The sequence below is a fragment of the Scomber scombrus genome, chromosome 16 (genome assembly GCF_963691925.1).
Source record: "Scomber scombrus chromosome 16, fScoSco1.1, whole genome shotgun sequence".
Classification (NCBI taxonomy): Eukaryota; Metazoa; Chordata; class Actinopteri; order Scombriformes; family Scombridae; genus Scomber; species Scomber scombrus.
In genome coordinates, this window is record NC_084985.1 from 21,614,447 (window position 1) to 21,736,375 (window position 121,929).

The 121,929-nt window shown below is 40.4% G+C and overlaps 5 protein-coding genes across 5 annotated transcripts; 2 read left to right on the forward strand and 3 right to left on the reverse strand.

Annotated features, from left to right (window-relative positions):
• The first annotated feature begins 776 nt into the window (after nt 1-776).
• Nucleotides 777-6,428, forward strand: cfap90 (cilia and flagella associated protein 90). Its single transcript, XM_062435861.1, has 3 exons — nt 777-893; nt 3,185-3,301; nt 6,249-6,428. The coding sequence occupies exons 1-3, from the start codon at nt 777-779 to the stop codon at nt 6,426-6,428; spliced, it is 414 nt and encodes a 137-aa protein (XP_062291845.1).
• A 1,858-nt stretch (nt 6,429-8,286) lies between these two features.
• adcy2b (adenylate cyclase 2b (brain)) lies at nt 8,287-53,441 on the reverse strand. The gene is made up of 25 exons (XM_062435860.1): nt 52,597-53,441; nt 45,300-45,490; nt 40,910-41,071; nt 39,782-39,931; nt 35,006-35,154; nt 33,564-33,675; nt 32,870-32,997; nt 31,805-31,963; nt 29,731-29,863; nt 25,544-25,720; nt 25,423-25,463; nt 25,231-25,311; nt 23,487-23,556; nt 23,095-23,192; nt 22,249-22,333; nt 19,730-19,870; nt 18,574-18,681; nt 17,558-17,742; nt 15,823-15,907; nt 12,750-12,908; nt 11,551-11,697; nt 11,262-11,369; nt 9,561-9,675; nt 9,273-9,397; nt 8,287-9,187 (listed from the first exon to the last, which is right to left on the reverse strand). The coding sequence occupies exons 1-25, from the start codon at nt 52,862-52,864 to the stop codon at nt 9,035-9,037; spliced, it is 3,330 nt and encodes a 1,109-aa protein (XP_062291844.1). The 5' UTR covers nt 52,865-53,441; the 3' UTR covers nt 8,287-9,034.
• A 10,592-nt stretch (nt 53,442-64,033) lies between these two features.
• tent4a (terminal nucleotidyltransferase 4A) lies at nt 64,034-81,126 on the reverse strand. The gene is made up of 13 exons (XM_062436051.1): nt 80,137-81,126; nt 76,385-76,508; nt 75,017-75,063; nt 74,772-74,892; nt 73,757-73,864; nt 71,739-71,867; nt 71,315-71,528; nt 70,183-70,309; nt 69,992-70,095; nt 69,479-69,663; nt 68,900-69,058; nt 68,253-68,426; nt 64,034-67,589 (listed from the first exon to the last, which is right to left on the reverse strand). Exons 1-13 carry the CDS (start codon nt 80,913-80,915, stop codon nt 67,425-67,427), a joined length of 2,436 nt encoding a protein of 811 aa, XP_062292035.1. The 5' UTR covers nt 80,916-81,126; the 3' UTR covers nt 64,034-67,424.
• A 3,274-nt stretch (nt 81,127-84,400) lies between these two features.
• On the reverse strand, nt 84,401-92,382 carry srd5a1 (steroid-5-alpha-reductase, alpha polypeptide 1 (3-oxo-5 alpha-steroid delta 4-dehydrogenase alpha 1)). The gene is made up of 6 exons (XM_062436041.1): nt 91,410-92,382; nt 90,937-91,103; nt 89,158-89,259; nt 85,989-86,139; nt 85,757-85,858; nt 84,401-85,636 (listed from the first exon to the last, which is right to left on the reverse strand). Exons 1-5 carry the CDS (start codon nt 91,718-91,720, stop codon nt 85,792-85,794), a joined length of 798 nt encoding a protein of 265 aa, XP_062292025.1. The 5' UTR covers nt 91,721-92,382; the 3' UTR covers nt 84,401-85,636; nt 85,757-85,791.
• Nucleotides 92,383-92,757: 375 nt separating this feature from the next.
• Nucleotides 92,758-103,597, forward strand: nsun2 (NOP2/Sun RNA methyltransferase 2). The gene is made up of 19 exons (XM_062436043.1): nt 92,758-92,944; nt 93,667-93,824; nt 94,232-94,336; nt 94,447-94,552; nt 94,640-94,711; nt 94,876-94,960; nt 95,086-95,278; nt 95,752-95,826; nt 96,022-96,152; nt 97,100-97,173; nt 97,349-97,479; nt 98,151-98,247; nt 98,521-98,750; nt 99,129-99,221; nt 99,324-99,459; nt 100,802-100,882; nt 101,940-102,078; nt 102,478-102,517; nt 102,648-103,597. The coding sequence occupies exons 1-19, from the start codon at nt 92,879-92,881 to the stop codon at nt 102,940-102,942; spliced, it is 2,307 nt and encodes a 768-aa protein (XP_062292027.1). The 5' UTR covers nt 92,758-92,878; the 3' UTR covers nt 102,943-103,597.
• Nucleotides 103,598-121,929: the final 18,332 nt, after the last annotated feature.

The following is a 121,929-nucleotide window of genomic DNA, read 5'->3' on the forward strand; positions in this document are numbered from 1 at the left end:
AAAATGTTCCCTTCAAGCTCTGTAGTTTGGTAACAGCTACACTCACCATTATATTTCCTAAAGTGAGTGAATGTGTCTAAAGGATAAACACTGATATTATTTGCCTGCACTTGAATGTATTTGAGGTAGTACTCTGAAGCTCAGAAGTACAGGCTAACAAAGAGCAAATTCAAATAAGCTTTACTGGCATGACAGCTCAGAAACTTACATTGCCAAAGCAGAACAGAAAGACCGATGATTAGCAATAAATATACAATAATATGAAAATATCAACAAGATTGAGTGTGATATCATAAAATGTATTAAATAATGATTACATTCAATTCAATATATGGAAGGAATGAGTCCAGGTGGAATTACATGGACAGCTGTAATACTTTCACAGATGTTGCCACTCAAAAACATTTACTACAGAGCTTTTTGCTCTTATGGCAGCAGTCTACATATTCTACAGCTAATACTGCAAACTGATTTTCCCCTCCACAGAGATAGGTCAGTTTCTGAGGATCATGGACATGGATAAATACAGGATACGTGTATTTGTCATGGAAGTAAACCACAAATGCTCATTTTTCTCACAGTACAGCAGCAAGTGAGATTTTCTTTTATGACAGAGAGCACCTGAAGGCAGCACGTCAAACGTAAGTTGGAGTGGTATCCTAGCAACCGCAAACTCCGAGCTCGAGTTTCGCGTTTGTGATTTTTTTTATTTGTTTAATGTTTTAATGATTGTTTGTTTATTTGTTTGTTTGACTGGGTAATTTCTAGCCAAGGAGATGGATGTGACACTCGAGGCAAAAACTCAACCGCTGGCCAACCTGTCTCCGTTTAGTTACATTCCACCACGACGGAAAGACCCAAAGGAAATGTCCTTCTTTAACAAAGACTCCACGGTAACGATACAGTGTTGCAACTGGTACTTATCGATAGTTAAAGTTAGATATATGCTCACTTTTGCCAATTTGAACCAGCTGGAAAACTATGTGTGTGTGTGTTTGTGTGTGTGTGTGTGTGTGTGTGTGTGTGTGTGTGTGTGTGTGTGTGTGTGTGTGTGTGTGTGTGTGTGTGTGTGTAATGTATATTTGATCCTTTTTCTTAATTCAAGCTTAAGCATGTTTTTTTTTGTTCTCTATGTTTTTTTGTTTTCTATGTTTAATTATAGCTCATTATAATGATTGAATTCCCAGCTGTGTTTACAGTCATTGTTTATTGTTAAACTGTAATATATGAATATCAATTACATATCTTTGTCACAATTGTTTGGTAACTGCATTTGAGGGATCATTGAAAAAAAATACATATAACATTATCGACCAATACTGTATATCGATATCTGAATCTTTTTGCTCCTTAATATCAGCATCAGCCCCTAAAATCCAGTATCGGTCATGCCCTAATTGTATCTGGCTAACATTACGACCTTTTCATTTTATTGGATGGTTTGGACCAAATCATCACAGTTTATATTTACTGATGTGTGGATGGTGTGACAGTGTCCCATCAACAAGTCCGACATTACTAATGACATCAAGGATTGTTTCAAACATAAGAGTCTTGATTTCAGGAATGAGGACCAGCTAAGATCAGCAACCGATCCAGAGACTGAACAAAGATAAAAGACAATACAGGGAATCCACTGAAAAGGACTTATATACATGTGCCAATGATACAAAGAAACTGTGGGAGACTTTGAAATCTAATCCAAATAGACTCCCACTAGGAAATCACTGTGAACAACAGATGTTAATACTGTGGCAAATGATTTGAACAACTCATTAAGTTTGATTCACAGGCTCTCTTTTCAGGACATGCCAGTGTCATTAACACCATAAGGATGGACGGCTGTGTTCCCAGGAGAGACACCAGTCCCAGAGAAGTCACGAAACAACAAACACCAATAAGGCAACAGATGGAGCCTCAGCTTTCCTTTTGAAGACATGTGCAGAGGAACTTGCATCAGCCTGGGTCTCTGTCTTTCAAAGGCGTCGATTCACATATACTTCCATCTCTCTGGAAAATCGCAGTCATTATTCCTCTTCCAAAAAGCGTTTTTTTCCCCCAGGATAATAATGAGTGTAGACCAGCAGCCCTGACCTCTATTGCAACGAAGTGCATGAAAAAGATGAAGGTGTGAAAGGTGAAGTCAAACATAAATGGACATCCAGATTCTTCTAAGTTTGCCTGTAAAGACAGTCGTGCACTGATGCTCCCCTGAACACAGCACACTTTATTTTGCAACACTTTGAAAACCACAAGACCCGCGCCATTCCCAACTACTGCGTCCATAACACTTGTATTATCCACGTTTATTCTAACAAAAACTTGTGTACATGACTGTAATCTGTCTTGGAAAGTCCATGTGAATTCTGTCCATGTGGGGTCCAACAGCGACTCTACTTTTTGTGCAGACTCAGGTTGTTTGGGGTCGGACAGAGGAGAGTAATAATGTTATTTTATCATGCAGTGATAAAGAGTGTACTACGTTACAGAATACTCAGCTTGGTAACATATCAGTCAAGTTAAAATCACAAATAAGCAGCAATGAGAGCAATCAGGTGAAGGAGCATCCCCTCCTCCTAACGTTTGAGAAGACTTTAGTTAAACAGGTGAGGTAAATTACTGCTGACTCTTACCTTGTTATGTGTTCAGAATACAAACTGCGCCCATCAGGTAGACGCTACAGGGGCTCCAATTAAATACAGGAAAGTATGATCCCTCTATCAGTGAATCTACTAAACACAGGACATAATGAGCGTGTGAAATGAGGAGCTGTGTTTGAATACACTTTATACACAGTTACTGCTCAATTATTATACGTTTTATGTCTAAGATGAATTTCTTTAGGGACAAACAGATTCATCTTAAGTCTTGATCTTGAATTAACCTTGAAGAGCCTCTCTGAGCTGAAAAATATGAACATAACTCTTCTAAATCATAAATGACCACATTTAATTAGTTAGAGAAAACCATTAAAATGTGGATTGCTATGTCCAACAAGGATTTCACAGAAACATTTCTAGAGCCCCTACGGACCAACTCAGGCTCTCTGAGCCACTTTTGAGAATAAACATTCTTGCTTCTTGATTTTTGCTTTCATTTGCTCAAAGTGCCAGAAGATGACCCCTCTCAGAAGGAGGGCATGCTCCGTATGGTAAACAACTGATGTGAGTGTCTTCACTAACAGGCCCCGGAGGTCTCTGTGTACGACCAAGTCTTCCACCAGGCTGAGGGTTACGACATGAGAGTGCACCGGGACGACAGGAGACACTGTAAAGGAACAGGACTAGAAATATATGAGGAGGTGAGGGCCACACTTACACATATTAGTGATCATTTCTGTTCTTCATCATCAAATTAATACATTTTTTAACATGCTGATGAGATAAATTTAAAGTTAAATGAATCTAGAGCAACAATAATTAGTTGATTGATTGACAGAAAATCAATTGCCACCTATTTTGATAATCGATCAATCGTTTGGGGTCATACATGTCATAAATACAAAAATGATCTAATTTCTTGTTTCTGTAGTCTTCTTGGTAGTAAACTGATGATCTTTGGGGTTGTGGACTGTTGATCGGGATAAAATAAGACCTCTGAGGTGGTGCCTTGGGTTTTGGAAACCGTGATCAACATTTTTCACCATCTTCTGACATTTTATAGACCAAACTCAGCTTTATATATACAGTTCATGTTGCAACACATCAGGAACTGTGCTCAATTTTCACTGATCTGCTTTTTTTTTGTATGTGAAGTAACCACGAATGATTTATTTGATGCTCTGTTGATTGCACCGTATCTTCTGAAACACAAAATCAGGAGTCCATCATGGATCTTGTGTGACTTTACTGTCATATTTTGATTTGATTTGATGGATTTCACATCCACTCAACCTGTTCTCCCAACCTGGAATTCCTATAAATGCAGTTATTCAGTGAAATGAACGAGCCATCTGTCACCTCCTCCTTTGTGTGACAGTTGTACTGACAGCTAAAGCATTAGATCAGAGTGCACGGCGTACAGAACTGCAGACAGAGACGAAATGAGCTGATCCTCCTGTCACACACACACACACACACACACGGGCTCATAATATTCACCATTATCTCTTTGAAATGTGATCTATTGAAATTCATGGAAACACACACACGCTGTACTTTTGATTAAAATCGCTCCTTCCTTTCAAGACGAGCTGCTATTGAATCAATGCTGTCAGGGATGTCTTTCATATTATGTTCCTCCACCAGCGTTAACATGTGGAAAATATCTGCATTACTGTAATACAGTCAGGAGTAGAGCTCCAATAGACATATATACACACACACATATATATATATATATATGTAAGAAACTAGGTTACACTCCAGTCATCCATCTTACATTCTTTCCACTTCTCAAAATGTTGCTTTAACTGAGTAGAAACCACATGAACTTTGAGCCTGAATGATGCACAGCTGTTTGACAGTAAGCCCTAATGCAAAACTAATGTAATGAGTAGTTTAACCAATGCTTTCTACTTCATTACTATTTCCAGTAATGACGTCAGTGAAGGTTGCCTTATGACACCGACCGCCCACACACACACCAATACATGATTAGATTTACCTCTCTACTCTACTAATAATCCACCATATTATTCCTATTGAAGTCTTTATTCTTGCAAATGTAGGACTTTTAAAGCTGTGGATGATATTACAGCTTCTGGAGTTTTTCATAGAAAGAAATCATGAAAATAAATAAAGAGCATACATTTAAAGATGTTCCATATTTAAAGGTCTGTTAATGTTTTTCTACGCGCGGTGCCCAAAATAGATCGCAAAGTTTTATAACATTTGTGTTTATGGCTGCTTTTGAAGGCATTTCATCTCCGTGGAGTAATTATTCATGTCAAGAAAACTAGCTCACAGCGAGTTTCTGGGTCACTGAAAGCAGAGAGGGTGTTGAACAGAGCCGACACACACACACACACACACACACACACACACACACACACACACACACACACACACACACGCTGCTGAGCGTGTAATTACAGTAAGTTGAGTGGTTGCCTGTCAGCGTTGGTGACAGTTCATGCTAATTTAGGACGTTTTTGTTTCATACTTCACATTCGAGTGTGGATTCAAAACAATTTCTTGTATAAACTGTTTAGACGATAATGGCAACATGTTTTTTTTCTCTCTTCCTGTTTCCACTGACGCTTATGAAAATATAAACCCACAGGTGACTCTGCACCGCCAGGAGCAGGCACTCTCTGTTCCGCAGACAGTTAGGCCGACCTGCCTGAAGTCAGAAGCTCACAGTGTTTCCAAAAAATCTGTTTAAAAAGCTCGCTGCCGCTCTGGTAATATTTAATAACACATGTACTTCAGGTTTTCCAATTTCAGCTTCATGATGAAGCTAATAGCTTCATCTGCCGGGACTTTTTTCTTTCACTTCTGCCAATATTGCACACTGTTACACTTAATGGCAAAGAAGTAACTAAGTGAAACTTGAGGCAGAGAGGGAGAGGAACAATCATCTTTTCATCTCAGCTCTGGCAGAGAGAGAGAACTTTTACTTTAACTTAAATGATTTTGGTGATACATCAGCGATGTGTTAGATTAGTAGCAGGTTCAGTGCAGTTGCTGAGTATAGCACCTGAAGCTGTAAACCGTCAGTACCTCTCAAATCTAAAACTCTCCATGGGGCAAATTCTGGGCCCCAAAATGGTTTCACGAATCAGTGCAGTAGCACCTATAAACAGCTGTACTGAGTTCATTCTGTGCTGTTATAGCCACTAAATGTGAACTAAATTAAAACTGGGTCTATCCCTCTTTTGATCCATAAGAACACCACTTTGGTCCAGACTCAACAGCTACAGGATGGATTACCATCAAATCTTGTGCACATTCATGTTCTCCTCGGGATGAATTGTAATAACTTTGTTGACCCCCAGATATATGGCTGAGACTAACAATTAGTGCAAGAAAAGCACAGGTGGAATTAAATCTGTTATCGATGGCTGTGTTTCCTTTATGTGTCCCAGCGAGTGATAATGAACAATACCTGAACCCTGGAGTAGACACATCTGACTGGAATCCAGCAATCATCAGTGCTGTTAATTACACCTGAGCTTTTCCTGCTTCGGCATGCCAAAATATCTGCTGTCAAAAAAGCAAATGTGATATTTTTCTCACTCGTCGTTGTTACAGCACAAGCAAAAAAAAAACAACTTAACTTTGGCTTGTTGTCCTGACCGACCACAGGAGAAGTCCCGAGTTGTGCCGGTGAGATCCTCTTCAGAATACGGCCGCCGTCCTGCTCCTGCCCTCTACCAAACCGGCCGGCAGTATTCACGTGTGGCTTGCATAAAAGCTGAATTTTTCATGAAGAACGGGATCATCTGGAATGTGGCTGAAGGATATGGATCAGTGGCCCCAATTTGATATAGCACAGCATGAGATGAAAGTGTTTGTGCTCACCTTGAAAGCATTGAATAATAAACCAGTGTTGCAGTGCGTTGGTTTCAGTTCTGTTAAGTTTTTTTTTCCAGACCATGTGTGCAAAATGAAAAAAATCTAACATTGTATCAGATGACATTTAAACATATTACTGTATTATGTACAGGTCGTTAGTAAGACAAACAGGTTTTTGTGAAATAGAGTCTGTCAAAAAAGCTTGAAGACTAAATCTGAAAATATGGAGACTTTGACATTTTCCAGGAGGTTCAAGTTTAATCCATCATTATGATGGAACCATGTAAAGATTCAGGTGCTACTGACAGTCTATAAATCCCAAAGATGTCTTCAAGCTATTGCAGCTCAGTAGTACACATATCAAAGCTCAGAATCTTGCTTCTATGATTTCTGCCTTCAGTATCATACTTTTTATGAAGAAACCACTCTTTTTGTTTGAAACACTGCACTTTCTGACTCTACTAGCTGTGTTTCTGATAAAAAAAAACTAGCTCACTAAAGACCTAAAAAGGTAAGAGATTAAAGAGATTAATTGCATCTTTACAAACTCACAATCTTGAGCAGATTCAAATCTGCCGTTACACATTACCTGTATTTAATCTCCTTTTGTTTTCTCCCCTGCACTGTGATTTTATGTCACTCTTGCCTTTTGCATGACTAACCTCTTTGATTTGTAAGTTCTTGGATCCCTTTTGTGTATACATTTTGAGCCCACGCAAGTGAGACCAGCCTCCTACATAATAGGATTGTTTTAGAGGACAGACATCTCTCATTTGCTCAGCTTTTGTAAAGTGGTAGAAAGAGAGCCTTTATTCTTAGAGAGCGCGCAGCGTTTCGAACTGTTCGGTGCTGTGTGTTTAAGAGGATTAGGAGATAATACAAAGGGCAGTGGTTCAAAACTAGAGGGATAAAATTGCATAGTAAAATGAGCATTTTGTCTATCTGCTAACAAAAGCCACTATAAAACAGTTGTTTCACATCTTAAATATGAGACATCCTTACATTTCTGATGCGTGAGTGGAGCTCATTGCATCTTGGTGTATTTCAGCTGTAGGCTACAGCCTTCATTTATTACTGTCTATGTATTTACTGTGTGGGTTTTTTTTTACAAGACAAATTATACACATTCTACTGTTGTCCCATAAACAAAAAAAAAGTACTAACGGTAACAATTGTATTTCTAAACTAGGTTTGACAGTATGACAGACACCAATTATAATGCCTTACTGTGTCATATTTAAAGGAATACATTAGCCACTTAGCTTAGCTTAACATAAAGACTGTAAACAGCTAGCAGGGCTCAGCGCAAAGGTCAGCGCTCACTAATTAACACCAAAGCACTCACTAATTAACATCTCGTTTGTTTAATCCACACAAAAACTAACGTGTAAAAACAACACCCAGTTTCTAGTCTTTGTGCTCAGCTAAGCTAAGCTAAATGGCTGCTGCCTTATCTTCAATGCACACAGATATTAAAGTGGTATCAGTCCCTCTTATGTAAACCCCAGACAAAAAGTGGACTAATGTTTACCAAAATGTGGACCTATTCCATTTAAGAAAACGGTACCATACATTTAAGAAATCTACTATATAATAATACTGACAACAATGCTAATTTAATAATGCATTCTGGCCTTTGAGGGTTTTGTTTGGTGACTGCAGTACTAAATGAGAACCTGTATCATCTCTAATCATGACTTAACACACTTTTGACTCTATTGTAAATGAATCCTGTGTTCATGAGATCATGTTCAAACTGTGATAAGAGGACCAAAATAAAGACACACCGACAGAGGATCTCAATTTATATACAAATGTTTAATGAATAACAAAAGGATGGCAGTGAACATTTACACACATTGCTGTTGGTTTGGCTCCAGATGGATCGTAATTTTAAAAAAAAGAAAAAAAGAAACCTCTACTTTCCTCTTGACTCCTGTGCCTGAGTCCACCTTCTCTTCAGTGGGACACAAACGCAGCTCTAAAGCTATAAATACAATTCACAGGTTTTGGCAAACTACCCATCACGCTGGCAATTTGTTGGCATCAACTGCTTTATATGACAATAAACTATTGCAACATCCATTTGGAATAAAATGGAACAAACCGACTCACAGTGCCAACCAGGCAGATAGAAAAAAAGAAAAAGAAAACATACACACAGCTCGGCAGGCAGCTCAGATTAGCTCCACACCACTACAATTGTACAGATGGGTGACTGCGGTCCTTGAGAGCTGCACTAATTTAGCAAACCTCTCTTTAGTCAGGCACTCCTTTAGACGGTGAAGAGACTCCTCGGAGCGACGTCTTTGTCACACTTGAGATGTGAAAAACCATCCAAAGTGCAGCGTTGAAGGACAGTGGCGGTGCACCTCGGCCCTGCTCTACATTATGTTGCTAAGGACAAAAGTGGTTCTCGACTACTGTCTATCCATCGTACTGCTGGCTTCTGGTAATGAGCTTTAGTTACGGAGCATGACAAATCACCTTTATGGCCACTTTGTGTGTGTATGTTTGTGTGTGCGCGTGTATGACTGGTGGTGTCAAGTCTGTTTGGTGGGTTAAGTGTGTAACAATCAAGGCATCACAGTCCCTTGTGACAGAGATCGGGTCATCTCTGTGTGAACAAAGTAGGTCTTCAGCTCTCCTTTGCCCTTCACGTTGATGATGCCGCGACATGAACACATGTACCCTAGTGTGGATAAGATGCCACTCGTCTCCTCTGTCACCTGCGTGGAGAGAAAGAGACGTGATTAGAATAATACGACAAGTGCACTGCAAAGACAAACACCTGTATTTCCTCAGACATCCCACCTGTATTTTACCCAGTACCCCAGTGGTCTCCATCCTACTAGCCACATTCACACTGTTTCCCCAGATGTCATACTGAGGTTTTTGCGCCCCAATAACGCCTGCAATCACCGGCCCGTGATTTATGCCTAGCCAAAAGAACACAACATCACAAATCATACGGCTGACTTTTCACAATGAGAGACCATCTACTTTAAAATTGACTTATTATAAAAGGGGGATTGGGGGGGGGTGGGGGGGGGGGTGGAACGACTCTGTGCACATGTGATTTATGATTTATGCTGTTCTCACCAATTCTGAGTCTGAAGTCGTTGAAGGAGTGTTTGTTGATGACGTCTAGCTTCCCAACCAGAGCAAAGGCAAACTCCACCATGGTGCCGATGTGCATGTACTGTCTGTCATGTTCCTGAAGGAAATGCAGAGGAAATAAATTCAATTAGGGAGAAAAATTAATTCAATAGAGAAAATTAAATCAAAGGTGCTATCTGAACAATGTTTAGACATCAATATGCCATATTCAAATGAACAGTATTGACTTATAATACATAAAGACCATGATAAACATGATTGATAACTTCTGTTTCATACCAGTGGGGATTGTTATTAATGCCTATTACATTAGTTTCCTGTTGCTTCTTCAGTCACAAGCTTTCTCTTTGGGCTCTACACTTTAAAATCTGATATTTGTAGCTCTGCATGAGTGCATCATGCATCATCATGCATCACTTTCTTCCTTTTTGTGCTGTAAATCAATATGATTTTCTTCTGTACAGCAACTAACTGTTTGCTTAACTCCTCCCTCAAACAGCGACCATCCAATCGTAGCTTAGCAACTGTCATGAGGCACAAGAGCAAAATTTGTCAGGGATGGATTATAAAGTGTGTTCATCTACTTACAGATCATTTCTGGCTGACTCACTTACTATTTATAGTAATAACCAAGACCAAGGAGCACATCATTAGCTAATTAGATTGTTTGTGGGGTTACAGGTCATGTTAGAAAAATCCCCAGTCAGGAAAGAATTCTGCTTGCCAAAATGTTCAATGAGAAATGAGCAGCATGCTTTTGTTTACTTCTGTGTGATGTCAAAGACCCTTTGTTTCAAAAATTACAAAGAAATTGGAGTACAGATAAGATAAGTTAAGATAAAATAGGTTAATTGAAGTTAGTTAAGATAAGACAAGATAAGATATGATAAGATACGATATGATGTGATACAATAAGATAAGATATATTTAGTTAAATTAAGATGAGACAAGACAAGTTAAGTTAGGATAAATGAAGTTAAGATGTACTTTATTGTCCACTTTGGTCAATTTCTCCTGGACTCAGTGTTACTGCATCACAAAACTCCCAAACATCCTAACATACACACACTGGTAATCACTATAAACTGCATGACATGTCACACTGAGACAGACAGTTGTGACAACAGTAAATAAGGCGCTTAGTGAGCGCTCAATTAAGCAGATTTCCTACCAATGAGGGAGATTTCTATTACAAAGCAATGTTCAGCTACATTTCTGAGTAATGATCTCATTTGCTTCCACTGACTGCACTGATGTATTCAAATGAGTGTAGTAATGAATCACTGACGCTTATATGTGGCACATTTAAGGAGCAACCCACACGACGCTCGGATTGCAGTAAATACTTTGATGCTTAAGCTCGATCCCATTTTGTGATCATGAGTGAAAAATGACAAGTTTATTGAATATGAGCTTAGTCTGCCAAAACAGTTCTGGTCCTGTGAAATGTGGTAAGCATGTACAAAAAGGCTCCAGTTCTTTGCCTGCTCCTCTATTATCAAACGTGAGCTCATATTAAAGCTGGCAGTAGAAGCTTTAACCCCATAGCCAGATGTGTCACTTTGTATCTGATGTGGAGGAAGCATTAAACACAGTGCGTCCACTCACTGTATAACATGACAAGGTCACAGAATGTGTGTGTGTGTGTGTGTGCATGTGTACTGATAATGAGTAAAAGCATGCCTGTGCGCACTCTGGGCCCGGGGTCACATTGAGTCCAGTTGCAGCCATGTATGTGCTACCGATGGTCTTTATCTTCTCCACTCCGCTGAACTTAGGTTTGGACAGCAGCTGAGGACACATGAAAGAGTCAGCCGATCACGTAACACGAACCGACACAGGAAATAACACCAGCTATCAGACAAAATACTAACACTTTTACATGCAACCACCCGGCGTGTTTCCATCTCAAACAAGAAGCGGGATTTTTTTTTTTCAGACAGCCAGAAGTATCAATATGAGAGGGGTTTACCTCATCAAAGTCTGCTATGATCTCGTTGAGAAGACGGAGGCACTCCAGTCCTTCCTTATTGACATCAGACTCGGTGTAAAACTCTTTGAAGTCTGGGATGGAGGCGAACATCACACACACCGACTCGTACGACTGATGATAAAGGTCCTGATAACGAGCAAGCAGACGAAAACAGCTGGATGCGTCGTACCGATCGAGCGCTGATGAGGGAAAGTTTGCATGGTCTGCGGTTTCAGTTGAGTCTCAACCACAGCTGACACTGACTCTTTAGAATAAGTATAATGAAACTTTCATCATCTATGTGGGGGACTGAGTCAATGCAGCTGCACAATAGCATGCGTCACAAGAAAGTCAGACGTAAGCAAAACAAACCATTTTTCTGAGCTGTCATGAACTAAGGAGAAACAAAGTATGCTATAAATAATTACAGCCAGTGTTGAGGAGTAAGTAGTAACGGCGTTACGTAAAAACTAAATAAATGTAACTGTAATCCGTTAGTTATGAAAATGTTGATGATTACAAAGGGGGCTACATCTGAAGTCTGACCTTTAAGATTTTACTCAGGAGGGTTTCTGCCTCATTCTTTAATATTTAACATGTTACTGAATACATATATTGCTGTTTTTTATTATTTTTATATTTTGTAAATAAATCATGAAGTGGGCTTATTTGGAGCACACATGGGCTTAAATGGTGTCACAGTACCAATGAAGCTCATCATCAAATATCTTTATATTCCAAAATCTACATGAACTAATGAATACATTTTCAAATGAGAGATAAATCTTTCCTTATAAGAAATGATTTCACTAATAAATCATGTCAGTGTCCATGAAAAACACCTCAACTTAGATTTTGGTGCTTAATGGATACACTTACCCTAACAGCTGAAAACTTTAATGAAGCTGAAAAATTAGAAAAGCTATCAAAAAGTAATCAATGTAATAAGTTACATTACTTTGATTATGTATGTGAAACAGTAACATTACTTATTACATTTTAAATAGGGTAACCAGTAATCTGTAACCTATTACATTTCCAAAGTAACCTTCCCAACCCTGATTACAGCTTGTATACAGGTGTAAGATATGCTGAGAAAAGGTATATATCAACAGCACATATAGAGTATTTAGATTGAATCATTTATTTTCTTTTTCTAGACATAAATCATGATAATTAAGAACCACAAACTAAAGTACCTCATTCTTCCAGTTGCGTCCCAGGAAGTGTTCGGCGACGTGGGCGGGTAAGACGTTCTCCAGCAGAACCCGGTTGAGGTTCTCCATGGTTTCGATCTCCTCGCACTCCCTCTTGAACTTGTCCCTCCACAGGAAGTCCAACCTACAGTAATATTCATTCTGTTACAGGAGGACACAGAGTAAAGAGACACCTGCGTCATTCACACCCAGCACTCTGCTCCAGGGCTTACAGGCCCTGCAAGCGGAAACCTACACTAACAGCAGGAAAACAAACAAAAAACTGAGAGGTTGTCAGTTTTAATCTACAGGTTATAAAGGTTTATCGTTCAACTTTGCTGGAGGTCAATCTGAAAAGCTGTAAAAGAGTCTGAATTGATCTCCTTGAAGCCGCTGTAGTTGGTATTCGTCTGTGATGTGTGTGCATTTCTTAGAGGTGGACTTTGCCAACAAATTTGAAGGATTTCTGGGAAAACCTACCCAACTGAAACTAAAGGCGTGCTTGGTATTCATGGAAAACTAATGTCCCAATAAGACGGCAATGAAACAGTGCGAGAAGCTCCGCTCTCATCGCTCAAGGAAACAGTAAGCAGACCGGCCTGTTTTGCATAAAAGATAGCCACAGATAGCCCCCCCCCCCCCACTTGGTTATTCATGCTTGAGGGAGTTCTGAACACATCTAGATATGTCAGCAAGACTCATCTATCGGGGTCAAAACATCCCAAGAGTGTGTGTTTCTGCATCCGGCCGGGGTCCCCCATCATGACGCTCGCGTATATCTGAGAGCTGCGGGCTACCTGTGGGTCGGCCCCTGCGGTGTGTGTATGAATGTGCGTGGGTGTGTATCCGCTCTCCAGTGAGAAATATTTCATGTGTGTGGTTAGCAGTCTGGATGATGTATGTGCGCGCTGAATGTCTTTCCCTTGAGATTAAAGCATGGTGCCAATTTACCCAACTCCTACAGTGTAGGCTTACATACACTTTGAGATGTGCTATAGTGTTGATAGCTTGAGGCCAAAATAGAAATGAAGGATCGCTTTCCAGCCTCTTAGGGTGGTTAGTGTTTTCACACATTATGTTCATGAACATCATAAGGTTTTATTTTGCTTCTTGTCTTGTGGAAACTGGAGCTTCTAGTAACTCCAGGAGTCCAGAAAGTAGGCCAGGAGAGAAGAAGCTCGTTCCAGCTGCTGTTCACAAACCGGCTAACGAGACTATAAATGAGCTTTGCTCCGTCGCGCATCTGTTCTTGAGAGATGAATTACAGATGCCTTCGTTCTCTTAACCTGCTTTCTCCTCCCTCTGACTAAATGGCTGGGAATTAGCTCATTAGTGCTGACAATGGAATTTTACAAGGCAAAATATTTTAATAGCAAAAAAGAAAAAAATAAGTAATCTTCAACCTTCTGCCACATTTATGCACTTCTGCGTCAAGGGCCACGGGTGACACCACTTTGAACACTTTGACCTGTTTCCAGAATTATTTTGATGATAATGAAGTCAGGAGCTCAGGCAAAACTCAGACTTTTAAATCCCAATAAAGAGGGTGACCGAAGCAATTTTCCTTCATTTAAGAAACTTTGCAAAGGTTCCTATCCCAGGAAGACGTGTTAATGCAGTCATTACTAGTAGATTAGACTATTTTAATTCTCTTTCTACTTGTCTTCCAAAAGAATCCACTAATAAACTATAATGAATTCAGAATCTGCTGCCAGATTTTTAACTAGAACAAGACAGAGAGAGTATATCATCCCAGTTTCAGCTAACCTGCGCTGACTCCCAGTGTGTTTTAGGATTGATTTTAAAGATCTTTTACCTATTTACAAGGCTCTTAATGGTTTGGGACCGGCGGCCTACATTACTCATTCTTTGTCGTTTTATAATCCTTCACAACCTCTTAGATCCCCTGCTGCTGTTTTTTAAAATGTTATTTTAAATATAGAAGTAAGAATATCGGCAGCTCAGCTCTTTTTTAACTTTGCACCGAAACTGTGGAATTCCCCGCCTGAAGATATAAGAGATGGAAGCTCTGTGAACATTTTTAAATGACAGTTGAAAACTAATTTATTCAACATTGCTTTTAACTGTCACTCTTACTTTTTTTGTTCTTAGTTTTTAAAATATATGTTATTGTTCTTATGCCTTCCTTTGTTTTATTTCTATCTTTCACATGTTCTGATGTTCTTAGCATAGCTGTTCTTGCTGTTTGCTGCTTCTTTTCTTTGTTATTTATTTGATTGCTTGGTTTTATCACCCAGTTTTTGCACTTGTTATAATTAGCCTATTTTTGTGTATGCTCTTGTTTGTTTACTTTATTGTAAAGCACTTGAAGCTACATCTCCTGTATGTATGGTGCTGATTACATTAAAGTTTTATTTATTTATGATTATTATAACACATTTTATTATAGTAACACATTTTACTGTGCTGATTAACACCTAAAACAGCATTCGGAAACCAATTACCCTCCAAAGACTTTTGATAAGAGCGCAGCGCTGAATGAGATGTGACAGCAACAAAAAAATGTACACAGCAAAGTTGTGTTTCCAAAATAAAACGCTCCCCTCCCATCTGGTTTCTGTGACCAAAAATGAGAACAACACAATGTGCTGTTTGGTCCCACTGTAGCTCTCTAGGGTGCCCCAGTTTTGGGTACAGAGGCTCTGGAGGGACTCCTCCCGTTCAGAACATCTGTTTTAGGGTCAGAGCAGATGGCTGGTACTACACATGAAATCTGTGTCAGCTGAGTTTAACGCTTATATGAACTGAAGGTGTTAGACACAGAGGAGATGGAGGCAACGTAACAATAACGCAGTGTAATTTGCTTCTAAAATTCACAGTGGAAATGATTCCAAATCCACTGGTATAATGTCTGGAAAATATCTCCTTCACTGTTAAAGATGTATAGCAAAAAAAAAGCCATTGTGTAACAGCGCTGAATGACCTAATAAGTTATATCTGTAGTGAATGACCCAGGTAAAGTTCTAGTTTATACTGTAAATATGTTTACTACTACACTGTGATAATAGTACTATTATGTCAAGTTATGTTATTATGGTTTAATAAAACTACTGACCTGCCTGGCTAATACCAGCAGGGTGATGAAGAAGATGAAGAGAGACACAGAGCCCATTGTCTTCAGATCCTTCAGGACTCCTGGTCTGTAGAAAGAGATAAAGAGAGAGAGAATACTATTATCATGATGTTGATTGCCCAGTATTGATTTTTCTTACTATCAACAAATCTTATTAAAAGACAAATCCATGAATTAATTGATCCTACTGTCTATTCTATTCATCTGTGTCCAAGAAACACATCAATGAGCCACATTGTTGCCCTGGGTACTCATTCATTAGGATGAACATAGACACTGGTTTATTTTGAGTCAGTCTCCAATATTGTACACCTCCCACTACTGTAAATACTCATCACAGCACCAACTGTGCGGTGAATGTAAAAATCCCCTATTTACTTAAAAAACTGAAAAAGTGCCCAGCTGTTTCAGGGAATGATTCAGCCTTTTGAATACTCTAACTACAAACGTGTGACCCACTTTTAAAGATGTTTATCTTCCATAGGAAACAGCTGGTTTAGGGCTGAGTGTCACAGACAGGATATTCAGACAGGCTAAACTAAACTAAACAAAATGCATTGTTAGTTTTGGTCTTTTCATGAATTTTGCTTAAAGTAGGAAAAATAACACCAAGCTCATTCTTTAAAGGAACATACTGTTATTTACATGTATTTACTGGTATATATAGCCATTACTTTACTGTGCAGTAATTTGTGGTGGAGTGCAGACTGCATTTGAAAAGTGCATGCATCATTATGTTGCAATATTAATGTAAATTCTGTAATACTGAATCAAAGACAACAAGAGTCAAGTGTGATGGATAACCAGACTCCACATGTTGAATTTCATACTATTACTGTTACTTTTGTGTTTAAATGAATAGAATTAAATGAACACTAATGTATCAAAGACTGATAGTTAATAGGCATAAATAATTTATAAACAAATACTGATATGATCTTTTAAAATCCAGTCTAATTAGTCCCTTTAATAATTGATCCATCAAGGCAATCAGTAATAGATGTAAATGGAGCAATAAACCAAAATAAAAAGGTAATACTAAAAAAAAAGTGTATGTATAAGATGAATTTTGTTCTGCTGCACCTTACAGTGTAGACATGCAACTTTATTCCATGAATTCATATCAGCCAGAACTGTCAAAAATATCCTTTTGAAGGAACTGGAGTGTTAATGAGTGTTTGTCAAGAAACAATACAGGTTTATTTGACAGTCCTTGTCTCTCCTCTTTTTATTTTCCTCTGCGTCACCGCTTGTATTTATTTTGTGCTCTGGCAACAGCGATGTATACTCTTCATGGGAATAAAAACCAAGGTGAGACAGTGAGACAAATAAGAGTCAGTGGCCCTAAAACTTTTTGCATAATGGGATTTTTTCACAGCAGTGAGACTCAAGCTGTCAGTCATATGTGAAAAATGTATTCAGCTCCATCAACATACACTGCTGTATCTCATTCTGCCACTCATCCTCCTCCTCCTCCTCTCTGCACGTTACTCCTGATTGAGGAGTTGGATGGTATATTGCCACCTCAGCAATACTCCTCCCCTGAATACCAGGGTCTGGCCTCATTAGTCCTTTTAATGGGCTGTGCTCGACTCATGTGAGCAGGCTGCAGGGTCAGAGGGGGAGGCGTTTACCTCAAGTAGGCATAATAATTGTTCTATTATTGCCTTGATAAGAAAGCAGAGAGAGAGAGTGTGTGTGCACAGTTTCCAGGTACCTGTCCGGTGTCTCGGTCAGGTACAACGCTTTGCTAAATTCATCCAGCAGGGAGGCGTGCGTCTGGAGGATGATGATGTTGTAGATCACCACGGCAACAAGCATCACCACCATCTTCAGCTCGTAGTTGATCCTCAGGAACACCGAGCACGACACCAGACCCAGTATACAGCAGTAGATAAAGTACTGATGACAGAAAGAGAGGTTACATAATCCAACTGTGAATTCATTGAACCAACATACAGTACCAGCTCTTCATAAATGTTCTGTCGTATGTACTGAACTGAGGAAAAAGATGGAAATCTGGTTTTATTTGTTCAGTGTTAAAACAAGTGTGTGCTGCTGGTGAGTAAGCCAGCACACAGATAAGGAGCAAGAGCAGAACTACAGTTTGCATACTGACAGCAAGAAATGTCAATATTCTTACATAACAATTATATATTCTTTACATAATAACTGAGAATGAAACAAATAGCAGTCCTGTCAGTCTATAGTGTTTGAGAAGGCTTCTACCATGTTTATCAAGAAGTAACCAGACAGTGAATAAACACTTTGAGCTTTAAAAATTCCCTTATCTGTCGGACAAGCTGGCGCCACTGATGCCCAATATAAATACGTGTTGGTTTTGTCTGCTTCTCTTCTTCCTGCTTGTTGAGAAACGTAACCAATCCACTTAACAGATTTGAAATGGCTATGCAAGAGTTTCCATGTGAAACTGGGATATATTGACATGGCTGTTTCTTTAAATCATTTTCTTTGATGGTAAAGAGACAGCACTGTGCTTCAGCAAATGCCTAGCAGCACTTTTACTCCCGTCAACATGTGAGAAAACTATGTCCAAATAGTTAAACAAGAACATTTCCCCATATGTCACATGTGTAATTCTGAACTGAAAATTGTGCTGTTTTAGATACAGCTCATTTAAGCTGTTTTTGGGATACTGGTGGTAAGTAGTTTGACTTATATCTAAAACAGTTAATATTTTAAGACTCTTACAACGTCTCATTTTGTACTTACTGGCAGGTAAAACATCTTTTTTACTGTTTCATCCTGATAGGTTAGATTCACAGGTGGAGTAGCTGTAGGGACCTCTTCCATGGATCCTCCAGGATCCTCCACAAAGAACTAGTAAACAAGAAAATGAGAAAATGGGATAAGGGGGACACATTTTGACCCTTTGCTTAAATGGCAGAGCAAAATGTTTGTGGTATAAAGCTTTGACAGTTACTACCCCCAGTTATTAGTCTTTTACTAAACTATATGATATTTTGATGATGTGGAGAGATGAGCAGAATTGGAGGTATCTGAAGGTGGTAACATTTTCAATTAAAATTTCACAATTTCACATAATTTACAGTATATCGATATATACTGATGGCCTTAACATTATGTACTTTGGCATCCTTCACAGATTGAACTAATAACAGACTACACATATTAAGAATACAGGAATTAAATATTTGTATTGAGTGCAGTTTGAAACCAGAGGACAGCAGCAGACTGATTAATGAAAGGACAGTTGTCATACTCTGCAGTTATACTTCACGTCTCAGGAATATCAATAAAACTACTCAATATGAATACAAAAATGTGAAATGAATTTGCTGGTGGTTTGTATATTCAGCCTGTGTACATCAGTGAGCCGTTTGTTTTCTTGTTAACATTAGTATGTACACAGTTGTTTGGTTTTGCTGTGACTAAAATGACATGATTAAGACTACACCATGTGAGCTGAGATTTAGGATACTATTAATCCTTTTTTCCCTCTATTCCATCTGATTAAGAAACAGAATAATTATTTTTTTTCTGTGGTCTGGTTGCATAATGATGGAAACAGGAAGCACCATTAAAGTTATAAGGCTTTATAATGTTTCATGCTAACGTGATTCAGTATCTACAGGCACATTTTATACTCAACCTTGTAAATCATGATGATCATACTTTCAATGCTTTGTTAACAATGTGATACATGATGGGGGCTTACAGCAGCTTTTATAAGGGATTATATGCCTGGACTTCACAATAGTAATGCTTTAAATTTGAACAAATATTACCCCATTTACAGTGATGTGGATCAAATCAATAATCAAATGTCCACTGTACTAATGCAGCTGCCACCATGAGGGACAACATCTTTACTTATAACTTCTCATAGCTTCTTGTAGTTTCTCACCATATTAAAGATGGCCATCACCAATATGAGAGCAGTGGTTGTCATGGTGAGGACCAATCGTAGCCAGGGATTATTGGTGACAATGATGTGGGAGGAAGTGGGGAACCAGGAAAGAGAGCAGAGGGATCCCTTCCTTCCCTGCTGGAGATGCAAAGAAACCAGAGGGAATGATTAAAGGAGGAAGAAAGGAATAACAAAAGTACCTTTCAGTGAAATCTCTTCTATCTAAATTGCTGTCGTCTGGAGGGTTTTGAAGTATGTTTTATGACTCAGATTAATACCAAGGTATTGGTGAAGTGGAAATTAGGCAATATAAAAAATTACATAAGTTATTTTTATGGCTCAGGACAATTCAGGATCATCTGTCACATATGTACATGCCAAATGTTGGAAATGCTTCAATAACATAACTTATATTCATACATAAGAGTTCTAACTGAAAACTTTTTTTTATTAGGGTGATTTCTTGGCTATTGCGTCTTTTCCATTAACTGCACAAAAGATGGACATCACGACAGCTCCCCAAAAGTGAAGCCAAAATATCTCAATAGCCCCCTAGTGGTTGGCTGCAGTACGGGTCATACAAAACTCTGGCTCCAAATGACATCACACAAGCAACATGGCAACTCCCGGAAAGGAGATATTTTGGCTTCACTTTTGCTTAGCGGTTGGAAGTGATGATGTGTCGTCCATATTTAAATACAGTCAATGGTCACTTCCTGTCCTTATATAAAAAATATTTTCAAGTGCATATTAGCGCGACAGTTTTTCTCTGGTTTCTCACCTTTCAGGACAGGGTGTTTGTACATTCTTGATACACATAAATTAACATATAACACTTGTTTAGCCCACGGAGCATTGATGCTTTTAACATCTTCCTTGAGGTCTGGAAGGCTCATTTGACTTTAAAAGACATTTTCCAAGAAATGCATTTGATTACAATAACCATGTAATGAACTCTTTCACAGCTGAGCAGATGTATTTCAACTATGATATGCTCCATTAATAATAACTTACATACTCAACCAGGCACATGGAGCTAAAGCACACATACATACGCATAAAATATGATATACAGGGCCTCTCATTAGCTGATTGTGTGCACTTTCACCAGTAGACACAAAGGCTTTATTGAGAACATGTTCAGCATTAAATTGGTGGTTAGTGCAAATCCATATACATGATCTGTTTCTTCTCTCCATTTTCGTTTAAAGCGGATATATATAAAGCTGATATCTGGGTCAGGACAGACCCAACATTATTGATAACCCCCCACTAATTAGAAGTGACCCGTTTACTGGGGGATGATACTCTCTTGACAAGGAAAAATGAGAGAGATGGGCTCTTAAGGGGGGGGGGGGGGGGGGGGGGGGGGGGATATCACTTACTGATTGTCCATAAAACACTTGTGACAGGTAGCTGTAGCTGTGTGGAAAAAACACCCACTTGTGCTGGATAACAAACAATAGCAGTGAGTGGATGGATGAACTGTTGAAGGCTTTAAAAAGGAGAATAAAAGTTAGATAATCTTATATAACCCTGATATATAATGATTGTAGTTTATACCCAACAGATGCAACAGAAATCTGTTGGAAACATCCGCTCTGCTCATTCTCTTTCTTTCTCAAATATAGAACATTTAATTTAATTGTTATTTATAAAAAGGTAAATGAGTTACTATAGTAACTATAAATTAGTTAATTAGATGTTTATACTCAATGTGGACTATAAATGATGTGCTTGTGTGTGTGCACATTTTCAGTTTTCAGGGTTGTATCTGGATAGTCGACCATTTCAATAATTCATAAAAGTGCCCTTAGAATGAGATAATACAGGTAAAAATCTGCAGAGTAAAAATGAAATAATAAATAAAAAAAGATTTTGAATGTAAATGATAGTGTGGACAATTCTTTTTTCAAGCTTAAAGTTTATAAAAATGTCAAGGTTTCATCTTGTGACAGTGTAACACTATGACGTGTCCAGTGGGGAAGTTTGACATGAATCTTGTGAGCTGCTTACTATCAATGATTTCCACAGTTGTTAGAGACCAAAGTTGGAGATTTGTAGAGAATGCATAAAGTCATGCCCTGAAACAATGTGAGTAAGACACTGCTTAATGCTGTTAATATAGAGTATTTAATGACTTTTGCAAGTTTTGGTGGTGGATTAAGAATATTACAGCTTATAGTTCCTATAGTATCTATGTAAAGATATATAACTACATTTCAGGGAAAGAGATCGTTGAGTTTCTGACATGGAAAATGAATGTGTCATCTGCATATACAGTACAAGTGAAATATTCACACATAGAATTTGAGGACAAAAGAAGAAAAAGTATTACAGTATTACACTGGCCGATGTGGAATGAATGACACCATGGCCTTAGATGTACTAGACACTTTTAATGACCTGATTGGCAAATATCTGCAGTGTCTGTATACGCTTTACATATGCAGATTTGATGAGGGTGTGTGTATGCAATTGAGTGTGTGTATGTGTGTATTCACTGTCAAACCCACCAGAATGTGACCAGCGAAGCAGAGGAGCAGGATCAAAGCCAACAGCAGGAATGCCAGGCCAAAGGATATCCCCAGCACAGCAGTTCTGTAACACACACACACACACACACACACACACACACACACACACACACACACACACACACACACACACACACACACACACACACACACACACACACACACACACACACGCACACATTACTCTAACCTTCTTGGCACTTCTCAGCCCTCTGCAGTTCCATTCAGGGCAATAAATGTAATGAAGGTCCTAATGTATTCTGCCTCAGAGCTAGAATCCATTTACATTAAGAAAGCATTTATCTGACAGTACATCAGTATCTAGGCTTTGTCATGAAGTTGTGTTCATGATCACTTTTTTCTAAAGAGGAACACAGTACAGGTTATTTAAGGACCCCTGCCATAAAACAGATGATGTCACGTCTAAATGTGTGGAGCGATGCTGCGAAAAACAGAGCAAAGATAAAGAGAGTGAGAGAGAGACGTGAATTAGAAAATCAATGGCCTCTCAGATACTAAATTACACCTTTGGCTCCCAGAAGCAGTAAATTAGCATGACCGCGAATTTCTCCCCTCGCCATTAAAGAGACGCCACACTTTGATTCACCTGATCTATAATCACTACCAGACATGGTGCCCTTTCATCTCCATCTGCTTTTTAGCATTCTGCCTCTTGCTCCCCTGCCTCTTTCATTTCAGCGTAGGCCTGTTGATGAGACAGCTGGCGTCAAATGGCTTTTTCACATCAACCTGCTGCCACAGCTGGAGTTTGCTGATGGTATGGGGACCATGCAGGGTAAATCCTGAGATAAGGCGCAGACTTACCTAGGCAAGACAAGGACTTGCACTATGAATATACAGCAGAATATGAGGCAGGCGCAGGTGATATAGTACTTGAAGGCAGGTAATGTTGTGGATCTGTACTGTTAAGAGAAGATAAGGCAAAAATCAGAAAACTGTGAATGGCATTGTGTGTGTGTGTGTGTGTGTGTGTGTGTGTGTCATGTAGCAGCAGGAGAACATCTTAATGCAACGTCGAAATTAAGGCTGAACATGCACAATAAATAAACAAAAAATAAAGTTGTGGTATTAATTATATAGCAGACAGTTTGTTTCAGCCTCCCAAATGACTTCAAGTTCACTGGTACCTATACAACTCTATTGATTTATTTCACCAGTGAACAATGCTGGCTGGTGCTTTGTATGCATTCGCCTACCTCTTTCTCCAGAGCTTTGTTGTGAAAGAACAATGAGATCCTCTGAATGTCCTCAGACTTCAGCCACTGTCTGGAGACACAAGTAAAACAGACTCATTGAGATGCGGTAAAGAACTAAGTTCTGGGTTGTGTTATGTAGGATCTGAAAACTCTTTTATAATTCTTCACGGTGCAGAAAATAACCAAATATGAATGTATGAATTGCTCAAAATCTGACTGCAAGTTTTGAATATTACCGTCGTTTTTTTGTTTTCTGTTTTTAATACTTATATGTTTATGAAATGTGCAAATACAGCACCTTTTTTCCCAGAAGATAATGCCAAAGAGCACTTTCTTGTTTAATGAACAACAAAACTGATGATAATATGCTCATTCTTAGTTTTGGGGTAGATTACACTGAAAATACTGTACACTTGGAGAAGTTCTCAGAATTTTTGTTACTTCTTCTTCTTCTTAAATGTAAATGCACTAAAAAATCCAACAAGACAGGAAATATCAGAGGTATTATTTTACCACTGCACTGGCACACCTACAGTCATGGCCAAAAACATTGGCACACCTTCACTTCTGTCAGATAATACACCACGTCTCCCAGAAAATTATTGCAATTACAAATGTTTTGGTATTTACATGTGTATTCCTTTTGTTTGCATTGGAACAACACAAAAAACTGATAAAAAAAGTCAAACCTGAAAAAAATGGACTAGACAAAAATGATTGGCACCCTCAGGTTTTTATCTGGTAGCATACCCTGTGGAATAAATAATTGAAATCAATCGTTTCCTGTAACCATGAACAAGTTTCTTACACCTCTCTACTGGAATTCTGGACCACTCTTCTTTTACAAATTGCTCCAGGTCTTTCAGATTTGAAGGAAGTCTTCTACCAGCTGCTGTTCTGAGATATCAGCACAGATGTTCTCTGAGATTCAGATCTGGACTCAGAACTCTCCAGCGCTTTGTCTTCAACCATTTCTGAATGTTTTTTGCCGTATGTTTTGGGTTAGGGTTAGGTATTGCCCTGCTGGAAGACCCATAACCTCTGACCTCTGGTAGAGACGCTCCTTTCTGACACTGGGCACTACATTGCGCCCCAAAACTCTTTAGTAGTCCTCAGATTTCATGATGCTATTCACACAGTCAAGGAATCCAGTGCCAGAAGCAGCAAAGTAACCCCAAAACATCTGTGAATCTTCACCATGTTTGACTGAAGGGACCGTGTTCTTTTCTTTGAAGGCCTCATTTCATTTTCTGTAAACAGTACCATGATGTACCAAAAAGCTCTATTTTGGTTTCATCTGTCCACAGTACGTTCTCCCAGAAGGATTTTGGCTTCGTCACGTAAGTTTTGGCAAACTCCTGTCTGGCTTTTTTATGCATTTGTGTCAGCAGTGGTCTCCTACCATAGTGTCAAGTGCAGGGGTGCCAATATTTTTGGCCATGACTGTATAAAACAAGATAAAAGAAATAGGTTTTGAGCTACATGCATCTGTGGCATTTCTGCACTAAGACTCACTAAGAATTACAGTATCTTCTTTAGCTAACTCACATTTTTAGTTTGAGTAACTGAGAGGTTTCTGTAGGTCATAAGAGAATATATCTATATAGAAAAACTGCCAAATAACTTGGTGTTTCTACTGCTGAGTGTCAGGAGGAAATTTAACTGACTGAACTGGCTGTGCATGACCCTGTCAATGTGAAGAATGAGTGATGCGGAAATAGGATGCAGCAGATATGATGCTTACTTTTGCGAGTTGATGCCGTCGATGGTGCGAATCATCCGCTCGTTGAGTTCCTCCTCAAACCTCCTCCTCTGTGACTTGGACCTGCAGTTTAATGAAATAAGGGAGCAAATATAAATATGAACACAGACTGAAAAATGTTCTCTTATGAAACCTTGCAAAGACAGAGCAATCACATTTGTTGTGACAGCTTACCTTTCTCTTCGCTGGAAGTGGTACTGCCCCATTGGAACATCCTGAAACAGTAATCACACCAATAATCTATAAATAATGAACACCTACTTTTGAGAGAGGTGGCACAGTGCTTTGTACTCACAGTGGTGTTGATCTTGCCGTTGTCCGTGCTCATGCTGTCTCGATGGTGAAGGTTAGCAAAGGGTTTGGCGGCGCCCCAGGACTCCAGGTAGCGGGTCATCCTGACAGACGCCCTCATCTTACCGCCGTCCATCGAGGGACGAGAGCGCACACCCAGCAGAGGGCTGTGCCTCTCAGTCTGACAAAACAGGGACAGAAAGAGAAAGGGGTGATTTTAAACATTATGAGCTGATTTTGTTGTCAGTTACTGTGAAACTTCTTAACCTTTACGTATTGTCAAAGCATTTTTAAGTTTATTAGATAAAAATGTTTTAATGCAAATGATGGCCACAGAGATTCATTGTGGTATTAGTAGAATTTGAGCAAGTACTATCTCCTGCAAAACACATTTTTACAAAAGGTCACAACAACTAAAAAGTTGGGTACATTTTTTATGCATTACAAAATCTCCAAAATGTAGAAAGGATCACATATTTCAGCAGTAGTGCCCATTGTGATCCATCAACTGCTCCTGTGTAAGCCAGTAAAAAGGACAGTAAAAAGGACTGGGCACTGTGGAGACACTGGTCAATTGACAGCTCTCGACAGTTTTGACATGATTTCCCGGCTATTTGAGCTACTTGAAAAACTTTTAGTCAAAAAGGACGTGGCTCTCCTTTTATTTTGGCATGTATGCTGTGCACTTGTCTCTGACAAACAGAGCACCACTTTACTCCTGACTGAAACATTGCCCTGCATAAAGTCATACAGAAATGAGAATAAGTGCCAAAATAGAGTTTGGAGGACTTTTATGGGGAGCATCCGGGACGATTTGCTGGATTCTTCAAGTTCTTTTTAAGTGCTGATGAATTCAGGTATTGTGACTGAAAAAAAGTGGCACAAATGCCTAGAAGAACTGAAACAGACACGTCCATAATGGCTGCGTTCATTTCCCGTGGGTGCACTGAACTGCTCTGACAGTGACAGTCAATGACCATGACAGTGAGGATGACACCTCCTGTAATCCATGCTCCATATTTGGCCTTGATCCATTCAGGGCCTCTTGAAAATGTCACTGAGCACCCACAGCCTTTTTCTAATATCTGATAGGATATTTAAAAACGGTCTTCATTAAAGTAAATAAAGGATACAGAATAGCATCTTTGTCATATTAATATCAGCTGCAGGTAGAAGAGTAAGCACAGTTGAAATACCTCAAGGTTCATGTTCAGGCTTTAAACTACTGGCTTAGTTAGTTACTGTGGTGATAAGAAAGTGATATAATGAAATGCACTTATACTACAGAGAGCTATCCAAAAGGCTGTATGATTTGCCAAAATAACCTCTCATCCACAACTGAGCACAGCTGGCAGAGTTAACAATGACTCAGCAGAGTAGTTCTTGGAAACATGTTGCTTGCTCTGATAAAATGTGTTGAAATATGTTTGTGTTCTTTAGGCAGCGCAGATAGCCGACTTCTTCTTTTTCTTTATCTTTTAATAGATGACAATCACAACATTATCAAGCAAAACATGCTTCATCATCATCAACAACGCCTATGGATTTTAAGGTTTGAAATGAACGTATTGACATGAACATCGTGCACTTGAGGTTATTTCTGATACTCTGTGAACTGGAATATGCTTCTAATAAAATGGGAATCTTACGGATTTAAAATGAGGAGATGGCTATATGAGAAAGCTAGCAGTCCTTGGTCAAGCTCTTTGGAGAAGCAAGGAAAAATGCAAAAGGAAAAGAGTGGATTTAGAGGAATCAATGCCTGAAAGACACTGTGGCTTTTTACAAGAGACGCAACGGAAACCTTCAAGGCGTTGTTACTGTAGAAAAGACATGTCACTGTTGCACCAAGAGCCCTGAGGTCTATGAAGCAAGCAGATAGTGAGCACCGGATGCCTGGAAGAGGAAAGAGGAAGGTCTTACTGCAGTTATTTAAGGGGGTGGGAGTATCGTAGCCAAGTTATGGAGGGATTAGGAAGGCAGAGAACTGTTAAGCACGCTTTTTCATGCCAAGCCAAAAAAACTGAGCGCAGACTGGAAGCCAACAACATATTCTGTATAGAGATTTTCATTCCAGAAAGTTCTCAACTGAGAACTTAATGTCCTGGTTTGACAGGAGGAGCGGCACAATGTCTCAATTCATTCTCAGTATCAGTTTCTCAAGCTAAGCAGTGAAAGGAACACTTGACATGATTTTCATTGAGTAGAGTGATAAACTGAAATTGTCCATTTGACAACAAACTATACTGTCATTGGTACTCCACACATTAATATCAATTTCCTATACTTGACAACATTGTGGACTGTTTTGTATGAACCTGACCAGCTCATCAAGATGTTAATAAAGCAGCTGGTGTTGTCCATGGTGCTGAAAGTAGACCCTCATTACATCCACTGTGAATTATAAGAATAATAGGCAAAGCAAGGCAAGTTTATTTGTATACCACATTTTACACACAAGAATGATACAAAGTGCTTTATATAATATAAAGTGATATTATTGTGTTGTGTGATTTGACCTAGATTGAGGCATATACAGGTTGTATAATAGGGGGCCCAGAATTGAACCCTGGGGAACTCCACATGTCATAGTAATCCCTGTTAATAATGGCAACAATGTAGACCCTTTTGAGATATGATCTGAATCAAGTGAGAACTATATCAGATAATTCCACCCACTTTTGTTTTACCTGAATCAGTGTTCAGATGAATGTCATTTAGCACCTTAATCAGTGCAGTCTCCATGCTGTGGTGAGGTCTGAAGCCAGACTGAAATCTGTCCAAAAGGCCATTTTAAATTAAAAACTTGAGTTGAATCAAAACAGCTTTCTCAATATTTTTCCAATAACTCAAATAATCCAAAACACACATAAGAAGTTTTTGCTGTTGCTGGCTTCCTACTATGTGACTATTTAAAAAACACACAAGATAATGTCCAGTGAATATAATATAATTTGTAGTATGTAGTCTGCACAGTGATGACACTGTGAGCAGAGGTTGGACAAAAAAGAACACCTCATCACCTTATCCGTTGAATAAACAGCTGTGAAAAACTGAAGGTTATGAGTTTCACTTAGCCCTGGTTTTTTTGTGTGTGAAATCCTTCATTTCAGTCCAATGTTGTTTGCTTGTGTTTGAGTAAAGCGTGTGTCCTGTGCTTTTGTCGTTGTATGCTTGTATTCATGCACTTCATGAAGCACTTTGAAACCCTGGTTTTGAGTGCTATATAAATAAAGAGTCTTCTTTTTACACACGTAACAAAATGCAAGATTCAATTGAGTACTTTGTGTCTCACAGTGTTATGCATTGTTGAAGTCCAAGGTCTTGCTGTGATAATGCATATTAATGCATGTATTGTAGTGTGTCTTGTGGGATGTTATGGAAGAGCATGTGCATAACCAGTGATAGTGAAAACAGGTGTGCATCATTAGGTGCTCTAAGCAGTGCGTGACCAATCGCTGTCAAGTTAAGGGAGAAGCTGTAAATCAGTTCTGTAGTAAATGACATTTAGTGCACTCATGGCTCAGTGTGTGTGCCCACAGAATATTGTGATTGTCGGTAATATCCCTGAATTTAAATGTTAATGTTTGTTTGTTGTTCTGCATACTTTGAAAGGTTTATTTGGGTCCAGCTCACCCTGTGGTAACCTGAGCAGATGGTAGGTTCCAGTGAGGAGAGACTGTGAGGTTAAGAGACCAGTCACTGATCTTTAGTCATGGGAGAGTGAGTGGGTGGAAGCTTGCTGTGAGGCTGCAGGTATTAGCTGTTGATTTGTTCTTTTTTTCCTTCAATTTAAAGTTATTTTTGTGGCATTTCTTGAGGTGTATTTTTGTTAATAAATACCACCTTTTTTCATCTACCGCCTTCCACCAACCTGCCTCTTGAACACCCCTTTAAAGTTTTCCTGTGCTGGAACGCCTGAATGCATTTCAATGTCAGATGCTCCAATTATTTTGTTTATCTTATGTCTGAAATTTTGCTTTTAGTGTGTACCACTATGTATTTTCCTGGACCCATTTCACATGTGCACAACTGCATATAAGGGCACTTGAAATGGATTTTAAAAAAACAACAGGAAGAAATATTGACAGTCAGCCAACTCGAATGCCATTTCTAGTGTTACTGTAATCTGTCCAATAGTGTTTTTTGAATGTGTGTTTAACTGTATAAAACAATGTGAAGATATCTGACCTTAGGGTTAATGACGACGTAAGTGACCACTCCATGTTCTTTCAGATAAGAGTCTCGACACTGTCCGTCTCCAGGCTCAACCTTATATGAACCCTTCAAATGCTCCAGCGTCACTGAAGAGATGTGGACCCTCCTGGAGAGAGACAGGAAGGCAAAGATGTTGAGATGATGAGAGTTTTAAAGTTTTTGTCATCCTGTCATTACAAGCTCTGCCAAAAACATAATTTACTTTCCAGCTACACTAACCTGCAATTCCCCCTTTTTGCTTTGTTTGTTACCGTTGCAAACAGAGATGGATGGAGATGGGGAACATGGTTTTTTTTCAGCAGGCATATTTTTTAGATACCTTTGAGCAGGCATGAGAGTAGACAAACCATTAGCAGCCTGATGAGACAACACATTGGCTCTGGAGAGCTTATTTTCAGTGTAGTATACACATAACCACCAGCCGATTTTCCTGTGCTACGTAGGTATGGAGGCAGACCTAATGGCTACATAAGAAATGTAGAGCTGATTGGTCAAATGAGGAGGCTATAATTGACTAAATGCTTGAAACAGGGTTGAATTAAAACCGACATATCCCATGTTCCACCTCAATCTTTAAATGTGTGCATTTTACAGCTGACTCTTGATTGTACGTGTTGTTGCTGCTGCAACACATCAATATGTTGTTACCTCAGGTGTGTTTTCATGTTTGGATTTAAGGGGGTGGTTTACTGTGATCCAGCCAACATTGATTTTAGAAGAGTAATGCTGATATAAATATTTCTTTAGCAAAATGTTTAATATTTGATGTTGATATTTGATAAATGTCCAAAAATTTGCATGGATTCAGTGTTATTCTTTTAAGAGTGAAAAAGCATCAGAAACCGCTCACTCGCTCACGACTACAGTACGTGTTAGGCTATGTGGAACTGCAGTGGAGCAGATGGGAATTCACTGAGTTGCTTGTGTGCAACTTAACATAAATCACTGAGAGCAGAGAGCGTTAGTTGTTTCTCAAAGCATAGATTCCCATATGGTTTATAAAAGTCAGCCTTGCAGGTCTAATCTTCCAGCTACACAATAAACAAAAACTTGCAAGCTGCACTCAGCACTGCAACAGCAGTAAGATCAAGATGAGTTGTAGCTCATAAAACATCTAACTATATCATCTAATCTAATCTCTACAAAAGGAAGTGTTTCTCTGTATGTATGTGTGTGTATGCATGTATATATGTATGTGTGTGTGTTCTTCACATAACTCGACAACTGTTCATCTGATAGACTTGGCAGGTATATTGCTGAGGACCCGAGGAAGTGCAGTGTCGAATGATGAGTGGCTCTTGAGAAATATATAAAAATACCACATAAACAGCATTGATTTGTTTCTATTTCTGCCCATGGAGTCAATGTACGGAAATATGGAGAATGCCACTGCCATTGCAACCCACATTGTGGTCAGAGGTGGTATTATATACATAAGGATAATGATAAAAAGTTTAAGAAACTTAAACTCTACTGTTGAACTGTGTACTGCGAACGAAAAGTTGCATGTACATTCAAGACTGTAGGATGTTTCAGACACGTTTCGTAAGGGTTAAAACTAAAAATCAAAGGAATCTGTCTGTATGTGTGTCCTTCATATGTCTCTTGAACTATTGATCTGATTTACTTCACACTTGGTGGGTGTGTTGCTGGGTACCTAAGGATGAGCACTGTCAAATGTGGTGCAATTTGGACATGCGACACACTTAATATTAATAAACTTTAAATAAACAAGTGAACAACAAACTGTTCATCTCCTTGTCTGAGTGAAGCAGAGGCTGTTTGATATAAATTTAAACTGCCTAGAAAAGAGGAGTGCACACAGGAGAAAAAAAGATGGAGGTAGAGGCAGTAAAACTAGCCAATAAGAGCACAGACACCTTTGTTCAGTCTCAATGGTGAAGCTTCTGTCTGGATTAAAAACATCTAGTTTGTTTATTCTTTGTATTAATTGATATGCTTGTCAATTTATACATGTGGTTCAGCCTGTTCCAAACAGGCACGTTTTAAATGGACACTGCACTTGTTTCAACTGGCGATTTCTTACCCTGGCACCCCTCCTGCCTCCATGTGATTGGCTAGCGTTACATCATGTGACCACACATCATACTGCCATTTCCGGAGGCCGATCACACCACACAGGACATTCCCAGAATGAACGCCAACACGCATATTGATTTCAACTCCAGTGGCATCTCGGACCTTCCTGTGGAGAGTACAGAAGAAGGAATCTTTAACGGAACAGTTCAGTATTTTTGGGAACTATGCTTATTTGCTTTCTTTCTAAGAGAGTAAGATGAGAGGATCAATATTAATCACGTCTGTGTGAGTATGGAGCTGGAGTCCGGATGTGGTTAGCCTAGCTTAGCATAATGACTGAAAGCAGGGGGGGGAAAAGATAGCCGCACTCTGCTAAAAGTTGATAATATCTGTGTACTAATACCACTAAAGCTCACATGCTGTATCTGGTTTGTTTAACCCATAAATACACAGAAAGGAAAAAATGATTGTGCTTTTTTAATGAGATTTTTTTTTTAACTAATATGGATTTATATTTTTTTAGACTTTTGAATGCCATTGCCAATGCTGCCAGTAAAAGCTATTTTGTGACATATGTCAACATGATTTTGTGTTTCCGCCAGAATTTGATTTTAGTCAGGGCGGAAAATCCTCTGCACAGACTCCGCTCCATTGTGTCACAGGTGGACGACAACGAATGGCATTTTAAATCTGATTGTGATTAAAGGTCAGTGTTGGCACGCTAACATATTGCTCTGTAAAACTAATGTGCGCGATGAGTGAAAGACACAGAGACAGAGAGCAGAAAGGGGGAGGGTGGGGAGAGGGGCATGGGTGGGGGAATATATTTTTTCATTTGTTCAGTCGAGAGGCTTATCATATTGCATTCACATTGTGTTTACTCTGGAGTTCAAACAGAGCTGAAACCAAGCCTGGCATTCCTTCTGCTCAATCTGTTTGACAGGCGTGTTTGTTTGTGTTTGTGTTTCCGTTTCTGTGTGTGCATGCGTGTGTGTGAGAGAGAGAGGGAGAGAGGGAAAGATGGAGAGAGAGAGAGAGACAGAGAGGAAGAGAGGGAGATCTGGTATTTTACTTGATGGCCTCACACATATCCAAGCCCATCTTCACGCAGTTCCTGGCGTGGTGAGGCAGCGATTCAGGCAGACCAGACACACAGTAGTAACAATCTCCCAAGATCTTGATTCTCATGCACTCGTTTTCCTTTAAAAAAGAGAGAGAGGAAGAGGGATAAAGAGGGAACAAATGATCAAACTCTCTGGACCAAAAGTATGCCAATGACTATTAACAGCTTTAGTAATGGTTAACAATTTTATTTAAAGTTTTTGACTCTTTTTCACCTCTACACAAACCTTACACACACACACACAAGCGCGCACACACACAACAATCCATATCCATCAAGCCCAAATTCATACACCCACGCACATAACACATTATCTCTAGTTTCACATGTGGGATGTGTAGCAGCTCATGGTTGGACTGAGTTTATATAATGGCAGCCTCATCAGCGGGAGGACAGAGCTGCTGGACACAAAGCTGAGAGAGCCTGACTCAACTGTTTAGACCCGAATAGCGGAGTACCCACGAGACCACCAGATAAACTCCGACCAGCCTACACTGCCACAGCCTGCAGCTGTGGACACAAACACACACACACTACTGAGGCCGAGAGTGGCCACAGGGCAGAGAAAGGATTCACTTCAAGGCTGTGCTTCATCTGATGGACAGCACAAGACAGAAGCGTACTTTGCAATATATATAGTTACCTTTGCAATCTGGTCAAACTTGCCAAAGAGTTCATTCAGCATATGCACAAGTTCACCCGGAGAGCAGTCACTGGCCAGTCTGGTGAAGCCCACAATGTCAGCATACAGAATGCTGCAGGTACACAAGAAAAAAGAGGAGGAAATGAGCATATGGTTTTGCAGGAAATGAGCATACGGTTTTTCATCTTTAACGGTCATTCTACTAGTAAAGAGACATGGATCTAGGGCACATTGGTTACTGTTTATTTGTCTTTTAATTAACTTGCATTCAATGTGTAACTGCACAAACCCACTGAGTTCTTGGTAAGTACTTACAAACAAATCAATGGAGGTGACCACAAGGAAACACATTGATTTCTGCCCTGGTTCCCCATGCATAGAACACAATAATGCACATAATATACATGATTGTACTGCTTTCTATTTTGTACCTGGACCATGCATCTAATCTGTGCCGCTTTAGTCTTGTGCACATTTTAAATGTTATTGCTAAATTTGGAGGAAGCTAAATTTGAAATAAACTTCTACAAACAGCATTCTAGTCTCCTCAGAAACATGACCAAATGTGGGCAAGGCCTCTGCAAGTATACGACTATTATAGAAGAATGATATGTCAATGGGTGTAAAAACACACAATTTATTCTGCTCCTCAACACCAGCCACCAATTATTGCATCTGAAGACACGATAGTGAAGGCAGCAGCTGGTGTTTAGCTCTTCAAGATCTGTCTAGCGCAGGAGGAACCACATTGCCACCTGTCCTTCGGTGTCAGCTCCTTGTTTTGGTGAGATTGCCTTCTTCACTGTGAGCTGGACCATGTGAGTGTTTCTTATTATTGGAAGGATAATAGGCAGATCGAAATGAGAACACACATGCACGCACTCGCCCACAGACACACAGTCCCGAAGCACACTTAAAAGGGACACTGCGATGTTGTTTCTGCTGTTTCGGAAAGCAGGTTTTTAGAGGGCAGTCCTTGGAGAGACTCTCGTGGTAAGCCTGGATTTGTGTGCTCTGCTCTGTTTCGACGAACCCTCTTCCTGCCACACAGTAGAGGAGGATGTGATTGAGAAGAGAGCGCATACGCTCCTCTTCATTTGGCAAAGTGACCTCAGAGTACAATGGAAGAGGATTAACTCTGAACTGAATTTGGCCATAAAAAAAGAAGCAAGAAGACAGGATGTAGAGAAGATAGCAGAAAAGGAAAAGAGAGGAGAAGAGGAAAGTCAATGTGAGGAAATGACAGAAGATGAGAGGAGCGCATGAGGAGAGGAACAATCTACATGTTAGAGGAGGTAGAGAGGGGAGGACAAAAGAAGACGAGGGATGAGCAGCGATGAGGGGGAGGGCGGGAGTGTATAAGAGCAATCAAGCGCTGAGATGAGAGCAGAAAATAATAAGCTTTATAATGTGGGGGCACAGACAAAAGGAAGAAAACTCACCTGACATTGGTGTGCCGCTGCACGTAGAGGTTGTGGAAGTTGTTGGTGCTCTCAGTTCGGCCAAAGTTCGGTCCCTGGAGCCTCTGGATGATCTCGGCTTTCATCACCATGGCTATATGAGACGGCAGCAAGGATAGGAGTAAACGCTCCTAGAGGTCAGAGATCAAAGACAGGCAAAGCAGAGTCAAGCAACTGGGATGCAATAAGAAAATAAGAAAAAAAGTCTCCTACAAACTATCTTAACACTACTAATTTGTATGCTAACATCAACATGTTCAGTTTTTCAAGTATTTAGTCATAAATCAAAATGTTGATCTACATGAAAAGTTAATATGCTCCATGTTCTGGGGACCATGAAATCCATAAAATAGTTATTAAGATATTTGAGTCAAAAAATAGTAGACAGAGCGAGCAACTGACTAATTGATAATAAAAGAGAGTTTGGTTTTAATTTGGTGCACCATATGAAGCACTTTGTTGCGTGAGTGTCGAACAACTGCTCTATAAATTAAGATTAGTATTATTATTATTATAACACTCTAAATCTGCAGGATGCTTTCTCAGTTACAGTAATTGGCAGATGTCTAACTCACACAACATTTTGAGACAGAATGAAACATAGCGGCAAATTCTACATCAATATAGAGGTACTGATCCGATATTCAGTTTTTATAAGTCCCACGTGTAAAATATGCATTGTGTAAGTTATATTTGTATTATATGCTACTCCCAATAACAACAACAGCATGTTCTATTCTATTCTGTTCTATTGAGTTTTGTTTTGTTCTATTATATTCTGTTCTGTTGATTTCCGTTGTGTTGTTCTACTCTATTGTGTTATATTGTGTTGTCTAGTTCTGTTCCATTGTATTGTGTTCTATTCTGTTTTGTTATATTGTGTTGTGTTGATCTGTTCTATTCTATCCTATAATTCTCTGTATAAATATAGCCATAGTCATCCACAGCTGATAATTAATCTCCTAAATAGACCATTATAACGCCTTAATGATGGTTCAACCCGAAGAGCAACTGAAGCAGATAAAATGACCTCACATGTGAAATATGTACTGTAACATGGCAGCTCTGTAAATGTGTGGCTCTACAATCCTACACTTGGGATTTATATGATCATGGGGAAGTTGAGGGGAAAATTAAAGAAAAATCCGACTGATAGACTTACGAATTAACAATTATGAAGTTGACCCTTCTATATTAAAGGGTTGTTTTTTATTTTACTGTTTTTTTAATTTACTGTCCTTAACTTGACTCTCAGATTTCTGTTTCAGTTTTCAGTTTCCTACGTTCCTCAGAAAGCCTTTCAAACACCAACAGAGTCAAACTACTTTGAGTGTAAGGTGACAAATGGACATATTAATACAGCCGTGAACACTGCGGCAACTCTACATTTATGGAAAACTTTGCACCCAGAAGTTACATTTCTTGTGGCAGGATTACCCCGAGGCTACGGTCGGCAGTGAACCTCATCTCTTTACCTCCTCCATAATAGATTTTTGTCTGTATAATTGTAGAAAAATGGTGACAGTACAAAGAATGCCTCTGAGACGCTGACGCCAGAGTTTGATGGTTGCTGTTAATGTTTTAGAAAGTTGACATTTTTTCCACTTTAAAGTTCCACCATAGCTGCGCTGAAAATATCAACAAGACATGTCATTGTGTAGTGCGGTCAGTTTTCTGGGGGAATAAGAAAAATGGAGAGCCAGAGATGCAAGATCTATTGCCCATGGCTGTTGTGTAACCATGTAAGTTGTGGGTTTTTTGCTTAGTACCATACACATTTGGATGGAGAGTTGTTTGAGGGTGATTTGGCATGCGTGTGCATGTGGGGGCGCGTGTGTGTGGGTGTGTGTGCATGTTAGAGAGAGTGAGTAGCTGCCTGAGGGGGTGTGACTCATAAATGCGGCTCACAGCAGAGAGGGTCATTACATTTGTTCACACACCACGGGCTCATTTCCTAAAACACAGAAGCAAATTAAGTAGAGAGAGGGGCTCGGGAAAGGGGGGGTGGGGAGGGGTATGTCGCTAAAAATAGAAACCTTCACCACCCGCACTTATTTACTAATTCAGCAGTGAACCAGTATGAACACTCCACTGCGGGCATGCAGAGAGGGTATAATAGCCTGAAGAGGTGAGGCTTTATAAGTCACACATTTGATTAATGAACAGAAGTGATCTGTGTTTCGGCTTTTGAATGAGATGCATTGTTTTTTAGTTATGCTTTGGCATTTGTGCTAATTTTCACACACTCAACACACACACACACACACACACACACACACACACACACACACACACACACTATTGCAGAAAGTTTATAACTGACCTGTGGTAATACATTTTTTACCACTGATTACACAGTAAAAAGGAAAAATGATTCACAGATAGAATTTTCACATTTGCCCACCTGAAGCATTAATAAAACATGTAACGTCATAAATAATTTTCTATCTTCAAGTAAACTGATAATATATCTATACAAGACATTTGTCTTATAGGCTTATAGTCATAGTCATGCCTTTAAAAATGATGTATTGATGATAATTGATAGGGGAAATAATACAATTTTAGAATTCCAGAAAATAGTCGTAGCTAATCCCTACTGAGTGGATTATAAATGTGAAAAATTATGTGCCATTTCCCTGATGGAGAGAATGGCGAATGTCAGGGCAAAGACACTAATGTCAAGCAAATGTCACGCATAATGCCTCTTTAGACATGACCAACTTAACATCTCCTCATCCCTGACAAAGCTGATGAGTGAAATATTTTGGCAACAGAAAGAATAGGTCTAAATTTAATGTGGGCCCTCATCAATATGTGTAGCTCTGACAGAAAACAATGAATTAGTTGTACTCAAACACCCATGAGTTAAAGTCTGGTCTTGCAGCAATAAATGTTTTAGATAGATAAACATTTATTACATTTTTGATTGTAGTCTTGTATTGAAAGATTTCATTCTACAATAAATACTCAGAGTTAGATGACAAGATTCAGGAGACAAGACTTCCATACCTGTCTGTTAATTATGAAGATACAAACAAGACAGGGTTAGCTTAGCTTAGCACGAGGACTGGAAGCAAGGGAAACAGCTAATTAGCTTGGCTCTGTGCAAAGCTGTGGTTTTACAGTAGTTATGTGCAGTACTTTTTCTCTAGCCAAATTACCATGTTATATCTCACTTTCCTATTTTGTACAAAAACTGGAGTGTAAAAACAAGTTGCGGTTTTACAGGGGGGTTATCTGCAGTACCATTTCTTGGCCGGGGGCAGTGACTTACTCCAGCCATGTCAGGAAATAGTCAAGCACATGACTTCCCATAAAACCACAACTTGTTTTTACACTTCCATTTTTGAATTGAATAGATAAACGATAGAAAAAAAATAGTTTACTTAGTCTTCTTAAAAGGGGCAGATTAAAATAAATAAATAAATAAAAATTAGGCAGACCCATGCTTGCCATGCTTTCTCCCCATATTTCCGGTCTTTGTGCTAAACTAAGCTAATATAACCCAGTAGAAAACTCTGTACGATTGTTTCCAGGATTATTTTCTGTTCGCTCAAACAATGTGTAAGTCACAGCTATCTTTCTCAGACTTGGTTCTGATTGGATGGGGGAAATATTTGGGTAGTTGGGAAGTTCGACAGTACAAAGTAAAGGAAATAACATGAGCAAATGTAATGCTAATGGAGTTAGAAACTAGTTCTACTAAAACAAGTGGTGGCGGATAACTTTGTTATAAAACGCTAAGCATACAACACTTACATGAAGTGAAGGAGGAGAGCCAAGGATGTGTGTGCCAGGAGTTATTCATTTTTGACATTGTCTTGTTCAGTTTAGCGTAGTTGGGCTAGTGCGGCTAACTATAATAGCCCCGGTGTTGTCCGTTGACTTGAGGCGCTGCAAAAATAATGTTTTCCTTGTTGATATGTGAACTTAACATTATGCTTGCTCTGGTTACTGCCATGGTTAAAAAGCTAGAAAAAGAAATCATGATTTTTCTTAAAAGGGATAATTGTGTTACACTAGTATTTTGAAAATACTGATAATTATTCATTATGGCCAAGAGAAAAGGGATTTCACAGCTCAATATAGTAATAGAATTGTTTTTACACAGGCGGGGTTTTGAGACTCTCTGGAAATACCCTTAGGGTTTGGATTTTGCATTCTCCTTGACGAAGTAGATGGCCAACCATCATTGAACCCCGTCACCTCCTTACCCCAAGGAGTTGGACCGAGATAACCTTTTGAACCAATAAGGAGACCACCCCTTCTATGAACACCAGTGTGGTAAAATTGTTAAAGCCCCAATTCTTCTTATTTCATTTTTTGAGAGACGTAAAAGCACTTTGGAAATTAATCTGACTTGACACTACCCTATCTGACTGAAGCTTGTTGAACCGACCACAACGGGAACAGAACTGAACTTAAATGAACGGACTAAAGGAATCGTGAACTCTGTTACACCTCAGAGACATTTTTTTGCATTACAAATGAAATGTGTTAAGTAACCAGTTTCTTGTATCTCATTCTCTCTTTCAACCCCTCCTACACACTTAGATACTGCTACCAAATATATTTGAGCACTCTGTGAACCCTAGGTGGGTTACATTAACTCCAAGGCTTCCGCTTCATAATGTTCAAAAAAATATATCAATCTTCTTATCTAACGCTTGGAAAGAAAGTAAATATCCTACTTCTTAAAATGAGTGTGTGTGTGTGTGTGTGTGTGTCTGTGTGTGTGTTCGTGTGTGTGTGTACCTGTTGGTGCTTCTCAAACTCTAGTTTGATGGGGGACTTGATGCAGTTGCAGGTGTCTTGGTAGGTCTGTTTGAGCGCCAGGTCCATGAGATGTTTGTGGTACGCCCCGGCCAGGTTACCACAAGTAAAGATGATCACGTTGGCTAAGATCTGCCACATATACCACATGCACACATATACACAAAGAGATATATGGCATTAAAATAATGCTAGATTAGTGAGACATATTACAGATATGCCTGTATGTGTAATTTTCCCACTATCTACTGCCTACCACTTAAACCTACATTATTATCTTGTAAAACCGTGTAGAGCACACACTTCCTCAGTGCTTTTCCACCACTATGTCAACCTCAAGCTCTTTAAATGTGGTTGTGCATATCAATAGGTTGTCCTTGGTGCTGTATCCAAGGGCAATGAGCATGTTTTATTGTTAGTGCGGTGTTCCACTGTGTATGTGCGAGAGAGAGAGAGAACAGCTACAGTGATTAGAATGTTATCAGCCTGTCTACTTTGATTACTGACTAAAGAGCATCACTCTGTGTGTGTGTGTGTGTGTGTGTGTGTGTGTGTGTGTGTGTGTGTGTGTGTGTGTGTGTGTGTGTGTGGTGTGTATTCATGTTCCATTCATGTCCATGTATAGGTTGTATAAGGGATGTATTGATATAGAAAATGACAGATTTTTTTTCTCTTTTACAGCGAGACTCTCTTGGTGTGCATGATGCTACTGTGTCAAGAGACCGTTCAGATGGAGCCAACGTTTTAAGAGCTGTTTCCAGAGTACATTAAAGGGCAGTTCATTTGACTCCAGAGGCTTTGCTGAATGTGCTGTGTCACAATGATACAGGATAGGTTCACTGTTTTACAACACAGACCTTATTAAAATGTTGTATCTCATCAATTTTAATCGTGCATGGAACAACCTGAGTAATTTCATATTGAGAGACCGGTAAGGTTGCTGCAGATAACAGCTCGGCGAAGCAATCATTTAGGCCCTCAGAAACCAAAATAGGAAGGTCACAGCAGAGTCATCTCAGCTAAATCTGCGCCAAGAGCAGGAAGTTGTGTAAAAAGGAGATTACAACAGGTTCTAGTTGATTCTGGTTCAACATTATGAATCCGTCTTACCTGCCAGACTAAAGTCTCCAGCTCTCTGACGGTGGAGGCCAGACAGACGCTGAGGGTGATGGTGTGTGAGAAGCAGGTGATGGCACTGGCGATAATGGCCCCTCTCATGGAGAAGGGCAGCATGGTGTACACAACAAACACGATGAACAGGAAGAAGGACACCTGGAAAGAGGCCACATCTGTCACAAAAATCTCCTGTGATCTTATTTCATAATATTTCAATATAACCATACATGAACTGCAGTAATGTTACCACAGCAGCACCCCAAACACAGATCACAAAAATGCCTGCGATTGCATCCCAGCAGTGTTTTATGTTCTTCCCCTTTTGTCTGCATTTTGTCTAAATACAGTACAGAACACAGTTATGCGAGTTGGGTGGGCTGCCCACTTTGGCTCACAAAAAGATCCAACGATAAACTGCTGATCCTGTGATAAATCATTAGAGATGAGTGGGCTGCCCAAAAAATCCTGCCTAGAAAACAAAGTACAACACCTCAGAACGCCACAAAAAGACTGAAGAATAATACAGTGGCTGCTCAAATATTTACACACACATGGGAATAAGAGCACGACTTTGTAGTGTTTTGCTAACTGAATTATTTATAGGAAGTTTCCGTTTTCGTGACCGTGGTCAGCCCTCTCTTTCAAAGCCTCTCGCTGTGACCTCACATCTAGAGGTGCGTGTGTACATGTCCATGTTTAATGTGGATAGATGCTCGTTTCCTACTGTGCTGTTCATTGATACCTTGTGCACTGACCTACCGTTTCGTCCCTGTCCACTTCCCCTCTGCTGTCAGCGCACCCCTTCCTGTTGTGGTGGCTGCAGCGGTGACCGGTCGCACTTTCAACTGCGACACCAGATGAACTCTGACCTTCCTGCCTCTATGTTTATTTCCTGTGTCTTTCAGGTTCACAGAGTCGGTCTGCAAACAGGAATCGGCTGAGAATGACAGCTTGGAGATCTCGCTGTGACTCCTGTGCGTATAGTCTGAATAATATGTAGGCTAACAATACTTTTGTCTTTGAGCGAGCTGTAGCCTGTAGTCACTGCAAACATTATTTGCAGTGACAGGGCACTTGGTGATGCGTTACAAAGATATTATTACTTCTACCTCTAGTGCATGGTGTTTTATCAGGCAAAAAGATGACTGGAACATTGGATATAAGTGATTGTTTGTTTGGTTGACCGAGTTCCTTCTAAAAGAGGACCTGAACAGAGAGAACAGAGAGAGAGAGGGAGAGAGAGAGAGGTGTTTTGTGTAGGCTCAGACTTTAGTTTTCTGTTGCTAAGGAAACAACATAGGAAAGGATGCTGACGTCGGAGCAGATGTGGAGTTTTGAAGGTTCCGCATAATTAGCCCTAACTTTCAACTCCCGACCCTGAACTCCCACCTCAGGAAAAACAGAGGGCGCTCGGAGCATGTGACGTCCAGTCAGTTTGAGCTGAAATTGAGAATGGCAGTCCAATTTCAGACCTGTGTCAGCCACGCAGGCAGCCGGACACACTCCACACACTCCACATCATTCCAACCTGAATCCTAATACACCCTCAAACACCTTGAGATGGAAGCTGCGGCAGCCATCATCTCACTCCAGCTTCTTTGATTACTTTTTTTTTTCTTCCTCCTCCTCCTCTCTCTCTGCTCTTGTTCCCTATTTCAGTGTTTCAGACGAAAGCAGCACACGCTCACTTACCTCTGCAGCCGAACACAAACACAAACACACAGATTTGCAGTGCTTAGATACGCACATCAAAAATGTTTTGCTCTCCTCTGCTCACTTTAGCATTTATGAGCGTAAGCAGCACGGAAGCGTTTTTGGATGCAAGCGCCCTCGTCGATTTAAGCCAAGATAGCATGTGCTAATACACACACACGCACACACACACAGGTCTCAATCCCAGACTACCAGGTGTGGAAGCCATGTTCAATCTACCTTCTGGAAAAAGTCGTGGCCTTCAGGGAAATCGAATAAAGCTCAGACTAACAGGGTAAAGCAGCTAGATGGTGGTGGGCACGGCTTGTACTGTATGAGGACATGTGGACAATCAGTGTGTGTGTATATGTGTGTGTGTGTGTGTGCAGAGGGAGGGTGAGTAAGCCAACATGTTTGGGATGGGGTGAAGGGATTAAAAGTGAATGACCAAGCAGAGTGCCAGCTACGCTCTCTCTCTCTCTCTCTCTCTCTCTCTCTCGCCTTCTGTCTTTGTTTCTCTGTTGCTCCATCACCCCCACCCCTCTTCTCTCTGTCTTTCAGGCCTTCACTGTTATTAGCGCTGTGCACCATATCAGACATTCTGTATTCTCAGTAATCACATACAATCCAACCCACTGAATGCGAGCTGCAACCCCAACTGTTCTCTTTTCATTGGATTTCTGCTCTTCTCCAAATTCTTTCTTCCTTTTTGTCATAGATAGATAGATAGACCGATAGATAGATAGATAGATAGATAGATAGATAGATAGATAGATAGATAGATAGATAGATAGATAGATAGACAGATAGATAAGATAGATAGATAGATAGATAGATAGATATATAGATAGATAGATAGATAGATAGATAGATAGATAGATAGATAGATAGATAGATAGATAGATAGATAGATAGATAGATAGATAGATAGATAAGGGAGTATAAGTGGGAGAGTCATGGGAGAGGAATAGAGTGATTAATAATGCAGAATGATTATGCTCTCACAGGTGGCTGATGATAAAAATATCTCCACCACAGAGGAGGGAGGGAAGGAGTGAAAGCAGGGAGGTGGAGGGGGAAAGAGGAGAGGAGGAGGCAGGTGGAGAAAAATGGGATTTGATGAATAGGGGGAGACAGGGCGTTCGCATGAGAAAATAGGATTCCTGAGACAGACAGAGACAGAGAGAGAGAGAGAGAGAGAGAGAGAACGAGAACGAGAGAGAGAACGAGAACGAGAGATAGAGAGAGAGTCTGGCACTGAAAACTAATGTGTCTGTCTGCTGATCTACTCACCTCCAGCTCTCATCAGACCTCATTAACACTTGTCACACGTGGTATTAATTCTGCACGCACACGCACACACACACACACACCACACACACACACAGGATCACAATGCAGGCACACACTAAAGCACACCTCAAGTGATGGACAAATGTGTAAAAAAAACAACCTTTGTCACATTCATCTCCTAACATGCACACGTCCAATACCGGACATTAACTTATGTTTTGATCATTCAAAAGTGTCAGATGAAAGCAAGCTGTCGGATACATTATGGAAATCGAGCTTGATCCACTTTGGGGGATAAAATCAGGAAAACTCAGCCTCTGCAGTTTTTGACTATTCTTGTCTCGTCTCCTCCTTTATTGAAGCCCATAATAAATAGCTGGAATATCACTTTAAATTACAGTGGCTGTGATTTTTTTTCTCCCTTTATTATGTATTTGTTTTGCAGGTCTTTTGGTTGGTGCATTGTTATGCACTGGGTGGCATAAATTATTACAAACACAGCCTCTGAAGCTTATTTTGAGCTGATCCCACTCACACTATAAATACCCACTAACCAAATATGGAGATAGTCCCAAAATGCAGTTTACTCTTCTTTAATAATGTTTACTAAAAGCCACAAGGAAAATAGCTACTTAAGGAAGTTATTAAAGTCCATGTAAAGGAAACACATATGTTATTAATAAAATATTTGCTTAAAACATGTGAAAAGACTGTGAACTATGTAGTGCTGAATTGGGGTGTTAGAGCAATAAACTGGGCCTAAAACAGCCACACCTTGATGTAGAGGGGTGACTAGCATGACCCCACCCCCACCCCTACACCTTTACTAAAAGAAGTCCACATTTACCTACAATGTAAATTAGACTGGCTTCTAGTGTGACTTTATTTTTGAGCCTATTTTAAATTGTGTTAGGGAGGGAGCTCAGTAGGAGTGTTGTTGCATTCAGGGGCTCAAACTGTTCATTTGGGTGTGCCTTCAGTGTTTCAGAACTCAGAGAAATGCTTGTTTTTCCATGAGTTTGAGACCTAATTTTATCTACTTGGCAATTTTTCTAATCAGTCAAGTTTGGCTAGGCAGTTAATGACACATTTTTATGTGTAATGAAAAACTAACACAGTAAAGTTAAAGAAATTTAAGTATAAACATATATTTACATCTTCGCTAAGAATAAATGGGCTTGTGGCTGAGGTTCAGGATAGAGCTGCATCATAACTTGTTGTTGGCAGTCAAAGCATTTAGTGTATGTTGTGAACTTTTAGTATCTGCTGCTGCTTGGTGGTTATTAAATCCCCTAGACCAGACAATAAATCATCTAATCAACACCACCTATGCCGCAGCAGCATGCATCTATATAAACGGACCCACTGATGCACTTGCATATTCTTTTAGACACATTACCTGGTCCCAGGGGCTGAGTATCCCTCCTGAGAACATGAACACGTAACCCATGGTGACCAGGCAGGCCCATATAAGAAGAGAGAAGAGGCGGAGCATCCGCTTGAAGACGGACTCGATGCAGACCAGGATGAAACAAAGAGAGATTTTTAACATCTTAGCAATGCGGTCAATTAACTGCAAACCTAATAAGTCTGACATATAAAATGGACACAATTTATGAAATTGCCTCATGAACTTCTCACACACACACACACACACACACACACACACACACACACACACACACACACACACACACACACACACACACACACACACACACACACACACACTCACACGTACAGTATGTATTAATATAATAGCAAGGATTTTCCACTCATTATATTTGCAACCATAACCAATACATACTGTGGGAACTCTAGAGATTAAGTCATTTATTTAGCACAATGCATGCTAAATTAAAGCAATGGATGATTAAACACTATTAATCCTTAAAAGATCAGTTTAACCCACAACTTGTAACTGTCCTTTAACCTTAAACCCAACAACAGATGTCACAATAACAAAAAAGGGCTTTAAGGAGAATGCCCCCCCTCCATCTTTGTATCCTAATGAAGACATCCAGTCTTCAAAAAGAGGTACATGACATGCACACAAACAGATGAACAGATCGGCAGACAGACAGTCTGAGCCCAGAGAATGTGCTACAGCATCACTTCTGCGCTCACACTGTCAAAGTCAGCATTTAGAAGCTGTCAACAGGCACGCACGCACACACACACACACACACACACACACACACACACACACACACACACACACACACACACACACTCATAATCTATCTCTCTCTCTCTCTGTGCCTCTGACAATACCTCCCTTACCCACCTCATCCTATTCCTCACTCTCGCTTACAGTTGGAGGATGAGCACAACAAAAAAACTGCCCATGTTTTGTCATCCCTGATTACAGAGAAGCTTTTTTTTCCCAAAGGATGTTCTTGTATCTTGATGCCATAATCTGCTTTACTTTGCCTTGTGAATATATAGATTTTTTTGTCTTTTCAAAGTTTCAAAACCAAATGCGAATGATGTCACTGAACTGCTTTCATTTGTTTCCTGAAAAAAACAACAAACACTTCATATCAGAGAAAATGAGTTCTGGAAATAGACATTTTATGAGTTTACTCTGTATTTCAATCATTCTCGCGGTTATTGCCACACTATTATTGTCACTTAGGGTTCATGAAAGAATGGATGGCTCTTGAGTCAAGGTATATGGAGAATTTACAGAGTTATGAACCAAAGTTTGTGCAGTTAGACCCATCTGTATCTTTGTAATGGATTATTAGTGCTAACAGGAGGTGACTGCTGCGCCTGTCAGTTTCCCCATAGTGCTTTCATCACTTTGACCTGTCCATAACCTCTGCATGTGCATGTGTTTGTGTGTGTGTGTGTGTGTGTGTGTGTGTTTGTGTGTGTGTGTGTGTGTGTGTGTGTGTGTGTGTGTGTGTGTGTGTGTGTGTGTGTGTGTGTGTGTGTGTGTCCTAAACATTTCCTGATTCTGATTTTAGATTATGTGGTGGAAGTAACTCCTATTCACTGGAAAATATTAAGTTAAGTATGCAAAAATCTGATCTCACACACTCAAAAATGCACACACACACACACACACACACACACACAGTCAGGGTGGAAACAAAATACTCTCAAATGCCCTTTCGCCCTCTTCACAGTGTGTAAATTATAGAACAGGAGTAAAATCACCGTCATTTGCTTAAAAAAGAGGGCTATGAGCACACAGCTTCAGAAATGAGCCCACTTTTCACAGATGTGATGTTATCCAACACCCACGTGAAGTTATTCCAAAGTCGTGATCGTGCAGACGGATCCAGCAGCCGTAAAATGTTGAATTAGTGAGCCTTTTTGCCTCTCTGTTAGATCTCACCCATTTTACAGTAAAAAGAACATCAGTTTAGGCGTAGAAATATGTGTGATACTCTTCACGTGGGTTTGACCTGAGCGGCAGAAAAAGATGTCACCGGTGTCACCTCGTATTCGTGGTTTGATTTGACAGTTTACTGACTCGGCGGCTTGCGGAGAATAGGAGAAGCTGTTTGGCAAATGCAGGGACAGAGCTGATTTTTTTTTTTTACTGTGTATTAGTGTAGAAGTGCAATGTAGCAGAGGTAGCATGAGTCAGGGTCTGGCGATGGGATCCCACGGGAGCTGGCTGCTGACGCCACGCCAGCTATACAGTCGGCTCGGAACGCGGGCTGAATCCCAATGAGGATGTAAGAGAGACTGCGAACTCTCACAAACACCAGCAGGGGAGATACCTGTGTGGATATCAGTGACAGAGACTTCTAAACACATTTTTGCACAACCTCTATGCACACGTAGGTTAGTGAGGAAGGGAACAACTCTCACCAGTTGAGAGGTGCACTTAGTTTTGTTTAAAAAAAAGAAAATCTGCACTTTGCACATTTCTGATTGTAAGCCATTTAAGCCTGTTAAAACCCATTTGAAGCCATTTAAAGCCATTTCCCTCAACGTGGCACAGAGGGAGGGAGTAGTGCCAGCCTGCCATAATATACTGCATTGTCATCCAGAACAATTATTTCCTTTTTTAACCCAGTCTGGCTTATCCAGCTATTATACTGTGAGGAAAAAGGGGGGGAGCAGGGAGACATGGCAGCAGCAGCAGCAGCAGCAGCAGCAGCAGCAGCAGAATATTCAGCAGCAAAACGACACAGCCGCACCAAATATATTAAGTCAGAAAAGTGAGGTGGCACAGGAGAACACTTATCATGACACGGTGTACGCGCTTTCCAATGTTTTTGGGTGCTGTTGAATATTTATCTTGGCTGGTGAAGCGGCACTCGTGGCATATTTCCTCAATATGCTCTCGGCCCCCGGTCATGAAAATCATCAATAATCAACAAACCTTTTCCTCGAGCGCTCCATTTGCAGCGCAGAGGAACGTCAACACGCTCTGCTAAAAGAGGTGAAAGGTTGCAACATTTAACCCAAAAGATTATGAAATCAGTTATTCAAATGGTACCAGTTTGAAGCATAATAGTTTATCTTAATCATTTTTACAGATGATCTGTTAGGTGGCTAAACTGCCTTCTATCTTTACCCTCCAACACATATATCACTACATTTAAGAATACAACACTTGCTTCATACTATATTCTACTTATTTCAGGATTTCCAATGTGTGACCATTCATCACAGCATAACAGGGGAGGATTTCATCAAAGCAGGGTGAAGAAATCTTCATTTCACAATCAGGCAAAAAAAAAAAAAAAAAAAGATGCCAGAGGGCACAGCAGTGGGACGGTGCCGCTAAGTGGATCGAACCAGTTTGAAACGCATTCAAACATGCAAACATTCCCACCAGCCAAATAACGATAAAAACAAACATGCATGTGAATATGCTGCATGGGAAAATAGGAATATGTTAACTGAAGAAATGGATGTTAAAGAAGTAGTAAAAAAAATTGAAGGAAAGCTGGTTTTCTGCCATTTTAAAGGGTTAATCAGCACCAAATCAGACACAGCAAAGTAAACTACTCCTGTACTGGAAATTACAGTCATGTGGGATTTTAAAATGATCATCAACCTGCTCTGGCGGAGCTTTCTAAGAAAATAACCCCTGATGAGGTCATCAAAAAATATTAACAGAAAGCCTACATTAAAAACTGGGAGGAGGGTGGGGGCAGAGACTTAACATAAAGAGTTTCATTATGGGAAGTGTAGTATCCAAACTTTTACATTCTATATTAGTTTTTTATTTTGTAGTTTATTTATTGAAAAAGGGACAGTGTACATTCATGAACATTTCAAATTGAAATGTAAATGCACCGGAATTAGCTAGAATAGCTAGTTTTCATCCATTGTCCCTTGGCAGGTCAGGACAGAAAGAAAAATAAGATATAAATAAAAATAGAAATCAAGAAAAACGATCAACAGAGTGACAAATCAGCAAAATTAGAACAACAAGTTGTTTAAAACAGACAGACATACAAGGCGTTAGACATACAGAGAAATTACAGTGCAGGTTATGGACCAAGATTATGGACCAAAAGTCAGGATATCAACCTCTGATGCTTTGATTTTGACCATTATAGGGAAATGCAATAAAAGTCACATAGTACTTGTTGAATGTGATGTGTTTGTTGTTGAAATGGCTCACTGGCATAGGAGGCAAGGTATCATTCAAAAGTGTAAACCACTTGAATATCACTCTGTTTGCTGGTAAGAGAAGCAGTTATTATAGAATAGCTGTATTGGCCTTGGTTTGCATTGATTAACTTAACAAAGACGCTGTGGTCCACAAAGCAAAAATATAAGGGTTAGGGTTAAGGTTATTTAATTAAAAATGTAATTGTTCATGCAATTGGAATCGTAGAAAATCCCATATAACAAAGAAGTCCGACATTTCTACTCGTCAACTGATTATTTTCATATGAAGTGTAGCGGCACAACATCAGGGCTTTATGGTGTTGCAGCTCCGACCACACCTAAGGCAGTGATGTCACAGCATCATTTACTTCACCGCAGTCATTTGCCTCGCTGCCCTAAATGAACAGATTGGTGATCCATCATCACAAAAAAACCCCGTTGTCAACAACGTGGAGCAAAAAACTCAGTGTCTAACAGAAGCTCTGAAACAAGATCAACAAAATCTAGAAATGCAGCGAGGAAAATGAACTGCAGTCGATCGCAAACGAGAAACATGAACTGAATTGACTACTGCGGTCGATTAAATACAATACTGATGTAATCAATGTTGTAAATCATGAAAATAAGGAAAGATGTATTTTGGTCCATTTTATAGATTTCTATTACAAGTTAGAATATGGATCTGCTTTTTAACCGAAGTCAATTGGCAAATGGTGTTTTAAAAGTCATTAGTTTAACATGCTGCCATACTCACACAGGTCTGGGCATGCAAATACACACACACACACACACACACACACACACACACACACACACACACATGCAGACACAGGCAGACACAGGTAGACACAGGCATAACTACACATATACCAAGAAAATACAGCTTCAAGGCGACAGGAGAGAACAAGAAGAATTAGTTTCACTAAAAGCTACAGATAAGGCTATGAAGGAAATGAGGGACTTCCTACTTCCTTAGACAAACACACCCAAACAACACACATGCACACACACACACACACATACACACACACACACACACACACACACACACACACACACACACACACACACACACACACACAGTAGCCTACAGTACGGGCGGAGGAGTCTACATCTTTCTTTTTTTTTTAAACCCTCCACATTCACTCACTCCAGCCCAGATTTGTGGAGAAAGATAAAAGTGTGCAGTCATTTTGCGAGCATTAGTGCTGCTCACTGATAAAGCCAGAACACTTACAACAACATCCTCCCCTCCCTCTGCCGCCCAGCTCCCAACCCCAAACTACCCCTTTATTTATTCCTGCCATTCTTCTTTGTCCAGCACTAATAAACACACACGCTTCGCTGAACAACCACTACCACCGACTACACACGGGGCCCTGTCCGTCATCTAATAGGAACATATTGGAAAAGAAATGAGTGATTTCGATTGACACGGTGAATGATGGGAAGTTATTGAGGGAGATTGTAATTTAACCCGCGAACGCACAGGTTTACAGAAACAGGAAAAAGAACAGAGGGGAATTAAATCTCCTGGCTGGGCAATGAAATCTATTGATTCGTCTTAAATAGAAGTAAAGGGATTGATGGTGGAGGATCTACTGGGAGCGACCCCGTTATGGAGTTCAATTGAATGTAACGTGACTTCAGTGACAGCCTGCAGGCAATACTTTGAGAGAGATGACGCAGAGAGAGAGAGGGAGGGAGAGAGAGAGAGAGAGAGAGAGAGAGAGAGTGAGAGAGAGAGAGAGAAGAGAGAGAGAGAGAGAGAGAGAGAGAGAGAGAGAGAGAGAGAGAAAGCATAAGTCTACAGATAATTCTGAACAAATATAGGAGCAAAACAATCAGTTTGAAACACTGCGATGAGTGGTCCTGCCTTTGTGCGCGATACTTTTCATAAAAAACACAAAAGCGCCACTTGAGAAACAATAGCTCATGTTTGCAGTTGAGTGTTTGTGGCCAAAACAACACTTTTCACTTGACAAAAGCACCAACACCCACACAGCTGGGAACTCGACTGTCATCCCCACTCTTGATCCACTCTGCAAGCCCAGCCGTCGCAATTTAAATTGCTGCTTCAACATCCCCTCATGTTGCTATCACACATAATCATAACTCACTAGCACGTCAGCCTCCCCGTCTCATTCAGTCGGACTCATGCTTAAAAAAAAAAAAAAAACACACACACACACACAAACTTCTTCTGTGATAGTAACACTCTCTATCAGAGCTCCAATCCCAGCAAATTAAAAAAAAGAAAAAGGGGCTTCAATCTGATTCTCCAGCAGAGCACAATCTTTTTATGGTGCTGTGATGAAATGTGCTGCATTCCAGAGCATTACTAAAAAAAACACAGTGTTGCCTTATTCTCAAGTGTTTCAAATTGCATTTTAGCAAATCAGAAGGGGGAGGTTTTTTTTTTGGTCCGTATGGTTCATTATAGAAATTCATCTCTGATCTCACTCCAAGACTGTACCAGAGAGAGGCATTAGAGGAATGAAGGATGGACAGATGTTTGATGTTGTGTTTTGAAGTAATATTCTAGAAAATCTTAAGGTAACATGTATATTTAGTTCCTGTGGAGGTTTTTGTAGTATTTCCCAGATACTGTGTGTCTGCAGTCACGCGTGCCTTGTTTGAATTTATTTTCAGTTATTGGAGCTCATTCTAGAAACTTCTTTTTTCTATTTCTTTTATTTTGCTATTTTTATGTCTTTAATACCAAAGTCAAAGTAGAGATATAACAGTAAATTAGTGGAGAGAGAGATAGGGAACAACATGGGACAAAGAGTCCCAATCAGACTCAAACCAAGTTGCATTTCATAGTCCTCTCTATCAAAGTCTATTTATTCCAAATCAGTTGTCATGACTGATTAAACAATTTAAAATGTGACAAAATGTGGAAAAATTGCAGGTTTGGTACCATTACTTGAAATTAAAACCACGTTGATGTGTTTATTACTGCTGTGAAAGCAACATTTCCTGTTTATTAGCACTAATGTGCAACATTCATAAACCTGCTATCACTTCTTCCTTCCCTGTAAATAAAACTTACACACACCTCTCAAAAACCCTGTTAAAACACTTACTTCTGCACACGCATACACTCACCAGTTCTGAAGCGAAGAACACCACCAGCAGTGCTAGACAGGTTCCCATGACGATCAGCAGCAGGAACACGATCAGCGGATGCTGCTGGCTCATTCTGTAGTAGGACTCATACAGCCAGTCCTGTGGCTTCTCGTCCTCCACGCACACTTCGCTCTGGAACCCCGGGCAGCCGTCCCCCAGCCCCTCGGGCCCCTCGCCACCCTCGCCGCCATCGCTCTTCTCCAGCAGGTAGCGTCCGCGGGTCCACAGAGCCTCCTGCCACATGGGTAGCTGCCTCTGGATGGATGCTCCTGCTCTTTGCTGACCAAAAAAAAACAACTAAGTGCACAGAGAAGTGATTTGGGGTGAGGGATGCTTTGTCTCCTGCTCCTCTTCCTCCACCTCCCCCCTAAAAAGTCCTCCTCGTCCTCCTGTTCTTCTTCTTTTAAAAAAGTTTGCTAAAGCTGTAACGGGTGGATGGACAGCTGAGTGAAAGAGGGCCAACTTGCCGGCGCTTGCATCCTCTGCTGCTCCTCCTGCCCGAGGTGACAAACTGAGCCAGGACAGCGTGAATGCTGATCTTCCTCCTTCTCTTCCACTTGCTCCTCTCCTTCCTCCTCTTCCTCCTCCTCGTCCTCTCAGAGAAGGTGGTCAGGCAATGAAGTGAGGAGACTACACTTCCCTTCGTCTTGTTCCTGCTTCTTGTTTGCTCTTTATGTTTGGTCAGTGAGATAGAAAGCAGCCAGACTCTGCTCACCGCTCAGCGTCGTGGCTGCGACGAGGCAACATGTTACTCTGCTGAGGTGCAGATGAGGACTGAGAGAGAGAGAGAGATAGAGAGAGGGGGGCTGAGGGAGAGAGAGAATGTGTATAACTGGGAGGGAGGAAAAGAGAGCAAGAGGAGAGAGGGTGTGTACCAATGTGGTGGGGAGACTTAGTGGGTAAAAGTGTGTGTATCAACTAGAGAGACTGTGAGAGATTAGCCAATTTAAAGAGAAGTGATATATGACTCAAGACTTTGTGTGTGTGTGTGTGTGTGTGTGTGTGTGTGTGTGTGTGTGTGTGTGTGTGTGTGTGTATGTGTGTGTGTGTGTGTGTGTGCAAGGAACCAAAAAAAGGAAGAGAAGACGATGTGAAGTTGGCAGAAAAGGAGAGAGCAAAAGAATACTGTTGTTGTGTTCATCAACATGACAGTGTGTGTGTTTGTGTGTGTGTGTGTGTGTGTGTGTGTGTGTGTGTGTATGTGTGTGTGTGTGTGTGAGAGAGAAAGAGAGGGAGAGAGAGAGAGGAGCAGAGTTAAAGTGAGTGAGTGAGTGAGTGAGTGAGTGAGTGAGTGAGTGAGTGAGTGAGTGAGTGAGTGAGTGAGTGAGTGAGTGAGTGGGGAGGGTTGTAACAGCTGTGCTAAACCAAGAGAAGATGCTGAGTGAGGAGAGAAACGGAATAAAATGCCATCCAGCAGCCGGTGACGAGATAAAAAGACTGGCAAGAAAAACACACACAGAGGAGGAAGGACGGGGAGGAAGAGGAAGCAGTAACAAAGTCAGGAAAGAAAAAAAAAAACCTCAGGAGACAGAGAGAGTGTGGGTGGAAGACAGATCGCTGCTTCAAACATGGGGGAAGAAGAGGGAAGAGAGCTGGTAATGAGTGAAAGTTTGAGCGTGACAGTGTGTGTGTGTGTGTGTGTGTGTGTGTGTGTGTGTGTGTGTGTGTGTGTGTGTGTGTGTGTGTGTGTGTGTGTGTGTGACAACGGTGGGTGTAAAATAAGATCTGATGAGCCAAAATCCCAGTATTCCTCTCCTCCTCCTCCTCCTCCTCCTCCCAGCGTTCGTATCTCTCATTTTCATTTAAACTCTTCAGCTGCCACGCTGGGCTCCCTCTCTCCTCTCCTCGCTCCACTTCATGTGATGCTGTGAAGTGTGAAAATGGCCATGCCACTTCAATGTGTCAAATCCACATAGTTTCCTTTTAGCACGCTAAACAGAGAGAGTGAGAGAGAGAGAGAGGGAAGAAAAAGAGTCTGTACGCTAAGGTCATGCATGGCTTATCTGATCATGATAAATACTGTACATTGTGTTGTAAGTCATTTTTAGAAACTATATGTATTTCAGTTCAAAGGTGAGTGTTACCAGAGCACACTTCTGTCCCAGAGCGCCACAAATTACAAGGAAGGACACAACATGTCATCCCCAGTGAATGATTCAGTCACCTAGTGTGCAAACTAGTAACATCTTAAATTGAACAGAGTTTCATAGCCATGCAAGCATCCCTGTGAGGTTGTACTCATGTCAGCAAGCAATAAACAACAAATACAGCTGAGACAGATGGGAAAGTCTTAAAGTCTGCAGCTGTGTGGTTATAAATTAAAGTATTGGAGACATTTAATATCTGAGTTGAGGATGCCACTACAGGAATTTGTCAAATTGTGTGTCAATCCATCTTGGCATATGTCAAGATACTTCTAACTTTGACCTGCCGGTGGCAGTAGATAAAAAAGGTCAGGCATTAGAATTCAACCTATGGGTAGCATGGACGTCTGTGCCACATTTCATGGACGTCCATCCAATAGTTGTTGAGATGTCTCAACCTGCTGGAAGTGCAAGAAGAAAACTCAGGAGGCCACTTAAGTCTTTACGAATCATCATATGGAGACCAAGAAAAAGTCTGTAGAAAGATTAACGGCACTCCATCCACCCCAACATTTGTAGCGACCGTTCACACAATCAACAGACTGACGTACATTCTCATCCCTTGAGCCCCACACAAATGCATTTTGGCAATGTATTTACTGTGTTTGTTCTGCCCTGTTTTGATTGATTGCACACATAATGTTATGAGGACAAAAAGGAAAAGATGCAATGATGGTCCCGAGGGCAAATTATTACAACACCTGGGTTCACTGTATTTCATCTTATTCCGACTGTCAGTTCCACTCCCCTCCGACACTCAGTCTAGTTTTGAAAATCCTGGAATGCGACGGTAAGATGTGTCGTATAAATCAAATGAACAATATGTGTGGAGTCCAATGTGAGGGATGGACAGACAAATATATAAATGTACTCACTTGGGATTCACAGCTCTTTGCTCATAAGCTGAGTTCTTGGATGACCAATAATACAAACACCCATAAATCCATAAGCACAGAGGACAGATAAGTTGCAGCCTGTCGATGTTCCTGTGATTAGAGAAGAAAGAAAGTCCAAAAAGAGATATTTTTATAGCAATTTTCAGACAGAGTGTTGAGCAGGGGAATCAATCTCTGTCGACAAAGTGACATGGTGAGAGATTCATAGAGAATCATCATCCAGTCGGCTAACATAATGACGATAATGACAGAGATAATGATAATGATACCCACATTATTCACATGCACCCTCCAGTAACCAACATTTTTATGTAGAGGCAGAGCTCTAAAAATGTATTTTGTCATCAAAAGTAGTAAAAAGGCAACCAATACTAAATACTATGTGGTGTATATTCTATTATCACTATGCCTTATTAAAAATATGTATTTACATTTTTTGTCACATGTAGAATACAAAGAAAAACTCTTCAAAGGTCAGTAATGAATGCATGATTAACTTGATGAAAATGATGTAATTACTGTGTAGTTTTTTCTGACAAGTTTTTAAAAAGGCATTAATTCAACAGCTGTGTTTAAAAACAACATACATCTAACTAATTAAGTAATTAGTAATTACACAAAGCCATATTGTTTGTCCCACTTCAAAACTGATTCCATATGGGTTGCAGTAATGTACTATCTTTAATTACATTTATTTAGCTGATGCTTTTGTCCAAAGTGACTTAATATATTTGCATTCAAACTCTACAGGAACACGCGCTACATGTCATCACTTGTATAACATACCCTCCACACTAAAACACTAAGAGTGTGAATGTAACGTGTTCACGCAGGGGAAGTGACAGTATGAATCATACTCAAATATTTTGTGCTGTTGATGGATGGTGGATGGCTTGTAGAAGTTTTTCGAGGCATTCTGACACATAAACATAACAGATAAAAGCAAGAAAAGCACAGGTGGATCCAATAACATTATTAATAGCCACATTTTATTTAGATGTGCCTGTCCCCGGGCTCTGGTGTTTACAGCACATATTTTGTCTTTCAAAGCAAGAAAAGCACAGGTGTAAATGCTAACATTAATGAAGGCTCCATTCCATTAATAGTCCCAGTAAGCAAGTGCATTACCAGATTGCTGGAACTGGCTCACCTAAATGGAATAGAGCCATCTTTAAAGCTGCTATACTAATATTTGGCCACCTGTCAAATTCACACCAGCTGGTGGCAGTGTATCACCAAAAAGTTGGGGTGTCCATTATGCTACTCTACGTTAGCAGAATCAATAGTGTACTATCAGCACTCTCTTAGCTGGCTTATGTTGAGGTAGGCTAAAGTTTGCCTGTATGAATCTAACCGAGAAGAAGAATGAGTAGACAGTGCTACTGTTGGACTGAGGGTAGACTGGAGGATACAGTGACTAACAATCGCCTCATGAGGTATAAAGTGGTATTAATAGACAGGACGAGCTGGGGCTAGCTGGTTAGCACGCTAACTTCAGTTCATATCCCTACAACATAGACATAATGTTAAAGATTTTATTTCTTCACATTCTGTTGTTAATTGTAGTCATTTTTTGAATGCTTTAAGATTCTTACATATAGTTCCTTTAATGTCATCAACTCCACTTGTACTTTTCCTGCTTTGACAAGTCAAAATGTCTACTTTGAAAATGATATAGGCCCTTTTGTGCCCCCAAAAAATACAAAATGTGAGTAGCTACTCACACATGGAAAAAATGAAGGCAAATTGTCAACGGTGATAAAGAAGCAAACCAAACATTTATACAGTTTCTAAATTTTAGAGGTTGCAAATGAAGGCCACTTGATTAGATTAACAACCCTTGGTGCAGGTTTTCCATTATCAGCACAGTCTTTAGTGTTAAAAATGTATACTACGAAGATTTATATAGTGTATACTTTATAGTACTAACTTAGTTATGTATGCATGTATTTGAGCCACAGCTACTGTAACTTATACTATCAGCGTCTTAACTTAGCTAACGTGTTAGCACACACTTGCCTGCTTTGTTACATAACCAGCTAACACACATTAACATTAGCAGTCATTTAGGTGTGTTTCTGACTAGCTGTTAAATGTAATGGTCATTGCTTACGTTTGTTTTGGTCTCTACCATGTCTTCAGAGAAAATATCTGTAGCTTTGCTTGCTGGGTGTTTAGCTTTCTTCAGCAGCTAGTCATTTACTTCGCCTCCGCGTGGTTCAGTGCTTGGTGAGTAACGTTAGCATACAATAAGCTTGTGTGAACTTGGGCTACAAAATAAAATAAAGAAAATAAAATAGTAATAAATATAACAGTAATAAATAGTATATAATAGTTATGAAATAAATAAAATAAAATAGTGAGCTAAATGCTAAAACTAAATGTGGCTCCACAACTGTTACACAACTCAGTACAATAACAGAAGGTGTATTCTTAAACTATGCATGAATGGGCAACCTAAATGTTACACCTCTAAAATAATGATAAAAGTTTTGCCAGTGAAATAAGATAATGACATACAAATTTCCAGTGACTATACAAGTGTGCAATTACTCTAACTGTGTGAAACACAAGGCATATCATTCACTAAAACGTATGGCTATAGCTGCTCCAGTGCTTCATCAGCAGAAAAGGATCAAGCTCTCAGTGTCAGTAACCTCCTGCATGTAAAGCAGGACTCTGCTGTAAAAGATCAGGCCTTCTGGAACAGCAGAAGCCCAAATATTTATTTTAGTAACAGGAAAGACAGCAGCCAGATAGAAGAAATGACTGATGCTGGGAGTCACGCATCATAATAACCCAGATTCCCTTTGACAAGCTGATAGCTGTATGACATGATGTGTGATGTATTCACAGCAATTCAGTGTTGCTCATTCTGCCTCTTGTGACTGTGAGTCTGCGCCGCCCCGACGGCTTTTTGACCCCTGGAGAAATTGGTGTGAATCAGTGTTTCATTGTCACATCAAATCTCCCTTCTGTTGGTAACAGAAGCATTTGACAGATTCGTGATGAGTTCTTAATCTGCAGTGTTTGGTGTCTATGCCTCTTTTAACCTTTCGTTTGTGTGTCTGTGTGTGTTTGCATGTGCTGTACCATATTGTAACATATCATATGCTTCCTGCTCGGTTGCCTTGAATAAGCGTGTGTAATGTAATCTAATTAGGTCTGCTGTGACACAACAAAGACAAGATTAATGAACTGAGCTCCTCACACACACACATACATACACAACCCCCATGACACTTTAAGATTGCATGTGTGTGTGTTTGCAAGTGTGCTAGTGAGAGACAGATTGAACTGTGAGCTGTTTTCTGTTATTCAACTTGTTCTTCGTTCAGTGTGATAAATGTTGTTGTTCATGAGCCCTTCAGCAATGTTACTCAGATTAGGGGAATCCCATTCTTTACCACGATAACAGACACACACAAATATAAACAGGCTCTTGCGCACACACACACACACACTGACAGAGCAATGGCTATGAGCTATGACAGCCACAAACAATATACTATGATGACAGTTTTTACCATGTTGTCAAACCGAATTCCATGTTGTGCTATAAATGGGCTATTCTATATAAGCTCATATACTCCATCACATTAACAACAGGTGTGGATGTGCTGACCACCTGCTACCTCCTCAGCACGCACACATACACACACACACACACACACACAAATATACCCAGAGATACAGAGAGATACACACACACACACAGGCACACATGCACAGCTTAAAGGCAGTGACAGAATGAGAGCACATTGAGGAAGAGTGGCCTTAACACCCTAATTCTGCATCAACACCCTCCCACATACAGACAGAGGCACAGTGTCAGGATAGAAGACGAGGCGGCACAAGCAGATGGAGAGGACGACCGAGCCATGCTGCCTTCATGTGCTGCTGGAAATATTATCAGTATGAGCTGAGCATGCATGAATGACCCAATATAAAGTGGCAAATGCTAATGTGAAGGTTAAGGCTGATATCTGCTACTAGAAGTGGAGGTGGTACCATCTTGGGTCTTTTGGTGCCTCTTAATAATCTAAATGCTGTTTCTTACCTTGACAAGAAAATGTTTTGGGGAAACATAAAAGCTGCATTGCTTCTTTTTTTGGTCACTAGGGGGCAACGGCACAAGCTGAAAACAACAACAAAAACACTGTAAATGTAGAATTGGGACAAATAGAGAATAGACAATTAAAACAAACATTCAACTTTATTGCTTGAGTTTCAACATTTTAACTATGGTAAAGAAATCAACGAAATGAATGTTAGCATTGCGAAATTGCAGTTTGATTAAAGTCATTTGATGCATGTTTTGTATCATTTTAAGAATAAAATGCATATTTCATGTATTTTAGCTGCCAACAGTACTATGGACAGATGTGTGTATTTTACAGTATTAAGTGCAGATTTGGGCCACATATATATTATTAGCTTAAGGACTTAGCTAACAAATGCCTGTTTACATATTCAGGATGAACAGAGCAACATTCATTTGAAGAATGTGCATAATATCCACTTTCATTTTAATTATGTTTCAACTCCTTTAGCTTCTAAACGCTCCACTATGTTCACCAGCTAGTTAATAACTGGTGTTGGACAGATAGTACGTTAGTGTGTCAAAAACACCTGCTTGGACAGAACTGCACAACCTAAAGGAAAGGCTAAAAGAAGCTAAACAAGCTCTTTGCAGCTGAGATTCTGTTCATTTGTGACTAAAACAAGACTTTTTAAACAGTCATTTGATCAGTTGTTCATTTTAAGAAATGCTGATTGAAGGATATAATTATATGAAGTTTGGCAGTTCCAGTGTAAATAAAGAAGTAATCAACCTATTAATGACACATCTGATGTGTGTTATGTCCTTTATAAATCTACTGCTACATCAACAAGTGTGTCTCTGACTTGACCACTAAATCAAAACAACCAATAAAAGATGAAGAATGAATGTCATGGGATCAATGTTTGTTTTTATGCTTTATCAGTTGTGAACTAGTCCTGATCTAAAACGCTTGTTTGCAGTGACAAGCTGTGTTTGCAAACAGGAAGGAAAACATTATAGCATAAGGTGCAAAGAGAAAGCAACATCTGATCCATAGAAAATGCTTTGCAGTATAGAAAAAGGGCCTGTGTGTGTTCGTTGTGTTGTCTTTGTATTGTGGAGTTTTAATACATGGCTCCAAGGCATTTCTTCTGTGTTTAAGAATTCTTTTTATTTGGGGGAAGTCAAATGAATAATTAGGATGCAAAGTAGTAGCAGGCCTGCTGAGAGAAATCTGCAGCTTGTCACTTTTTTTAAACAGAGAACAGCATGAGATGAGGAACACCAAGAATTACAATTGTATTCCAGCACGGTTCCCTCTGTGTGTTGCCAGTGATAGCGAACACACGCTCACACACCCACCAGCAGGATAGTCAGAAATCGGTGTAAAGACATTCCCTCCTCACTCAGATGGGAAATCAACAGTGATGGAAATCTTATGGATTTGCTGCAGCACACAAAGGTCAAACCCGAATTTGGTCTTTTATTTCCTATAAAGTATTTGAAAAAGTTGAGGGCCAAAAATGATTTAGGCTAAAAAGCAGCATGAGAATATTCAATTATTGATCAAATTGGACATGAACCCCATTGCAGCTGAGCATGAACAATGATAATTACAGTTTGAATGACGATGTGCTAGAAATACAGCAGATTTCCCACCTTGATGACAGGAAAGGGGGCTTTATCACCTAACTTGGTCTCGCTCAACCCAACAGTGATTAAAACCTGGCAATCAAATATACACAAGATTCCTGAATGGAATCAAAATATAATTCCCTTTCACTAGGTTCCTAGGGTTCAGGAAGACCCCTCCCCATCCCTCCTTCTCCTTTGTCCAGGACGACAAAGGAGAAAGAAAAAACCTTATCGCTGAGCATCGTAGTGTTGGTCTGCACTGAACAATGATAATTACAGTTTGAATGACGATGTGCTAGAAATACAGCAGATTTCCCACCTTGATGACAGGAAAGGGGGCTTTATCACCTAACTGGGTCTCGCTCAACCCAACAGTGATTAAAACACACGGAGATGACCTAGATAAGTGGCAATCAAGGTGGGAAAGTGGGAAAGAGAGAGAGAGAGAAAGAGAGATACCACCCACACTCAAAACCCTTGATTCATCATTAAGACCAACACTGAGGGACTCATTAAGTACAACACACAATGTTTTTCTCAATCAAACATAGTGATTCAAACCATGTACACTCAGCCTGTTTTGCATTTGATCCCTGGACAAAATTGTCTTATTTGAGGCGATTTGCAAAGTATCTAGGAATTGACAAAATGCTAGACTAATCAGGCTTTTAATTGCCTTTGATTGCTGTTGTTCGGGGGATTCTTAACAAGGCTTGTTAAAATGCTGTTTGGCTCTGTTTCCTGCAGCAGAATATGTTTAGAAGTGGATGATCAAAATGTTGTAAGACTCTCTGGATAAATAGCGGAGGTGTTGATTGCTGTGGACTGAAACTGTAAACACAGACTTCAAATCCATAGTCTATAATCTATGGCCTCTTGTTTATGAGGCGTGACAACTACCAGAAAGCAAAAAAACACCAATACTGGAAAAATCTGATGTCAAACAGTAGTTTGATATTCTTGCCAAATTTCAGTACAAATATTGTCCTTTTCATGACCAGAAAGTTTCATTTCGAGTTCTTAGTGCACTTCAAGATTTATGTATTCTGATGAGAGTAGAAGTCTCATCTGTCCCTACTCTCCCAACTCTATTTTCTGCAGTATATAAGAATCAAACCGACTGTGTATGCAGCTGATCACTGACTTGAAAGACTTGCCCATTCAGCCATGCATGAGGCTTTTCCACTCAAAGCCATTTAATTCAGAGCTGGCCGCAGAGAGACTGCTGGGCTGGGTCATCAGGCTGTATGTCTGGCACCACTCAGACACACCAAAGCCAGCAATCTGTTTGGTGGACAGAATCCTCTCCAGCTCAGGGACATTTTTTCTGTTGATGTTTGCTGTGAAATTCAACACTCATCAAGCTGATGAAAGCGGTTCAATATGTTAAAGATGAGCTGTGTACTTGTCTCTGTTTTTGACTTTCTTGTTGGAATTCGTCACCTTGTGAGCACTCTGCCTCCTCTGAGAAACCTTTGATTCCAACCTCTTCATCTTCTTTCCTATGCTGTTCACTTTCTCACTTTGGCTTTGAACACTAATCCAGACGTGGAAACTATGAACAGGTAGCTGCTTTACAGTTCAAATTCCCCTGCTTTTTGGACCCTTTCACCTACTTCAACCAAAGTCTAATCTTTTCAAGCCTCTTGAGTAATTCAGGTCCATTCCTATTCAGAGGTCACTACAGTTGGTTGGATTGATTCTTATCTATAATGAGAAGCACCACTGTCAGAACAGACAGGCAAGTTCAGAACACTTAATCCTTAACCAGACTCTTCACACCTGACATCCACTGAGGTCAGGCAAGTCCCCTGAAGGCCTGGTGTGACTGAGTGGGAAGCTTGTGGACAAAGTCTGGCATCGTGGAGTTAATGCCACTATATTTGGTTTGGGGGTTTAAGCCTATTGAGGAGACCAGCCACTGTGACAGTGTAGAGCAGATTTATGTCTGAGTGGGTCTCTTAATTCAGCACCAATAAACAGTCGATGCCCACCACCTAGTGTTGTTTAGAAGAATCGCACATTAACTGAAAGATATATCAAATCCACATAGGCATTATTTGAACTACAAACGCCATGAATTTAGAACAGTCAGAAACAAACAGGTGTACTTTCAAGGAAATATGACAAATTAAAAGCTAAACCAATCTATATTTTTATATCAGTGATAGGTTAAATTACTATGTGAGAAGGGTCAGTGACAAACCCACAGAGAAATATCACAATTCTGCAGTACTTATCAGCTTTAAGGAGCATTTTAGCATCTTTTAGTTAATTAGAGTGTCATTGCACTCATTAGCCTTGTTTCCAGATGCAGTTAGCAGCTGTTTTCAGGGCTAAAGCTCTGGTAAGTCCAGATCAGCTACCTGCTCAGCACCAAACAAGAGAAAGTCAGCACCTTGCAAGTTGAGCATTTAGCAGCTAAATCTGTAAAATATAGCTACAAAGAGTTACCAGAATTACTTATATATGACATCAGGTGGTCAGAAACTTGACTTTAAATTAATGCTAACGTTGCTGTGTCTGAATAATGAGCAAAAAGGGCAACTACTGACTAACACCTTATGAGTTTATATGGTTGTTTGCAGGTTGTTACACTGCCCCCAAGTGGCCAAAAAAATTATATTTCAAGTAGATGTAAGTCCTGTATTATCACTAAAACAAAACACACACGCACACATTGACTGGCAGTTTTAAAATGTTTATTAAAAAATAAAATAGAAAAAAATATATTTACATAAAAATGTCAAAAAAATAAACCCCAAAAAAACAAAAGCTGGGCAGTGGTTTCCTCTGGCCACCGGTTGCATGACGACCATTTTGAGGGCCACTGCTCACATGAATCAGCCAGGACATAGAGGGGCTGCTACCTTACTTCAAAACAGCAGCCGCCAGTTTAAAATCCCTCATTGTATTGCAATGGGGGGTAGTTACATTGCACCTACATGTGTACACCAAAATCTTAGCCATCCCAGCTGCTCTCCGTTGCTTCCTTTTCCCCCTCACTTTGAACACCAATCTGAAAAAGTGAAGGCAATGTGGTAGAGCATGACCGAGACCTTTTGTTTAACCGTTTCCATCAGTGAAAGCTGAAAATGATGAGGAGTGTAGGGTGGAAGTGAAACGGAGAGTGAGCTAAACTGGACGACTGAGATGCACAGAGATTTTAATCCATACAGACTTCCTAGGATAATGCATGTCAGTCTTTGCTGTGAAGATGCAGGCAACTCTAACCCAGTCAACCACCCCGCCAACACCAGTTTAATTTATCGCCTCTCATCAATGCTGGTTCTGATCTTTAAAAGCAGACACGACTGTCAGGGATGCAGTTTGGAAGGGTTACACAGGCTACATCCACCTTTTTGTCCATCTTCAATGGGCAAGGTTTGCATGTAACGGAGCATTTTATGCGCCATCGTGATCACCTCCCCAAGGAAAGAATTATTTGGAAAATAATTATCCATAAAAAAAATGTAAAAAAGGTGAAAGCATCTGGTAGTATGTCTGGGCATGACTCTGAAAAAAACACATCCCCTTTCTGGCAGTCTGTGGCATCCGAGTTTATTTTTTTGTCAAATCATTATATGTAAAAGGAATTTCTCTAGCTGGAGGTGATGATTAGCTCATAATCAGATCTGCATGTGAGCTATCAGCCAAAACAGAAGCCCTTCATCAGAGATCAAACTCATGCCAGGTGCAGTTCTGACTGACAGATCAGAGTTGCCATAGTTTTCTTAAAAGAAAAAAAAAAGAGAAATGTAGTGTAACCGTACTTAATAGAATCTCAGGTAAAAGGTAAAGAATTGTTGGTGGACAGGTTGGCCCTGTAGTAGAAGTGCACCTGTAGAGTGCAAGTCGCTCTCTGGGTGCACTTGCTCATGAACCATCGGGCGTCTGATTAAAAAAACCTGTGATGGCGAGTCATGAGTCTCGATACGTTCTCACACACCACACGTTTAACTATGTCACACGCTACACAGACTCAGACCCAACCATTGACATTAACATCCCCCATTCCTTACATTTGACTGATAGATGTAAAAAACTAGACTTTTGAAACATATCAGGACCTTCATACAAATACAATTGGTGGGGGGGTGGGGATTGAGGGGGATGGGGTTGCAGTTCACGTGAGCTGGCTTGCGAGTCTGACCGTCAGTAACATTTACTCCAGTCCAACAAGCAGCATTCATCACATGAGAAGTAACCCCCCGAACGGAAAAGACAAAGAGTTTGACACGATAATTAGAATAATCCACTTGCATAGTAATAACACCAGCGTGTGTAGTGTTCTGGGGCGAGTCACAGCCTTCGACAGTCCTGTCTGTGAGTGTGTGTGTGTATTAGTGTGACACGGTGTGCTCGCTGAAAAACAATCTACACACACTCCGAGTAAACACAATGAAAGGCATTGCAAACAATTAGCGGAAGTACCTGGCAATCAAATATACACAAGATTCCTGAATGGAATCAAAATATAATTCCCTTTCACTAGGTTCCTAGGGTTCAGGAAGACCCCTCCCCATCCCTCCTTCTCCTTTGTCCAGGACGACAAAGGAGAAAGAAAAAACCTTATCGCTGAGCATCGTAGTGTTGGTCTGCACTGATTTACAGCTGCGGGCAAAAGTTGAGCTCCGCTCTGGGGTCAGATTTCCACAACCGCGTCCCTCGAGTAGAGAGAGCGAAAAACTGAGGAGTTCACTGACCTGGAATCAGTGGCTTTCTGCCCTCTTATCTTAATCTTTTCTTCAAATTCAAGTCATTTAAACTGTTGCCTTCTATGGCCCCAACCCTCATACAACATGTAATAAAAAGGGACAAGCACAAAAATGAAAACACATAAGCATATATGTTTAACAGAACAGGCTCTCTCGGGCCACAATCCTGCACTGTCTGGAAGCTTTAGCTTAAAAAAAAAAAAACCTCCAGTGGAGAGAAAGACGAGCAGGCCACTGCCAACTTTCCCCCAACTGACGAAATATGGCAACAGCACAGTCCCACGAGGGACACACATACAGAACATACATACAGAGGTACACAATCTTGAGGTGGCAATGCCCAGGAGCTACCTCTTTTAGGCCAAAAACAGAATTACATCCTCTCCCCTCATTTCTCAGGATATCGCAGGGTGCAGTTTTCATCCCTCCACTTCCCTTCAGGATGCCTTGGACTAACTAGTCCGAGGAACAAAACTTCCACAGGGAACTTTATGTTAACCTCGCCTATTTTCACAAGTCAGATGAAGGAAAATGAAAGGGATAGCGAGATAAGAGCTCCTTATCCCTTTCGGTTCCTGGTTCTCTTTATCACACTGAACAACACGAGGAAAAGGGGGGAGAAAGGAAGAGGAGGGGCCTTTGACCTGGTGTCCATCTCAGTCTGATAACAGAAAGGTGCACACACACACCCACAGACAAAAATATCAACGAATGAACACACACACGCATGCGCGCACACACACACACTCCAGAGATGTTGCCTGGGGAAAGGTTTCGTAAACAAAATTAAAAACTCTACAAAAATAAAATAATTGTATAAAAAATGCTTTTACATATACACACACAAAATTAAATAAGCATTTACTTTAGTTTTAAAAAAAAAAAAACATTATTGCACAAAAAATGAAAAACCGGTTGTTCTTAAGTGTATAAACTGTGAAAAAATAGTAACACTGAACCTCAGGCAGCTTGGCTGCGAGGGTCAAGACGAGGTCAAGTCAACTTGGCAATGGCTTCACCCCCAAGTCCAACGAATTATAAACCAAAAAGTAACGGAAATAGACCTGAAACAAGATGAGGAAAACAAAATACTGACAGTAACATAATACTGGAAAAACTACAAAAGTGTGAACAAAAGTCATGCAGAAATGGAAAGGTTTAGATAGTAGGAGGAAGATGCAGAGCTGAGGGCTGTTGTTCCATGTCGTGGCAGCCCCAGAATGAAAACTGCTGGTCTCTGGTCCTCTGTCTGCCTGTCCATCCTCCTTCGAGACGAATGAAGAGCCAGGGTTTGCAGCCAGAGAGGAGAGGGAGGAAAAAGTGAGGGCTGAAGGGTGTGGGGGGGGGGGTTGGGGGGAGTGGTTTCTATCTGCTGAGGCTAACCGGTAGGCTGTCCCTCTTTCTGCGCCGCCAAGTGTTGCGGGTATACTGTGTGTGCGAGTGAGCGTGTGTGTGTCCGCGGTTAGTCAGAACAGCGTTGTTGACCAGAGGCGGGTTGTGGAAGCCCTTCACGTTGAACTTGACTTGGTTCTGAGGAGGCAGAGAGAAGAAGAGGAGCACATAGAAAAAATGATGATGAGCTCAAAAGGAAACCATCTTTGCTCATTTATTTCGTTTGATAATGGAATTAAACATTGGTTCTAGTTATGTATACTGACTAATCCCCCCCCCCCCCCATGTCCATATTCAAATGGGATGGGCAAACAAACAAACACAATACGTTAACCAGTTATCATAGGTATAACACTGTAATGTGACAAAATAAGCCCTTATGGACATTTTTAATTTTAATTTAATTTTATATCACATTTAATCAGCTCTTTATTTGCTAGTAAGAACGCCCTCTTTGGCAGTTTAGTTTGTTTCCCATGGCAACAAGGACCAAGCAGATGTCGCAACATCAGGCCTCAGAGCTGCAGCATTATTATTTACTATCAGTTATGGATTACAGATGGCAATTGCAATTTTAATGTAACGTACCACACAACTAGTCTCAAGAGAGTGAGGAGAGAGATAAATAAGTGTGAAAAGAGAGAAAAAAAACAACAACTCTTGACAGAGAACTGCTGAAGGGAGACAAGAGAATGAGATGGAAAGACGTGTGTGTGTGTGTGTGTGTGTGTGTGTGTGTGTGACACAAGGTTTGTCTTGACAGTGCATTTGAGTGTGTTTTTTGTGGCATCCGGCTCCTACCTTGTGTGTGTGGCTGGAGTGGGGGCTGGGCTGAGGCTGGGGGCTGGAAGGGGCGGGGGCATGAGCATGGGCTTGGGGGTGCATGTGGAAGAAGGGAGGGAGCCCGGTGTCTATACACACCTGTCTGCCAGGTATGGAGTGCATGGTTAGACCACCGGGCAGTGAGACGCGAGCCTGGAGGATGAGAGGAGTAATAATTAGTGACAGGTAAGAGAAAAACTATATATACTGTTCCTAACTTGCATCTGTGGTCTTATTAAAATTAGTCTATAGTACACCTGAGATAAGGCTTATCTCTTGATTTGTTATTACACAATACTTGGGTGTTGATTGGATTTAGAATAGATTCTTGATTGCTAACGTTAAGTCTATGAGCGATGGCGTAGAAAGGTTACAATATACTTCACGTTCATCTCACAAAAAATTAAATTACATTTTTTTTAAATGCTTGCAACTGCTGCCTTTCTTGAAGATGAACTTAAAAGATAACACTAGCATGAGCAAGCTAAAGACCGTCCGGGTGCTGCACCGTTCTCGCAGTTGACTTTTGCATCTTTCGTTATTTTTCAATCTTAATTCTTATGTGAAACCGTTCTTTCTCGCCCGCCCCTGATCTACAGTGTCTGTCTCCTTTGCTGTGTGCCCACCTGTGAGCCTGGAGGCATGAGCAGATGGTGTCCTCCCATGCCGGGCTTGCCCGTGCCCATGCTGAGGCCTGGCGGTAGAGCCAGGCCCAGGGGCGTGAAAGACGCGTATGGAGGCAGGGCGTGATGAGGGATTGGGCACGGCAACGTAGAATCAGAGTCCTGCCAAACGCACAAAAGAGGCAGAGATGAGGAGAGGGGCTGACAAAGAGTAAGTCACTTTGAGCTTCTGTGTGTTTTCATCTAAATAATAAAATAAAATAAGATGCAAATTGAATGTGCTTCCATTAGCCGGGCAGAAGACAATAAAATAGGCAATAGAGCATGTTTTTATGTGAAGTGGGTGACAGTATTACATCGTTATGTTGGAAATAAGTCAGTCAAATTTACCAGTTTGTCATATGTGTGTCATACCAGCTAGTGCTGGTGCATTTCATGCTGTCAGGAGACTGAATTATGCATACATACAGGAGTTCAACATGGTAGCTGTTATGTCAATGTCAGAATTTATTTGAGCAACACTGCATGCTTCCATCTGCCATTAAGAATACACATAGCAGATGTGTATGTGTGTGTCCTTACGTTGTCTGATCCAGAGAGCGAGGAGACGGAGGAGGCTGATGAGTGCTGCTGGGGGCTGGAGATGGACATGGGGGAGTCTGCGCTGTGAGGCGAAACCGAGTCCCTCTGCTGCTCCTCTGAGCTGACACTGCCACCGTGCACGCAGCCGGGCTCCTGCTCCGAAACCGGCTCCTTGGGAAGGGAAACTAGAAAAGAAAAAGAAGAGCTCAGGATGGATGGGACCCAAAAAACCGAACACAAAAAAAAATCCTCATTTTACTTTGTGGATTTTATCATTTATAGATTGTCACAGTTTCATATTTTCTATTGCTATCATAGACTATTAAACATCCTTGACTCTGGTTTGTGATTTAATGAAGAAGTTCTGTTTTAACTGATGAAAATTATCTGCTTAATGAAGTCGGCATCAGAATAATCATTTATCCAGAATCTCCTCTCAGGACATTATCGCTGACAGCACAGGCAGCTTTTTCCTCATTACAGGATTGTATACTGCAGTCTGCGGAATTGTACCTCTGTTATCCGTCCGTGCCAGATCCCTGCCCCCCCACTTATTAATGATCCAGTCCCTGTAGTCGATCACTTCCTGGGTCAACCTGATTATCCTGCCCAAGGTGCTGCGGGGAGAAGAGGGGAGAGTTTAGCAAAGTGCCACTTTTATCTACGGTACCTTCAGCGCTGTTAAAAGCGGACTGGATTCTAACCTTTCACAGTCTTTGTTGGGATACGACCGTGCAAGCGGTGACACAGCATGACTCAGGACAGTGTAGGCATAGTCAAACACCTGCTTGACGTGCATGGCACCGTAGGAACCCCTGCCAACGTCATTACCTATATGAAGGCAAGACAAACACAATGCAATCGTAAACAGTAAGGTAAAGACTAAAGTAACCTCTATGGGTAGGTCTGAGTAATATTCAACCTTTCTATAAACATTCATTCAGTTTGATATTTAATATTACACCGTATGGCCAAAAAGTGTTCTGTGGTCAATCATTACGATACTTTAATGTGTCAAACAGTATGAAATTCAGATATTAAAGACAACAGGTGTACAATTTGTAAGTGATTATTGCATATATCCACTTATTCTAATGGAATAACCTGTGTTTGTAGAAAAAATAGAACAATGCAGGTAAGAACGGGTGCAGTCTATACGTGGCATCTGACCCATTTATTCTGTGTCCTGTAGCTGTTTGCTACAGTGTAATTCTTAAAAACTACCACCGGATGGCACTAAAATAAGGAATTGTCAAATCCTTTTGAGACAACACAATTAATTATAATGGATTATCATTTTAACTTTTTAAAATGTTATATATTTTCTTAAACCAGAAACTATAAGCCTCTATGACACAAAAGTCAAATATTTCGCATAATGTATTCATAACCTAAAATGGTATTACCACTGGTGCAACTACAGGTCATTAAATTATCTGGTTGAAGCTTTTGAATCTAAGAAGATTGGTACAAAGAAAATGTGTGCAAATACATTAAATCTTTATCTGTGTAAGGTTCACTTTTTCATCATGACTTTTCTTTCTATCAAAGAAAACTGGTTTGTTGACTCATTGATCATGGTCTATCTTTCATTGCCAACGTTGTAATACAATTTCCTGCCTTTAGAAATGTTTCTGTCTCAATGATGCTTGTAAGTGTTAAAAGAAAAGTGGTTTGAAACTGTCTATTACATTGAATCTCTTACAGTCTTACCCTGACTCACTTCTAGTCTCTGTGATGATGTACTTCTGCTGAAAACTGCAGTTTGCAGAGCTATTTGTTCTTACAGACAGCTATCTACTGTATGTTATTTGACTGTAATCATTGTATACACACCTGGAAGCAGCGGGTCCTCTATGCAGAGCATAGATGGCCTGTATCCGTTTGTCATGGACTTCATTATCTCCTCTTTGGCTATGTACGCGCCACCATTTTTGATGCGAATCCCTGTTTTCAAGTAGTTGAAATGGCGGCCGTACAACTCAAAGAACTCTATCAGCAAGACGCCCAGGTTCTCCTTGGGGTTCCTGGCATCGATACGAGGATGGAGCTGGAGAGCAAGGACGTGGAGACATGATTATTATGCATTAATACACCAAAACTATGCAAATATATTTCAATAGCACTGCAGCTATTGTACTGTCACGTGTGCTGTATCATCAAAAACATCAAAAACACTACAACTCCAAACTGCACTAATGCTGATTCCTCATCCTACATGTTTTCCCCTTTAGAGGTGTGTATCTGTGTGTTACTGCACCTGTAGGAAGCTGATGACCATGAGGATGAGGCTATAAGAGCTGATTCCCCCGGTGAAGACTTCATTTAGATCTCTCTGCAGCAGGAATTGCTTCAGTACAAAGATCAAGTAAGGCAGCACTGGATACTTCTGAAAGTGGAAGAAGAGACAGGCGTCAAACTGTGGACTAGAGCAGAGAGAAAAGAGTGAAGGAATACATTTTAAGAAAAAGGTAGATTAAAAACTGGAGTCTGGTTCTGGTTGAATGACACACTGAGGAGAAGTGATGCTTTCAGATTAAGTATATAGGATTCAGAGGTAATTCAAATGGGAGAGCAAATTATCCAAATGATTATAAGGATGTAATGTTGTCCTTCAGGGGTATGAATCTTTAGCTAAATTGCTATTTAATTTGGTGATTCCATTCAATTAAATTATTATTTTATTCCCTATTTAAGTCTATTTAATTTTTGCAAAACATGATTTAATTCAGTAGCTTTTGGGCATTAAAATGTAAATCTATGCAAACTACATCTCACAAACTCCCTGCTGAAGCCTTGACTATTGAGAAAAATCACAGATTCAATCCAATTTCTCTTTAATAAGTAGATGCAGTTGAATTGTTGTCATTTAAATTCAGTGCAAATATGTATCTAGCTTCCAACTGGGCCACATTTTCTAAAAAAGGTATTCAATGAAGCTTCCCAGGGCCTGTGACTTGATAATGTGCTGAAAACCCCCAGAGGAGCTGGGAATAGGAATTACAAAACTGTTCATTTTCCAATAGAAAAGGCAGAATAACCTCCTGGCAGTTTGTGTCTGTGAGATCTGTGCCAGTGGAGCAGCAGCAGGGGCTTGGTTGACTTCTAAAATATGCTTTTAAGAAGTGCGAAAGAGACTTGGAGGCACGCTGATCCAACTGGCATGATGACCTCTCAATGAGACAAGACTGGACTGGAGTGTGTCTCGCCTGCACATTAACCAAATCAGCTATCGCTGGATTAATGCTGAGTGCGGTTGTCAACAGCAGGCTTTCAAGCTGTGACATGTATTCCCAGAGAAATGTAATACAAATATGCAACAGCAACAAAAGGACAAAAGCCAAAACCTGACAGCTGGCTGGAACATTAGCACCTGGAATTCCTCTACTGCATTAGCTACTAAAAGCGTAACTGAAGCAGGCAGAAATCCACCTCCAGCAACAATTCTGTCAGTGCCACGGGCTGAGATTCACCTTTGCTGCGTAGATTTTGGCAGCTTCTCATCTACACACAGACTCAGTTTGACTTAAGTGGAGATTATAGCCAGCGCTGTTGCTGTTGCCTGTTCCAGCTTCACTCTGGAAATGATATGAGCCAATACGAGATTGGAGTGAAGTAAAGTGTAACGCTTTGAACTGCATCGTTGCCTCATTCACAGAGGGAATTTCCAACGTTCTGTATATAGACCCCACTGTAAAATGGCAATTATGTGACTCCTCTGGTGGGTTTTTTTTTTTTTTTTTAAATTTAAATATATCCATGTGACCTTTTGCTGCTCTCTTCCTCCATTTCTATGTATTGCTTTAATAACATGTTTAGCTTGATTTCATTTACAGGCACAGGACAAAAAAGCAGGAAAATGACAGTGCAGAACACGGTGCATGTATACGTTCCTCACTGTGTATGTTATTAACTTACCTAACCGTATAAGTAATTTATTAAGTGTTTATTGATGGATTAAGACCCCCATATTTGAAAATTTGCTGCTTTTCTGTTGTGTTAATTCATCATAAATGATACATTCTGGGATTTCTGTCTCAGACTTAACAAGCAGGTTGAAAAAGTCACCGTACACAGTTTTCTGACATTTAACAGACCAAATGATAAATTGTCAGATTAATCAATGATGATAATCTTTTGTCACAACTCTAATCAGATTACTTGATGTTTTAGAGGTTTAAACTCATGTCAGTGGCTGTAATTCACACAGGGACCTCAAACTGCATGAGAAAACTGGACTTTTATCACTGTAACCTGTGGATTCTGACAGTGACGCACCTTAACGTAGTCTTTAATGAAGCTCGCCGCCTTGACTCCGGTCTCCACATTGAAACTGATGTCCACCTTCACCTCGGTCTCCTGGTCTGTCAGCTTTATGATTGGCACCTGAGAGAAGAAGAAGTGACGCGTGTTAACAAACATTATGCTCAAGCCATCACCTGAGGAGATTAAAGAAAGAAAAAAAAACCAACATGAGCGTGTGCGCTTACTGGCAAGTCTTTTAGATCACATTTTCTAAAGAAACCAGCTCATACAAAATGATAATCCAACCGTAAAGTAATTATCGTTTCTGTCAAAACAACATTGAAGTTGGCAGCGGTTTTCCTGGTCGTGTGCACACCCCACAGGATGATTGTGCGTGCTACCCGAGTTACTATTCTCAAAACGACTACTCTACGACTGCTGCTATAAACACTAGCTGACTTCACCGCAGCGGAGGCCCACATGACCCGCATTGAGGCTTTTTATGCATTTTTCTGGATCTGTGGAATAATAGCCTGACCATTCACTGGTGTTTTCATTTTATAGACGGCAGAAAACAGAAACCAGTATATTCTGTTAAACAGGAAGACGACCATTAAGTCCACCACAGCTGGCAGAATACGCCACCTATCATGCAAACAGATGGAAGACACTAATTGTGTCACGCAGGTTAGTGCACCTCTTTTAGCTGCAGATAAAAAGAGCGAATGTGCCAAAGCTTTACACTCCTCACTGACCATTTAAAGTCTGACAGAACTTTTCTAAGAGTGCTGCCAAATTTTGATTTGGCTGTTCCAATTCCCTGCTTGGTTTCCCCTTAACTGAAGCTGATATATTATCACAAAATCTAAGAATAAAAACATTTAATAAGATTGAAATGAAAGCAAATATTTCAAATGAGCCGTAAAACAATTCTATGACACAAGTCTGTTTGGTATTGTGGCGTCGAAGCTCGTTTTGATAAAAAAAAAAATCGCTCCTGTGTCTGATGGACGTGTGTTGCTACGAACCAGCATGGCAGATTACTCACTGTGGCCTTGTCCAGCACTTTAATGGAGAACGGTTCTGCAACGTTATGCTTGCGAAGAGCTTGTTCCAGCTCTTGCAGCGGGGGGCGCCCCCATTTCCCAAACACCACGAGGTCGATGTCACTGAGGGGGGAGAAAAAAAAAAGAAAAAACGAACAGTCACAATTAAAATACTTAACAACCGAAACGTGCCAAATATAGAATGCTCATTAGCAGTTTTCTTTCATTATAAATAATAAGGTCTTGCCTGGTTGGGAGGTACAGCCCTGTGCTGAAGCTGCCAAATATTTGGACCTGCAGAAACACAATGAAGTGTTAAAATATGAACATGGGGAGCAAATATCAACGACAAGCCATGAGGATACTATAGAGGAAATGTGGGACTCCGAGAGAATCAAACACCTGTTTCTCGTGGTCTCTCACATTGTAGCGCAGTCTAACCATGAAGAGCTTTTGTCAGTAGAGATCCTGTATCGCACAACAGCTTGTTTTGTGGTGACGATGTATATAAGCGGCTGAAATGTTTGCAAACTAGCAGGAACAAGGTATTTCCGGCCTCCACTTCAGAGACGATACACGTTGCCAAGTTGACATCGCTGCCAAATTAAGTATACAATGACCAACTGGAAGGGGGGGGGGGGGGGGGGGCAGTGGTGATGGTACGCTCTGTTTAGGGTCTGCGGGTGAAAGCACTCCAAAAAGGAAGCCGATTGGAGTTCTTTCCCCCCCCCGTCTGGGAAATACGACAGGGCAATAGCACAAAGACAGGCCGGGATTAATAGGTTGAAATGAAAAGCGAGCTGGTACAAATCAGAGGCCTGATCCATTTACCTGACAATCTGGCTCACACTGGAAGTGGGGGGCAGAGAGAGAGAGAGACTGGCAGACAACAAATCACCGCCGCGTGTGTTTTACATGATTAAGTAATGAGAAGAGGCATTACATCAACCCTCACCTTGCTGAACAGCACTACCCAACCTGCTGCGAGATACTCTACTTATTCTACTTCTATAAAGAGCAAGGGCCTCCAAATATAAATCAGTGCGCTTTTAAAGTTAATGCTGCACGAGGAAATAGAAATACACTAAAAATATGATTACAAAAAGTCTGTTTGTAGAACTTGCAGCAAAGGTGTTACAACTTATACTATCTTTACTTAATAAGTGTCTTCACAGTCACAGTCTCTTAAAAAATCCTGTACATTTTAGCATGTTTCACAGTCTTCTAAGCAGGCAGACCACTCAAAACGATCTGACCTAACTAACCAATAAGATAACGACAAATAAAAGTTCTGCAAATTCTGACTCACCTACATAAACTCCTGTAAAAGTATATGAAACAAAAAAAAACCCAGTATAAATATACAATATGTTGGTATTGTCTTGTACAAACACTGTCTGACCTAAAATAAACCGATGTAAAAAAAAAACAGCATCTCAACAGTGATTTATGAGCAACTGAGATCAACGTTTGTCAGCGTGCCAATAACCCCCACCCCCTTCCAAGAATGCCCTGTATGATTTAAAAGATCACCCTCTAAAGTATAAAGATCCCGACTGAGGTGGAGAATTGATCCAAATAAACAGAGGTGTATATATAAATGTGTGTATCTTACATCTGCAGTGGGCCACAGCTCCTTGATGATCATCTCTATCCGGTTCACCACCTCCTTCCTCATAGCTGCCTCCTCTGGTCGTGGAGACATGAAGTTATAGAAGTCCATCACCTCCTCGTGGAGTCTTGGTATTAAAAAACAGAGACAAACAAGGGTTATTCTCACCTCATTAACACTTACACTACATGCAGTGCCACCGTTATGACACCTGGACCGAGAAACCAGACTGTACATGATATGAAACATATCTCCCGTTTTGGAGTGTTTTGTATTTTTTTTTATTGCAAACTTGTACAGAACTAACAATCAGATGAGGAAATCTTCTAAAAAAAATCAAGTTAAACACAGATATGAGATTTGGCATGCTATTAGGAAAAAAGGAAGAAAAAAAAAACCCCTCTCCAGATGGCCCAAGATATGCTTCCTTGTTATCACTGTTCTGGTGAGCTGGGAAAGCAGAGTAACAGTATAATACATCCTACTGGAAATACTCTATTGTGTAGTCGATGTTTCTACTTTACTTTAAACCCTGTCAGATTAGCAGAAGAACAGGATGTACAGCAATACACTGGATTAATATTGGCACTGATGTTGAAATTGGCTGAGTATAAACTAGACTCGACTGATTTGGACATGTCTGAAGCTTGGGTGCAAGGTGCAGTGTGTTGAATTTAGCGGGATCTAGTGGAGCCGACCTGTCAGAAATGGAGCACAACATTTATTAGTACGTTTTAATTAGTGTGTAATCACCTGAAATTAACAATTGTTGTGTTTTTGTTACCTAAGAATGGACCCTTTATGTCTACATAGAGGGCTTTTCCTCTTACATGGAGCCTGACATGTTGCACCACCATGTTTCTACAGAACAGACAAACCAAACACCGCCTCTAGAGAGGACTTAAACAGTGTTTTTTTGTCTTGTTTTGTGTGCTTTGTGGCCACTGTATAGTCTATAGTCTACATGCTTGGAAGGGTGAGGGGAAGGGCGTATTCAGTTGGTTGCAATCTGCAACCTCGCCACTAGATGCCACTAAATCATACACACTGGTCCTTTAATTTATAGCTGTTTGAAGATATTTTCCCCCTTTTTTTAATTAACACTATTTTAGAGTCATAAATATGTGAAACCAGAATCAAAAATCACATATTTTTTTAAGGATCAATTGTCATTTGAGTCAAAGCTTGTTTCCTAACCTAACCTGCCTAAAGCAAGTCCTATGCATTAACAACTGTAACCCTAACCCTCCACCAAACCACTTACCCAGAAATAAGCAAGTACTACAGGGGGTCATAGTAAGGACGGATGGTGACTTTGGAGAATTCTTATCTTAACATCACTGAGGACGTTTGGTCCTCACAAACAATGATTTTTGATTGTGCACCAAGGTTTTGAGAGGGATGTGAAAAAGAGCTTAGTGAACCGCTGTGGGACATATTACTCACAGTTACACAGTCTTATTGTTATTGCAGATATGGTTTTTTGTGTTTGGCAGCAGAGGGGCACATAAAATGTAAAGGTTTCGGACCAGTCAAATGCCTCAGAACAGTGGATCTCTGTTCAACCCCGTGGCCATTCATTTTTCTAGGAATGCATGCCATGATGTCAGTGTGAAATACAGAACAGGGAGACTGTCACAATCAATTACCAGAGCCCTGGAGGAAATGCAGTCAGCCCATGTGCCCAATCCTTAGTGAAAACTCTCTGCCAGCAAGCCAGTTAGGCCAGGGCCCATACATGCCACTGACTGAGGGCAAAGGTATTGTTGGGCCCCCCATAGTCAAAATAAGTGTTACTACAGCCGTCCTTGACACAGGTTTAGAGTCAAACGTCATTATTTTATAACTTCAGGACACTATACGTAAGTGATCAACAGGGTTCACTGTTGCAGTCTATGACCACACTATCACTACAGCCCTGTATCTATCTTAGAGTAGATGTGTTTAACAGATAGTTTTCTATTAATCAAATCCAAATCCCCAGAATTTCAATCCCGCAAGAGTGAAGCAACCATTGTATTTTCAATTTGGGACGCAAAATCCCTCTTTGTAGGGACTTCAAAGGACATCCCTGAAGGCAAACCACTGCAAGAGCTGCTAGTGCACAAGCCAAAACTTGCATTAGAAAAGTTGTAGAACAACGAATTACCACAGCAAATGAAAGATGTTGCTCTTTTACGATTTGCGGATCAAATTATCAACGAAAATCATAAAAATTTCCGTCGACAAAAAGGTCAGCGCAGCTGGGCAACTTGGCGTCGAGCGAGTGGAGCTGCTTTCATGACGAACACCGATTCCTTGTACAGAAAATTCCCAGATGGGTGCAACCGGCCATTACAAATATCACAAGTTCCTGTAACACATTTGGAAATTCCTTGGTCATTTGCCTTGTGAGGGGGGCTTCTGTCAGAGCAAAATAACCATAATTATAACACTAAAAATATATACTCTAATATGTACATGCTCAGTTACACAGCTCTTACTATGTCAACAAGTTTGGCCATGTGCATTTACACAACACCCGCAACTCCTTTAAAATTAGGAGGTTGTTATAAAAACTGAGAGGCAACTAAAAACTAGTAAAGCTGTACTCAGACTGTCTTCACAAACATTAATATTGTTGCAGCAGTCTCTTTTAATCAATAGCAATATGTACATAAGTGCATAGATAATTATGTACAAGTCCCACCCCTGTCTGTCATGTCACACTGATGGACAGCTCCAATAAAGAATGAACTGGAAAAAAAGAGAAGAATGTGACTGCTACCAAAATAACTCTTAGGGAAAAAAAGCCAATTATTCATAATTGACTACAACAGAGTAAAGAACATGAGCATCATTTAACTTACTGACAACTACGAAGTTTTGCTTCGTTACATCACAATCACTCTGTAATAAAACGTAGTTTAAAGTAGTAAAACATTGAAAATAAAGATTGCTCCTTTAATATAAAACTTTCAGCATGCCCTACATGTGCAGAGAGGGACTGCTTTATGATGAGGTGATCATCAGGAATAGCTCAGGCACACTGGAGAGAGTTACTGAACAGAAGTTACTCCACCAGCATTACACAAGTTACAGCGTTATTCAACCCCGTTAGCTAAAACCTGAGCAGGGTCTTCTATCATTATTTTCATAAGCCATTTTAGCGTTTCAACTCTGCTTTCTAATTGATCAGAAATGTTTTGGCTTCACGAGAAAAAGTGGTTTAAATGTCGTGTTTAAATATCTGGTTTTCTAACTTTGAGTGTGTTGCTGAAAAGGGGGAGAACCGTTAACGTCAGTTAGCTGAGTTAGCTTAGTCAAGTTCACAAACGGGAAACAGTTCAAAGCAACACATCCGGTTAAAGCCGTTTAAAAATACATACATTTAAAATTAGCACCACTCGATACACGGGTGATTTCAATAAGATGTGTCTCCTAACTATTAGTCTTAACAATTTGATACAAATTATTGGGTTTTTTTTGGGAGCTCCTAATTCAAACTTCAGCACAATGTCACATAGCTTCCGGTGTCTGCCGGTGTCTTTACCCAACTAACGGCAGCTTTTTTTTTTTTTTTTTTTTGCTATCCAGCTAAAACAGCCTTACTCCAGTGTAATGGATGCTCTGTCGTATTAAACACTGCGTTGGGAAACGAACGTATAACGCGGTGTGTAACGTGATATTTAATACACATAGTTGCACGAGAACCAACAACGTATTTCATCCATTAAAGCTGCGAGCAAGACATTATGAGGCGTTCAGCCACTCACCCGAGGACTCCGGGGTTGTACTTCCTCGTCTTCCAGGGCGTCCAAGTGCTCGCATAATTACCATTAGTGCAGTTAGAAAGCAGGTAATTCATCCCATAAGTGCTCGCCTTGTTGTCACTTTTCCTCCGGCCTGGATGGTGACCGTGTGTGTGATTTACAGGTGCGGATGGGTGAACCTGGTGACGCTTTACGCCATTCTGCTGTACATTGAGAGCCGATTGCTGCTCCTGTAGGTGACGGTGGTGATGATGGTGGTGGTGGTGATGGTGGTTGTTGAGGTGATGGTAAAGGTTGACATTATTGTCTATGCTGTCGCTCAAGTTAAAGAGCAGATTGGCACCCCCGACGTTTTTATTAACATTTCCACCCATAGTCCTCTCTACTGAGCAGCTGTCCGTCCCTGAATCCAGCGAGGAGGAGGACGACGACGGAGAGGCAGCTCCCGTCTTCTGGGGCAAGGTTTTCCCCTCACCTGGTTGAGAAGTGTTAGCCGCGGTGAAAGAGTTGTTCCCGTTGGACATCGCAGTGCCGTTCATCATCATGATGCTGCTGCTGCTGCTGTGATGGCTGCTGCTGCCGTTGATCTTGCTCGATGCCACATTTTTTAAAACAGTCAGCGCAGCGATATTCACGCACTGGTTGTGGTTTTGATTGTGGAGCTGCTGCTGCTGCTGAGCGGAGAGTGTCCGTACTCCCTGAGAGGTCTCCCAGACGTGCATCCATAAGGCGTTCGCAGGTCCTTTCTGTTCGGGCTGAATCCAAGCTACCCTCGGATCCATTCAACTTCTCTCTCTGGTTAAAAAACCCCCTCCCCGACAAGTATCTAACTCACACTGGCGAGCCCGTCGTGATTCTGCGCCTTCTCCTGGACCTTTCAAAATGTAGCTATGCTGTCCGGGGAATACGAAAAGAGACGTTTTTAAACATTAAAACCGAATAAGGACCATTGATAAAGTGGCCCCTATAACCGCTAGCAGGGGGAAAAAACGCTAGTCGATTCCTACGGGAATTCAATATGGCGTATTCTCTTCAAATCCATGCGCATGCGCTTTACGAGGGGTTTCTTTAAACCATGACTGCGCCCCCCCCATCCGCCCACTCCTTCATCACTCCTCAACCGGCGGAGTGATGAATTGCACAGAATAAATATATGAATTTTGATTTTGATAAATATTTAATTGAAGAACAAATGAAGTACATACTAAAAACGTAAATAATGAATAAGGGGCCCCTGGAGAAGGGCCTGGGGGATCCAGGGGTCCTTGTACACTGCCCCCACCCCCTTCACCAATGGGTGGGTGGGTTCAAAGGGGATCCCCCTCATCAATATGAGGCTGGCTAAATCTCACAGGAATGACAGTTTGTTAAAAATATAAACACAAATAGATATCCTAGGGTAGTGGCACATATTTGAACTGAAATTAGAAAGGTGTTACAAATTTATATGTAAGGGTACCTCTATTAAGGAGGGATCTGCCAAAAAATAAAAAGCCCACTGTAAAAAAAAAAAAAAAAAATGTTTTGGGGAAAAAAGAAAAAGCAACATGAGTGTTCAACAAAAATATAATTCACATAAACAGTAGAGAGGGAGACCACATTGTGTTGTCAGCTGGCATCTGAAATACTGCTGGGGGGCATAATCACAACCTCTGGCCTTGAAATGCTGCTCATACACACACATACATACCAACGGGAGAAACCCACATTGCATTCCACATGCTAACACACCGAGCCTTTTCACTGTGTCTAAGTGTAAATGGAGCTGCTTCCTTTTTCTGTTTATTATTTCAGATGTACGCTGCCGCCCCTGGATCCAAATGCTCATTTTCAAGGGGCAATACACAGCAGGTGGTGTTGATCACTCCAGAGTGTGTATGCAGCCCCAGCCCCAGTAACACCCCATCTCCCAGCCCATTAAGCTCTATGATGGAGTGGAGGCAGGCTGGATAAGGCATAACCGGCACCTTCTGGGATGCATGAAAAAAAAGAAAGAAAGAGAGAGTGAGGGAGAAAGCTTCTTGCATAATCCCCGCCCCTGCTACTCACGTGCAGCATGTGACAGACTCAAGGAAAACCCCCCCAGAGCAAACTATGTGTCAGCTAGGATATGTAGCTCTCTCTGTAACACACTCAGGCATTCGCACAGCTGCACACTCCCACTGTAAGCCTGTAGAAATCTACTATCTTCTTTCTATTGCCTCTGTATCATACACTGTGAGATACGCAGGCATTTGAGTGACACACCAGATTGAATAGGTTATTCCTCTCATCCTTCATGTCACAGTCTCGGCTCAAGCCAAACGCTGCGGCTATGTGCCAGTGTGCGTGTGTGTGTGATTTCAAGGCTGGTTTGCCTCATTGTCAGCTTTTATGGGATTACCACATTGGTGACGAGTGGACCATAGTTGACAGATGCCTAACACACACACACACACGATCACACACACACACACACACACACATATATATATATATCTATAAATATATATATAAATATATATATATATATATATATATATATATATATAAACAAAGAAAGGGCTGTAGGAGTCAACAGTATGCTTACAGGCATAATAGTACAGCAGATAATATTAAGGAACCAGGCAGTTGTCTGAGGCTGCATGCGGCTTGAATGGTAATGAGGCCGCAGCATGTTCTAGATATTTAACCCACATTAGCGGAAAGCTGCATTTACACTGTTATATCAACGGTTATTTCACATGTCTGCACATTAGCATATTGCCTGTAGTTTTTCAGCCCGACTGTGGGGCCATACAGTATAACGAGGACAGTGCCATTGATGCAAAGACATGGCAGACATCTTGACTTGACATAGCAGGAAAAGTACATGTGTAGATGACTAATTACATTAACAATGGCTCTGTTCCATTTAGGTGATCCGGTTAGTTAGCAATCATTCACAAAACAAATGCAAACATAAGTAGAATTCGGTGTTGCTGAAGCTTTTGGGCACTGTAAAATAAATGTTATTGTCTTGTGTACATTTCAGTTGTTACTCTTGCATAATTCATACATAATTACAGAAATGTGCAACAGCAAATGAAAAAGCGCTGCCTACAATCTTTGTCTGCCAAAGGGTGTTCTTTTCTGTATGTCTGACTTTTCACTGAAAATAACTGGATCTGGGGTGGAAAATATTGCACCCAATTGCTGTTTCCTCATTAGACAACATTTACCTCTTGAAGGCAGGCAAAAATGTACACGTATTGTTGTAGTACTGTGGTGATAATTTTAAAGTGAAAGCAATTGTGAAGAGGCCACCAAAAGATACTTAAAAAAAAAGAAGCTAGCCAATAGCAGCTAACACTATGCTACATTGGACAGTGCATACTTTGGCCAAAATACAGAGCTAGCTTAGCCGTAGCCCCACCTAGTAGAAAAGTCACACCATAATACTGGCCATGACTTATGTTATATGTGATTCTTCGACAACAGAAGCAAAGTAATAGTCCAGCAGCATTTAAGACGTGCTAATGTGCTCCATCAACATGAAAGGAATACTATACAGTAGTTAATACATTTTAACATTGGCACCATTTGTATGAGTGAAATGCACTTTTTTGTCCTTTTGTTAGCATGTATGAGTCTTTACATTTGTTTTAATGCAACTCTTTCACATATTTAGCTTTTTATCAATCATGTTTTTATTACATATTTTAAACCAACTATACCTAAAAGTTATGTTAATTAGGGTGTATTCTGTGTCTTTTTTGACCAACAGGACTGCCTTTCTGGTTAGCTCATAAAGGGACAGAGGGAGTCCTAAGAACACAAAAAATTGCAAAAATTGCACATCGACTACTCCTATCTTTGCCTGTAGGAGGTGACATTGCAGGTCTAAACTGCCACAGAAGTTGCTTTTCTTTCCTGTAGGTGGTGTAGTGTGTAGATGTAGCCTGATATTTGCAGAACAGAAACATGAAAGTGTGAGTTTGTGAGTTACAAGACAGTTCATTGAAATGCTTTGCATATAAAAAGAAAATCCCTCGGTGTCCCGCTGAAGACAAATGGCATTATAGTCCGATGGCAGCCTCAGTAAACGCTGCTTGTGTAATATAGTGATGCAATTACGAGAAGCGTGGATAAAGAGGATACACAGAGGAAATCGCCTGGAAGAGACAGACAGCAGGGACCTCGAACATGAAGGATATCAGTCTGAGTAGCCTTCAGCGACACACAGCCTTCATTTTTCATCACGCTCACATACAGGCGGTCCCATAATTTATTGACTACACACCATGTGTAAAAATGATGACAAAATGAATTTATTTTACATACAACCCATTTTTAAAATTCATAATGACATGACCTTGGCTGTGACTGTTGTTGGAAGATGTCCTGCAGTGTGAAAAGAGGGATCTGATGAAGAGTTATGGGAAGGAGCTGCAGCTGGAACCTCTGGGCAAAGGCACAATTTGGAAACTAAAGCTTCAGTATAAACATTGATCTACAATTTGCTGTGAAATGTTGAGCTTAATAGGCGACAATATGTCATTTACTCTAGCACATGAGTTTATGTAGTGAAAGATTTTACCAAAGCGATGAGAAAATTTAACTTGTTTCCAATCTGGATTTTTAAAAATGGCAGTACAAGGCAAATTATTAGTATGACATGACTGCTGAAAAGTAAAGATGTGGCTTGTATTCAATGTACTGTAAAACAATACCATACTAAAAGAGACGGAGAGGATTCATAGCTGCATTTCCTTTCTATTTTCCTGGTTTCTTCTTCATTCTCGGTCTCTTAATACCTCCACGACTGTCCCCGAAAACTTTGACTGGAATGATGTGTTGGGGCAACGTTCAATTCTTCTCATTTCAGGCATGGTTGAGTTATTGAGAGCTATGCTTGATCTCCATTTGATTTCCCTGCAGCCCAGTGTCCGGGGACAGGCCTGCTACAGTCTCAGTCTTTACAGGACAGAGATGCGGTTACATTTTGGCCTCTCCTTCAGGAGAAAGGGGGGTTGAGGCGGTCCATAGAAAAGTCATCCAGAGGCAGGAAAATGAGTTGAGTTTAATTTAAGGTCCCTTACTCATCCATTTTCATTCAAATGGATGTTAAAAAGATAGATTTGCAACAGATGACTCTTGAGGATGAGTGAAAACGAGAAATGTCCGCTTTGCATTTCCAGCTTCGTGTTCCATCTGGAAGAATATGCAGATCAGCGGAGAGTCTTAAAACGAGAGAGAGAGCTATTTATTGCTTGCACAGAGTGTTATAAATCCAGTGTATTACTGTTGAGGTATGCTCCATTCACTATCTTATTTCCTCTGGAGGAGCGCTAAATGTTGCCTCTCCTGCAGGCACAACACTTCCAGCACATTCAGTTCATTGTTGAGGTTCCTCAGTGCTTTATGGACATTATTACCAAAGTAATGGCAACAATAAAAATCTTTTTAAGATGATGGCTTTCAACTGCTGCTTGCTCCCAGCTCAGATGAGATCATTTAACAAGCCTGAGACCTGTGTTTCAATCTGTTTCCAATGACAAAAAAAGAAAAAAAATCTGTATCTTCAGTGTTTGTTCTTACATCAGAGCTACATTAGAAAAAAAATATTATGGGAATGTTCCTTGCAGTCACTGTAAGCAAATACCTTTTTTGTAAAGCTTTCAGTGCCTGTAGTGTTTTCTAGAGGAGGAAAGGAATCAACGCCTTCCTGCTTTTCGGGTAGTCCTCAAACTTAGCAAGGTACCATCTGCAAAGAGAGCAGAAAGAGCCATTTTCATACATTAATACAAGTATTTGCTTCACAGTAAGCCATACACTCCATGAAAACCTTCTTCCTGTGTGTCTCTGTGTGTGTCTGCATGTGTTATTTTTCTTACTTGTGGTGGGCCACAGCCCTGCTGGCGAGGACCACTGTGGTGAAGAGGGCGAAGGCTGAACTGTGAACAGAGTGGCCGGCGAGAGCGAAGCCAGCCCACTCTGTTATCTCTCCTAAGAAGTTGGCTCCAGACACATATTCAAACATTCCGCCTGCGGGTGGAAGGCATAGAAATGAGGACAGGTATGCTTGTCTGTTCATATGTTCACCGGAGCAAAAACAACCCAAACATTTACCTTAAGGGAGAAATAGCATTATATGGATTTCCATGTAGCAGACATCAGCAACTAAATGACGTTTTCAACTATCTCTTGATGTGATTTTGAGTCTGCACACTGCTAAAAGCTCAAAGTGCATCGACAGTCAATACAGCTCACTATAGGTGGCTGAGCACTCGCTACTTGACTACAGGCTGTGTGTGCGGTAGTGCTGCTACCCCCTAATATGAAAATGGCAGATTCTTGGCTGCATGGATTCCAGACATGCCTGGAAGTTCATTTGGAGCAACAGAGCTCACAGCTTCCCCCCCCGCCTCGCCTTTCTTCACTTTATTTTCCATAAGGGTCCGGGACAGATTGTTTCAACAGGTTCAGCACGAGTTCAGGCTCAAGGTGCTATTGTTGTGACTGCTATTGCTGGTAAGCGGAGCCAATTCTCTTTGAGGAGCTGCTATGATTACTGATTGATTTACAAAAGCCAACAACCGGTGTGTGGTTTAAATTTTCCTATTACAGTGTGTGAGCTGAAAAAGCAGAGTGGTAGATTTTATTTTGCTTTTCCAATACATACCGACCCGCAGGCTATTTGTCAAAAAGAATTAGGAAATGGGCCAAAATCTTGTTTATCCCCCCCCTTCACTTACAAGTCACATCTCATAGAATGACATCCATTTTCACATGGTAAAGGTCATACACTGTAGAAAATATCCACCTTTTTCCATCTGTTTTTAGTCATGTTGCAGCCTTGACCTTTAAAATGCTATTTTTAATGTCAGTGAAGCTGGATAAGAAATAAACCGATAGATAAACATTCAAAAAACATTTTAATTCAGACTTGTTTGAACAAGTGAAATTTTAAAAAGCAAGCGCAATTAATAATTTTCAGGGTTAATCGACTTCTTTCAAGATCTTATACAAGTGGAGTGATGCATCCCTTGTTTTAAAAGGACACAGTTCAACATTTGGGGGAATACTGTTAGTTAAATTAGTTTACATCTTTCATTTCGTATGTTAAAAGAAGGAAAACATTTTTTTTTTAAAGCAAAATGATAAAAATATGAGCAAGAAAACAAAAATAAGAAATCAAATATATCAAAATCCCAGTAAACAATTCAAATAAGGTGTTCCATGTTTGAAAAGGAGTAGGGAGAAGTTAAACACTTTTCTAGTACACCCTGTCCCTTTTCTTTTTTTTTTTGCTTTAAACTTTAAATAAATAAACTTTATGGTTAACATCAAAGCTTAACTATTCACCTCCAGTGTCCATGAAACCATCTCAATCAAATCAAACGAGGTTGGAAAGAAACCATCATCATCAACATCAAACATCCATCTCATATCCGTTCAATATATTATTTTTAAAAGACTCTTTTATATCTTCACTGCAGTTGTTCCATACATTAACTCCTGTGATTTTGACACTATGATTGACCAGTTGATTTTTTTAAACTCTGAACATGATTTGGGCAGTTTTAAAGTCAACCAGACCTTTATATTTTAGTGTTTTTAATATGATAAAAAAAGCAGGTTTGTTGGTTCTCTATAAGTAGTTTTGTTTAAAATTCTTATGGCTCTTTTTTGAAAGATGAAGACTGGATTAGTGTTTGTTTTATATATATTTTGCCACACTTCCACACTAAGTTATATATGGGAGTATAAAGGAATAGTAGAAGGTGCATAACGAAGCTCGAAAATCTTTGGATTTATATAGTACTGCAATTGATTTCAACATTTTAACTTTAATATAACTCATATGTGGTTTCCATCATAATTTATTATCTATTGTCACCCTGAGTACTAAATACTTTCCTTTGCTTTCCAGCTGAGAGTTAGAAGGTGATTTACTGTAACATAGTGTACAATGATAAAAGAGGAGATTTGACTTGCAGATTAAACTATTGAGCTGAATTATTAAGCTGTGGAGGTGCTCAGAAGGTGGATTTAGTTAATTTTCCCCCAGTTACAAGTCTTTATGCAAAGCTAATGGAGGCAACAGCTGGCTATAGCTTCATATTAACCATTCAAACATGAAAGCGGTACCAGCCCTCTCATCTAACTCTCCGTTAGATTAATATTTTTTACAGTTCATAGACTGAAAGCTTTATATAGCATGAGTCACAAATCAGTCTGGCCACCATAGTGTAGAGTGACACATAATGTGCATATTCCAGTGTAGGGCTGATTTGCCGTCTAATATGATTACTATCAACTCCCTGTGGTTTAGAAAATTACTCTTTCTGTGTCAGCTAAAGCAAAACTACACGCGAGCTATATGAGTATTGTGAGTCACTTACATTCAAGCTGAGTTGCACCACATTAGAGTCAAAGCAGCAAGAAAGCTTTTCATACACTAATGTAAAGGCTCACAGAGGGCATGGCGGGAAGGCAAAGATAACTAGTGACAACCTGTGATTGTGCTCCCAGTGTGATCCTGTATAATCATGCGACCACACTGGGAAATTAGCATCTTGCAGAGACCGCTGTGTTCTGTGCCATGATGTAATTACTGCTTTCTTGACTTTTATGTCACTCCTCGGCAGCGCTGGAAAAAGTATTTAAACTCTCAGCTAAAGTAGAAGTGGCACCACGATGTAATAGTAAGTGTCCTGTATATAAAATTAAAAATACTCGCTGAGAACAATGGACCCTTTCAGAGTCTAAAATCGAAGTTTTTTTTAAATTATAGATGGACCTGGTGGCCTAGTAACTACAGCCAACAAATACAGTGAATAAAGCAGAGTAAAAGGACTACAGTGTAGAGGAGTTACAGTACAGTTTAAAGCATCAATACCTCTCAAATGTACTTAAAAGCTGCACTTTACTAAACATATTTTGTAACTTCTTGTCTGAAGTTTCCCTTCTCTGAAAGCGAGACGTAATAGGAGTATAAAACCTGTTCGCTGTGGTGGGAAAAATTATTGGTCTTAGTGTTTTGATGACTGAAGGCTTTACCTGTGGGAATCTTGTAACCGGTCTCTCCGGGCTTTCTTAAGTTTCTCAGGATGTGGTCAGAGTGCACATTCACCAGCCAGCCAACAAACCACAGTGCAGACCCTGGAAACCAACCAACAAAAAGGTGCTTTAGTGTGACATTTTACTGACCAAAAGCCAAACAGCTGAACTGTGTTTTGAAAAGTTACACTATTCATGCAGTGTTTGTATGTCATGTTGCTGCCCTGAAAACCTATTTTCTCCATCAGCTTTTTAGTGTGAGTGATGTCGTCCTGCATCAACCTTTTTTTTTTTTTGGCCAAAGTTCAATTATACATTTTCTAGTTTTTAGTTTTTTCTGTGCTCTGGTGTGAAGTGGGCAGGGCTCAGCCGGCAAAAGGTGATGTCACAATCCTAAACACCAATCACAATCGAGCTACAGTATATTTGAATCAAATCTGATGATTGGCAGTTCATTTCACATTAAGAGTTGACTGTCAATCAAATCTAGTCAAATCAAATCCTTAAAGTCCTGGTGACAAATTGAAACTAATGCTTCAGGGACTGTAAAATATGCCTGAAATATAGCATTAATTTATAAATACTAAATGTGTCGTGATTATTTACAGTTGACCACTTACACATCCTGGATATCTGGGATGGTTGGACTATGGGAAACCATATACCTAAACATCAGCCTTGTTCCAGACATCATGATCACCACATCTCTAACTATTTTCAGTGATTCAAAATGAACAGCAATTCAGTCTTATTATCAGGCAATATAAATATAGATTTCTGACATCATATTTACTGAAAATTGGGACATATATGAAGGTCAGTAAGAGATTAAAAATAGTGCTGACTGCCCCATTTACACAAACGACTCATTACTCCAGACAGTGTGAAATATATAGAATAATATATAGATATAGTGTATACAGTACATACCATATATACCGCTAATTGAAAATCTGCCCCTGTTTACCCCGTTGGGATGGTAGAACAATATTTGATGTAACAAATTGTTACTTTATTTTATATCTGATAACAACTTGTCACATTTCTTCTCATAATACATTATTTCTATCTGAGTTGTACTCTCTTTTCACTTTGTCATTATCTGCTCCAAATGCACAATTTTATAGCGACTGTAAGGGAGCTGAGGGACAGTAAAAAACGTACATTCTAAAATGACCATTTCCTCCGTTTGCATAAAGAGCGAAAGGAGCCAAACAAAGACACAAAATGGACCAATAGATTTGAATGATAAGCCTGTTTTTAAGCAAAGTCTGGCCATTTAATTACATTTTTAATGGATAATGATGCGGGGAAGGGAAAGAAGAGGGGTAGAAGAGATGAACTGGGTGAGATTGACATCCTGATATCCTGTGTATCATACTCTGTTCATCTCTAATTAAGTTCAACTTTATCATGAATAAGATGAATATGTTATTCATATTATTTTACCCTAATCTGCACACACTATGATATACTACTTGTACTTTATTAACCAAGTACTTACATTTGATCATTTTTAAATACATGCAAATGTTGACTGAAATTGAGTATTCTTCTTGTAGAGATTGTTAAAGTCAAAGCTATCTGTAACATTTTTTAATGACAACATCCTTCATTATAAAATATAATCAATTTATTATGTCTCCTGTGCTAATGCAGCACTACTTTAATGAGTGTTGGCAGTCTTTCTGCAAAACTAGATCTATTTCACACAGAAAAAGGGTGCAATTCACATGTCCCTTGTAAAGAAGTGGAGGGTTACAGATGCAGAAGACCTACCTGCGATGAAGCACGGATGCGTAACCCAATCTGCAGGGTAATGGGCATAATGGCTCAGGTACCTGATCTGCATGTAACCGTTATAGATGCAGAAAACAAAGGCCAGGGCGAATGAGGCGAATGGGGTTGGCTTACCTCCTCGAATTAAAAACGGATAAATAAGGGATCTGTGGCAGGAAAAAACATATGAATGCAACATGTTATTTCAAATACATGCTTTGACATACAAAGATCTATTAGTTAACTAGTCCTAATATAATGTAATGCACATATTTGCATTCTGACCTCTTCTTGTGCATAATAATTAATGATGATTATCCAGATATTAGTTTATTTGATGGGACAGCTGCTTTACAAACACAAAGACACACAGACACACACACTGGGAACCATCTATTACAGTATGCTGATGAAACTAGTTGAACATTAACTAGTGCCATAGGTTCATGGTGACACTGAATGTGATCACCTACCTCTGAACATAGTGGCAGAAATACATGGCTATGATCAGCTGATTGGGCAGAAGTGAGGTTTTTGCAGCTGATGTCCACACCACCAGACACAGAGGCAGCAGGAAAGCAGGCAGCTCCTGCACGAACCAGGCAAACCTGACATTTACTGGAAATCCGTATTTGCTGGTGGCATACCGGCCGTAGGGGACATTCTCGAAAAGCAGAGTCACGAAAGTGCATGCTGCCATAAAAACCATAAAATAAGCCAAACAGTCCAAAATGTACAGTTCCTCTTCCTCCGAGGAGAAGAGCCTGGAGATTAGGGCGTCCATCACGGCGGTGGAGAGATGCTTCTAGCTGCTGTGTTGCACACTCACCCTTTACTACACGACACACCCCCTGACCCCTCACCTTAAACCTAACCAGCCCCCTCTATATGTCTACACCAATGGTTTAAACCTATGCAATAGGTGTGTCGTGTAGTACAGTGGGTGTGTCGTGTTGCGGCTGCAGCTGGATATACCCGGCGGCGGACACCATTTTTGTCCTAGGATGGTGAAAAAAACAGCCATATTCTACCTCTGATTGGTTGGTGGGTTTAATCATGAGGACTGAGATTGGTTAGTTTGACTACGAATATCAGGGTAAGCCAATTAGAGGCAGAGTAGGGCGGGTTATGACTTCGCCGTCCTAGGAAAACAAAAAGAACAGCTGTGGTACTGCTGCCTCTGCCTTGAAATATTTCCATATATATTCTGAGTCGCTTTAGGCAAAGTCATAACATTTCAGCAGTAAATAATGTAAATTTGAGTGTTTGTATTGCTTTTACAAGACAAAATGGCTGAAACGAGTTAAAACGGACATGCTATAAATTATGCCATACAGTACACACACACATACGCCCACCACCTGACTCATGGGGTTCCCTCCGAAGGCCAATCACAGCCATGAACATATATGGCTTTGAATCTTATCAACCAATCAAAACGCTCGGTTTGCAAATGCGTCATGAATAAATATTCATAAAGTAGTTTGCAATATATTTTACCTGCTGTAAACTATCACCTAGTTACCTTGCCGCCCGCTACACTGATACATTATATTAGAAAAAAGTTCGCTTGCAACTTCGTTTGTGCGACGTTCAAGCTGTAAATAAATGCAATTATAATATTATAATATATATATCAAAGAACATTGTGTTGAAAGTGTGCGAATTTTATATTACAATATAGCAATTAAAATTAGAATTCGGTGTGATAATATTTCAAGAATCGCACGAAATGTTCCAAACTAAGAGAAATGTTTTTATTATTTTATGTCAGGCAGATTTTAAGACCAGCCGGAAAGGTCCTGACTCACGTGCGTCAGAGGCAACACGTTTAACGCACAGTAGAAACACAATTTTAGCCGAGCTGTGATACACTTTTTATCTGCGTCCTGTAACCACGTCGCTCCGCAGACTTTTCTCCAGAGTTCTCTGTTATTCCGAAATGGGGAAAAGAGCCAGGCAGCGGCAGAAAAACCAGCCAACAGGCAGAGACGACAGAGACAACGCTGTAAGCTTCACACTACTTCTGCTGCTGAAACTCCTGCTAATGTTAGGTGCTCAGTCAGGCCACACACCACCTTTTATTTAACGTTGCTACTGGCCAGGGGAGCTCAGGACTGCATCTTTATGAAACTATGAAACTAGCTTCCGTTAACTCAACTATTTTCAAAGCCATGTGTGGCCGCTTGTCACCTTTAACTTTACGTGTCTCTTTGTTGTTTGGAGAGACTTTATGTTTATTACTGAGGTCGTACTAAGTGGTGGTGGCGTACTGGAGTGCACTATATTGACTGGTGTTACTAATATTTTGCCTCCCTCATGTATGTTAATGGTGTGGACAAAATATTAAGAACACCAGTAAATATAATGCAACCTAATACACAACCATCACCAACTATGACCTCAATCATAAACAGAAAGTAGAATTATCACCTTTTTGACAATGTCAATAAAAACTGAAAACGTATAAGCTTCATAAATGTAGAATTATAGTAGAGCTGTTGTATTAGATTGGATTTGATTGCACAGATGTACCTAATAAAGAGGCCAGTGAGTGCATACGGTATGATGGAAATGACAATTAGATTATGCTAATATGTAAAATTACATGTTCTGCAATTCTGTATAGTTTTCCAGCAAAAAAGAAAAAAAAAAAACATTACATGACTCTGTGGTGCTTTTCCAGTTATCAATGACCCAAAATGATATCCATGGATCTGTGTGTTTCAGGGCTGGGGAGCTGGCTATGCCGACATCGTCAAGGAAAATAAGCTGTTCGAGCACTACTACAAGGAACAGGGCCTGGTGCCTGATGGAGAGTTCGAACAGTTTATGGATGCAATGAGGGAACCGCTGCCAGCAACCATCCGCATCACTGGATACAAGAGGTGAGAAGGACAGATTTATATGCCTAGTTCATATTCTTTTTCTTTTGTGATGCTCAGCACTTTGCAAGATGCTTTAAAATCAATGTGCCTTTTCCTTCAGTTAGTGAACGCACCCCTAAAATCATCATTCAAGACTTATGAATCTGTAGGATCATTTGTAAAATTACCAAGAGACGTAAGATACTGCTCAAGTTTGTTAGAAATCTTAGAATTTATACTTTATCTGTTGTAAATTTCTCACCTTTTGAATTCCCATTTTTCAGGACACAAAACGCTTTTTTGCTTATCTGCAGTCTCTTGATCTAAGCTCTCATGTTTGCACTTGAAAGGAAGACAGTGGTTTAAATTATTGGATTTTTAATGTTGGATCACTTGTTCAATTTCTCCCTCTCTCTGTCTCCTTCTAGTCATGCCAAGGAGATCCTCCACTGTCTGAAGGAAAAATACTTTAAGGATATTCAGGAGGTGGAGATCGATGGCCAGAAGATGGAGGCACCACAGCCTCTCAGCTGGTAATGCCTCACACGGTTTATCCAAAGATTACATGTCACAGACACATGTAGTCACTTGACACCATTCACACATATTAAAGAAGAATTCACACTGTGCTTGTCTCGCTCAGGTATCCTGATGAGCAGGCCTGGCACACCAACATGAGCAGAAAGATCATTAGGAAGTCTCCCCTGCTGGAGAAGTTCCACCAGTTTCTGGTCAGCGAGACGGAGTCGGTGAGTCAAAGAAATAAGGAGAACAAGAATGTCTGAAGTCGCCAAAAAATAAAGACATTAGCTTCATGTCCATGTTTTTCCTCTCAGGGTAACATCAGCCGACAGGAAGCTGTCAGTATGATTCCTCCTCTCCTCATGAAGATTGAGTCTCATAACAAGGTAAAAGAAGTGCTGTCTTTGAAGGTTAAATCTGTCAATACTCGTTATTTTCTTGCCTCTGCTCGCAGGAAAACGCACATTCCCTGCGGCTTGATAACAGCTGTGTTTAAAAAATATATATATATATAAATTTTAAGTGATGGCACGCATGTGTTTCTATTCAGATCCTGGATATGTGTGCAGCTCCTGGGTCAAAGACGGCCCAGCTGATTGAGATGCTCCACGCTGACATGGAAGTGCCATTTCCAGGTGAGAAATGCATATTAAAAACTGGGAAAACTCTTATAATAATTCATTTCTTTATATTTTAATTGGAAAAAGAGTGCCACTGAATTAACAGTATTTTAATTTGACCCATGCCTTCATATTTTCAGAGGGCTTCGTCATCGCCAACGACGTGGACAACAAACGCTGCTACCTGCTGGTGCACCAGGCCAAGCGTCTCAACAGCCCCTGCATCATGGTGATCAACCACGACGCCTCCTGCATCCCCACCCTACATGTCCAATCAGACGGCAAGAGGGACATCCTCTTCTACGACCGCATCCTGTGTGACGTGCCCTGCAGGTCAGCAGACATGAGGGTTGTGGTTTTTGAAGTCTGAGGAGGAAGTAGATAATGTTGGGTATCTACAAAAAGATGTTTCTTATATTTCCTTCTTAATGTTTCAGTACAGGATTAGCGGTAAAACGTCGCCCTGGTGTAAATGCCTCCTTCACTTGAAGTGTAGCATAATTTTTTGCGGCCAAAACAAGAACCGCCTTAGTTTGCAGTGCTTGACCGAGTTTGACCAGCTGTAGCACTGAAGCCAGGAGTCCATGCCAAAGACAACAGAGGGAGAGGGAGAGGGGAGGGAAAGCAGTAATGAAGACACTGCAAAGCAGGCAGGCAGGCAGGCAGCAGTGATGTGAGCAGTCAGCTAAAGCCCGGCGTTTAGAAAGTTTGTGCTGCACAGACATTTTTGCCCGGTGAGAAGTGTTGGGAGGGGTTCTCTGGTGCTTTCTGACCGCCGCCGCTTGTTTGCTCTTGTGTTCACGCAGTGGGGACGGCACGATGAGGAAGAACATAGACGTGTGGAAGAAATGGACGACCAGCAACAGCCTGCACCTCCACGGGTGAGCAGAGAGAGTGCGTGTGTGTGCGTGTGCTCATAGTTTCGTGGTAACAAAGAAATTCACACACCGGTGTGAGCAACCAAATTGACTAAACGGCAAGGGAATGGAGTGTTGTTTTGGTGCTAATTAAAAAAATAAGATAAGTTGGCAATATTACAGAGTGTGTATGTGTGTGTGTGTGTGTGTGTTCTGCAGGCTCCAGCTGCGCATCGCTGTGCGCGGTGTGGAACAGCTGGCTGTGGGAGGGAGGATGGTCTACTCCACCTGTTCACTCAACCCTATAGAGGACGAAGCTGTCATAGCAGCACTGCTGGAGAAGAGCGAAGGTAACAAACACTAACAGGCTCATACATTTACTGCAATATGTGCTCCACTTTTCTTGTTTTTCACAAATCAAAGTTTAATTTCAGTTTTGTTTCATGCAGTTACTTTATTTCCTTTTTACTAAAATTTGCTTCATGAGTATGTTGATTGATGTGAGGTGGCCTGCTTATTTTTTGCTTTTCACTCTTAACTTAGAATCACTATCAGCACACACAGGAAGAACACATCTCAGCAGTGACTTAATCTCACAGCCTTAATACAATTCTCTCAGGTCTCACAGGTCCACATTTGTGAGAAAATCACATGACCTGACTGCACCACATCCACAGCAGAGATCAGAGTAAAAAGGCTAAATTGTTGCTTACAGCATTAACAAGCTCGACTGACTTTGTGTTCCACTGATGCTTAACTTATCAGTGCAAGGACACTTCATTCAATTCATATTCAGCGTTATTTGCATGTTATTTGCCACAAACAACCACTAAACCAGCTGTTTTTCTTATTTGTTAGTCTGGGAGCTGATTTCTAATTTAAAAAATAAGCCTTTCACCCATCTGTTGAACATAATATATATTTCATTAAATGCCATCATTTCGAATAATTAGCTTGTTGCACAATAATGAGCCTGTGTCTTGGTAAACAGGACAGATGTTTGTATCTGCTGGTATGAAAACAAGCCACCCTATAAAACACATGTACAAACAAAAAGGGTTTGTTTTTAATCCTGATAATAACCATCTGACATTCATGCGTTATAAATCAGGTCAGATTTTCTAAGGGTGCAGGGTCAAGAGCAGCTGACCTGCACAAGCACACTCTTGCTTGCACACACTTGCTTCACTTTTGATGGCAGGAAGATTGCACAATATATGATAGGAAGATTGTTTCTAAATATAATTGCTCAGTCTTTCCTTGCCAAGCTGTAATTTCTCTCCTTTCACATTGCCAGGAGCTTTGGAGCTGGCTGACAGTTCTGCTGATCTTCCAGGACTGAAGTGGATGCCTGGGGTCACCTCCTGGAAGGTACTGGAATGTTTCGCCATTACAACCCCCCCCCTTCCCACCAAAAAAAAAAACCCAAACCAATCATGGAAACATTTTAGCATCAAAAGTCCGACTGAATTTTGTAGATCTGTCTTGGCTGCATGTAAGTTTGGTCGCATCAAGCACTTAAACAATCACCGTCTCCGTATTGTAGCTGATGACCAAAGATGGCCAGTGGTTCTCGGACTTTTCTGAGGTTCCAAGCTGTCGCCACACACAGATCCGCCCCACTATGTTCCCGCCAAAAGACCCAGAGAAGCTTGCTGGCATGCATCTGGAGAGATGGTAAGAAAACAGACACACACTAAAAGTTTGTACTTATTATACAGTGTGGTAGACTGTGTGCCTCCCAGAAATGAGCAAATTCTAAACTAAGACTATGAAGATGTCTTGTGAAGGTGGAGATTTGTGTAAGTCTTTTCAGCTCGGAGCATTCTGTTCTCACGAGCGCAGAAAAACAAGCAAACACTTTTCTCTCTTGATTGATGCCATTATTAGCAGATGAATGGGTTTGCTACATTTTTCTTGGCACAGCTTTGTACATGTACGTACACACTGTCTGCAGGGATGTATGTACAAGTACGCACCTGCACATTCAGGTGATGATGTCATTTCTCCTCTGCAGCCTTTTCTTTAATGTTCAAACTGATTCTGTTGGCGGCCAGCAGAGGGAGCTGTTGTCACATGCTGGCAAAGCTGAGTTTATTTAATGTTGGGGGGAAAAATCTTTGTTTATCTTCACAGTAGGTGGCACCATAAAACTCAGAGGCATTTGTGTGTGCATGTGTGTGTGTGTCCAGGTATTCCTGAAGTTATGGGGACATAAATGTGTTTGCACAGTCATGTTTTGGGGACTAGCCGACCTTATGGGGACCAAAAAAGTCCCCTTAATGCAAATCATTAATTTTAGGGTGAAGACTTGGTTTAAAGTTGGTCTGTGTGTGTTTTTATGTCAGCATGAGGATTCTGCCACATCACCAGAACACCGGAGGTTTCTTTGTGGCCGTGCTGGTGAAGAAAGCCCCAATGCCTTGGAACAAGAGATATTCCAAGGTACTTCTCTCAAACACGCGCACACACACACACACACACACACACACACACACACACACACACACACACACACACACTCAATGGATGATTAACAACCTTACTTGAAAATGGAAATGGAGCAGAATTCCCTCATGTGGGTATGGGGTATTGTTGTTGGTCTTGCATTAGACCCCCTCCCCCACCTCCACATCCTTTACCTGTTCAGTTTTACTAACCACACCTGGCGCTTTTCTCTCTATCTCCTCTCTCTTTCTCTCTCACTGTCATTCCCAGCTGAGGAAGGACGTGTCGTCCAGCTCAACGGCCCAGACTGGAAGCTCTCCAGCAGCCACGACCCCCGCAGACGCTGCCCGCCTCCCCGAGAGCGCCGGGGGGGAGGGAGAAGGGGAAGGGGAAGGGGGAGTCGTCGCAGAGGGGAAAGCAGAGGAGGAGGCAGAGGAGGAGGCACCCAAAGGAGTTTCTTTGGCTCAGGAGACAAGCGCCAAACAAGAGGGAGTGTGTGGGTGAGTCATGGTCTGGTGAGCTAATACTCGAAGGAAAACCGAAGGCTCTCGAGTCACAAGAACTAATCAAATAACGTCGCTTATGCACAGAATGAGAAATACTTCTCTCTTCAGACTAACAAACCCATCACCGCTCCTGCAAAATTTAAGCCATTTCCTCCATTGATTTTTTTTGGCAGTGTTATGATCAATAATAAAGCTCATCATTAAAAGCTCTTACAAAATGCATGTTTTTCCTCCATGAAACATTTATTTAAACTATTGACATTGAACATTTTTGTAGGACAGCCAAAGAAAACGTTGTATTTTGGGAATTTCAATAAACAGAAGCATATTTGAATCATAAATTATGTCCGTTTTACTTTGTCTGTTTTCCAGGCCTCCACCCTCAAAAAAGATGAAGCTGTTTGGTTATAAAGAAGACCCATTTGTGTTCCTGACTGAAGAAGACCCAGTCTTCACCACTATACAGTGAGCGGCTTTATGTGTATTAATCATGGAAATGATGATTGATCTCAGCATTGTGGCAGTGCTTAACAGTTAGCTTTATTTCTTTTTTTTGCTCTCACTTAGATCTTTCTACGATTTATCCCCAAACTTCCCAAAGCTCAACGTTCTGACCAGAACCCACGAGGGCAAGAAGAGACATCTATACATGGTGTCCAAAGAGCTCCGCAACGTGCTGCTCAATAACAGTGAGCGCATGAAGGTGTGTGTGTGTGTCTCCTTTTCCCAAAAAGATTTGTGTCATATCACAACCCAGCTTTAATAAGGATTGTATTCAACAAATCAATTAGGGCTGGGCAATAAAGCGATTTTTATATCGATATCGTGATATTTTATAGATATTGTCTTAGACTTTGAGTATTGTGATATGGGATAAGTGTTGTTCTTTTCCTGCTTTTAAAGGCTTCATTATAGTAAAAATGTAATTTTCTGAGCTTAACAGACTGTTTTATGATCTGCCTTTATCCACTTAGTCATTACATCCACATTACTGATGATTATTTATCAAAAATCTCAATGTGTAAATATTTTGTGAAAGCACCGATAGACAACCGTACAATATTGTCTCAATATCGATATCGAGGTATTTGGTCAAAAACATTGTGATATTTGATTCTGTCCATATTGCCCAGCCCTAAAATCAATAATCAGTTATTTCCTTAATCAGTTAATACCAGATGTCAGGACAAAACATCTGGTGTTGATCAATTTATACAGCGTAATCAAACAAACTGCATTATGGTTGTCCAAGCAGAAGCTCACAGACTGGCCAGTTTTTTAAGGAAACAGACATATTGGCTTTACTTTGGGAACATCAGTTTGTTTTTTGTGAATGTGTGTGTGTGCACGCCCATCAGAGGGAAGCAGCCTAACAGATGGGACCCTCTCCTATCCTCATTCCCTCTGGTCCTCTACCCTGTAGCACCTGCACAGGTGGTGCTGTGTGTGTGTGTCAGTGTCTGTTCTCTTCACAGTGTTTGATGTTTCTCACTTTTTAGTCGCTGTCTGCTGGGCTGAACCACTCTTGTATGTTTACCCCAAACAACTTGGTTAACTCCACACATTTATTGATTTCTTTCTCCTCATAATATCTCAAGTTTCACAAAGAAAGTCTAGAAAATGCCGCTTTTTAATAGGTAATAATTTTAATGGGTAATAGTTTAGTATTAAGAGTAATTTAGGCATCATTCTTGCTTCACCTCTCTTATATAACATGCATATTTTCCTATGCAAATCACTGACATTCGCCAGCCACTCCTGCTGGGACATGAGACCAGCTGCACTTTGTTTACCCACAGTTCTGTAATATCTTATACAGTCGACGCCTCGAGCAACAGAGTTTGGCGAACAGCAGTAATTATAAAAACATTTCCGTAACATTACAAACCACAAGAAACATAATTAATCTCTTCTTTTGATTTAAATTACCACCCCTGATTGAGTTTTCAGGATGACAGTAATTAGCAGTGTTAAACCGAGTAGACGTTGGCATCCGTGTATTTGTTTTTGTACACAACCATCAACCATGTGTCAAATTTCCTCAGGTCATTAACACAGGGGTGAAGGTGTGGTCTCGCAACAGTGATGGAGAGGAGTTTGGCTGTGCCTTCAGACTGGCTCAGGAGGTAACACAAACACACACAACACACTGAACATGGCAACTACCAGCCAGACACACCAGTAATCACATTAAAGGACAGGTGCCCAAATGAGCATTTGATGTTTTTCTTGCTGTGGTACTTCCTCCTCATGAAGACCATTAAGATATCTATTCATCATGCACTTTCAATGTAAGTGATGTAAGCAGAGAAAAAAATCCTCAGCTCCCCTTTTTGTGCAAAAATGTATTTAAATGTTTATTTGAAGCGAATATGAAGCTTCAGCCAATCAAATTAGTCAAATCAAGTCAAAGTTGTGGCCTTTTAGTGCCAAATTATGTTTTTGTTATGATCCTCTCAATTTAGCTGAAAACTCACAATCAAGGGATATTTTTAACTAAAAAGACTAATTGTAAAAGATGTCCACTTTATCTGACTCAAATGGGTTAAGTCTCATATTTAGGTAAACTTTAAATACATTTGTTTTTGCTCAAAATAAGCACTGTGGATTTTGCCCTCCATCACTTCCATTGTAAGTGCATTATAAAGGGATCTTCTAATGGTCAGTATGAACAGGAATAATGATTACAGCAAGAACAACCTGCTTAAATGTTCATTTGGGCTCCTGACTTGTTTTAAGACAGACTTGGAAAAATTGGAAACCTGTCCCTTTAAAAGAAATCCGATTCTGTATATTGAGCTATTTTTGTATCTTTAATCTGCAAACTAAATCTGTATTACTGTGAAAATGTAAAGCGCACCATGAATTTTTACACTATAGCTGCACATTTTCACACCAAGCCAAAAATCCTCTTTTTGTAATCATATTAATTTCATGACATGAAGTGATGCAAGAGTCTAATCACGCTACATATTCTTAGATTTTATAATGAATCATTTTTAAAAATAGTCTCCTTTGTGTTTGCACTCAGTTTTTGTATTAAGCATCAAAGAGATGAAGGCAGCTGAACAGCCAGACGGAGGAGTTCACACTAGGACTGATAATTGATTCGTTTTATATGCACCGTGTAACTGTAAAGAATCTGGTCCAACCATGTCCCCTATCTCTTCTCTCTCCTACCAGGGTATCTACACTCTTCAGCCATATATTCGCTCCAGGATGATCATGGTGAGTGTGGAGGACATCAAAGTGCTGCTGACCCAAGAGAACCCCTTCCTCAGCAAACTGGAGGAACACGCTCATGCTCAGGCCAAGAAAATAGGTACACCTTGCACCTTTTAAAAAAAAAAATTGATTTACAGCGTTTAATTCCAAAATGTAAGACGTTTACTCAACTGGACAAGCACTTACTGAAGTAAAACTGTATGATTTAGTGTTATTACACATCTGAGGGCTGTTAAGGTTTGAAACAGACAAAAAGATGAGAGAATTTGGGAGGCAGTCGCAGCCTAGAGGTTAGAAAAGCGGATTAGCGACTGGAAGGTTTCAGGCTTGGTTGGCAAAAAGTGAAAGAGGAAAGTGAACTTCCTGGGGTTTAGTTGCCCTTGAGCAAGGCACTGACCCAAAAACCCTCGCCAGGGCAGCTCAGCAGTTCCAGCAAAAAGGAAACTGCAGTTACACAGGGTCATTTTAAAATATATTTCTATTTATTTCTCCACAGGAATGGGCAGTATTGTGTTGAAGTACATTCCCAACCCAAAGTAAGTCATTTTTAAAAAAAGTGTGTATGCATATTTTATCCTTGTATTTTGAAGTGGTGTCCTGGTTTCTGGTTTTATCTGACTCCCACCATCACCTTCTGTTCTGTTCTGTTCTGTTCTGTTCTGTCAGTAACCCAGCAGAGCCACAGTGTCCCATCCAGCTGTGCGGCTGGAGGGGAAAGACATCAATCCGAGCATTCGTGCCCCGCAACGAGAGGTTCCATTACCTCCGGATGCTGGGCGTGGAGGTCTTCAGAGAAAAACAGGGCGTGGGGCAGAAACAAAAGGACGGACAAAAGGAAGGAAAGGAAGAGGTCGAGGACGGGGCGATGGAAAACGAGGGTGAGCTGGACTTGGAGAACGGCGATAAAAACGGATCATCAGAACCAAAAAGCGAAGGAGACAAGCAAGGGACTAGCAGCTGAGAACGTAGATAAGACGGGGAAGGAGGAATGACTGAAGATTCATTAAAGCTCTAAGAGTTGTTGACCAGGTCCAAGACCACATTACGTGGTAGAGGAGGGTAACACGCTTCTACGGGTTTCTCTGTTCACCACACTGCCACCGCAGCAGGATTCCCTCAGAGATAGTGACTCCCTTTTTGGATTATTATCCCCCTCTTTTGGACCTCCCCTCCTCCCTCCCCAGAATTCAACTTTTTTTTTAGTTAAACAGCTTATTTTATTTTATATATCTGTTTTTTTTCATGTTTTAACCAATTTATTCCACTGACCAAGTGGTATCAATTTTCTTTCAGTTGCGCATGTTTAGAGAGGTTTTTAGTAACTGCCATCTCATTTCTACACCTGTAATTATGCAGAAATGTGGAGTTGATTAAAAGCGTGAAAGGTTAATAACTCTGTCAGCAGTCAAATTATTTTATTTGAACAACATCATTTTTGAAGTGTGAAAGGTATACTCGAGAAGGGGTTGTTACTGACTGAATGAAAGGCAGCTGTGAAGAAATAAATAGATTTTTTAAGGTAGTGGTATTAAAGCAGTGGTTTGCAATGTGGGTGTTGTGGCACCCGGGGCTGTTTCAAGGACGGGCTTAGGTTGCTGCAAGATTTAAGATTTAAAATGAAGAAAAATGTAAGAAATAAATAACTCAACTAAAAATCCTGTTTAATATGCGTTCTGTCCCAGCAAAGACTTCTGATGACAGCTCAGTGAAAGTGAAAGCTGTCCAGGTAGTCAGAAATAATACCTGTCAAAGAGATGGAAAGATTGGATCTCAGATAAAAGGAGATGTATCTCAGCAAAAGAATGAACATCTCACTGTATGGTGAAAGCTACTTTTCTCATGTTTTTTTTAATGGATAGGGGTAGCTAGCTGTCCCCAGCTGTGTTATTCTATTTACTTCATATATATGATGTACAGTATGACAAGTCATCTGCGTGGGGTGAACAGGTGGGAAGTGCATGGTGCAAAAAAATAACTATATAGAGGTGCAGTGCTTTTTAAAAAAAGAAAAGTGTAGGAAGCGAGAGCGATACATTTTTTTCAGTGAAGATAACAACATGAAAAAAACGACACCATTACACTTTCCATGACAACAGCATATTTGCCGCATCTTGTCGGCGGTTGCCACGGCAGCTTCACTGCACAGGATGGACTGACATCTCCTGTTTATTAACCAGTCCAGCTGCCATGACAACAGCCGTCATGACAACCAGCCCCCTCACCTCTCACTGGTGACGGGAGGGGAGCGGAGGACAGAGGGACCACAGAGAGCATCCTGCACTCCTCTGCTCTCTTCCTTCATTTTCTCCTCACTTTTATTCTTTTACCCTCTGCTGTCGCTCTAATTATTATTATTAATTTATGTATTTTTCATTTGATCAATAAACTCTACAGGGCACAGTAGTGTGTTTTACCATTTGAGAGAGGGGCTGTCATGTCAATTCCCTCTGCTGTGGACATGCCAGTGACAGCGCTGTATGCAGAGGCAGAGGTGGACAAGTTGTGGGACATGAAGAGTCACTGTTTGGGTCACATGCCAGGATTGTGTGGAGGAGTAAACCCAATTATTCCCTGATTTCCTTCCTTTTCATTCCCCCCACCTACTGTTTCCAAGTAAAGCAAAAGGAACGTTTCGACTAAGTTGATTTTCTACCTCAAGCACTGCTTTTTATTACAGAGACCAAATTATTGAACAACCTGGCTGAGGGAGGGGAAGGGAGATTGGAAGATTTCTCTTTTCTAAAATGTGAATAAGGTATTTCGGAGCGAGGATAAAGCCAAAAGCAAAAGGGGAGCTGTTTGCGCTGTCGGTCAAGGATGAACGATGAAAGAAAAAGGAAGGAAAAAAAACGCTCAATTTTTTTCGAGCGGCGTAGAGAAGAGCACATGAAAATGGAAGGAGTTGAAAATGATAAAAGCCTTTGGAGGATGAGGAGAGATGAGTGGATGGAGGAGGGGGAGAGAGAGAGGGAGAGGGTGGGGATGAATAAATTGAATTGGACAGATAGAGAAAGGTTTGGAGACGAGGCAAAAGTTGTTACTGAGTCATAGGCCTGTCTGTACGTCTGTGTGTGAAAGCGTGTGTTTGGGTTAAGCCTGCATGTGAATATGTGTGTACACTTCATCTAAGCCTGCCTTTGTGTGTGTGTTTTTTATGTCAGCATGAGAAATCTGCCACATCACCAGAACACTGGAGGTTTCTATATGAATATATGTGTATACTTCAGCTAAGCCTGCCTTTGTGTGTGTGTGTGCTGCTTTGTCAGTGTGAGTGATGCCTTCTGCCTTTTAGTTTCAACATTTACTGCCAACGTACTAATACTAGTAATGACATCAACTCCGCACAGGGACACATACATTCACTTAATGTCTTCATTCTCCTTCATCCTTCTCCCACGGCTCTCCTCTCTTTCCCGTCTTTTACTTGCTGCTTAAAATTACCATCCATTCCTTGTTTCCAGCTTTGTTCACACTACTCACTTCATCTTTCCATTCTGATTATCTTTCTCCCTGGAAGAGCTTTCTGAAAGCACTCAGTCTTCCAAAGCTCAGATTCTAAAATGTTCTCAAAATGTCATCTCAATTTAAGTCTCCCACAACATTTTTCATTGGAGCACTGTTGTTTTTCTATTCTCCATGTTTGTATTATACCCCAAGATACATTTTAAGGTTTAAAAAATGTAGCATCAGATAATGATATTATATAACTAATAAAGACTCTAAAAAGTTCCTCTCTAAAGTTATTTGTCCTGATAACTTGATACATTTTATTAGGTGGATTTTGCTGCACTTTAAAGCTGCACTGAGGAATATTTTTACATTAACAATAGCTCAAATGAGTATGTGTCATATGAAAGGGCTCGCTCATTGTGACAAACCTGCAGAAAATGATCACCAAATTCTACAGTCCTTCTGAGATCTATTTTAGCCTCTTTTAGCCCTATTGTTTTGGTTTTTTGGCCAACAAAACTTAAAAAAAAGTCCCCTTTAAAGTTGGAACTGATTACTTTATGGTAACTAAATATTTATCAAAGTTTTATAGAATAGTTTCTTAGCTAGCTCTTCTAGTTCACCAGGAAGACCACTCCACTCCATTCAGCTTCAGGAAAAATACTGCATTTGATCAGAACCAGTTTCCTAAGAGCTTGTTAACATTTACAACTGATCATTATGTGATGGATTATCTAGCAAATCCTCTATTATTGGTTTAGAAGTGTCATCAAGTGTGGAGTTTAACTAAGAAATCCATCACCTTTTATTGACGACTTCCAAATGTTTGTTACAGCATTTGAGATTTTTTTTTTTTTACAGCCTATCCAACCCAGAAGTTGGTTTCATTAATGTCTTATGAATAAACAGTAAATGATTTATTAACCATACATCAAGACATTTGTCACAGTTGTCAAATGTGCCTTAAATGATGCCAAATCAACTGTATTCTACTAGCCTACACTCACTGCTAACAAGTTAGCGAGTTAGCTTTAGCTGATGAGGAAAGACAAACAAAGCAGCTAAAGACCTTGTTAGGATTTATTGAAGTCCAAAACAGAGTTAAAAGAAGTAGGAGTGAATGTTAATGCATTCATGAGGTACCCAGAAACATGATGGCTAAATGCTAATGTTGCTCTGTCCTCTGGATGTAGGCTATTGCTAACATGTAAGCCAAAATTCAGTCAAAACAGCTTTAAAGGACCAGTGTGTAGGATTTAGTAGCATCTAGTGGTGAGGTTAGAGATTGAAACAAACTGAAATGCCAACCTCCTCCCGCTAAGCGTGTAGGAGAATGTATGGGGGCCACAAAACTGGAGAAAAATATGAGTCATAGAGTTCCCTATGTAGCTATAAAGGGCTCATTCTAAGGTAACAAAAACATTACAGTTCTTATTTTCAGGTGATAATACACTAATTAAAACATACTCATGAATATTATATTCCATTTCTGCCAAGTCTGTTCTGCTAGATGCCACTAAAGTCTACACACTGCACCTTTGAGAGGAGCGACTTTTAAAAGATTAAAATAGTTTATAATTTATTTAGCATTTTATTGAAGTCTCAGCTGGTTTTCTGGCTTGACATTTTATGACATTTTGATTATTTATTACATCAATTGACATTTTTCCATGACTCTTTGTGTGTCACCTTGAACTATTTAAGGAAATTAATAATACAACACGTCCTCTTCTGCTCACCTGAAGATGAATTTACATCAGTGTGAACTGAGGCAACGTGTGATGTCACTGGAGCTCTAATCCAGACACTAAGTGAACTCAGAGCCACCACAGCGCTGGGGATGCTGTCCCTTCTTCACCCCTTTCTTTTATTTTCCTTCTTCCTCCTCCTTGTCCTCCTCCTCCTTGCCCTCCACATCTTCTCCCGCTCCAATTTGATGCTCTTGCATGCTTCATGCCCTCTAGCGCTCAGCCTCGTGGACATGCATATATGTTTGGGATTATATAATCAAGCTGTTACGCAACACTAAAAGAGACTGAGGGAGGCAAATTCACACACACATACAGAGTTAGAGAGAGAGAGAGAGAGAGAGAGGAGGGGTGTTGCTGGTGTGTGTGCACACATGTGTGTGTGTATAGTGGTGGGGGAATCTTGTGTTTCATGTTTGGATTAAACCAAATCCCACTCAGCTCTACACACACACACACACACACACACACACACACACAAAACTGCTCGCCCTTTTAAAATCCGCTGGTAAATCTCCGGTTATGGATGTTGGCTCTGTCTGATAGTGTTATTGTGCAAAGCCTGTGTGTGTCTGCATCAGTGTGTGCACGTGCACCCACAAAATAGGACAATTTTAAGGCAGCCTCCTCTTTACGTTCACACACACACACACACACACACACACACACACACACACACACACACACACACACACACACACACACACACACACACAGAGACAAACCTCGTCCCATGAGATTTTTTCTATCTCCGATACACACACTGTTCTCCAGTGTATGACGCTGCAGCTTTCACAGGCTTTAATCCTTTTTTTTCTCTCCCCCTCTCCTCATCCTGCATGTGTGTCCGTGCACGCTCCTCATATGGTACCATTAGCACTGAATGTGCCATCTCCCAGGATTGGATCAAGGGTTTAGAGCTGAATTCACCTCTAATTTATCAAATTATTTCTCACAGGTGAGCAAACACCCACTCCGGCATTAGGACAAATTAAAGCCTCAAGAGGTACACTTCATTCCTCTTCACATTTATTGTAATCAACAGCGGAACAGCACCCACATCACAATGAATCTCTCTGCTTGCACATCACTCGGTGTCCCTAAGAGAAGCAAAATAAGGACGAACATTAGACTAATATCATGATGAAATCTGCTTCAATCAGTGATGAATATGTTACTGTCTTTTTAAATAATTAGGTGATGTGTACATGTACGTGTTATGAATATTTTTACTCACTAGGGTTTAAAAAGAAGGATTTGACCACAAAATCCCTTCATATCGGTAAAACCCAAGATCACCGAACAGTCCAGGGTCATTGCTTACAAACTGTACCTACTTGCTGCCTGTCAGGTTGACTGATTTCATATATGGTCCAAAGATTTATCCTCCTCAGCAGCATGGAGAGAAAGATGGGGTAGTATGTCAGAATGACAGTTTGGGGTTAGGTACCTGCCTGTGCCCCCAAGTGTGCTGTCTTTAACTATTGCCTCTCTCTTTCTATCTATCCATGTTTCTGTGTCTCTGCCTTCTCAGCTCTCATCCTGTCCCTGCCGATAAATCACCAGAAGAGGAATAATAATATTCTCAAGGTAAATGAAGTGAGGGTTCAGGGCAGAATGCAGGTGAGGGCCAGTTCACCCAGTACATTAACACTTAGAGCACATGGGATTTCCTAAGCTTTTAAAAGCCAATCCATTCAGACTCATCTATCCTAGCAGATATGCTGCTTATAGCTTTACAGTGCTTTACAGCGCAAATGCTGCACCAGGCTCTTCAGCAACAGTTCTGGAGGCTTTTACCGTCACTGAATCCTTTAAGAATGCATGAAACGCTCCATATACCGGCTGTATTAAAAGAACAGTAGCTGGAGGAGAGAAGGATGCAGAGTGTTTCTGTTGGTGCCCATGGAGGCGTTTGTTGATGCGGAGGTTTACTGCTGCTCTGAAGGAGTCTGCTTGCAAAACAATAAAAAAAACATTACAAAAAGACCAATTTGTTGACAGTTATTCAATACTAACGAGCCTCTGCACATGTTCTTTTCTTCATGGTTTAGTTCTCCATTATGAAGACCTGTTTCTCTTTTCTTTTGATTTAGTCATTCAATAAAGCCTTTTTCTCTCCTTTTGTTTTAAAAGTGCCTTGAAGCACTTACCTTACTGTCACGTCCCAAAGGCAATCTAAATGTGTTGTATGAGAGTCAGACTGTAAGATTTTCATTAAGTCCTTCTGAGCGTGCCAGCTCTAAAATGCTTGTGATAATAACCCCCATAGACCAGCTGCACCAGAGTTTCATAAGTTCCGACTTAGCCTACTTTTAAACTAAGTGGTTATTAAGTGGTGATTCATGCGTCATTAGATTGAAACAGGTTGCACAACAAATGCAGAGATTACTTGTTAATACACCCAGAATCTGGCAGGTTGTGTAGCTAACTAGCATTAGCTTTGTAATTTATGACCTGTTTAGAGTTCAGGCAGAGAAATAATATGGAATTTGGTTGACACGTTGGACATGACACTTGATGAAAAGTTGAATAGGTTGTAAACTGATTAGAATTTAAATTATTTCACATAAATAACACAACATGCCTCAGACTAAAGTATGTTACTCTACATTTTGCTAATGACTAACAACTGTAAACCATGTTAGCATAATCTGAACTTTCCTCATTCATTCCAAACTGCATAAATACTAGTAACTTTGAAACACATTTGTAGCTTATATATGTAGTAATGGAAAGTATCTAAGTACATTTACTCAAGTACTGTGCTTAAGTACAATTTTGAGGTACTTGTACTTTACTTGAGTATTCCCATTAGATGCTACTTTATACTTCCACTCCACATTTCTACATTTATTTGATAGCTTTAGTCACTTTTCAGATGAAGATTTGACACACTGGATGATATAACAAGCTTTTAAAATGCAACACATTGTTAAAGATGAATCCAGCAGTTTCCAATCTTTTTGTCCCTTTATACCTTACAAAAAGCAGTGTGTAGTCGGCTCACATTTCAGATGATGTCTATGAGTTGTTAACAGCTCCACCAAATAGTGATTTTTCCTTCTAAACTTCTCACATGGTTTCTTTTCAATAAATGTTCAAATGATCCAACATTTCACAAAAAATCAAAGATTAGAGAAAAAGTCCAAAACTGAACTGAACTGTTTTTTCTTCTTTCCTCTTCCATTAGTCATCTCAGAACCACTCAGATATATATGCTGACCCTTTGGAGGGGTCCAAACCCTAGATCGGGAACCACTGGACTCAACTAGCTAACTGTATATGATGATGTCATATATGATAATATATCAGTTAGAGGGACAAAGTATACTTTCACTTTAATACTGCAAAGGATTTTTCATGCAGGACTTGTAATGGAGTATTTTAACAGTGCTGTATATCATATATATATATATATATATATATATATATATATATATATATATATATATATATATATATATATATATATATATATATATATGGTACTTTTAGTTAAGTAAAAGATCTGAAAACTTTTTCCACCACTGCATATATGGATAAAATAAGGTAATACATATATTTCAAAAAGCATTTAAAAAAATGTAAGATATTGTTTGCCCTAAAACTGGTTGAGTATTTAATTACTAAGAATTTAAGACTGACTTTACCCACAGATTTGGTTATGGATGTTTTTATATAGTATCTACAGGTCACTTGTGGAGGCTTTTTCATAGTAGGAAACAAAAAATCATCACAGTATTAGGAAAAATATTAGGCTTGTTCTCTGTAAAAAGTATCTTGGAGGTATTCTGGTAGAAACTGGTTACATTGTTAATTTCACTTCAACACCTGCAGCTGGAAAAAAACACTACTTTCCAGTACAAAAAGAAGAAGCTCTTAAACACAACACTGGATCCTGTAATCTGATTTACCATGCTCGCTGTGTCCCTAACCTTTCTGGGGATTTTTAAATCAAGGGAGTGATGTTGTGCCTGCTCAGTGTCAAAGCAGAACTCCAACCCCCCCCCCCCCCCAAAAAAAAAACCAAACAAAACAAAGACCTGCTTTCCGGTGGATGATGGAGGAGGAGGACAACGACAGGATATGCGAGGGGAAAGTAATGGCTGCTGGGATGACGGGGTGAAGGGTAAGGGTCCTGGAGCTGGAGTGGTATGGGATAAATGAGAGAAGAAGAGATGGATGAGGTTGATGAGGAGAGAGACAGAGAGTGAGAGTTGGATTTGGTGGGGTAGGAGGGAGGGAGGGGGGTGGGGGGGTTGAATAGCGGGTACAAGGCTTTATTTAGTGCATGCCTGCAGGTGTTGCCTAGTAACAGAGAGGAAACAGATCGAGGGAAGAGAGTTGGAGAGCACATCCCCTTTATCTTTTTCACTCTTTCTCTTTTCTGCTCCTGGCCTTACCCTCTTCCAAAATCCCAATGCATACACATACACACACACACACACACACACACACACACATACACACACACACACAAACAAAGACACTCTCTCTGTGTCGTTCTCTCCCGGTCTCACACACACACACACACACACACACACACATACACACACACACACACACACACACACACACACACACACACACACACACACACACACACACACACACACACACACAGCAAAAGCCTGGTCCCTCATTAGCAGTCAGGATGGTTGCTGTCCTCCTGTCAGGAAGAAGACGAGGAAAGGAGGGCAAGGAGAAGCAGGAGGAGAGACATGAATTAGGGAGAAAAAGTAGACACGGAGAGGAGAGAAATATCTGCAGTGTAAATTGTTGCCATAGCATTTGTTGCTCAGTTACACTTGCTCATCATTTGCACTATAGACAGGTGTTCTGTAATTCATGGGTTAATAGAATTTCCTGCTGAGCATACACGACTCATCTGACCAACATGATGTCTTTAAATGAGTCTGATTTGTATTCAGTGTCTTACTTGAGAGCTTATAAAATGAGTAAGGGAGGCGGCTCGATAAACCGCTCAATGTTGCCGTTGTATCTCGTATCCAATCACGACCCTTGGCTGCAGTGATCAAGGTTAGATTGAGGGCACTCTGGGTGTGAGTGTGAGTGTAAGTGTGTGTGTGTAATCGACCCAGTTACCTGCAACCTTGTTTAAAAAAAATACACTGATAGATAAGGGTGAAAAAAAAGAAGAAGATCAAATGTTGTGTGTCATGATTTTTTTAAAAACTGTATGGATCCTTTCCTGTCCATACGTGGAAACACACAAATGGCATCACTGTTGTGGCTAATGATCCATGGATGTGTTAAATACCTGGATTACCAATGAGCACATGTACTGTTTTTTTTTTTTTTTTTTAAATCTTCCAATTCTCTTTTATGTCCACGTATATGCAAAAGGCTACATCCTCGGTGCTCGCAGCGCTGCGACCGGGAGTGTGTGACCGCTGTCTGCTGCTCATGCTCATGCATGCATGTCTTGGTGGTCGGGGGGGAAGGGTGTGCTTTGCATTTTTAACATCCCGTCCTTTACTACAGACGTCTGCAAAGGCTTTTCTCTCTCCCTATTCGTTGGTTTTTTCCCCCTCGCTGTCCCTGTCCAGTGCTGTCGGTGTGTCTCTATGGCCAAGTTCACATTACAGAAATGCTTCTTTTTAGTCAGATTTGATCTTTTTTTGTGTGTGTTGATAGTTCACATGCTTGATTTTAAGTGAGTCGTGTATGTGTGTACAAGAGCAACAACGATAATTTTGATTTGTGCAACATGCCATAGCTTTCGGTTTAGATAAGCAGGCTACCTTCCGGTCTGGCTCTAATAGAAGCTTCTCCCTAAAAGTCCAACAAATCTGAAAAAATCTTTGAGTCTTTATTGACCTCTGTTGCTGTCGTTACCCTCCTCCATGTTTATTTTTACAGACAACAGGAATGAAGAAGTGAGACGTTAAAAAAATCACCCAAATTCCTATTTGACTGTTATGACGATTGTTACATAGACATCTGCAAATGGCCTAGATCTGATGTGGAAAAAGTCTGATTTGGTTTGTTTAAATCTGAGTGAAATAGAGGAGGGGGAGGAGAGGAGTTTTTGGCCACTGCAGCATGTACTGTGAACAAAGCCTATCTTTGTAATTGTCTGTCTCTTGTTTGGGAGAGAAGGATCACCTTGCACAAAGTCCCTAATGCACCGAGATGCAGGTCCTTAAAACTGGAAGCTTATTGAACGAAAGGCTCACACAGCGTATCCTACCTTAAAAGAACTCATTGATAATCAATGCTGTGACTGTTGCCGGTGGGCAGCAGTCGGAATTGATTGAATTAATCAAGGCTGACCCTGATGCACAATCGCATACACATGAGGAGAGTCGCATTAATCCACAGAAGGAAAAAAAAAGCTGTCTGGCGTCGCAGAGAGCTGGCATCCAGTGAAAGCACTAGAAGAGGCTAAAAATACATTTTTTCCCACATGCACTGTGCCATATAAAATATTTATAGTGAACCCTTGTCTGCTAAGAATGGCAAAAGATGTTACAGAGAGAGACAGAGAGAGAGAGAGAGAGAGAGGGAGAGAGAGAGAGGGAGAAAGAGAGAGGTAGAAGAGAGAGAGAGAGAGAGAGAGAGAGATGAGAGAGAGAGAGAGAGAGAGAGAGAGAGAGAGAGAGAGAGAGAGAGAGAGAGAGAGAGAGAGAGAGGAAGTGGCTGCCAAAGCTGGCTGTTGCCTCCATCCCAGTGCCAGAGCTTACATAAGAGCTGACTGCAGTTTGAAAAAGAAGAGTACAGAGCTTTGCACTCTGTATCTGTATTTAACACACACAGACGCTCGAACAGAGAGTGGCATCGAAAGACAGACAAAGAGGGAAAAGAAAGAGGACTGACTCTTCTGCCTTGTTTCTCCAGGAATCTATATTTATCCTCTCTTTTTATACTCTACAACTCGTTGCTACGCATGCCTTGATTTCACTGAGCTTACAGTTGTGGGTGTGATCCGTCATTCAAAGCCAAAAGAAGAGAGATGTGCAAAGGAAGAACACAAAAATATCATTTAGACTGCACTAATATTACATTATTTTGTACATCAAGTTACATGAAGTCTAGCTAAACTGTATCGCTGCACTCTGCTGTTATTCAGCTGTCACTCAGTTCATGTTGTGTACATTTAGGGACTTTCAGAGGTCACTCCACACTTGTCAGGAGATTGACATGTTGGAAATACCCATTTCACAAGCTTGACAGTTGGACCAATATTATTTGAGCAAACAGGGTGAAAGCACCCAAAATATGTCTTCACTGCACATCGAATGATATAGAGCGACTTTTTACCTCAATGTGTCAGTTACTGCTGTGAATCTATGAGAAACTGTCCATTTTCAAAGCATTCACTAAGCAAAAATATCCCCTATTTTACAACTGATGATAAACTGATATTTATATAACATGAACTTTTTATAAAAACTGATCTCATCTCTCAGTCTTGACTTGAACCCCTCCAGCCATTACAGAGACATTAAAAAAACATAGTATTTTAAGACAGATATTGATACAGTGGCATACGTCAAGCCCCATATAAATATGAAAGGAAAAGTCTGCAGCTGTTAAAAATACATTTTCCAAATATCTGAGGACTAAAATAGCTTTGCGATGTCGCTTCAAAACAACCATCAGAGCTCTTCTAATGTGATTTTGGTGCTATGCCATAACTGCATAAAATAATGTGGTTTGATATTGACCTTGGCTGTCTGTCGCTCTTCTGTCTGGCTGTGTATTCTGGGAAAACACCATCTCAGATGACACGATTTCCTATTATGGAAGGAGAAGAGGAGGGTTTCGCTCGACGCTCAAAACATTGCCTTTTCATTAATGAAAGCTGCGCGTTTCATCTACAGCGAGAGCTTTGTATTCCCATGTTGAAGTTTAAGATGAGGTGCTGTACGGAAAAATGTCTTCAAGTGTGTTGTTCGGCTGTTGCTTTTACAGAAGAATACTGAAGTAGAAAAAGCTACACACACACTTTCACTCTTTCTTTAAAACCTCTATAGTTAGAAATCTGGAGCTGTGTTTGGGATGTTTCACGATCATTTAGAGGGCATCAAATACACAGACGCTTGACATCTAGCTTGTTAGCTGACATACAGTACCACTAATGAGCAACAACAGATATCCTAACTGAGTGTTGATAGAGCTGCTTTTAGTCTAATTGCACCGCACATCTGCCAGTCTTCAAACTGTTTTAAGTGTCCTCCTTTAATTTATCTGGCAGATGTTTGCTCGTGGAAGCTAAATCAATTTTTGATGGCCCCAATTCTTCAAACAAATGCTAGCACGCACACATACACACACACACACACACACACACACACACACACACACACACACACACACACACACACACACACACACACACACACACACACAAAACACATGCATGATCTATGTGTGCAAATCCTCCCACACGCATACACAGACACACATCCATCCATATCCACACATACTTCTGTGTATCAACAGGGAAAACATATTCATTATTTAACACCGTATTTCCAAGTGAGACACCAGTGTACTGGGCATGAATGCATAATGCATGCAAGCTGTATAGAATGAAATCACATCTCCAGTGTCTCTCTCTGTAAAAGTAAGGCTTCATCTCATCCTACGCTGGATGGATGCACGCTGTATTTCATATCATTTCTAATCCTGCTGTGGAGAAGAAGAAGAAGAAGAAGAAGTATTGTTCAGCTCCTACTCTGCAGCTGGAACCTGCAGCATCATTGTATATCACCCTGTGGGAAGTAGCCTGATCATAAGACAATATTTTTTAACTGTAATCCATACATCATCGATACAAAACCTCCGCCAGTATTTCATGCATTTTTGAAAGACAGCAACATACATCATGGATTGGCTCATGCACAGAGAGGGAGGGAGGATCTATAATTCAACACAGGCTTTTTGATGGCTCTTCCCCAGAGGTTTCTACTCCTCTGGCTTTTTTTCCTTCTCTGACACTCTTACGGCCTCTTTCTGCCACTGCTGATCCTCTTGACAATCGCTCGGTCACCAATTGAACGGCAAGTGTTCATCTGTGCGAGAGAGAGAGAGAGAGTGCTCGATGTATGTATGTGCTCGTCTAACAGTGTGTATGTTTGTGTGTCCCTTCGCCAGCGGAAAGCGTTCCTCTGACCAGTTCTCCACATGGCTCATCTCATACAGAGAATTTCTGGGAAATCTACTCGGCATCGTGTGTGTGTGTCAGAGAGGACGGGGCAGAGGAAATGGGAGACTCACAAATCACATTTCATCTAATGAAGCTAATATAATTCAGACGGAGAGGAGCTGAGGCCCTAAGCTGCTGTCCGAGCCGCTTGGCCTTATTTCACTGTCTTGTTACATCTCTTTTTGTTTTGAGTAACAAAATATCCCTTTTTCATTGTCTGTACTTGCTTCATTGAGGGTCACTATCCCTGTATTTTTAGAAGTAGTGATGTTATTGGACTGTTAATAAGTCAACTGATGGGAAGTTAAGTCTTAAAGAAACAATGGGTGCAAGTAAATTCAAATACAATACCTATTACCTCGTAAGAAATGCATCTTACAGGCATTGCTGATCTAATACCTGCTACTGTAATTAAGGTTTGGTTACATTTAGACAACTGAAGCTACTTGGTTCAGGTAAGGAAGCAATTGTAAGCATGGTTAAAAAATAAACTATTAAATATTGGTATGGTTAGGGTGGTAAGGGTTAGGGGTTTTGTCATGTTACTTCTGCTTTTGCATCTGAGAGACGTTTGAGACAATGATAGGTACCTTTGATTGGAGAGAACGCTCTTAAAAGACAGGTTCACAATTTTTTAAGTCTGTAATCATTCCTGCTGTTCATGCTGGACATTGGAAGATCTCCAAATTCGCTTTTAGTGTAAGTGATGGGGCACAAAACCCACAAAATTCAGAAGTCTGAGGCTTAAGCCATCTGGGTTAGTCAAATAAAGAAGACATCTTGTACAGTTACAGTCTTTTTTTTAGCAAAATAGTCCTTCATTGTATCTTTGTCTGATGGACTTTTTTCCTGTGAAGCTACAGTACAGTGGAGGGATTATAACAAAAAGAGGGAATTTGGGAGTAAAGAGACAGCAACGTTAAAAGATAATGAATTCATTTGACTAATTTACACAGCTGAAGATTCATATTAGCTTCAAACTAACTTTTAAATTAATTCAATTTTGAATAAAAGAGGACTCTGGATTTTGCCCCCCCCATCACTTACACTGTAAGTACATTATGTTATGAAGTGACCTATTAATGGTTAGTATGAACAGGAGGAATGATTACCAGAAGAAAAATGTGTTAAAGGTCAATTCGGCACCTGACTATTGTTTTAGGATAGACATGACAAATCCTGGTGTTGTTTTTTAAATGGCAGACTAATTCATAGTCAGTAAAAAATGAAAAGATGTGTAAACAGCTACGTTTCTTAACAGCTACTGCCTCTGTTATAGAATCCATTTATTTAAGCTTTTTCACTTAAAAGAAAAGCCTTGTCTTATCTAACAGCCCCTGGTGTGCTGCTATTTACGCTGATGTATCCTCTGACTTTATCATAGAGATTTACGTTCACTCTGAGGAGGAAGGCGTGATTTTCCTGCGAGACAAACTACATGTAGGAGGTTTTAGAACAATACTGCGGGTACAACACCACCCATATAAAACAGCCTCCCCTTCTAACTACGAGGTGCCATATGCTCCATCTCTCACATTGTTAAATGTCCTTTTCATCACGCTGCGTGTTGCTTTTACAAATCACATAAACAGCTTACCCCAGGAGGGAGGGAAGGGGAGGGGAAGGGGGGGGTTGTCATTTTTGGGGGGGAATAAAAGCAATAACCTGAATACATAAACACAGTCATGGTCACCTTCCTCTCTACTTGTCTCACTGTGCCTGCTGTTTTTCTTTTTCTTTCTGTGTTTCTGAGCTTCGCTGATGTTGTTGTGAATGTTTTCTGTGTCAAGGTAACCTTTAGGGGATTCAGCTTCGTTGTCTCACAATTGAATAATGAATGTTTTTGTCTGTTGCTTCCACACGCTTGCACATATTTAGAATTTGTGTGTGTGTGTGTGTGTGCGTGTGTGCTTTCTGTGTTGACTAATCAGAAAATGAAGCTGCTCTGTTTGCCTCCGGTGTGCTCTGAGTGTATTCATCGTGGTGTCATCAATATCTCGCTCGCTGTCTCTGATCCATACACTGCTCCGGCTCTCTCTCTCTCTCTCTCTCTCTCTCTCTCTCCCGCCGCGGTGGGGAAACATCAACTAGACAAAAAAACATGAGTGCTCAGGGATCAATTAATTGGGATATGTCAGCAATGATAATGATGATAGCCATGCGTGTGTACGTGCGTAAGGGCACACAAGTGTTGGTTTAGTTTTTGCAAATTCGTGCAGCTCGGCAGATATGAGTTGCCGTGACTACCTGCTGAACAGGTGCTGACCAAGACAGAATGTTGACATTAAATTGTGCATTTTGTTACATTTTGCACACATTGTGATTGTGTTACATCCAAAAAAATAAGTTTGAAGCTGTCAACATAGTAGTATTAGGAGCATTTGGATATAAAGTCCTTTTTTACAGTAGTCATTTTGACTAGCAGGAAAATCACAGGTGTCATTAATAATATTAATAATGGTTCAATTCCATTTAGGGGGAGTCCAAGCATACATAATAGGGGTCTAGGATCAGGCACATTTAAATGGGAGCAACTGAAATGTATGAAATTAGGCGCACCTGTGCTTTTCAGGCTATGATAAGCCAAGATGCCTGCTTTATAAAAGGTTTATTCTAAAGGATTGTGAGTAAATGTGATCTTTAAAATAATGCTCAATGGTCCAAAAGGTACACAATGTTAAGAGAGGTGGTTGTAAAAACAGATTGGCTGTGGGAGAAAAAAAGTGGAGTATGTGCTCTTGTTCTGCAATCTGGTTCTGAACCTACAAAATACTTTTAAATCAGTGGAGTGAAATCAGCGCAGGTACTTCAAATATAAAGCAGCTTGTTCAATCAGCTCGTATCAGGTGATATGATACTTAAATCTGCAAGATTACACCGCTAATATTCAAGATGTCAAACAGAAAATAGAAGAAAATTAGGTTTGTCTCACTTTGTCATCAGTCTTTCACAGTGCAAGGGTTTAAGGTCCCTGGCTTGAAATGCAGATGTCGTTCCAAAGCTCTCTCTCTCTCCTCATTTCCTGCCATCTCTCAGCCATCAACTATAATATAATAAAGTAAATAAAAGTCATTTAAAAGGTGTATGTATGATATGGCAATCTATTCCACCTTAACAGGAGCAGCAAAGCTCAGAGGGGAGTGAAGGAGATGTAAATCAAGCGCGCGCACACACACACACACACACTCACACACATACACACATACATACAAACACACACACACACACACACACACACACACACACACACACACACACACACACACACACACACACACACACACACACACACACACACACACACACACACACACACACACACACACACACACAGATCTGTGAGGAGGTCCAATCAGTGAAATCACCTGTGTTGGTGTATCATAGGTGTGCAGGCCAACGCTGCACCACTCAAAGTGATTGATGACAGACGTTTCACTGCATGGGTTATATAACACTGATTATTAAGGTAAATGTCAAGGTTTTTTTTGTTTTTTTACAACCTGGGTCATAGTTTTGGCCACCCTGTATTACTGGAGATGGAACTTTTAACTCACCAACTTCATTGCTGAGATCGAGGTAGACTATAAAGTGAGCAAATGGCACTTTTGACATGTTCTCTAATACTGCATTGCATAGAAAAAGTCAGTTTGCAAAGTACACATTTTAATTTGCAATGGACAGATGGCGTAAAGATTTAAAGTTGTTTAAATTGATTTTATATAAGTTGGGTTTGTGTGCTTGTTATCCTTGCCTGTTGGATTCCAAACCCCAGCAATGAAGTCAGCAAGAAAAACGTCAACATAGCTGAAAGGAAAGGTGGAAAAACTACATAAATAAGACCCAGGCTGTAAAAAACAGATTATTTTTTACAGTGCACCAACTTTAACCTTCACAAAGCAGCTTGACTGTTATGTTGAGTTCATTCTTAATCTCTTTCCATGATCAGTACACACACTCTCTTATACACATCCACTGACAGGAGCCAATGTGTCACCACTCGACACACATGGATGGTTTCCATCAAGCTGCAGGCCGACTGATAAACTAAAAAAGTACAGGACAGGCGATTAGAGTCTGTCCTTACTGAGGATGTTAGAAACCAAGTCACTTACTGCAGTAAATGAAAGTAGGACAATGCAGGGGCCAGGCAGCGGACACAGCAGCCCCGAAATGGGTCATTTAAATGTATGCAAGTGTAGGAGTGAACGAGGCTCCCGGGTGTGACATTAACTCACGATGCGGATATGAAACAAAACCCACAATCCAATCAGTTTGAATAAGCTGTAACTTTTATTGCACATTCCTGTTTGGTCTTGCAACGACCTTTCACCTTTTTGAACTTTTTAAGACCTCGGCCTCGACCAAGCACTCAAGTCAGGAGTGGGATGAAGTTGCCCGGAGTAACTGATCACAGGTCAGATGTGCACATTCCCTTTGACAAAAAGTGAGATTTGAAGCATCGGGAGGTCATACTGATCCTAAATCTGTGACTGAGGGGAACTTGAGTCCGGATCTTTGTGTTGACTGCATTACCCAGAAGCCAAATCGCTATATAGAGCAAGGACCAATGGGGAAAGGACAGTAGTGACATCATGGAGGGGGATTGGGAAGTTTTTCTAGGGAGCGAGGGCATTTTCTTGATTCCGCTTTGATGCACTCTGTATCAGCTCCAAAAGAAGGAAACACTCCCTTTTAAAATCTTGAGGCTTTGCGAAATGTTTAACTCCCTGAAATCCCCCCCGAATAAACACACCTTCCCCTCTTGTCGCACAAGTACATTAGGCTATCATTCTTAGTACGATTTTTTTCCTGCTCGTTTTCTTGTGACAATACCTGCAACATGCTTCAAATCTTCATTTTGGCAAACCACAAATAAATTAAAACACAAACATTCATAAAACACAATGTGACATTTGTTTTTTTTAGGACGCTTAGAAAGAAAAAAAAGAAAAAATACATACAGTACAGAACCCAGAAAAAAAAGAGAACCCAAAAAAAAAAAAAAAAGAACAAGGAAAGAGAAGCATTTGCATTTTTTGTTTTTCCCCATGTTTTTTCTTGCTTTTCTTGAAAAAAGATATACAGTAGCTAGCTACCAATCACATATCACATGCAGATATAATACAACATAATCAGTTCACCCAGTTAGTGTCTGCAAACTACCAATCTAAACTATATCACAAAATTATTCTCTTGAAACCAGCAAACACTCAGATTTGAGATATTTTGTCTTAATAATAGTTCAGTTTACAGTTTTCTCCGCCGACGAGCCAAGAGAACACTATACGATCGACCCTGAAATGACTAGCCAAATTGAAAGAGGACTAACACGCTTTCGTACATGATCACATACCAGATGGTGTGTTGTATCTTTTGTCTCTTTTTTTGTTGTGTGTGTGTGTTTTGCTCTTTATGATGAGAGTGTCGCTGCACACATATTTGCTCAGACATGCGCTTGCACACGTACAGACATTCGTTATCGACCCTCGAACGCAACGCAAGGAGCTCGGAAAACGCGGCGCGACCCGATCCAAGCGAGGCACGCCTGCTCCAGGATTATAGTCGGGCCTGC

What these genes read in the sequence shown, in the direction of transcription:
- nsun2 (XM_062436043.1), top strand. Translation starts at nt 92,879, where the DNA reads ATGGGGAAAAGAGCCAGGCAGCGGCAGAAAAACCAGCCAACAGGCAGA. An exon ending in ACTGCTGGAGAAGAGCGAAG is followed by an intron (nt 96,153 to 97,099) that starts GTAACAAACACT and finishes TCACATTGCCAG; the next exon opens with GAGCTTTGGAGCTGGCTGAC. An exon ending in GGAACAAGAGATATTCCAAG is followed by an intron (nt 98,248 to 98,520) that starts GTACTTCTCTCA and finishes TGTCATTCCCAG; the next exon opens with CTGAGGAAGGACGTGTCGTC.
- tent4a (XM_062436051.1), bottom strand. Translation starts at nt 80,915, where the DNA reads ATGGATCCGAGGGTAGCTTGGATTCAGCCCGAACAGAAAGGACCTGCG. An exon ending in TGGTCATCAGCTTCCTACAG is followed by an intron (nt 71,529 to 71,738) that starts GTGCAGTAACAC and finishes CTTGCTCTCCAG; the next exon opens with CTCCATCCTCGTATCGATGC. An exon ending in CCCAACAAAGACTGTGAAAG is followed by an intron (nt 70,096 to 70,182) that starts GTTAGAATCCAG and finishes TTCTCCCCGCAG; the next exon opens with CACCTTGGGCAGGATAATCA.
- cfap90 (XM_062435861.1), top strand. Translation starts at nt 777, where the DNA reads ATGGATGTGACACTCGAGGCAAAAACTCAACCGCTGGCCAACCTGTCT. An exon ending in TCTTTAACAAAGACTCCACG is followed by an intron (nt 894 to 3,184) that starts GTAACGATACAG and finishes CTTCACTAACAG; the next exon opens with GCCCCGGAGGTCTCTGTGTA. An exon ending in GACTAGAAATATATGAGGAG is followed by an intron (nt 3,302 to 6,248) that starts GTGAGGGCCACA and finishes GACCGACCACAG; the next exon opens with GAGAAGTCCCGAGTTGTGCC.
- adcy2b (XM_062435860.1), bottom strand. Translation starts at nt 52,864, where the DNA reads ATGTGGCAGGAGGCTCTGTGGACCCGCGGACGCTACCTGCTGGAGAAG. An exon ending in ACGTCGTCATTAACCCTAAG is followed by an intron (nt 25,721 to 29,730) that starts GTCAGATATCTT and finishes CTGTTTTGTCAG; the next exon opens with ACTGAGAGGCACAGCCCTCT. An exon ending in TCATAGCAGACTTTGATGAG is followed by an intron (nt 11,370 to 11,550) that starts GTAAACCCCTCT and finishes ATGTGTCCTCAG; the next exon opens with CTGCTGTCCAAACCTAAGTT.
- srd5a1 (XM_062436041.1), bottom strand. Translation starts at nt 91,720, where the DNA reads ATGGACGCCCTAATCTCCAGGCTCTTCTCCTCGGAGGAAGAGGAACTG. An exon ending in GCATCCGTGCTTCATCGCAG is followed by an intron (nt 89,260 to 90,936) that starts GTAGGTCTTCTG and finishes GTTGGTTTCCAG; the next exon opens with GGTCTGCACTGTGGTTTGTT. An exon ending in AGGGCTGTGGCCCACCACAA is followed by an intron (nt 85,859 to 85,988) that starts GTAAGAAAAATA and finishes CTCTCTTTGCAG; the next exon opens with ATGGTACCTTGCTAAGTTTG.